We start from the raw sequence: 144,179 nt of genomic DNA on the forward strand, positions 1-144,179 counted from the left end.
GAAGATAGAGCTAGAAGAAGCGCAGAACTTTGTGTTGATCACCATTTCTTTATTTATTGATTTCCCTACACAAGGTTTAGCTTTAGTTGTGAGGGAAAGCAAAGGTTTGGGACAGAGACAGACTTTTAAGTTGAACTCTGCGTCCGGCTTTCCTTAGTTGTGTTCAGGTATGGACATCCCATCTTAGCTTAGGGCAAGTTAGGCCTTTAACCATCCTGACATTTAAGTTAATAAATATATTTTGTTTGAACTTTAAGTCTGTTGTCTGTGTCATGCTTCATGATGCCGTCCCAAGTCATTGAAAATTAATACAGTTTTCTATAAAACGCAAGTGTATCCGGCTTGGGACCCTGTTGTATGATGGTAATGAAATCCCGGACTTCATTTGTGTTATGTTCTCAGTTCAATGTTGTGCAACCTGCTGAGTTCTTTTGGTGGCAAACACTCCAATGGTCGATGTGACTCCTTCTGCTCTCAGCTTTGAAAAATTAGCAAGTTCCCCAGTCCATTCTTGCCACCTAAATTGTCTGTGCTCTACTCTTCTCCTTTTGATGACTGTCTGCTTCACCAAAGATCAGTGGCACTCTCCCCAACACCCTTACACCCCCCCTTCTCATTTCCTCCAATCTCTTCTTTCCCTCACTACGTTAGCAGGAACAGCACTCATCCTTTGGTCTGCTGACACTTCCCGTGCTTCCTTCTAGCCATTTTCACCCAAGATGTGTTCAACCTCTTCCGGTTCACTACAATCTTCCTAACCTACAATAGGTTGCCCACTGTTCTACTCAGTCACTACTTCTGATGGAGTGGGGGGGGTAAACATAACAGCTGATGCCATCAACGCTGCTTAACACATCATGTCTCACTTCTCAACTATTTCAGATTTCATGAGCACATGGTGCCCAGCAGCATCGTCATGAATCAGGATGCATGGACTCAGCAGCACCCAAACACATGAACAGAGGCCCAAATCCCATTTGAATTCCACAGTGAAACAGCGCTCGCCAATGCTTCAAACCTCCTCACCATTCCCACACTTCTCTTGGTTTTCTGATGCCTTCTGCACTGTTGCCAACTTCTTCTTCTATTTGGACTGTAGCTCATCGGCTTGCAGGGTAGTGCCCAATCCTGTATTGCTACCTACTTACTGAAATGCTTGTTTTTCTCTTCCTTGCATTCCACAGCATCCTCTTGATCCCCGCTATCAGAGGAGTTGTGCAAGTGTCTGTTCTTTGACCTTTACAAGTTACTCTTTACTTCCAGCTCCTAAGCAAGCACTTCTCCTGCTGTGGGTTCCCGTACCAGCTCTTATCCAAATACTTTTCTCTTTCCCTCCTTTAACCAGAGCGTTCTTCCCACAGCACTGATTACATGTCTAAAACTCCCCAGTGTGCAACAATTTACCACCCGATACTCAATTTCTCCAACACTCATGTCATCGCCACCAGCGCCTTTCCTCAAATTCTCATCTCTTTCCCTCCACCATGACTGGTTCACATTGCCCATGACTCGGAACCCAGAGTGACTTTTCTGACTCCAATAGGAGAAAACAGGTGGATTCTAGCTGGGCGCAATGTTTTTATGCCCTGAATGAGGCAGGAGAATAAAACATTTTTTGGTATGGGTTCTGTCGGTTGGTGGAGCACCTTCACGAGAAAGCACTGGGATAAGGAACTGCCATATGCAGGTAATGCAGACTCCCATGCAAAAACACCAGAGGAATCACTATCACATGCAACACAAAAACACCAGAAGAATTACAATCCTGTGCAAAAAACACCAGAGGAATCACAATCCTGAGCAAAAAACACCAGAGGAATCACTATCACATGCAACAAAAAAATACCAGAAAAATTACAATCCTGTGCAAAAAACACCAGAGGAATCACAATCCTGAGCAAAAAACACCAGAGGAATCACAATCCTGCACAAAAAACACCAGATGAATCACTATCACATGCAACGAAAAAACACCAGAAGAATTACAATCCCGTGCAAAAAACACCAGAGGAATCACAATCCTGAGCAAAAAACAACACCAGAGGAATCACAATCCTGCGCAAAAAACAACAGAGGAATCACTATCACATGCAACAAAAAAATACCAGAAAAATTACAATCCTGTGCAAAAAGCACCAGAGGAATCACAATCCTGTGCAAAAAACACCAGAGGAATCACAATCCTGAGCAAAAAACACCAGAGGAATCACAATCCTGCACAAAAAAACACCAGAGGAATCACTATCACATGCAACAAAAAAACACCAGAAGAATTACAATCCTGTGCAAAAAACACCAGAGGAATCACAATCCTGAGCAAAAAACACCAGAGGACTCACCATCCCACGCACAACAAACACCAGAAGAATCACAATTCCATGCAAACAAAAAACACCAGAGGAATCACAATCCTGCGTAAAAAAATACCAGAGGAATCACAATCCCGCAGAAAAGTTCATCCATCACTTTTGCTCAAAGTGTAAGAAAAGAAGCCAGTCATGCTATCAGATGTTTATATGAAAGACAGGAAATATAGAATGTGGGTTTCAGTCACTGGATTGATTACTCAGGTTGTATCAATTCTTTGATTTGTGAGCACTTATATTCATTTCCTCCATATAAATTATTTTTTCTTTAATGCCATATCTTTGTTAGCTGAGGGTTAAGGAATGGAAGGGGGGCACACCCTGCAGATGTGAACACCAGCGCTTCCTTCTCTTTACCCCCACCCCCTGCTCTGTCACTACCAGCTCCCTCCAGGTTCACCTCTGTCCCACTTCTCCACTGAACCTATTAACACCTCCTTCTCTTTACCCCACCTCCTCTGTCACTACCAGCTCCCGCCAGGTTCACCTCTGTCCCGCTTCTCCACTGAACCTATTAACACCTCTTTCTCTTTACCGTACCTCCTCTGTCACTACCAGCTCCCTCCAGGTTCACCTCTGTCCCGCTTCTCCACTGAACCTATTAACATTGCCTTCTCTTTACCCCACCTCCTCTGTCACCACCAGCTCCCTCCAGGTTCACTTCTGTCTCACTTCTCCACTGAAACTATTAACACATCCTTCTCTTTACCCCATATCCTCTGTCACTACCAGCTCCCTCCAGGCTCACCTCTGACCCACTTCTCCACTGAACCTATTAAAACCTCCTTCTCTTTACTCCACCTCCTCTGTCACTACCAGCTGCCTCCATGCTCAGCTCTTTCCCAGCCCTCCACTGAACCTATCAACACCTCCTTCTCTTTACCCCACCTCCTCTGTCATTACCAGTTCCCTCCAGGTTCACCTCTGTCCCACTTCTCCACAGAACCTATTAACACCTCCTTCTCTTTACCCCACCTCCTCTGTCACTACCAGCTCCCGCCAGGCTCACCTCTGTCCCACTTCTCCACTGAACCTATTAACACCACCTTCTCTTTACCCCTACTCCTCTGTCACTACCAGCTCCCTCCAGGTTCACCTCTGTCCCACTTCTCCACAGAACCTATTAACACCTCCTTCTCTTTACCCCACCTCCTCTGTCACTACCAGCTCCCTTCAGGTTCGCCTCTGTCCCACTTCTCCGCTGAACCTATTAACACCTCCTTCTCTTCACCCCACCTCCTCTGTCACTACCAGCTCCCTCCAGGTTCACCTCTGTCCCACTTCTCCACTGAACCTATTAACACCTCCTTCTCTTTACCCCTCCTCCTCTGTCACTACCATCTCACTCCAGGTTCACCTCTGTCCCACTTCTCCACTGAACCTATTACCACCTCCTTCTCTTTACCCCACCACCTCTGTCACTACCAGCTCCCCTAAGGTTCACCTCTGTCCCACTTCTCCACTGAACCTATTAACACCACCTTCTCTTTACCCCTCCTCCTCTGTCACTACCAGCTCCCTCCAGGTTCACCTCTGTCCCACTTCTCCACTTAACCTATTAACACCTCCTTCTCTTTACCCCACCTCCTCTGTCACTACCAGCTCCCTTCAGGTTCATCTCTGTCCCACTTCTACACTGAACCTATTAACACCTCCAACTCTTCACCCCACCTCCTCTGTCACTACCAGCTCCCTCCAGGTTCACTTCTGTCCCACTTCTCCACTGAACCCATTACCACCTCCTTCTCTTTACCCCACCTCCCCTTTCACTACCAGCACCCTCAAGGTTCACCTCTGTCCCACTTCTCCACAGAACCTATTAACACCTCCTTCTCTTTACCCCACCCGCTCTGTCACTACCAGCTCCCTCCAGGTTCACCTCTGTCCCATTTCTCCACTGAACCTAACACCTCCTTCTCTTTACCCCACCTCCTCTGTCACTACCAGCCCCCTCCAGGTTCACCTCTGTCCCACTTCTCCACTGAACCTAACACCTCCTTCTCTTTACTCCACCTCCTCTGTCACTTACTGCTCCCTCCAGGTTCACCTCTGTCCCACTTCTCCACTGAACCTATTAAGACCTCCTTCTCATAAACCCACCTCCCCTGTCACTACCAGCTCCCTCCAGGTTCAGCCCTTCCGCACCCATCCACTGATTGGTTTTTGCTGCACAAGTGGTTGGGCTCCAAGGTTTGATTGATTCAGTTGACGGCATGAAAGTTGTATTTTGCTATTATTAGGATTAGGTGTGCCGCATCCAGCAAGATAGGATTAAGAGGAGGAAATTACCCACTACCACTGTGGCTTGAGCACTTGCTAGATTTAGGTAAGCTGGGCTTTGAGATCACTTACACTTTTGTTGATGGCTGTAGATTAGTATTATCCAGTGCGTTACAGTATTATTGCTTAATTTCACATGTTTTCTTTAGTGACTGGAAGTGGGCTTTACTCAGGAGAAATATTTGGCTGCAGTTACTACTGTACGGATTTGGGCTTTAACCCATACACCGCTGACCACTGACTTGATACTACACATTAAGGGTAAAGATTTGGGCTTTAACCCATACACCGCTGACCACTCACTTGATACTACACATTAGGAGAAAGCCTGAATTGCCCCTTCAAGCGCCTAGCGAATGAGTTGAGCATGATAATTAAGAGACAAAACAGTTATTCATAATATTGCTTCTGCCCTCTCCTCATGTGTCTCTTTCTGCAGAATTTCTATACTCCCCAACCTCGGTGAGTATTACCTATCTGAGATAGACTAACACTTTTGCATGTCACCCACACAGGGTTTAACTAGGGGTTTCACTAATAAAATCACGTCAAGCCAGTGATCATGTGCTATCACACTTCCGACAGGACAGCTTTAGGGAGACCACAACAGGGTCAGGATTTCATACATTAGATGGAACTGGCATCACATGCGTGGTAGACCACGCATCAATCTTTATGATGCAAGGAATGATGTATGGTCACTGTATTATCTGATAGGGGAATCCCTCTGTGGTTATTTATTTATTTGCATAGTATAGCACACTTGCAGCCCGGAGGCATCAGGCAATGCTACTGCATGAAGTCCAACATGTCAATGTACAACTGTAATTGAGAAGGGACTCATGTATGGGGTTGAAATTCAAGACTCCTTGTATGTAATATTCAATTTTGTGTATATATGTTTTTCTCCCTATACCTTCACATCTCTCCTGACCTTGACCAACCTACCGTATATAATAACCAATGTGGTATTCATATGCATATTATTTTTGTTCTTGTTATGTTATTCAATGATGATTTGTATGTGGAATATTTGACACAAACTGAATTGTGATATTAACAACAGCCTTGAGGACGACCAACTGGTCAAAACATGTGTCGGCTGTGGATTTATTGGGGATTACCAATAAACCCAACTTTGGATAATACAAGACTTGGAATTTAGCTTCATCAATATATGGTCCTTGCGCAGACTAACAACTTATTACTCTGTAGTTTCTAATTCCTGACTCTGGGTGACTCCTGCTGTGTGGACCAAGCCCAGAGAAGTCCTCGCCAAAATCTTGAATTCCAAGCACTTCTCGCACATGGGCAGGAAAGCACAAGCTCAATGTTTTGCGGGTGGGGGGGGTATATCTAGCTGTCATCTCGCTCAAATGTTTCTCCACGAGGCCTAGCACAAATTTGCCTTTGCTTTGGTATGCATTACAGTTGTTTTCGTTGTCTTCTGCGCACAGAAAATACTACCAATCACCTGCAGACGTCCCATATAAATGAAGCAATGAGCACTGCTTCTGTCTTCATCTGTTAAAGAGCCACTGGAACCTATGCCACATGTGACAAGCTCTTACTCCTTTTCCCTGGGGGTCTGTGGGGGTGAAAATACTTCCCACACAACCAACAAGCCCTGCCTCATGGAGCGGGTGGTGGCACATGACCACACCATGGTCATCCCTTATACACCCCAATGGTCAAGCAGGAGGCATCGGGGGTCATTACGACCTTGGAGGTAACCATGCTGCAATTTGCAACATGGTTACCCCCTTACCGGGTACCGGGTCCGGGTTCCTTGAATGAGGAATTACTGGGCCATTCCAACCTTGGAGGACCCGGTACTTCCTCATTCAAAGAACCAGACCCGGTACATCCCCATTCCCATTCGAGCCCCCAGATTTTAAAGAGTTCGGCCAAGTTGTTAGAAGCCGCAGACACGAAGACTTGGATGTGGGCTCTCTTCTTGGTGCGGACAGAGAGCCGGTATTGCCTTTGGAGAAGGCAGCAGGCCAGTTTGTCAGAGGATGAACCGGAAGCACACCATTTCTTTTCAGCCACCCTGCACGTGCATTTAAGGGTGGTGAGGTCTGATTCGTACCAGGAATTGCACTTGGCTTTGAACTTCAAGTGGATCCTCATGACAGGGGCAAGAACATCGAGAGTATCAGATATAGCAGAGTGGAGTATGGAGAGGGCTGTGCAGGGCGTGAGAAAGCTAAATTGGGAGTGCGGAGAAAGTGGCAACAAAAGCCTCAACTGACACACGCTTCATGGGTCGGATAACCGAGATGTAGGTGGCAGTGCTGGAGTTGGCTTGCCCTGAGGGGTGGAGAGAGTGAGCTGAGAGGAAGGGAGAAAGTGATCACTCGAGGAGAGAGGAGTGGTGAGAGGGATAGAGAGCGGAAGGTTTGTAGAGATAAGAACATCAAGAGTGGGCCCAGCAGAGTGACCAGAGGGGAGGATAGAGAGTGAGAGTTGCAGAGGTTGCAAAAGAGTCCAGAGGAAGGACAGGAAGCTTCCAGGTGGATGTTAAAGTCTCCAAGAAGAAGAATTTGAGTGGTCGATACCAGGAGTGAAGAGGAGAGGTCTGCCCACTCAGAGAGGAAGGAGGAGATCTGACCAGGAGGCCTATAGATGGTAGCCACAGTAAGGGAATGGCTATGAGAGAGAGCCTGCATTCGAAAGCGGAGTAGGCCTCGGTAGGAATGACAGAGCTAGGAATCTACTTGGGGAAGATCAAGGCTACACCCACTCTGGAACGGTTGGACTTGGGCACGGAGAGGATCTTGTAGCCGTCAGGGAGGAGATCGTCAAAGCTTGTGACAGAGCTGGCCGTGAACCATGTCTCGGTGACACCGAGGACATCAAGATCAAATTCTATCAGGAGGCAGCAGATGTCAGAGGAGTGTTTGACAGCTGAACGAGAGTTAAGAGTGGCAATACGGAGAAGATTGCCATCCTTGAAAGACTTCCGGGGAGGGGTACAAATCAGAGGTAGGCCCTGCGGAGGTGTAGAAGAAGCCTGAAGGGGAGGGGCATAAGAGGAAGGAGGAGAGGGCAAGGTAGCCAAGGAGGGGACAGCAGGGGAAGCCAAGGAAGCTGTGTAGGGAAGAGAGGGGACAGCAGGAGAAGGGAGGAAATTGATGAGGCGTGGGAAGCATCTATCAAAGAGGAGATTGGCGTGAGGGCATGGACCACGAGGGCCTCCCACCTGGTGCCACCATTATTGGGAGAAGAAGAGAGAGGAGAAAGCACAGAGACGATATGAAGAGTCCATAGGTCTGGCGAGGGAACAACAAAGATGATGTCGGTGAGGGTTTGCCTATAGGAGGCACTGGTATAGGTGTCAGTGATAGGGAGGCCTGGGTTGAAGACCAGGATGTCCTTTTTAAACTTCTTCCTACCAGATTTAGTGAGAAGAGCAGTATAGCCGATAGAGAAGCAGTTAGAAAAGATAGGAGAGACAGAGAGCACTATAGAGTAGGTGGTGAGAAGAGAGAAGAGGAAGGGGGGAAAGGAGGAGGGGCAGGGGCGGGGAGAACACTAGAGAAGGACACAGGGAGGGGCACAAGCAGACGAGACAGAGAAAGATGAGACAATAGTAGGCAATTGGACAAGACCACAGGCACTCAGACTATGGAAGAAAGTTTACTAGGAGAATGCTTTGCTAAGAAGTGAAAACAACAGAATGGCACAACTTTCACAATGGCGTTTAGATACTGGAGAAAAAACACACCTAAGTCTGAGAATCCTGTGTAAGGGGGAAAAAAGGCCTAGGTTTCACAATGCATTTTTAAATACCGGAGAAAACACACCTAAGTCTGAGAGTCCTGTATAAGTCCTGTATAAGGGGAAAAAGGGCACAGGTTTCACAATGCAATTGTCAGTGTAGAGTTCAGGCCTATTGCAAACCCGAGCCACTCCTACCTTGCTTAGTCGCTGCTGGTTGATGGCAGGCCACTGGATTCCCCTGCTGACATCTGCAGATACTATCAGGAGCCGCCTCAGTGGGGGCCGCCCTTTGCCTTGGGGCTATTAGCCGCAGGGGCTGCACGGGCAGATGGCTGCTCTGGGGGAGGGTCAGTGATGACCAACAGCCACCCAATCAGGGGATGTGGGCAGGCTGGGAGGAGGGAGGGAAACAGGGACCAGTAAATGGATGCCGGGGAGGGAGGGGGAACAACAGCACTGAGAGCGCTGCGAGCAGCAGATGGGAAATACAAAAAAAAAGCCCAGGAGGGTCTCTTGGCTCACCTGAAGATCACCACAAAGTCAAGAGACTCGGTTGACCAAGAGTGAGCAATGATAACATTTGGTGAATTAGCCATTCCCTGAAGCTCATGATACATTGAAATACATGTTGGTGTAAATGAGGTCTGCTACTGTGTGTGTTTATACATTTTAAACCTTAATGATTAGATTCAAAGATATTCAGGAATAAGGCACTGTTTTACTATTAAGTTCACGTCTGCTATGTACAGCCTTAAAATGTGATATGATTTGTACTTTTTTCTACCTGCCTTGCAGCTTTTGTTTGGTCACTCTTTCCAGCAGTGCTAATGAGTTGGGTGGTTAAGTTTAGTTTGATGTTTACATCAGCAGCTTTCTACATCCCGTCTGCCAATCAGATTGCAGAGAACAATGGGTAAATCTGCCAGAGGTAGCTGATGGACCCTGCTCTGGTATGTTCCAGCATGTGCTGATGTCTCTCACCAGTCACTTCCACCTCATCTATTACCCTTTCTGTCATTCCATGATGGAGCAGTGTGATTTTACAGGTGGGCAGAGGGTGCACCGACACCTGGGAGTTCTTACAGCGTCATCTTCTTCTGTATTTTCAAAGCACCCACTGTTCATACGTGCCTGATCATCACAAGTCATACTCTAACCGTGTTACAGCCCGGTTTCTTTTCTGAGATTGATATGGGCTGATATGTTGCATGAAACATAAGTCGACTGAATTCAATAAAATAGGAGTCTATGCATATCATATAGCATTACTCGTGCTGTGGTCAGAATTGTGTATCCTCAAGGAAAATACACAGAAATACAGACATGTTGACAAGAAAGTTTAAAAGTGGACAATAACATTAATTCCAGCATAAAACTGGAATAGAGGTGGTCACCCCACTAATTAAAACAAATGAATCACCTCTGTTCCAGGAAGCAGTTTATACAAAAATGAATCCAGAAAAACAGATTTAACACAAGACTGGAGTTTTACTAACAATTTATTTTTAATGTGAACACAGTGACATATTGGCTGAAGCTCAATATTCATTTCATCAGCATTTCATTCAGTGTATGAATCCCGGTGGGAGACTTTTACATTAGACATATCAATTTATCCAAGATCAGCATTATTTTATGAACATTTATGTCCACTGTTGCTTCTTGGAATCAGCTGTGATATCATTAAACCCAAAACTCTTTCATTTAAAAAAGAAAGGCACCATTTCATTTCCAAAGGCCCATGAGTTTTATTGTCTCACAACACAGTGAATATTTCTAGTCAATTTGCCCTTTCGACTCTATTCACAAAAAGTCACTTTTCTAAAATACATGTCCACGTAATTTATTGGAATACTTGATATCTTCTCCGGGCCCTTCAACACCAAAACAATTTCTTATAAGATAGTGCTTTAATAGTGGGCATGCACCCTCTCTTGTGCAATTGCACCTCCACATCCTGATCCCAAGCTGGGGAACCATCTACTTATCCAAAATGCTCCAATAGAGATCAGCAATAGTGTAGTAGAGTACAGGGGATCCTGAGGAAAAAAGGAAACTGTAGTGCTGTAGAACATGCTGCAAAAAGAGGAAATGCTGCAGCATTCAGCGAGGATGGCCCTCCTGGTGAGGCATTTCTGGGAAACTGACTTCTGAAGTAATATTTGTTATTCCAGTTTTATGGATTCCATTCTCCAGGTCTTTGCACATGTTTTGTGCAAAGCTTAGTCTAATTAGCCATGTGGGAATACAGCTTTCTCCAATTTTATTGTTAAGGAGGGCTCCAGATAATAAAAATGTGTGGTATTTTAATCCCTATGTGTTGATGTTGAAAGTAAAATTACTTTATGGGGTGTAATAATGTAATTCCCAGTAGAGGCATTTCTAAAGGATTCCTTCCTGCCACGTATGCCTCATCTATGATACCCATATCCCAACGCAGCTGTTCTCCAGAAACATTTCCGCCGCCAGGTGGCGCCGGACAGCTGTGTCAGGTCCGTCCAAGCATCTATGGGCCCTCCACTGGAAATGACATCGAGGCCAGTATAAGTAGCAGGGCCGCACCCCATGACCTCAGTTCCTTTTTTCTGCGCACTGTGCTCGCTTATCGGGAACGTGCTCGTCGAGCTTTTCTAAAAGTGATTCGCCATGCAGACTCCATCAAAGGCCTCCGATTTTAAGCCATGTGCAGACTGCAATAGGCAGATGTCTGCCCTCAATCTGTACCGCGATTCCTTGTACTTTCTGGGCGAAGACCACGGGACCCATGATTGTGGGTCATGTCAGATTTCCATCTCTCTCATATCCATTTTCCTGTGTTCTTCCCTCCATCTCAGCCTTCTAAGGCAGAGGAAGGATTTCATCGATTGGACCCAGTACGGGTCTTAAAGTTCTACGTCTCTCATACTCTCTGCATAACATAATGCTATGATCTGGGTGTGAAGGATGTGCATGAGGGTCTCAGGGCTCACTCTACCAGAGGAGGGGCTGTCACTTCTGCCTGGCAATGGGGGTTCCTTGTCCTGGCCATTTTCCTAGCAGCAATGTGAGCGTCTCTGCACACGTTCGCTATGCATTACTGCTTGGATTCCCTTGTGCCCAGGATGCCCATTATTGATAGGGCAGTCCTTCTGAGTTTTCTGGTTTAGGTGGTGTCCTTGCTTTCCTCCCTCCTCCAGATTTCATACTGCTTAGGGAGTCCATCACAGATGTTGAATCCGTGGCAGGACGGTATCCATTAGTAGAACAAATTACTTACCTCTCTGTAATGTTGCTTCTGATGGATATTCCTGCCATGGATTCCTCATCGCACTCCCTACCTGCCCCAGAATTTTAGGGAAAGAGGGTGGAACTGAGATCATGGGGCATGGCACCACTACTTATACTGGCCAGACAACATTTTGGCATGGACTCGTAGAGGCGTAGGACAGATGCAGAGCGGTGCAGCACTCCCTAGCGGTGGAAATCTTTCAAAGGGAACAGCTGCGCTTGGGTATGGATATCATAGATGAGGAATCTGTGGCAGGAACATCCATCAGAAAAAAACATTACTGAGAAGCAAGTAATTTTTTCTCATAACTTAAGTAGAAAAAATGTGAACTCTTTGAAATGCACACTTCTTTACAACTAGCAATTCATGTACAATAAAATATAAATTGTTTACTTTATAGTTTCCCTACATATCAGGGAGAAATGCCTGTAGACCAGCATCCACTGGTACTGCCTGGCTGGCATCACTGGGCTGAATATATTCATGAACCTGAATGGGAGAAAGCAGGAAGGCTGGCACCTACTTGTCCATTGCTTCTAGAGTTTTGCTACTTTTCTTCAAGGGAGTACATTCTTGGGGAGTAAATGGTTGATACACCGCTTATTTGTAGAGATGTTATTAAGAGCTGACTTTTTTAAATAAAAAAAAAATCATTCTCTATGGCACTTATTCACCCAAAGGTTTATGGGTTCTAACAGCAGGTGGACATTAAAACATAGGAGAATCCAGCAAAATGACGGAAAGACAAACCAGAACAGATGGGTCTTCAGCAAACATCTGAAGGTCATATGGCCAGAGATGGCATGCAATCTTAGACAGAGGGTATTCCAGATATAGGGAGCAAAAACACCCCCAAAAAAGAAGAGTTACATCACCTCCTCACCCAGAGTAGTAGAGGCACAGGGAGGACAAGGGAGGACAAGGGTGGAAGGATCCATTGCAGAATGGGGGATGGGGGGGTATTTGCCATAAAAGGTGCAATGAGCTAGACAAAGCACCTTAAACCCAATGTGAGTGGTCACAGGAAGCTCGTGTGGATCGTAATGAAAGAGGGATATGGCCACATTTCTCAATACCTGAAAGAAGCAGGTTGGCACTTTCTGTGCCACCTGAAGTTAGTCACATATGCCAAGGAGCACAGAATACATGTCATTGCCATAGTCATATCTGGAAATAATTAGCTTTATAGCACCTGACATCAGAGTATAAAGGTTGAGAAGCATCTATACAGGGTCGGGCTGGCTGACTTGCTGAGGCGATGCCATGCTGAGATCCTGTCAGAGGGAGCAGGGGGGCGTATGCCTTAAGCTGTCCCTTTGAGTCATGATTGGGATAGTATTGCAATGGGGTTTGCTTGACTGAATAATGTGCTCCAATTGTGGTCCTTTTTGGATGATGCAGTGGTATTTTGCTATGCATTTGAACACTATGATATACATTGAAATGTACTGCTTGATATATTGTGATTTGCCATGGGGTGGGTTTGATGAGCCTATACAAGTTATTACTTTAGAGGTTAAACCATTGTGATTTGCCTTTAGAAATGCAATGCCGTTTTATACATATTGATTCAGTGATAGAGCAGGTGTATTTGGATTTTGATTTTCCTGAAGCAGAAGGGATAAGGCGGGACAGGACTTTTGGGTCTTTGTCAATGGAAAGCCGATTTAAACCCCAGGTGGAGTTGGACAGGGTTTTATATGCGCAACATGTATTTGAATATCCAGGACTAAAGAAGTGATGTAGATTGATTTGATTTTAGAAGACGAGACTTGATGCTTACCAGACAAACACATGTGTTTAAATTCTATGTGAACTTCGAGAGTTGGAATATTGTGTTATTCTAGAGAGAATGTATGAGGGATTTTTATGTGTGTAAATAAATACATGTTTTTTTTAAATGTTAGTAATTCTTGCTCTAAGACGCAGGTACAGTGAAATGCTAATTGATAACACAGTTATGTAATGCATATTATGTATCTCTCCCTGAAGCCTTTCTGTTTTGTGAAAAGCTTCTCTATCCCTATATATGTGCATGAGATGCAACAGGAACTTCCGTGGATGTGTTGCAGATCCTGGTAGTGTAGTACATTGTAAGGGTTGTACGTTGCTAGAGATGTGCAATGGAGTGGGGAGAGTCCCTCTGAATCCTTTTTTAGAATCTATGTAGCTAGAGCATAATATCGGTACTGGTAAAGGTGAAAGGAGACGCCCTTTCGGTTCCATTTCAGTAGCTGGTAGCGTCCCTGTAAAAAGGAAGGGGGGGGAACACCCCATATATCCAATGAGGGTCGATAGTTATTGGGTCTTTTTCCAAAATGATGGTGCCCATTAATTTGCATGAAGTCATTATGCAAAGTGTTCCATGGGATGGTTACCATAACAAAGAAGGTACAGTCTCCCTTCTGAACATTCCAGAAGGGATGCATTTCAAACAGCAGTGATTCAACAATCATAATCAACCATCATTTGTGTACCAAAGGAAACCGAGAACCGCTGTGGAGGCAGGCTCTTCACAGTATTAGTCAGCCATGCCAAACTCGGTAGCATTGTAGAAGCACCTCCTTCTATCAGAAGCACGTGCAATTGCAGAAGAGATTTCATCACCTCCATGTCCTCTCTCATGGCAGATAAGAACATCCTGTTCACTGAAGTATTTCCCACATTCACTACACTGAAACAGACCCTGGCTGCATGTTTTGTCTGGTGCCTAATAAGGGAACTGTTTTGACTGAAACATTTCCCACATTCAGTGCATCTATGAGGGTTTCCACCTGTATGTGTTCTCTGGTGGCGAATAAGCTATTGCTTCCAAGCAAACCCTTTCCCACATTCACTGCACTCATGAGGTTTCTCACCTGTATGTGTTCTCTGGTGGATAGTAAGGTTTCTCATGGTAACAAACCCTTTCCCACATTCAGTGCACTCATAAGGTTTCTCACCTGTTTGCGCTCTCTGGTGGATAATAAGGCATTGCTTCAGAGCAAAACCTTTCCCACATTCACTGCACTCATACGGTTTTTTCACCTGTATGTGTTCTCTGGTGGCAAATAAGATGTCTCTTCTGAGTAAACCCTTTCCCACATTCAGTGCACTCATAAGGTTTCACACCTGTATGTGTTTTCTGGTGGTTAATAAGCCATTGCTTCCAAGCAAACCCTTTCCCACATTCACTGCACTCATGAGGTTTCTTACCTGTATGTGTTCTCTGGTGGATAGTAAGGTTTCTCATTGTAGCAAACCCTTTCCCACATTCAGTGCACTCATAAGGTTTCTCACCTGTGTGTGTTCTCTGGTGGATAGTAAGTTTTATCATTGTAACAAACCCTTTTCCACATTCAGTGCACTCATAAGGTTTCTCACCTGTATGTGTTCTCTGGTGGATAGTAAGTTTTATCATAGTAACAAACCCTTTCCCACATTCAGTGCACTCATAAGGTTTCACACCTGTATGTGTTCTCTGGTGGATAGTAAGTTTTATCATTGTAACAAACCCTTTCCCACATTCAGTGCACTTATAAGGTTTCTCACCTGTATGTGTTCTCTGGTGGATAATAAGGCGTTGCTTAAGAGCAAAACCTTTCCCACATTCACTGCACTCATAAGGTTTTTCACCTGTATGTGTTCTCTGGTGGATAATAAGGTTTTGCTTCAGAGCAAAACCTTTCCCACATTCACTGCACTCATAAGGTTTAACACCTGTATGTGTTCTCTGGTGGATAGTAAGCTGTCCCTTTGTAACAAACCCTTTCCCACATTCAATGCACTCATGGGGTTTCTCACCTGTATGTGTTCTCTGGTGGATAGTAAGCTCTCTCTTTGTAGCAAACCGCTTCCCACATTCAGTGCACTCATAAGGCTTCTCACCTGTATGTGTTCTCTGGTGGATAATAAGGCGTTGCTTCATTGAAAAACCTTTCCCACATTCACTGCACTCATAAGGTTTCACACCTGTATGTGTTCTCTGGTGGAGAGTAAGGTGTCTCTTTGTAACAAACCCTTTCCCACATTCAGTGCACTCATAAGGGTTCTCACCTGTATGTATTCTGTGGTGGTAAATAAGGTGGCCCTTATCAGCAAACCCTTTCCCACATTCAATGCACCCATAAGGTTTCACACCTGTATGTGTTCTCTGGTGGAGAGTAAGGTGTCTCTTTGTAACAAACCCTTTCCCACATTCAGTGCACCCATACGGTTTCTCACCTGTATGTGTTCTCTTGTGACAAATAAGATGTCGCTTCTGAGCAAACCCTTTCCCACATTCAATGCACTCATAAGGTTTCTCACCTGTATGCTGGTGGCACATAAGTGTATCATGCAAATGGACGCTATTCTCATAGTCAGTGCACTGATAAGGTTTTTCACGCATGTCCTCATGTGGGCAAGAAGTATGTTCGTCAGATGGCAATTGTTCCCACATTTTTGTACCAGTATAGTTTCTGGACAGTTTATTTTGTCAGGTGCCTTGACTTAAGGATAGTTTTCACTGAACCTTTTTCCAAATTCAGAGCACAAATGAGAAATGCTTTCCTTACTGCACATAAAACATTGTAATTTTCGTGCTAGATATCCCTCTCCCCCAGGATTTACAGAATGAACGCGCTTCGTTACTGGATGTTACCACGAAAGGGGGGAGGGGTCATATTGACGGAAGCTGTCATGTATCCAAGAGGCTTCTCAATCTCAGTTCCTGAATACTCTGAAAAGACAACTGGACCCCAAACGTGCACACTTCTAAGATGCTTGGAAATGGCATATTCTAACAATGAAGCTTTTCGCTGTGTTAGTCCAGAGAATTGAACTATCACTGTTGCATTTCTGGGGCATCAGTCACCTATTAAGATAAAAGGAGACAAACATTATTAGTTTCAACACGTTCACAATCACAGGCAGCACATGTAGTAAGACTCTACTCAGTAGCAGTGATGTGAACTCACAGAGTAACTTATACGACTTTGAAATGCCATCTATTGGGGAAAGACACCCTAATAGGTGTCAGAGTAGTGGTGCTCTAATGAGAGCATTTAATGGGACTGAGGTAACATGCAGCAGAAATAGTGTGATTAATTTTTATTTAGAACATTTTAGTATCCAAAACATTAGGAAAGAAAATACAGCTCGATGAATAAACCTTTTAAATGGATAGTTTAATCATCAGGAACATTTATATACGTTCTATCATTTTATTTGTTTAGAAATTAATACATGGAATCTCCCAATTTCCATATACAAATGATAAATGCAGACATTTGACACTAAGTCAGCAGCAGCTTGTCACCAATCGGCAATATGTCCGACCAGTCTATTATGTAATTACTGATGACTCCATTATATTTGGGCAAATGTGTATTGGCCCAAACATGAATAATATAACCAACAGCACCATTGAGGAAATAAGGACTGCATTGTGAATTAAAGGAAAAGCGCCAATCTCTTCCCACAGTGAGAATGGCACAGGCCACGCTGGCACTACATTCAAACATGGACTTTAAACCTAGATAAACTCCAAACTCATCCCTCTCCCCCAGGAGTGACAGAACGAACACGATTGTGTCAGAGACCAATAGAATGACATTTCTGGTAATGAGGTAAAGTGTATGAAAGACTCCCCAAACTCCCCAAAACACCCCATTTGCCTTCCTAATTATTTATACAAATGCCCCATTGCTAGGTACAGAATTTAATCTGCCAGATGGGTCCCTCTTCTGCTTCCCTGTTCAAAATACCACTGTGTAGTTTTCAGGAGGGGGTACATACACTGTTTTATTGTTAAGGAGTGGGTGTAAATGGGTTGGTTACTTATCAGACTCCCATAACCCGAGCTAGATCCTTTTTGTGGATTCTGGTAATTGCACCCTAGTTTGAATGCCCCTGTACCCTCTGTGCTGTGACCAAGAACTGCTTTCATCACATCCCTAGTAACCAATGGTGATGTTGCCCCATCACTGCCAATATCCAAGAATTGATTGCCACCATTTAGTGATTGCACACATTATTCCCGTTGATCTACTGTGGAGATTCTACTCACCCTACTCCAGGGGAATCTGTGCAACATAATCCAACAGATTCATGATCTGTAAGGGCGAGAATCTCATTGCCATCATTTGTTGTAACCCATATGGCATCAGCCCTGGAATAAGATGTATGTATGTGTGAATAGTATGCATAATTAGTCTCCCCAGGATGCGTTAGACACCAACCGTCCACCTGTCTGTCAGTCCTACCTTACTACATTTATTGTGTGTCTAGTGTAGGTAGCGTTGGCTGAACATTCTCACACAAGTTGGCAATGTAATTCTAGCAGGAGTAAAGGATGTGGATGGCCTAGGCCTTTTGCCTCCCTGCATCATTAATATCCCATCAAACTGTCCTGATACTGTGGATGACTTTGCGTGCCTGTGCTTGGTCTATCAAACCAACCCTTCCTGCTGCCTTCAGCCAGGCCCATCTCTCTATACTCTAGTGCCTGGCTATCATCGTCAATGCTTCCCTTTCCCAGGAGGGCTGCCCAACGGACCAACCTACCATGGCAGGCCTAAACCTTTCAGGAAGCCTGAGCAACTGGTTGGTGGGAGGACTCTGGGAAGTCTAGATATGGATTGTTCCTTAGTTCTCGCCTCAGCCTCGCAGATGTTGTATTGTGCAGTTGCCTTCCACACGCCCTCCTCCTCTGCATGGGGTATGCATGAGGAACGAGGCATACTCCTCTCCAGTCCAGATGAACCATGTACACTTGCCTTTCTGACATTCATCTCCTGGGTAGTGTTGGAAGATGTGGGAGTCTGTGCAGGCTCACGCGAGGTGCCATTTTGGCATATAGTCTAAGACGGCGCGGACAAGTCGGGGCCAGTCTGCTCCAGTCCGCTACAGGGATGCCTCCAGAACGCCGACTTGTTTGCTGGCAGAACATGGGTGTAGAGGAGGCTCTGAGAGCAATCATGGCTGAAAAAACAAAATACCTGGAGCGATCCAGGATTATGCTCCTAGAGAAGAAGGCAGGTTTTACTCAAAAGCCTAGTATCGATCCTACTTTGCCGCTGTCTGAACCACAGATTTCAGTAGCAGGTGATCTGTTTCCTTCCAATAACAATAATTACATATTGGGGGGACATAGGACACAGGAGAATGGGGTGAACATGGGAGGATTGTAAACCTTAACGCACAGCTTGGCTGTATCTAATATCAGGGACAGCAGCATAATACCCCTCAGAGCTAATATCACCAAGTCCCCACAGCCTAATTCCAATAAGGGAGTTGGTCTGCCAACAAATGGGGATATCGGGAAAGAGATTGTTTCACCCCCTCATCATATAGCTTCGCCTATATTGGAATTACGCTGTCTGCTCCTCAACACTAGATCTCTAGTAAAACACTCAGTCGCTACTTTGAGGTTGCAAATTACATAGAATCTAACAACTTAGATGTCTGCGCACTAACTGAGACCTGGGGCCATGGTGCAGCTGGTCCAGCTCTTAATTTAGCCATACCAGATGGCTATGTTGTGTTTAGAAGGGACGGAGAGGAAGGTCGAGGGGGTGGAGTAGCGATAATTGTTAAGGACTCATTTTCAGTCTGGGAATCATCAGGTTTTTTCCTAGAGGGCACTGAAGCACTACATCTTAAGACAGGCCTAAACACTGAGTCTACATTAAACTTTCTACTTGTATATCGCACACCTTCGTGCACTTATTATTTTGCGTTGGGCTAACAACTTTCTAGTAGGCCACAAATTGAATCTCGGGCAAAGAAAATAATTTCTATGCTCTATCGATGGTGCTTATAGCTCTGGGCTACTGAGTTTTTTTATTGCAATCAGTTCCACATCAAAATCACAGTACTTGTTACATTTTTCCCTGGTGTTGATCGAGTCTCTGAAAAATAGTTTTGTTTTGACCCACGCTGGATTCTGTAGATTCTGTAAATTCCAGAAAAAATATTTTTTCCTGTTTTTGTTAGCTGGATTGCAAAGCATAATCTTAGTCTTTTCCAAGTTTATTGTCAAGAGATTGTGTTCTGTATATAGTGCTTCTGTCTCTAAGGTTCTCTGGAGACCTTTTAGAGTCTTCAATATTATGACTAGGTCATCTGCATACATCAGAAAAGGCACTGGTTTATTTACCAGTTTAGGGGGATCTGTGAGAATGTTCGCAAAAGCTTGACCCACATCTGAGATAAAAAAATTAAAGAGGGCGGAAGCCAGGGTGCACCCTTACTTCAGCCCTGTAGGATCAGGGAAGGACATCCCTTTGCAACCATTTTCTGAAGTCATAATTCCCTAGAGACCGAGTCAAAAGCAGCTCGCAGATCGATGAAGGTCATATATAACGGTTGCTTTATTAGGTGATAATGTTCGGATATAAATCCTGTTTGGAGAAGATTTCTCCGACAGGAATCTAGGGTCCACTTATTAAAGTCTCTCAAGATGAACTTGGAAAATAGCTTGCAAGGCGCGTCGAGAAGTGTGATCGGTCTGTAGTTTCCTGGAACAGAGCGATCGCCCTTCTTGAATATTGGAACAATCGCCGACGATCGCCATGATGATGGTATGGTGTGAGTTATGATGATTTGTTGAAAGATTTTGTACATCATTTTGGACCAATGAGTAGGGTTCTGCTTAAACATAAAATTGCTCAAGCCATTGGGGCCAGGTGCCCGAGAGTTGTTGAGTTTATTTATGTAAAAAAGAACACTTCTTCCAAAATTAACAATCCCTCATAGTTGTGAGGCTCCGGACTGATGTACCCATTATAACACATTGGTCATATGTACATAGAAGTAAAGTGTGACACCCAATCATATTCGTTCACACCATTCAACTGAACCGGCTTTTGAGCACTGTTGTTTGCAATGTTGATTAAAGACCAAATTTGGGCTGTATTTTTCGGAAGGATGTTGCTTAGCATGGACTCTCCCGCTGTGTCAATTGGATACGATATGAACGAAGCCAGTTTCTGTATTGGCAGTTGAGTGATTTTATTATTCTGTATTTGTCATAGCAGTTTGAAGCGAGAACAAGCTTCTTGTCTTTATGCAACAGAGACTTTTTCTTCTGAACCAGATAATCAAATTCATGTCTAGGTTTGTAATGCATGGAAGTTTCAGTTTGTAATTGGGTCTGATAAATATGCAAAAATGATGTGTAGTCGCTTCGCACCTCTGTCCCATCTTGATAACTGCTCTCTACATTATTATGAAATGAAGTTAAAGAGTGATAGTTCCACATGAGCCTTGTTCGAGCATTGTTAACTATCACGGGGTGATGGAAATTTCTAAGAGTAAATCGAAAGGCTCCAAATAAGGTTTACCATTTCATGGTCACTATATACTTGGGACAGGTCTTGGAAGCTTGTTGCCACCTCGAACATGCAGGAATCAACAAAAGTATAGTCAATTATGGAAGTGCTGAGCCCTCTTCGCCAAGTAACTTCCGCCGTGGTCTGACCTGGTAGGGACTCATTGCACATTAAAAAGCCTCTTTCCCTCATCAACAAACTCCACCTCAGACAAGACAAAGTATATTTGGGATTATAAAGAGGAAAAAGTTGTAAATTTAGATCACCAATCAGAATAGTATTGGTTATGTCTGGTCTCTACAATGGTGTTCATGAGAATGTCCAGATCAAGAAACGAATCATCATCCGATATCCCCTTCGGGTTGCAGTACATATTTACTATTGCAATGACGCCACCAGCATGAGTTATCTTGCCCATGAGTAAGTACAGGTTAGGCGCTGCCCAGCATGTAAGGTGCCAATTCTTATGATTCTTTATGGCAACTACCATACCAGAGGAGGGTCGGCCACGGGCAGAAGACGTGGCCGCATGTAAAATTATGGTATGTTCTTACCATATTGGAGCTTGAACTAGCCACATCTCTTGTAAAACTATTATGTCATGAACAGCTAAAAAATCAGCACTAGCCCCTAATAAGGGGGAAAACCCACAAGTGTTCCTAACTAATCAGGGATATGTCCCCCTCCCCAGTTATAACTGTTGGCTATAAATTGGGATCTTGGTTTCTACCATACCTGAGTGTGGGTTTCCATACCCGAGTGTGTGTTTTCTGTGGCTATTGCTAATATAACCGCCTGGATTGACAGCATTTTTTTCCTGTTCAAATGAAAAAAAAAGGTCTTCTTATTTTCTAAGATTTGTTTGCCTTCAGAATTGATGATGATAGGATCTCGTGCTAAAACAAACCCAAGGGCAAACATGTCCATTCGGGCTTGCCAGAGAGCATTTCTGACTAACCATAGTCTCGCAATTGAAGAGTCATTCTCATTAACAAATTCCATGTGTTCGATGTCGACAGTTGTAATGTCTTGTAGACTGCTCACCTCCTCACATATAGCCAATATGCTTGACCTATTCATTACATAGGTTGTGAAGGGAGCCGGAAGGCATTTTATAATAAGCCGATGGCATTTATCCCATTTGTTTTTTTACTTTGTTAGATTCAGTAGAGCGCACTGTCCGCCTAGTAGTATTTACAGGACCACCATTGTTTGCGTCACTCACTTTGTTGTTAAGTGAGTCTACTGGTAGATATGGCAAGTTCTGATCATGATTACATGGATGAGAATGAGTAGCATTCATCAGGAATTGTTTGATTGCAACATTACAGTTTAGATAATTCTCCAACGCTTTGGCAATTTGGTCATCTATGGAGTTGTCCACAGGTTGTTGTATTACCTTGCTTGTAGAGTGTGTAATCACTTGATCTAATTTAGAACCATTTCTCCGCTCTTCTGTCGTACTACACTGAGAAGTTTTAGGGGTATCTATGATGTCATTAGATTGGCTACCTCGTATCATCAAGGAATCTTTAGAAGTTTGGCCCAAGTGCCCCATGGCATGCCCTGGCATCATACTACCTGTTTCAGTGATGTTAGCGACTTCTAAATTATGTGACATTAATTGAGAGGTTATTTTGTCATGTCCATCTACTTCTTGGCAGCCCACCTGACTCGGATGAGACTCTCGTATATGGTGAGAGGGAGGGTTTGAAATGCTCTCTGAAATCACTTCCGGAATTTGTTGTATCAACACTGTGGGATGAGCACTTGTGTGTTGTAGAAGGGCATATTGCTGGATTGATCTGTTAATTTGCGCTTGAATGTCCACTAGTACAGAGAATTCACTTTGTTTTTGTGGAATGAGAACAGAACTTGCTTGCTCAAATGGAACAGTAGACAAGCAAGTTTCGAGTGATCTTGTAGATGAAGTAGTTCTAGTTTCCCTAGTCTCTTTTAGCAAGGGAATGGCGGCTATCATGTCGTTTAACGGTGGATAATCTACGACCGTTGAGGGCTGAGAGATTCCTTCATTATTAGATTTTTCTGTGGATTTTTGAGTTTTGGCTTTTGCAACTCGCGTTTTGGGAGCAGATCTAATTTGAGGGGCCAGACGTTTAATCAACTGTTTGATGTTAGCTCTGGCTTGCAGCGGCAATGCTTTTTGATTTTTTGATTTCTTTTCTGGGCCAGAGAGCACGAAACCTTGTTGTTTCGGTACTTTATGGGAGTTACAAGTTGTATGAGGTCTTCTGACCCATGTTAAGTGCAGTTGGAATGAAAATGTGATTTATTTTGGAGACGTTAGACACATCATCTCCTATGTTCAAAGATGTGAGCCTACCTGGGAGGATACAGCTGTATGTTGCCTGGAACCCAGATGTACTTGACCTTATAAACTTATCATCACAATGTACTGTAGCTTAATTAAAGAAGTTACTGGAACTTGACCCGAGGTCAGAGTCATCTGTGGGGAACACAGAGCTTTACTGTCGAGACTTGCCGCGTAGTGAAGTGTATTGAGCCTCTGTCCACAAATCACCCACAGGGAGAGAGAGATAAACACTCCCTGTGCGAGCTTTGAGGCCACAGGTGGTTTGTTGGTTGTAGAATCAGGTGGCGCCGAGGACTCCAGAGGCTGTTGGAAGGAAGTCGGGGTTAATACAGGCAAAAACAGTGCTTTAGTAAAGAGGAAAGAAAGGATACTTTCTTACCTATGTTCAATGGAAGGGAGCCTGAGGAATTGGTGCAAGGGAGCGCCGATGATTCAATCCGGCAAGTACCTGGAGGTGGGTACGAGCTGACCACCAGTAATCCGTAATGGTTTCCAAGACTGCACAGAAGGAAGGTCTTGAACCTTCAAAGGGTCGAAATCCAGGTTGTAGCAAGTGAACAGACAGGGAAAATCCAAAGCAGTCCGTTAAGCGTAAAAGGGTCCAAAGTACCAGTATCCGTGCAGAGTATCGGCAACCGTATCCAAGGAGCAAGAGATAATCAAATCCGTGAGAGTAAGCCTGAGGTCGAAATCCGATGAGGTCAAAAAACGAGAGTCAAGAACGCCGAACAGTGTTGGAGAACAGCTGTGAAGCGGCGAGTGTTTCAAAGCTCCCGGCTTTTATGCGAGCCGCCTCCCGATCACGTGAGCGGAGCTCCGTGCACGTGATCGGGAAGCTGATGTGCAACCAGGAAGCGATCGCGAACGGCTGTTCCAGCCCGATCGCAATCTCCATGGCAGTTGCCATTGGAGACGAGGAAACAGACCACACCGTCTTCTTCGTGTGATCCGCAACCATCGGTGATGGCGACTCCCCTGCACCCTAGGTGATGGGACATGAGGAGGGTTGGGCGGTGAACCGGGGAGCCTGACAGTATTTTGTATCAGAGTGTCATGCAGGGTGTTGTGTGGGTGTGTGACTGACCTATCGTGCATAACAGAGCCCCCCCTCAATGGCCCACGACCGCGTGGGCAGGTGGGATGGTCCAAATGAAAACGGGAGACAAGCCTCGGAGCATGGACGTCATTCGCGGGGACCCAACACCGCTCCTCCGGACCATAACCCGCCCAGTCCACCAGATACTGGAGACAACCACGAACCATACGAGAACCCAGTATACCCGACACCTCATATTCCACAGAGTCACCCACAGACACAGGGCCGGGTGTAGACCTAAGGCGAGTAGGAGCAGGACAAGGCTTTAGCAGAGATGTGTGGAATACAGGGTGAAGGCGCCAGGAGGCGGGAACTGAAAGGCGATAAGCCACCGGGTTGATCACAGCAGATATCCTGTACGGACCCACAAAACGGGGTAGCAATTTGCGACAACCGGGCAGCCGGAGGTGACGAGAGGAAAGCCACACCCTGTCCCCCACAACATAGGAAGGTGCAACGGCCCTCCGCCGATCAGCCGCAGATTTAGCAGAGGCTTGGGACTCACGAAGGTGAGCGAGAGTCCGGGCATGAACGGCCGATAGGTCACGTGCACAGGAAACAGCAGCAGGGTTAATGGAATGTGTAAGGTCTGGAACAGGTAAGGTGCGGGGGTGTTGGCCATATAAGACAAAAAAGGGAGAAAAGCCAGTAGAAGAATGCAGAGCATTATTATACGAGAATTCAGCGAGATGAAGTACACTCAGCCAGGACTGTTGGTGCTGTAGAATGAGGCAACGTAAATATTGCTCCATGGCCTGGTTCACCCTCTCCGTCTGGCCGTCTGTCTCTGGGTGATATGCGGAGGAAAAACGGGAATCAATGCCCAAGAGGCCTGTGAGCGCCCGCCAGAACCGAGAAGTGAACTGGGGTCCCCTGTCCGAGATTATGATAGTGGGTAACCCGAAAAGACAGAAGATTGATCTAAAGAAAAGGTCGGCCAGAGCCGGTGCTGATGGGATGCCAGAACAGGGAACAAAACGGGCCATTTTAGAGAAAGAATCGACCACTACCCAAATGGTGTCGAAGCCCTTGGTTCGAGGTAGGTCTGTCACAAAATCCATCGACACTGTGTGCCAGGGCCTAGGAGGTATAGGCAAGGGAAGTAAGAGCCCCACCGGACGTCCCCGGCGATGTTTACATTGGGCACACACGGCGCACGTTTTGACATACCCTTCAACATCGCGCTTCATGGAGGGCCACCAACACCATCGCCTGAGGAGGTCCAGCGTGCGCTTCTGTCCAGGATGACCATTAATGGCACTGTCGTGGGACCATTCTAGTGCAAGATTACGAGTGTCGGATGTCGGTAACCATAATTTGTTTTGTATGAACGGTAGCCCATCATGTAACACCGGATCCCACTCAGAGGTCTGTTCGGGATGTAACGAAACCCATGCGCGAATGGACTCTAGAAGCGGTAAAGGAGGAGTACAGAGGCAAATGACATGCTGATCTAATAGTTTTTCAGGAAAAACAGGCAAGGATACCCCACCAGGAGAACGTGATAGAGCGTCCGCCTTCCCGTGGGACAGACCCGACCGGTGTTTAATCTGGAAGTCAAAGGCTGCAAAGAATAAATGCCACCGCACCTGCCGACTATTGACACACTTGAGTGAGGCTAAATCTTGAAGGTTACGATGGTCCGTGTATACCGTGACCGCATGTCTTGCTCCCAACAGGTGATGCCGCCAGACCTGAAAGGCATCCTTGATGGCCAACAATTCCTTCTCCGTGACCGTATAGTGCGTTTCTGTAGGGGTAAACTTTCGAGAGTGAAACGCCACCGGGTGTAGCCGACCGGAACAAGGACAATGTTGGGATAATACCGCTCCAAGAGCAAAGGAGGATGCATCCGCCTCTACAATGAAGGGGAGTTCCGGGTCGGGATGCTTCAGTACAGGAGCGGTAGTAAATGCAGCTTTTAGCGCATCAAAAGCCTTTTGGTGTTGTTCCAACCAGATAAAAGGCAACTTGGGGCTGGTCAAGGCAGTAAGAGGCGATACAAGAGACGAGAAATCCTGGATAAAGCGCCTGTAAAAATTCGAAAACCCAAGGAATGATTGTAATGCCTTAACGTTACAGGGTTTTGGCCAGTCCAAAACTGCACGAACCTTGGATTGATTCATTGCTAAACCCCCAGGGGTAATGTGGAATCCCAAGAACTCCACACTTCCAGTATGGAACTGACATTTTTCTGGTTTTGCATAGAGTGAAAAACGGCGAAGCCGAGATAATACCTCGCGGACATGTAGTACATGTTCTTTCAGGTCCTGTGAAAATATTAGGATGTCGTCGAGATATACCGCTACACAGATGTCCAACAAATCATGAAAAATCTCATTCATGAAACGCTGAAACGTGGCAGGGGCGTTACAAAGCCCGAAGGGCATGACTACGTACTCAAACAGTCCGTAACGAGTGCAGAAAGCCGTTTTCCACTCGTCTCCGGGGCGAATTCTGATTAAATTATAGGCTCCGCGGAGATCGAGTTTCGTGAAGATGTTGGCGTGACTCAATCTGTCCAACAATGGTGTAATCAGGGGAATAGGATACCGGTTCTTTATGGTGATAGCATTCAAGCGTCGGTAGTCCACACAAGGACGTAAGTCGCCCTCCTTTTTGGGGACAAAAAAAATAGGGCTAGCTGCCGGAGAGGTGGAAGGACGTATATGGCCAACCTTTAGAGCCACTTGAATGTATTCTTTCAATGCCTGTTCCTCTGAGGGGGACAGGGAGTAAATACGTCCTGAGGGAATGCTGGAATCAGGGATGAAATCAATAGGGCAATCGTAAGAACGGTGTGGTGGTAGTACCTCCGAAGAACCCTTGTCAAAGACCTCATGAAAGTCCTTATATTCCATAGGGATATTTGTCGCCACCACCCCCACTACGTGAGACTCCAAGGACGTGGACACTTCCTCGTGTAGGGTAAGTTGTGCGACGGCCCCCAAGGCACGAGAAGGAGATTCGGTGTCGTCAGGTGCGGTGAGGCAAAAATTCTGGCAGATTTCCGATTCAAAGTGAACCTGCCCAGACTTCCAGTCGATTAAAGGGTTGTGTTGATGTAACCATGGGAGCCCTAGTATAATCCCGAATTGGGGCATCGTAATCAAATCAAAGGATATGACTTCCTGATGTGTTTTCTGTATAGTCAGGGAGATCGGGGCAGTTTGTTGTCGAATTGGGCCAGAAATCAGTGCTGTACCATCCACCGCCTGTACTGGTTCCGGACGTTGTTTGGTAATCAGGGGCAGATTCAATGATCCGGCCAGGTTTATATCGACATAATTGCCAGTGGCACCAGAATCGATATAGATCGAAACAACATGAACGATGTCGGGTGTGGGTTTTAACGTAGCCTTTACCATCACCGGCCTGATCCTGCCAAATGTGGGGAACCTGTCCGAGGGAGTTGAAGGATTGCTCGATCCGGCCCCCGGATCTAGGGTCGAGCATTCCGAAAAACCGGATTTTTTAACTTGGGTCGTCTGGGACAGGACTTTATGAAATGCCCACTCAGGCCACAATAGAAGCAGGCATGGTCGGTTCTTCTGCGGTCCCTTTCTAGTTGTGTGATCGGGCTACGAATACCGCCTATTTGCATAGGTTCACCACCGGTATCTGAGGAGGGGGAGGATAAACTAGGAGTAGGGAACCCTGTTTCGAACCTGCGTTCGGAACGCCTTGCATCGATCTGTAGGGCGAGATCCACTAAGTCAGTATGAGATGTGGGCAAAGAAGGAACAACGGACATAGCATCCTTCATGGTACTATTAAGCCCCCGGTAAAACACAACCGCCCTTTTGGGTTCAGGCCAAGATGTTTCAGCAGCCAATTGGTTAAATCGGGCAATGTACTCTATGAGTGACCCCTTTCCTTGAGTTAGATCCAACAATTCAAGATCCCGGGATTGGGCTTTGTGACGGGTGTCGAATACATGAGACATTTCTGTGACCAATAACTCGAAATCATATAGGACAGGGCTGTTGTTTTCCAGTAGGGGATTGGCCCATGCTGCCGCAGTGCCGGCCAGATGGGACAAGGTGAAGGCTGCCTTTGTGGTGGAGTTGGGAAAGGCCTGAGGTCTACAAAGAAAATGTAGCTTGCATTGATTCACAAAAGTGCGGAACTTTCTGGGGTCTCCGTGGAATCTTTCTGGAGCTGCCAAGGGAAAAGGCGTAGGCATGAGTACAGGAATTTGTGGCGCTACAGGGGGAGTAACAGGTTGGACAACCGGGGGTTGGGCAGCGGCTTCCCCAAACTCTACATCAGCGGGTAATGGGTGTTGTACACTTTGGAGTGAATCTAACCTCTGATGTATAGCCGCGTTGGCGGCTGTCATGTCTGCCCTCAAAACTGTGAGTGCCTGTATCAATGCAGCCACGGGGTCCTCGGCTACAGGCTCCATACTCAACACAACGCGTGGCTTCACAGTCTGTCGAGACTTGCCGCGTAGTGAAGTGTATTGAGCCTCTGTCCACAAATCACCCACAGGGAGAGAGAGATAAACACTCCCTGTGCGAGCTTTGAGGCCACAGGTGGTTTGTTGGTTGTAGAATCAGGTGGCGCCGAGGACTCCAGAGGCTGTTGGAAGGAAGTCGGGGTTAATACAGGCAAAAACAGTGCTTTAGTAAAGAGGAAAGAAAGGATACTTTCTTACCTATGTTCAATGGAAGGGAGCCTGAGGAATTGGTGCAAGGGAGCGCCGATGATTCAATCCGGCAAAGTACCTGGAGGTGGGTACGAGCTGACCACCAGTAATCCGTAATGGTTTCCAAGACTGCACAGAAGGAAGGTCTTGAACCTTCAAAGGGTCGAAATCCAGGTTGTAGCAAGTGAACAGACAGGGAAAATCCAAAGCAGTCCGTTAAGCGTAAAAGGGTCCAAAGTACCAGTATCCGTGCAGAGTATCGGCAACCGTATCCAAGGAGCAAGAGATAATCAAATCCGTGAGAGTAAGCCTGAGGTCGAAATCCGATGAGGTCAAAAAACGAGAGTCAAGAACGCCGAACAGTGTTGGAGAACAGCTGTGAAGCGGCGAGTGTTTCAAAGCTCCCGGCTTTTATGCGAGCCGCCTCCCGATCACGTGAGCGGAGCTCCGTGCACGTGATCGGGAAGCTGATGTGCAACCAGGAAGCGATCGCGAACGGCTGTTCCAGCCCGATCGCAATCTCCATGGCAGTTGCCATTGGAGACGAGGAAACAGACCACACCGTCTTCTTCGTGTGATCCGCAACCATCGGTGATGGCGACTCCCCTGCACCCTAGGTGATGGGACATGAGGAGGGTTGGGCGGTGAACCGGGGAGCCTGACAGTATTTTGTATCAGAGTGTCATGCAGGGTGTTGTGTGGGTGTGTGACTGACCTATCGTGCATAACATTTACAGTATGGTTTCTATAAACACACCGTAATAATAATAGAACTATTTACAGATGGTTTGCAAAAGTCACGGATGTCACTCGTACATGACTTCTTTTTGTGATTAGCAAGAGGACAATTCAGCATTTTACCTTTCAAGATATTAGCCGAAATTGGGCGAGCAGGAGTTGACCTCAAGACTAAGGCAGTACTTGAGGTTTTTAAAGTATTTGGCATGTTTGTTTTAAGAGAATACCCAGAGGAGGGCATGAAAACAAAACACTTAGGAAAAACTATTTGTTGAAAGAGTGTTGCTAGCACGCTGTTATCTAATGAAATCACGTTAGGTCACTTGGCATTCACTGTCAGAAGTAATCAATGACACTGTTAAATGATAACCTTCTATCATAACAATGCTGTGTATGTTGGATTTACGTGAATTGTGTCTAATCAATAGCTTTGTCCTCAGTTGGTAAAGTGAAGCTCTACTCACTATTACATACATACCAGCTATAAACTCCCAATTATAAAGCAATGAGGTGAAGGAAGACTGCTCAAAGGGCCAAGCCCCGCAGTTAAACTCCCTCAACACTTTGAATTAACACACCAAAGCCAATCACATGGACATCCGCTGTATACTCCTAATTGTGGAACGAAAAGGTAGAAGAAGACTGCTCAAAGGGCCTAGCCTCGCAGTTACAGTCTCCCTCAACAATATAAATTGAAAATCAAAAACAAGTGTTTCATAGGTGGCTAGTGCAACAGGTCTAAGCCAACAATTGACGTCTATCACTAGAGGAGCTTAACTCTTGAGTTCAACACGCCACAGTGATTAGCATGCGAATGCTCAAAGAGCCGAGCCCCGCAGTTGCAGTCGTTCAGCGTATTATGACTATTCCTGAGAGGGTGAGATCACACAATGTGGAAGCCAACTGTTCAAAGGGTCAAGCACTACAGTCACGTTGCTCCACGTGAGTCCTCCGGTGATTTTATAGATCCATTAAGCAGACCTCATCCGTTGTTCGCACGCAGTACAATAAGACTGTCAAGGAGTAATTGCGCACGTTGTGACCGCGACATATGGGGTCATAAAATGTTTTACTTTACAACGTGCAAACAAACCAAGACGTTCTGTGTCAATGATTGATAGTGAGATGCAGTGCCCTGTTCAAGGAAGGGTCTATTAGCCGTCTCAAGTTAAGTTAATGGCTCGGAGCTTAGCACAATGATGAGGACTGGCCCACTTCCCTCTCGCTGTTCACCATACACACTGCGAGCACACCACACAGCGCTCCGCGCATGCCTAGTGTTTATGAAGGGAAAGTTGACTTTAGTAGTGGTATAGAAAGAGGACTGATGTAGGCTGATGACAGCTCCAATGGCTGTAATAGAAATCCAATTCTCCAACGAGGTAAAGCAGGCAGCACCTTATCCCAACACTAACAACAGACACATTGCGAGTACACCACACAGCGCTCCGGGAGAACCAAGGTTGATGGGCCCACATTGGGGCCACCAGAATCATCCTGACTGGTTCCTGGTGCATCCTGTGCACTATCCTGTTGAGTAGGGGAGTTGGGGGGAAAAGCATATTCAAATTTCCCTGACCATGTTATCCAGAGACCGTCCCCCTTGAAGCGGTTCTGCGGGTACCTGGAGGCGTAATCTGGGCGTTTTGCGTTCTCCAGAGTTGCAAACAAGTCGATCTCTGGGAAGTCCGGGACCATGTCTTCGTGCAATCGCCACTCGTACTCTACGGATAGTGGGAAGCTGAGAACATCCGCCAGAAGATTGAGTTCCCCTGGAACGTGTTGTGACTTGAGGGAACATTTTGTGTTAAGAGCCATTTCCATATGTTCTGTGACAGTTTGGATAGCCCTCGAGAGTGAGTGCCCCCTTGTTTGTTTAAGTAATACGTGGCCGTAATACGGTCCGTGAGGACTAGGACGGTCTTCCCCTGGAGGTCTGTCTGGAATGCCTTCAGGGCCTTGAACACTGCTAGCAGTTCCAATAGGTTTATGTGGTTTGTTGCTACCTCTGGGGACCACACGCTGTACGCAGAAGGAGGTGCCCCCCCACCCCGGCAAAGATGCGTCTGTGGTAAGTGGCTTCTACTGTCTGGGTGGTAAAGGTTTTCCCCTGCAGAAGGTTTCCTCTTGACCACCACTGCAGAGACTGAACGAGGGCTGCCTAGACAACCACTAGATAGCCCTATTGTCGGCTGGCCTGACACCATTGGCTTGACAGCCACTTTTGCATGGGGTGCATGCGCAGGCGTGAGATAAATACAGGAGGCCATCATCCCTACCAGTCGAATGGCTTTGCGTACGATCACCTCAAAACTGGCTACATAGTGAGCGAACTGGAACAGCATGTTTTGAACCCTCTCGTAGGAGGGAAAGACTAGGCCGTCTTTGGTCTGAATTAGAGCCCCCAGAAACTGTTTGACTTGGCTGGGGTCTACGCTGGACTTTTTCTCGTTGATCAAAAACCCTAGACTGAGGAGGAGATCTATCGTCTTCAGGGTATTTGTTAGCCATGTTCCATACGAATCCCCTATTAGCCAGTTGTTGAGGTAAGGGTAGACTGGGGAGGACTGCCTGCACAGGTGAACAGCTACTACCGCCAGTACCTTTCTGAAAACCCAGGGTGGTGAGGCAATGCCGAAGGGAAGAACCTTGAACTGATAGTGCGCATCCTCTGTCATGTACCGCAGGTACTTTCTGTGCGCTGGCAACATTGTTTGTTTGTTTGTTTTATTACTTGTATTGCGCGCCAGACACAAGGGTATTAGGGCGCATTGCATAGGATTACTCACAGCTTAGTTGTACAAAAAAATGTGTTTACAGTTACAGTATAGTTATACATAGTGAATAAACATATGTACAGTGGAATTTTTACAGTATAGTTACACGTGGGGTCAATACTATAGATTGAGAGCAAGCAAGTGAAATCTAGCGCGGAACTGGTGGATTGTATGCAGGGCAAGGGATCAGTTCAAAAATATCAGGGGTCCGCTTAGCAGTCAGCATCTTTGAACCACTTTATTAAGTTGTGACGAAATTTTTGGTATGAGAGCTCTACTCTGAGGGGGGATGGAAGTGAGTTCCAAAGCTGGGTTGCGTTAACTTGAAAACTGCTTCCTCCGACTCTAGCCAATTTGAATCTGGGGGTCAAAAGACAATTCGTATTGGAGAGTCTAGTTGTTCTTGTCCCGGGTTTAGTGACAATTCTATTCACTAGATAAGGTGGAGCTACTTTGTTTATACATTTGTGAGTGAGAGAGGCAACTTTTAATTTGATTTTGTCAAGTGTGGACAGCCAGTTGTTCGCTCTTCTAGTGTCGGAGATATGTTCTGTTCTTGCAAGTCCAAGTGCAGCTCTAAGAGCGTTGTTTTGCAGGAATTGGATTTTCTTGATAATTTGTTTGTTCTCCCCAATGTACATAGCGTTGCAATAGTCGAGCGTTGATAGTATAAGTGCTCTGGCAAGGGTGATGCAACTGTCATTGGAGAGAAAAGCTTTACCCGCTCTGATCAGTTTACAAGTGTAAGCTGTGGCCGAGGCCAGCGTGTTTACCTGTTTGTTTGTTGAAAGAGAGAGTGGAGTCCAGGTAGAACCCCAAAGTTTTTACTTCCTTGGCGACTGAGATGATGTTATGGTCAATATTAAAGGCTGAGTATTTGGGACTCAATTTTTTGAGGGACGATGTAGTGCCCAGGATAATGATCTCTGTCTTGTCATCATTCAGGCATAGTCCATGGGTGGCCATCCATGTCTGGATGATGAGATAAACCTTATTCACCAAGGCCAAATCCTTGTCGTAATCACCAGTAATAGGTAAGAGGATCTGTGTATCATCTGCATAATTTGTGTAGGTGAAATATGAAAGTATGCATCTTTCATATCCAACGTTGCCGTGTAATCCCCCTGCACCAGCAGTGGGATTACTTCCTGCAATGTCATCCTGACCTTTTGCGGTTTGACTAGCACAGGGCGCATGGTGAGATTCTTTTTGGGTACAAGGAAGTACACTGAATGGATGCCCTTGTTTATCTGATGAATGGTGACAACTTCTATGGTGCCCTTTTCCTGAAGGATCTCCACTTCTTCCAGCAGGATTTGCCGGTGTGCTGGTGATAGGCGTCTGCTCTTTGGTGGATGGTATCGAGGTGGCGGGTGGAACTCGATAAAATAACAGTGGGTGATGGTCTTGAGCACCCACTGGTCTGATGTGATCCCCTCCCATGCGTGAATGAATGATGAAAGCCGTCCGCCGACCGGGGAAGCCTGGGGGGGGACCCGGACTGGCGAGTCATTTTGATGCGGAGGCCGGGGAGCCTCTTGGGGTGGAGTTTCTGCCTCTACCCCTGACTCTGTGCCGTACCCTTTGTTGATATTGGCTGTTGCCAGCTGAACTTTGTCCGGAGGCCCATGGGGTACCTCCTGCGCCATATTGCCTGTGTGGTGATCAGGAGACAGATTGACCACGAAAGGAACGGCAAGAGTTTGCCCCTACCCGCTGTTGAAAAGGCTTGTCTGTGATCTGATTGAGGGATTTTAGCGTCTCATGCTCTTTTTTAGCCTTTTCCAAGGCGTCATCCACAGCCTTAACAAATATGTTAGACTCCTCTATGGGCTTATTTATCAAAGAGGCCTGAATCTCTGGTTTGAAACCTGAATTTCAAGGCCAGGCGTGTTTCTTGAGGAGCATTCCCTGTGCCAGAGTGCATCCTGCCGTTTCAACAGCATCTAGTGTGTTTGAGAATGTTGTGTCTCACCTGTCTACCCTCAGAGACGACCATCAGCAGGCGTGATCGTGTGGATTCAGAGAGCTCTTGGAGGCCTTCTTGGAGCAGGCCCCATTGCATTTTGCTGTAACTAGCGAGAAGGGTGGTATTGTTTGCAATTCTGATAGAATAGGCTGCGGACATGGTAATGCGCTTGCCAAGGGTATAATGTTTCTTGCAGTCTTTATCGGGGGAGCCTCTGCCGAAGACAGTGGCACCCCAGCCCTCTTTCTGGTGGTTGTAACAATTGTAACAACCAGATGTCTGATGTGGCACGACCCCAAATGTACATAGGGTCAGATGGAGAGGGGGGAAACAGTTTCTCAACCCGCGGGTTGACAGCCCTTGTAAGGGAAGGAGACAGTAAGGAAGGAGCAAGGTGCTTCTTTATGGAGTTTAGCAGAGGAATAGCATGACTTCTGGGAGGTATTTCTTTAAGAATGTCCTCAACAAAATCAGAGTCCTGAACAGCCTCCTGTGTGGTGATCTGAAAGTTTTCTGCTGCCCTCTTCAGGATGGCATTAAATACCATCTGGTCATCTATTGGCGATGGCTGCCTCTGTTGAGGTGAGGAAGGCTGGTCCAGACAAATAATGTCTGGGTCTGGGGTAGGAGTGGGTGAGAGCCAAGGGCTTTCATCTGCTGGTTGATCTTGTCCCCAGTCAGGGCCCTGGTCAGTTGTGTCCTGACCAAAAGGATTGTCCTCCTGAAGAAAAGGATCCTCATATGTTTCTTCTGGCTCAGAATACTCAAATACCTCCTCCTGATGAGTCTGTCTGAATAGGAAGCTTCTGCAGCTTTGGGTCTCTTGGGAGAAATGTATCTTTCAGAAAAGTATATGAACTGGGACTGTTATCCATATAATTTTCAAACCTCTGCCTAGTCCACAGGGATGAAGCAGAGGGGTCGGGTGGAGGTAAGGGCTCTTCATGTGGGTCAAGGGGGGACTTACCAGCTAAAGCCCTAGAGGTGCTGGGATTCTTCAGAGTACTCCTCTTGACGAGATGGTGTGCTTCAGGGCCGTTCCGCTGCCGAAACAATAGCCGCAAGACTCTCACATAATTTCGGCAGCTGTATGATGGATTTTGACGTGCCTGTAGGCATCGCTGCGGTTGTCGACTGGAGCCTTAGTAGCTGAAGTGCTCTTGGACGGCGTGCCAGCACTCATGTGCTTTTTAGTGGGAACGCCCTTATGAGTAGAATGCCCAGTCGCATGCCGAGAAGCCAGTTGAGGGGAGGGCCCCAGACCGCGAGGTTTGGCAGGCACTATCAAAGTTTTTCGGGCCGGTTGGCAGTGGTGCTTCTTCGTCGTATCAGTTGAGGAGGCCCTGCGGGTTGTGACAACTCCCCATAACAGTACCGGTGGTCTGTCTGTCGTAGACAGGGATTGGCATCTGGGAACCGGAGGGTTCCGCCGAAAAGTCTATGACCTCCAGGACGGAGCCATGGCTGCTGCTAGAGTCATTGTCACTGGAAGGGACAGCGCCAACGGGGGAATGACTTTCGGCCTGCATTGCGTAGACCACCAACTGCTTTGTTCACCTATCTTTTAATGTCGTAGTGCGAAAGAGTTTACAGGATTTACAGGATCGCTGGTCGTGGTCACGAGGTAAGAATCTATTGCATTTGGGATGGGTGTCCTTCTAAGGGTATTTTCTGTTGCAAGACGGACAACAATTAAATGGAGTCCTTTGCATAGCAGAGGTGAAAGGCAGTCAGACCAGAAAAGGAAATAGAGGGGAAAGGAAATGCATTCTCAGAAAGATTCAACCCATGGTCCCACTCTCCCTACTGTAGGTGCCAGCCGGTGGCAGAGGCCACGCTGTCGACAGACGTCGATCGATGCACCAGACGCCGAACAGCAGTGGATGTCTTCGGCGTAGGGGTCCACAAAGCAGTTGAAGAGAAAAGTCGAAGACTAGACGACCATCAGTCGTGGGACAACGAAGAAACTCTTGAGCAATAAAAACACTTGCGAGCTTCGCATAAGGCGACCAACTAGTTGAGCGGAAATAAACAATCTGAGGGACCTCGACGCGTTTGGGTGCATTACACGTCACGATAGGGATAGTGTTACAGTCACGCACATGTCAACGTCCCCTTTCAATCCTCGAAAGAAAGATGCAATACAACTACATGTTGAAGTATATGAACAGCATGCGATTCTAAGCACATTAACAAGCATCAGAAAAAAATGATCTAATTGAGAGCGAACCATACCAAATATTGCCATATAAGATAATGGGCCCCATTATGACATTGGCAGTAATACATTACCTTAAGAGCAGTGGTGTTGGACGGAATCACCACTGCATTACAACTTGGCGGGAGCGCAAACTCACCAGTGGCGGTAAGGAAAAGGTTACTTACCTGTAACTGTTGTTCTCCAGCATGGGTCTGGCATGGATTCACATGCTCATGAATATTCCCTGTCGTCAGGCTGGGAATTCTCAGTAAAAGAAAAAATCAGTTTCAGTTTCATTTCTGAACTGTCTTTCTCATAACAACCAATCACTGAGCTCTGGGTCATACTGCCCCCAGCCAATGACTGGTCTCTACCTAAGCCCCTCTTCTGGCAGCCATCTTCAGATTTGGTAGCAAGTAAAGTGGTAGTAGGACCAAGAGAAGAGCTGCAGAGGGGCAGGAGGGAGGGTTTGCATGTGAATCGATTCCAGACCCATGCTGGAGAACAACAGTTACAGGCAAGTAACTTGTTCCTTCTCTAGCATGGGGTCTGGCATGGATTCACATGCTCATGAATATAGAATACATAGCAGTACATACATGCACAACCACCAGAGGTGGCAAGGCTCAACATAATCATCTCTTACCTCCTCACCAGGCTCACCTTCAAGCAGCAAACAAGTTGCGCAGCACTATTTGGCCGACTCTGTACTCCCTGTCGACGCAGTAGAACTTCGTGAAGGTATGCATCGACATCCATGTAGCAGCCCTGCAGATGTCCAGCAGGGGCACACCAGACAGGAACGCCGTGAAGCAGCTGTCGCCCTGGTGAAATGGGCTCTCGGACGGCCAGGCAGTGGTTGGTTTGCCAACCGGTGACAGAGGGTGATACAGCCGGAGAGACACCTGGAAATGGAAGCCTTGGACAGGGCCTTCCCATGGATAACACGACCAATAAAAACTCCAGCGCTCTCGCCACATCCAGCGAGTGCAAAGTCATTTCAGCCGGCGTCGCAAAAAACACAGGCACCACCAATGGCTCGTTTAGATGAAAGTCAGACGGCACCTTGGGCATGAAGGAGGGGCGCGTCCACAGCACCATCCTCGTCTCATGGAAAGTCAAGTAAGGTGGTTTACAGGAGAGGGCCTGGACCCCTCCCCCCCACTCGTCGTGCAGAGCTGATGGCCACAAGAAAAGCTGTTTTCCACAACAAAAACCTGAGTGGTGCAGAATGCAGGGGCTCGAACGGAGGTCCCATGAACCTAGTAAGCACCACATTGAGCTCCCACGTCGGGGCCGGAGCCTTCACCGACGGGCATGAGCAGAATAGTCCCTTGACGAATTCCTTGACCAATCAGTGCAACCACAAGGATGTCATCCTGGGGATCTGGTGTAGCGGGAGATAGCCACCAGATGAACCTTGATGGAGGCGTGGGCCAGCCCCAATTTGGCCAATGACGGCAAATATGGAAGCACCTGAGGGGCTGTGACCCTCAGTGGGTTGATCTTCACAGCACGGCACCAAATAGCAAATCTCTTCCACTTGAGCCCGTAGCATTTCGAAGTAGACAATGCTCTAGCCTTGGCGAGAACTTCCTTGCAATCTGCCGGGAGATCATAGCCACCGAATTCTAGCGCTGCAGGAGCCAGGCCTTCAGGTTCAGAAACCCTGGATCGTGGTGAAGAATGGCACCTCCTTCCCGAGCGAGAAGATCTTCAACCACTGGCAGCTTGACTGGCGGTGCCCTGACATGCCGAGAAGGTCCGGGTACCATATCTGCCTCAGCCACGCCGATGGACAAGGGTCACCCAGCACTGACACTGTTTGAGTAGATTGATGACTCAAAGTAACAGCAACTGAGAGAACGCATACAGAAAGAGGCCTTCCCAAGGGAATGAGAATACGTCCCCCATGGTCCCCTGCTAGGGAGAAACCTGCTGACAAACTTCCGGCACTTGGTGTTTGTCGCCGTTGCAAACAAGTCCATGTGGGGACTGCCCCATTTGAGGAACAGATTCTCCACTAGGTCTTACCGAAGTACCCACTCATGGCAAGAGCAAAGCTCACTGTTCAGAGAGTCGGCAACAGTGTTCTTTACGCCTGCCAGATTAAACGGGATGAGGAACATCTCCTGGGTGACGGCCCAATGCCATAAGTCCTGCGCCTCTCTGGAGAGCGCCGGGGACCTGGTGCCCCCCTTGTTTCCAGATGTAAATCATTGTGGTGGTATTGTCTGTGAAGACCCACACCAGCTTGCCCTTGAGGGACGGCAGGAACGATTTGAGGACCCAAAACACTGCCCCTAGCTCCAGAACGTTGATGTGCAACATCTTCTCCTCTGGCAGCCACAGGCCTCTGGCGTAAAGACTTCCGGTGTGGGCTCCCCATCCCTCCAAGGAAGCCTCCATCATTACCGTCTCCTGGTGTGGTGGAGCCTGGAATTCCACACCTCTGGTTAGATGAGAGCACACGCGCCACCACCATATCGCCAAACGGAACCCCTTGTCAAGCAAGATTTTGTCCTGGAACCTTCTGGACACTTGAATCTTCCAACAGGGGTGAAGGTACTCCTGCAGCGGTCACATCCGTAGCCTGCACAGTCGGATGAGGTAAATGCATGATGACATCATGCCGAGCAGATACTTGATGGCCCTCACCGTGGCGATCTTCAGAGTGAGCAGCTGTTGTACTTTGCCCTGGATGACCGCTACTCTCTCCTCCGATGATGATGCTAGGCAAGACACTGTGTTGAGCCGGGATCCCAGGAATATCGTGTCCTGCGATGGAGTCAAGCAGGACTTCGTAAAGTTCACTGAGAACCCCAGAACCGTCAGTAGGTGGACGGTCTTCGCCTTGTGGTCAACAGCGATCCTCCGCAAGCTGGCCCTGATGAGCCAGTCATCCAAGTAAGGGTAGACGTGGATCCCTTGCATCCACAGATGAGCTGCCACCGGCGCCAGGCACTTGGTGAAGACCCTTGGTGCCGACTTCAGTCCGAAGGGAAGGGCCTTGAATTGATAGTGCTTTCCCTGGACGACGAAGCGCAGAAACTTGCGGTGTTGCTTCTGAATGGGGATGTGGCACTACGCATCCTCCAGGTCCAACGACGACAGAAAGTCTCCTTCTTCCAGCTGTCCCAACACGTGTTGAAGTATGACCATGCAGAACATTTGAGACTTGATGTATTTGTTTAGTCGTCGTAGGTCGACAATGGGCCTCCAGCCCCCGGTCTTCTTTCGCACTAGGAAGTAACGAGAATAAACTCTGGATCCCTAGAGTCACTTTGGAACAAGCTCTATTGCTCCTTTCTTTAGCATGGTCCGAACCTCCAACAGCAGTTCATGGACGTGGTTTTCCTGCTGGGATACCGGTGGTATATGAGGACACTTCCGTTGAAACTATACAGTGTGTCCGAGGGCGAGAGCTTCCAGCACCCAACGATCGGTGGAGATGGTCTTCCACACGCCGACAAAGTACTCCCACCGGGGTGCACGGGTGGGGGCCCGACATAACAGCTGATTCATTCTTGCTTGGAGGTCGACATACCACCTGGGGGGACCTTGGTGACAACGGTGTCCTCCTCCGAGGTCTTGGAGCATCCATGTTGGTCTCTTGGGCTGAGGATCGGGAGGGTTGACGATACGAAGAACCCTTTGAAGAACAGGGCGACTTGCCTCCTAAGGACCGAAAGGACAGCCGCCACTGTTGTAGCATGCCCAAGGCATGTGCCATCTCTGTGTCCGCCTTGAAGGCTTGTAGAGACTCATCTACAGCCTTCCCGAACAGATTGTCTCTGTCAAATGGCATGTCCAAAACCCTTGTCTGGACCTCCTGTTGAAAGTTGGTGGCCTTGAGCCAGCCACGGCGACGAAGGCAAACGCTGTTGCCCATCTGGCAGAAACCTGCGTCAGCGATGTCCGTGGCCACCGTGATGGCATGGTCCGATTCCACCTTGCCCTCTTGCAGAATCACCAATGCTTCTGACCTCTTGTCATCGGGGAGGAAGTCTACCAGAGGTGGGAGCTTGAACCACAGCTCCCAGTCATAGCACGCTACCATAGTGAGGGCATTGGCCGCTTTGCTGCAGAGTAGATAACTCGTTGTCCCATTGCATCCAACTTGTACCCCTAGTTGTCCGGGGGCGGGGGGTGGAAGCTGCCGAAGATGAAGAACCTGATGACTTCTTCTTGGCTGCTGCAGATACCACCAAATCAGGTGACGGTTGGGCTCGCAAGCACTTGGGTGCAGAGTCTGGGACACTATATTTCTTCTTGAAGTGGTTCCACTTTGCTGGTGCCATGGAAGGGTTCTTCATGAGCTCCAGTCCTTCATCACAAATATCATCAAAAAGTGGGACCGACAGGATGGTCTTTCTCTTTGCCTCACGGAGGTGGTATAGGAAATCCTCCTTCTCCCCGGGAGCGAACTGGAAGAGCTCCAAAGCTCTGGAAATCATCGCATGGAACGAGCCGATCTCGTCCGGCGGAGAGGATCTGGGAGGAGGCGACGCCAAGTCCCCCCATTGCTGCCGTCATTGTCCGTCGCCTTCGCTGTGTCCGACCCCGTCTCACCAGCAGGGGGTGCAGGAGAAGGAGGCGACGTGTGGCAAGGAGGCATCGGGTACCTCTTCCTCTCCTTGGACGGTGGTTCTCCCATCAGCAGGGTGGAAGGTACCGAAGCCGCTGGCGGAATGGGAAGCGCAGTCGCTGGCATCCTCATATGTTTCTCCGATACAAGGGTATGGAGGGTTTGCAGAATGTCCACCAACAGATCTCTGGAGGGCAGCTGCGGTGTGTTAGGGAGAATTCTCTGTTTAGGCTGAATTTCCTAACCTAGTAAGTCCCCCAGCAGCTTTGCTGGATTTCTGGTCTGGAGTTTGTTTTTTCTCCTGCCAAGAGTGAGACTCTTTTCTGCCCACTCTTGGACATGATTTGTGGTGTTCTTTGAATGTTATGTGTTTTATGGGCTATGGGGTCTTTTACTCCATAGGGTTTCATGTGTTTTGCTATGTGTATTACACAGCACCCTCCGTGCCGTAACACAGGGGTGTCATAGTGACCCCCGAACATAGACTCCATACCACGGGACTGACTACTGTCTCCCAGGGCATGTTAAGTCACCATTGGCTTTACTAGTCCCAAATTGTGAACAGAACCAGTACAAACCATCATATTGTGGACGTACTGGTGTGGGCCATTCGATTGCCCCTGTATCTGTTGTTCGAGGAGGTACTGTCCCGTCCCCCTGAGCGAGTTTTGGCTGGTGGCAGTGGATACTACTTTTTATATTCGACCGCAAATATTTTCCTATGGGATTTTCCCATTGGTCGAGGCTACCACTTTTAATATATAATTAAATAGCCTTGAACATACCGCTGGTTTATTTAATTAATATTAATTCACCGGTTGGTATTTTTTGCCAGAACTCGATTCTAAAATGGTGATAGTGTTCGCCTCTGTAATCTTGAAACCAAGGTTGAGCTCTTTGTTCCACTTTTGGCGGGCTTCTCCACAGAAGCCCTCCAAAGTGGTGCCACTCTGTCTGGGTACCACAGGGGGTGCGGGAGGGGGTTTAGGCACCCTGGACTGAGTTGCCTCAGCAACGCAAGTCGCACTCTGGTGTGATTGGCCCAAGTGGTGAGCCGCCCGGCTCACCACTTAGCATGTTTGATTGACAGCTAGGCTGTGTGAATGGGGGTATGCTGCATAAAAGCAGGGCTTTGGGGACTGGAACTTCAGAAGTCGCCACTGGACCCGAGAATCCGACGAGCGAGAAGCTGAGCCGACCTGCAACAATGACACCACCGGTGGAGCCCTGTTGAACTGACTCACCACTTCCCAACGACAGATGAGATCTCCCTGCTGGAGAGTCTTCTTCCTTCGACTGGTGGGCACAACCAGTTTCCTTTTCCGCATCCCTGCACGACGAGTGGTCGAATTGCCCGTGCCCAGCACCCCGGCAACCGGATAGCCACTTACCTCGGACCCGCGAATTTAAGGACTGGACCTTTTGCTTGGGAACTCCGTGGCTGGATTCTTCACTGGTAGTGCAACGGACTCCTGTTTCCCTCCACGTCGAGATCCTCTCTTCCTCCGGACGAAGCACCAACTTGCACCCACTACCAGGAACAACTACCACCGCTGGAGCGTTCTCACCATTTCAAGGTACCGTGTCCGCCAGGCCTCCCTTTCTATAGATTGCTCTGGGGTGACAGTAAATCCTCAACCTTCTGGACTGGGCTGGCCGCCGACCTCCTAACTGGTCTCTTTCTTTGTTGATCCAACTACTTTCTGAACTTTACTTGAGACTTTTGTGCACTTTTCTACCGTGTGACTTTGGACACATTTCGCACTGACCCTCTTAAAGTGGGTCCGGCTTCTAAACTTTAACGTCACGGTGTTATCCTGCCTTCTTCTCTTACTGTGTTCTTCCGAAAGTGTTGGGATCTGTTTCATTCTATGCTTTGCCTTTCTCTCCCTTTTGAATCCAAATTATTAGAGTGCATCTACGTTAAGCGCTCACTGCTGTCTGAAAATAAGTGGTGCTTTACTTAAGACTTGTCTAGTATTCGTTTAAGGGAGTGTATATTCTTTAATGACTGTGTTTTTGAACTGCTTGATATTAGTGCCAGTGTGTTTTCTTAGATGTGAATAAAATAAATAATTATATCTCTTTAACACCAAGATCTGGTCAGTGTTTGCTTGTACTATTGTATTTGTTTGCCCTATCGTCTGTGCCCTGTATACTGCCCAACTCATCTTGAGAGAAGTCTGGCTGCTCAGCCACAGCTACCAGGTAAATCTGGGTGGTACAGACTGCTACCAATTTGCTGCCAACCACCTGTGGACTTAAGCCTTTTGCAGTGGTCCCCAAGGGAACTGCACAGGTTTCTGCCTAACATGGTGTAGGAGGCAGCTGGGTTGTAGGAGGTGGCCGTGGTGCAGGAGGCCTCTGGGGCAAGGTCACAGGATCCGGTGTCTCATTCAGCGGAACCAAGTCTTCCTTGACAGTATCTTCGTCATCGTCTGCTTCGTCGGCACCCTCGTCGTAGGACCTGAGCCTGACATTTTCCTCATCGTCTCAAACCTCCTGGATGGTCTGGAGAGAGGAAAATTCCTCATCCTCTGCAGAGGAGATATCCGTGCCCAGAAGGACTTCGTGGCCTCCCCCCCTTTGTTCGCGTCCAGCGGGGGCAGTGTCGGGGAGATGACCGGCATCTTCTTCTCTGGGGTCTTCTCGATGAGCTGGAATGCTTTTGTAGGTGCACCCTGCGGGTCCGCCCCTGCGGCCTTCAAGAGTGATACTACCACCACCTCAATGGAGGGAGCCGTCTTCTGGTGTATCTGGGCCTTCACGGTCAGGCCAAGACCTTTGTCCTGCTTGGCCTTCGTGGTCGCTCAGACACGTTTTCCTGCTTGGCCTTTTCCGTCGGGGCCTTCTCTGTCGGGGGTAGGCCAGACGCCGTACCCTGCTTGGACTTCTCCTTGGATTTCTCTTTCTCCAGAGCAACCTTCAGCTTGCCCGGTTGATCCAACTTCCTCTTGGATGACGACCCAGAGCGTTGGCTGGAGATCGATGCAGCAGGAGATGCTGAACACGCTCTGTCCGCTGAGGAGCCCGCCACAATGGCGCTCCCGGCGGAAGCCGACTCATGGTGCTTAGCCTTTTGTTGGAGCACCCTCATTGGGTTGTGTGCAGGGGAGATCTGGTGTGCATGTTGGGGAGAGGGGTGGTGGGAAGGACAAGTTACTTACCAACTGGTAACATTCTTTCGACTGGATGTTCCTCCAACGTATTCCTCATCTTTGAAATTCTTATCGCGCCAGCTTTGCTGCTTGGGAAAAAGAATTTGTGGCAGAGGGCGCTGTGCACGATGTTGTGGCGTCGATGTCCCTCAAGGGTCGCCATAGCGTGTCGACCTCATCAGTAGTATAAATAGCGTGTGCCGCGCCCGTTGGCTTTAGTTCTGTTTTTTCATTGTATAACTCGAGGAGCCATCCAGACGTGCCCCAGACTGTAAGCTCTTTGGAAACACAAAGTGTAAATCACGTAAATTGTACAGCGGGCCAGGCTGGAAGGGGCGATGAGGAATAGGTGGGAGGAACATCCAGTCGAAAGAATGTTACCAGTTGGGAAGTAACTTGTTCTTTGAATGTATAGTATCCTCCACATATTCCTCATCTTTGATAGACTCCCAAAGCAGTGATAATTTTGGAGGTGAGAGTACTATTAAATCTTATCATGAATGGAATGAAGTACTGCCTTCGCAAAAAGGCCTTCTTGGAAAGAAGAAGAGTCTAAGCAGTAATGCTTAACGAACGTATGAATTGACACCCAAGTTGCAGCTGAGCAGATGTCAATTACGGGGACTCCCCTCTGAAGAGCCGCGGAAGTTGCCATGCCCCTCGTGGAATGAGCCCGAAGCCCTTCCAGCAGTTCCTTTTCAGCTAGTCTGTAACACCCCCCAATAGCTAGAGTAATCCAGCGGTATATAGTAGTTTTGTTACCGCTAATCCCAATTTAGGACCTGTATAACCCACAAAGAGTTGGTCATCCTGGCGTGATTTTGCCATTCTCGCTATATAAAGACTCAGAGCCCTTTTTGGGTCTAGTCTATAGAATCTCTCCTCCTCTTTGCCCAAATGAGGAGGAGGGTAGAAAGTTGGGGGTGTTATTATTTTGCGACAAGTGAAAGTTAGAAACTACTTTTGTCAAGAATCTTTATGAAAGATAGTATACAGAGGTTTGCATGAAAGAGCATGCAACTCACTAACCCTGCAGGCTGATGTTAGTGCCACAAGAAGGGCAGTTTTCAGTGTTAAAAGCCTTAATGGGCAGGAATGTAAAGGCTCAAATGGTATACATGTAAGGAATTTTAACACAAGATTTAAATCCAAAGCAGGGACATGGAAAGGGACTGGAGGGTACACGTTAGTAAGTACCTTCAGAAATTGGACAATTAATGGAATCTTGAAATAGGAAACCTCTTCAGAGGAGCGCTTACAGATGGAAAGCGCTGCCAGGCATCCTTTTATTGCTCCAATCTGGAGCCCCAGATTGGCCAGATGCAACAGAAAAGCTAGCACCATAGGAGTGCCACATTGAAAAGGGTCCACATTCTTGTCCTTGCACCGCTTAATTAATTTATTCCAACAACACTGGTACAAGGATTTGGTTGCTGGCCTTCTGACCGAAAGCAAAATCTCCATTACGTCATCCAGGAGGTCCCAATCCTTACATCTCAGCCTCTCAGAAACCATACGTGAAGGCTGAGTGTCTTGACCTCTGGATGGAGAACCGGACCTTCCTCTTGCAAGAGAAGATCCTCTCTTTGTGGAAGACGTATTGGAGAGCAGATGGGCATGTCCAGAAGGTCCGGGCACCACGTCCTCCTGGCCCAATCTCTAGCAATTAGGATCATGGTTTTCCTGAACTTTCTCAACCTCCTGATCACGTGAAGAATTACGGAGACTGGAGGAAACGGGTACAGGAGTGGAAATTCCCAGTCCACTATGAACACGTCCCCTAGAGCTCCTATTGGAGGGAATTCCCTTGAGCAGTACTGATCGCACTTCCGGTTGACACGGGTCACGAATAGATCCACTTGAAGGGTTCCCCAAAGGTTGAAGATCTCTTGAAGGACTTCCTGGGCTGCTTCCCACTCGTGGGAGACTGTGCTCTGCCTGCTCAGAGCGTCCGCTGCTGTGTTTTGCTCTCCGGCTAGGTAAACTGCTGACAGAGAGATTCCTTCTTGGATTGCCCAGAACCAGAGCTGCATTGCCTCTCTGCACATGGTAGTAACCCTACGCTGCCTCTCTTGTTGAGGTAGTACATGGCCACTGTGTTGTCCGTCATTATCAGGACTTGCTTTCCCCGTATAGAGGGCAGAAAGGCTTTCAGCCCTAGTCTGAGTGCCCCCAGCACTAAAAGGTTGATGTGTAGTTTGGACTTTGATGGAGACCAACGACTGCTGATTGTCAGTTTGTTGGTGTGGGCACCCCACCCTGTGAGTGAAGTGTCCGTCACTATAGTTATCTCCGACTATGGTTGCCAAAAAGATTGTCCCTTGAGAATGTTGTCCTCGCAAGCCCACCAAATTAGGTCTTGAGGAACTCTGCTCGGAACTTGCAGAAGATCTGTCATGCTCCCTGAAAATTGGGACCACTGAGTTCTGCTGAGAGCCCATTGAAGGCATCTCATTCTCAATCGGGCCGCTGGCACCAGGAAAATGCAGGATGCCATGAGACCTGTTAGGCAGAATCACATGCAGTACCCTTTGGGAACTCCACAAGCAATTAAGACTGCAAGTGTCAGTACAATTTACCCTTTGGTACAAACCTGTACTACACAGTTATGTGGTAGCAGTGGCTGAGCAGCCAGACTTATCTCAAGAGTTGAGTGAGCAGTAGAACAAGTTACACATAGGACCAACAAATACAGTGATTCAAATATACACTTACTCAATGTTTCTTGGTAACAGAATATACATTTATTTACACAGTCAGTTTGTAAATATTGCACTAGCAAGAGCAGATCAAGATCAGACACTAATATACTACAAACACACAACCAATAAGTTACTGAACAAGTTTAGCTCCCCTGAGGTGGGAGCAAAATGGCACTTCAGATACTTTAAAAAGGAGTAAAAAGACAATGTTATAAGAATAGACAGCCCAAATACTTTCATAGGAAGGACAAAGGGTTTCAGTAAACTATAAACAGCAATTCAGTTCATAGGCCAGGTCTAAAGTCAGTGGTTCAGAGTCTTTGTATAGGATAGCACAGTTCTGGTAGTAAACGGTTAAGTCTTGTCCACAGAGTTTAGAAGAATTTGGCTAGGCGAAAAATTTGACAAATGTTTAGGGAAGGACAATCCTTCGAAGTTGGGAAAGTTCTACGAACTTTCGTGATGGCTGAAAAGATTTCAGAACCGCGTTTGCACAGTACCTTTGTATTGAAGAAGAGCTGTAGCTGAGGCAGTTGTTCCTGGCCGTTCAAGCAGATTTCGCTGTTCCACAGCTTCAGTCGTGGGGACAAGAAGGAGGATGTCGGGAGGTTCCTGTACTGCCCAGGGATGAGGCCACAAGCTTAGCAAAACGTCGGTTTAAGGTGTGAGTGCCTTAAAGTCCACAAACTGGTATCCTTCCCACTGGCTATCCGGTTTTCCACAACACTCTGCAGAAAATTAGATCAGGAGGAGACGGTGTACAGGCGGCTTACGAGTTGGTTGCTTCCACCAAACTCAAGGGAAGAAGTTAACCTTGAAGGGCTTCTCTGTCGATGGAGTTTCAGGCAATTCGGATCTGCAGCATGGCTTCACCGGTCGTCCAGGAGTTGCAGCAGTCTTCTTCCTTCAGCTTGTCTTCGGTTCTTTCGTTCCAGTGGTCGACTCTGCTTTCCAAGTCCCAGAGACCTGCTTTTAAACTGTTTTCCCCCATTCATTCCAGCCTCGCTGTCACTCACACAGCAGGGTGGCTGTCCTTGCCCGAATGCCAGCCGGCCAATTACTCCACAGTGTATTCAGGTCTCCTAGGAGACTAAGCACAGGGAGTTTCAGGCACCTCCCTCACATCCTGTCCACCCCAGCGCCAGAGGAGGGCTTCAGCACTGAAGCCCGCCAAAGGCCAATGAACAAAGGGACCAAACCTGGTTTGGCGCGCTGAGACAAACACAAGAATGACCTTTCCTAAAAGAAATGGTGAAAAAAGTAAACCGTAGTCTGTTTTTACAGATAGGTCTTGGGCCCCATATTGAAAAAAATGGCTGCCCCGATTTTTAGCTACAATTGTTCGCGGTCCGGAAAAATCATAGTAGTTTGATCTAAACCACGGCCACCATCCATTTAAAGTAGGAAAGGGTAACATTTGACTGTTACATGAGTGTTTTGACTCAGGGGATGCTAGGCAACATCACCAGCACTCTATAGGAAGATAGTGTGTGCTGGGTCTGTAAATGTAAAGAGACTAGTAAAGCCAATTTAACTTTACAGGCTCTTGGAGACAGTAGTCAGTCCCAGAGAAGGTATTTAAACATTGGGAAGTCTGAAAGACATCCTTGTGCAACTGCAGTGAAGGTGCTGTGTGATACACAGAAAAAGATGATGCCTATGGAGTCGTCTTAAAACTCCATAACCAAAGAACACAAAAGTAAAACACCTTGAAAATGAAAAGTTCAAAGCCCCAAAATATAGCAAAAGAGCTGGAGGGCTCTAAGGTAGAGGGAATTAAGCACTTATGTGAGAAATCTCCCTAGCAACCTCAAAAAAAAAATCGAAGTCCAGAAGATGTTGGACATTCTGGAATTTAACAACCATCTGCTGAATGTGTTGAGCTCTCACTTCGAGAGGCAAGGCTTTCCCCGAGGAAGTATCCAAGACCGCTCCGATGAACTGGAGTTTTTGGAATGGTAACATATGGGACTTCTTGTAATTAAGGTAGAAGCCCAGTCTGTGTAGGGAGTGGCAGGTGACACTGAGATGGTCCTGGGCTTGCTCGGGTGAACAAGCCCATATCAACCAGTCGTCTAGGTAGGGGTAGACGTGAATCCCCCCCTCTCCTGAGACTTGCTGCCACTACCGCCATCAGTTTGGTGAAAACCCTTGGGTGGAGGTCAGCCCGAATGGCAGAACTCGAAACTGAAAGTGAGAACCGCCAACCGCAAACCTCAGGTTCTTTCTGTGCTTTAGATGAATTGGCACATGAAAGTAAGCATCCTGAAGGTCCAATGATACCAACCAGTCTTGGAGTTGGTGAGCCTGAAGGATCTGAGAAAGGGATACCACCTTGAACTTGTCCTTCCTGAGGAACTTGTTCAAGTTTCTTAAGTCCAAGATGGGTCTCAATCTTCCGTCCTTCTTGGGAATCAGAAAATAAGGGGAGTACCAACCCTTGTTCCTCTCCGCTATAGGTCCATGTTCTATTTCACCTTTCTCTAGCAGGGTTAACATTTCCTGCACAAGGAGCGGATCTGGAATTTTGGCAGAGTTGGTGCCCGGTGGATGATCCTGAGGCCTTTTTAGGAAGGGAAGGCAGTAACCTTGAGCTACTGTTTACAGTGCCAAAGCATCTGAAGTAATGCCCCGCCACTCGTTCAGATGCTGAGAGATTCTGCCTCCCACCAGGGTTTTGTGCGTCAAGGCCTCAGAGTGGCTTAGAGGCGGCTGCAGCAGCAGCTGAGGGTAAAGGTGCTGCTGCTGGGGCAGATTTATCACCCCCCCCCGCGCGAGGGAATTTTCTTTGTCCTTTCTGTAAGGCCTGTGCTCTTCCTCTACCAAATGAGGACTAGTAACAAAAAGGTTGCTGAGGTTGCCGAATGGAGGTCCACCTTGGAGGTCTGAAGCTTCTCCAAGCTTTCATCCACCTTGCTGCCGAAAAACCTTGAGCCGTCAAAAGGCATGTTGAGTAGTCTGGCCTGCACAACCGGTGCAAACCCCGACTTTCTCAACCACGCAAATCTGCACAGTACTGTGCTTGCAGCCATGGATCTGCTAATGCTTTCAGCAGTATCCAGTCCTGATTGGAGACACTCTCCCATCGCCTCCTTGCCATGGTACTTTGTGCAAAATCGCCCAGATGGAATTGAAGACCGTGAAGATGCATTGCAATTGCTCGCAGACCCTTTGACACAATCTACACACTCTAAAAATGTTCCACCCACCAAATATTCAATGTTACATGTTTATCCAATTCATGCGGAAATATCACAGCCTGAACTAACAGAGGCTGAAGCTTCAATGCAATTGACTGAGGAATTTGCTCAAGATCTCGACTTCAGTTTGCCTAGTTTGGGGGAATTGTCCACCACCGTCGAGTCAAAAAACACAATACTGCAGGATGATTGCCTATTAAAAGGAGCAAAAATACATTGTATTCAACAACTGTCAGCTAGAGATTGTACAAATGATGAAAGGTGATCATAATTTAAGAGGGAACATATGTAGGGAGCCATTGGTGAATGTGTTTCGTGTATTACAAGGCACCAACCTGAAAATCCAGGATAGCTGTGTCCAGTTCCATAATACATTTTCATGGTCTGCTCAGCCAATGCTCGGCAAAGAGCCTCCTATAAATTTACTTTGTTCAGCAACTTTACTGATCAGCGGATCAATTTTCATTAAGATTTCCCGTTTCTGTATATTTATGGGACTTGTGTTCCTTGCTAAAGCCCTGTACTACAAATATCAGAGGGAATTCTTATTCCCCGCTATTAGTCATGCCTGTAAACTCGAACAGATGTCAATGGACAGTACATTCTTTGGCAAACGTGTCAGACTAGCTGGCATCAGACGGTGTGACAGTCCAGGATTTTCCGCTAAATACTGCACTTAGCACTTTCAAGACATGGAAAGTAAAAACATTGAGTTCAGTCATCGTCTGTGGCCATGGAGAAACATGGTTTCATTAAATCGATTGAACATCTGGAATCCAAGGGAATGCAAATAGACCTGATAGCCACTGACAGCCAGGCCATGCAAGAGCGGTTTCCGCACATTTGGCATCAATCTGATGTACGGCACGCTGCCAAATCATTAAAGAAAATTACAGCTGCTGTTAAAAAAAAGGCAATAATAAAAAAAAAACAAGGGTTCGGAAAACCTTCTAAAGTGGTTTTAGTCTATCAAGAACCATCTTTAGTGGAGCTCCAAAACTTGTGATGGATCTTTAGAAATTCTACTTGGAAAAATGGCATTAATTGGTGCACCATTCTTCCAACGTACACTCATGGGCAGAAAACCAAGATTTCCACAAATGTGCACATGGACCTTTATCGAAGGAGCAGGAATGCAAGAAGAAGTGGTTGGTGCCATGTTCCCCTGCACACAAAGCACTTAAGAAGATCATGTACGATAAAACACTTTCAAGAGACCTGAAGGGGCTCACAGAATTCTGTAATACTGGATATTTGGAGGTATTCCATAATATGTGCCTAAAGTACAGGCCCAAAAGGTTGCTTTTGGGCACAGACGGTATGGAAGCCAGAACAAGATTAGCTGTACTTGTGAACGAGAATGTTGGGAGGGAACAAGCAAAACCTACAAGAACTTTGTGGGTGCTTTGTTGCCTCATGGCCTTTACAAAACTAAGCAAACAATGGGTGGCCAAGCCAATATAGCAGGAAATGGATTTTGAATTTGTGAAAGATCTGACAGTGACTGTATTAGCCATGCAAAACTCATGCAATGGATCCTGATTTTGTTCCCAGGACACATTCAATGCCACAAAACAACAAAACATTGCAAAAGAGCCTTGTCCTCTAAAATTGGAACTTGTTGAAAGGTTGACTTCCAGATTTTAATGATTTATAGCGGTCTTCAAAATCTGTTCAATAAAAGTTTAGATATTGTTCCCAATGTTTGGACATTGTACAGATACAATCTAATGGTATTACACTTGCAATTTCAATGCTAGATAATGTTTTACAAAGTATGTATTTAAGCCAATATAATTGGGTTTATGATACATTAATGTATATCTTTTACCTTTCCTTAATTTATATTGCTTATCCTCTGTCTAGAAGACACGTGTCTGGGGTTGCTATTGGTACTATTGTTCATAACAGAATTGCCCTAGCAATTCGCTGCTGGATTGCCCATTCGGGTGGGAGAAAGACTGATATGCAAATGCATATTTCCTATCTGTGAAAGGTACACCGAGGCTTGGTGTCTGTCAAACCCTCTACTAGACCCAAACCCCACGCACACATGCAATCCATGGCACTTAAGGTGATGGCCTCTGTTAGGTAAGATTTTCATACTAATGATAAATCTTCCTGACCTGTGTCAACTTTTTAGATTTACTGGTGGATTATTTTTTCTTATACCTCTGCGAGTGGGAACCTTTTTCCATACTCGCAGAATATTTGACTCTTTTTTTATGGGTGTGATTTTCTGGGCTCTCCATATTGTCTTTTAAAATGTATCCTCTTTGACAAATTTTTGACAATAAGTGCCTGTTGTTGCTGGGTTTCTCGGCTAACCTTCTGAGAACTACTTCCCAAGGGTAGAAAGGATCTTTGGATCCCTTTTACAGTTTTACTGAATTAAAAACAACGCCCTCCAGAAAGGAAGGAGTCGGTACCTACCCCTCTCTCAACCCATACGACGGAGTGAAACCCTGTTAGATTAAGATGACAGGGCAGTGGATATAGCAAAGAAAACTGCAAGTTAAAATGATACATTAGAGTAGGGATTTGTTCTGTTTATTCAACTCTCCCAAGTGTGTGTAACTAAATTTCAAACAAAGCGAAGCACTAAATGCTCTATTCCCGCATATATGCTTATTCTACTAGGTGTCTCAAAATGTAAAGAATATCCTTAGGATCTGTGGTCGACCGGTTTCAGCGAGTATTCCTTATTCAGGTCACCTTCGTCAGGACCGTATAATTACTGTCTTCATTCTTGGGTCTTATGAGCAAAAAGCTCTCAAGGTATAGGAATTGACAATTTCTTCAGACCTGTAGAGGGGACATAAATAGAAAACCACACCATTTCTTACATGCCTGATTGTCACCAGTGCTTTCTGGGCCTTCTCTTGAATCTACCTTTGTCTCCTCCAGCTAATCCAGAATAGGGTAGCAAGACTTATCCTTGGCCTTAAGCCCATGGATCGCATCTCTCCTGCCCTAAAAACTTTTCACTGACTACCGGTTGTTGCACAGATTAAATTGAAATCCCTCTGCATCATCTACAAGGCTGTCTGGGGTCGGGTAACATGCCATCTGCAACTTTCTCTTACTAAATACTCTCCCTCTAGACCTCTACGTTCCTCTGGCACCAACTCTCTGTGTGTAAAACATTTCACTAAACAGAGGGCCAGAGGCCAATCTCTTTCTTCAGCTGGCTCGCTCTTAAGGAACAGCCTCCCCCATCCTCTTCGTCTTGAACAGCACTTCCTCAAATTCCAGAAAATCCTCAAGACATTCCTCTTCACTTCCTCCTTCCCTTTTCTGCTAATCTTACAGTCGCTGTGATTGGTGACCAGGGCCCTTATGTGTCCTTCGGGGTCCTGGCCTTCCACACCCAATTGCCCCAGTCTCTGTCTACCTCGCAGCATTTGCCTCTGAACCCACCGCCCTTCATCCTGTAGGCTTGCACTCATCTACCAAATGCGGCTCCAGGCCGAATAGCACTTTCCTCACCATGCACTTCAACTGCTGCTCACCAACAAGCACGGACATTCCAGCAGCTACCCCCACTCCCATTTCCCTGCTTCTCGCTGCACGTGCACGTTCTGAAAACTCACAGGGCATTGTAGGTTTGTCTTTATCCTCCACTGTACTTATTGTTTTCAATCCCATGTTTCCTCCCTGTTGCTCTGTGGGTGCTTTGAAACAGAATTGACTTGCTGTATAAGCGCTTAATAAATGCACAATAAATACAATTCAGGAAAAACATGCATACTTGCATCACCACGGGAATATGTCACAGGTATGTTGTGGACATCTTGTGTATCCAAGACTATCAATTACAGGGGGTGGGGGGATTACCTGCAACATCCCAAACCCATTTCTGTATTTTAAAAAAAGGAAAGAACCACAACAAGTATGTTTATTGCTGTGGTTATCTCAGGTGTAGAGCAGATAGTTAAAGGCTTTGCTATATCTCTTTGCTCATCAGTACATCATTGCGTTCTTCCTACTGTGTGCATCTCCTTGCATGTCCGGAGTTAGGAAGATGCTCTCTCCTGTGTTTTTTATAGTCTGTTGTTCTCTGATTGATGTACGGATCACGTGGCGGATGTCACACGGCCATATTGCGTAACACTTACGTGTCTCTCAAAGGTGCTGGAAAAGCTTCCACAAAGGTTATTTGTTTGAACTTATCAAATTCATGATAGATTATACGGGGCTATGTCGTAAACACCTGGTTCCTGAATAGAAATCAGGAGAGCATAGGGTAAAGTCCAGATGTAAGGCCTTAGTCTCAGATAGGTATCATACAGACAGAACAAAATCCCAGCTGGCTACCCTTGAATGTTGCAATAATTGGGGACAACCGTCTTTCTAAACCTATATCGAGAGATGGCACAAGGAACCAGAAATATAGAAAAATACAATTTATTAAGAAACAATATACAAAAGGCCACACATAGTGGTCTTGCAAGGATCAGAGAAAATCAAACAAATATTTTATGAGCAATTACATATACAAGAGACACATTCCATTATTTTCATTGTGTACAGTCAATAGTACCATACAGTGATGTTAGTAGTTAGTGGGTGACCAAACCCAATTTTTGTCAAATCCCACATCTACAGAAGTGTCAGATAGGTATCATCCTAAATGGGTAGGATCGCCAAGTCGTGCCACTGAATTGCTTCATTTAGACCCTGCGTGTCAGTATACAGTCTAAAAATCCACTTCTGCTCCTTCTTAAGAAGAAGGGCTCCAAAGTTACTGCCCCTCTTTGGTATCTGGATCTTTTCCAGATAAGTCCATGTTAACAGGTCTTTTTGTCCTTTTTTTCTACATAATGTTCTACCAGTGGTGCTGAGAGTTTCTTTGTTCTGATACGAGTTTTGGCATAGACGATTCTTTTCTTAACTGATAAAACAGCGAACAATGTAAAGAATGCAAAGATTCTGTTTTTTATTTCCGAGCCCAAAACCCTAGTAATGTGCATTTGGAGAGCATCAACACAAGTACATCTGTGCTGACAGTGCATGCAAGTAATCAACTGCAGATAACGAGTTCTGACTTCTCATCTCAAAGAACAAATAACGTTCAAACAGAGAACTTTGGACACGAGCTGACAGAAGACGCACAGGCGATCGATCCTCCTGAAAGGCCTCAAGTGGGAGGAGCTAACATCCAGTCAAGGCAACATTCGCTTGCAGTGGCTGATAAATTGTTACTTGACCACACTAGAATAACTAATGAAGTGTTTACCAACAGTTCTACCAGAACAGATGTCCCATCAAAACTGCTCACGGCTTCACAAAATGAAACATATAAAAGGGATAATGACTCAGTTAGTGGAAACAGGAAACCAAATAAATGTAGAAGAGTTGACACTAGTAGTTCTCCAACCATTGTCTGCTCACAACGCTGAACTGCTGGCTATCACTATACAAGGGCCAACAAAACGAGAGAAATAAACTCAGAGAAGCCATCTGCACAGCGAAGTCAACATCAAAGACAGCAAAGTCGACAACCAGTTTCTGAAGATTCATCGTCTGACTCCTCATTCATACAACACAAATTCCCAAAGGTTAGAAGGCAAATGCCCAATTGTAACTTTGGTAGCATGTTTTAGAGATTAAGGCCCAAATAAATCATTGGACAAGTTGTCCAGGAAATAAATCTCAACATTATGTCAGCAATGACGATCGCCTTAGCTCCGGTTTTAAAAAAATGTATGAGCTAATAAATGAAAATCACACAGATCAAAGCAAGCTAACAGCCTTTATTGATTTCGCAACTCTTTAACATGGCGTCTGCAATGAGAACACTTGAAATAAAGGTGAATGAGGAAAAGGAGAGCTTCGAGCAAATTCATAACTCGATACAAGCTCATTTAAAGAAAAATGGTGAAGATAAAAGGCCGTTGGCAGAAGTAGAGTGTGAAGCAGTAGCGCTACTAAAAATAAGCAAAATGACACACAATGTCAAGGCAATGAGAGGAAACAGCAATCCCAGGAACCAGCGGGATTCTAATGACACAGCTCCGCAAACACATCAATTGGACAGACAAAAGGAAGTGTCTCAAGTAAGATACGAGGCTCTGAGGAGTCCAAGCAATCTAAGAGCTATGAAAAAATTCAGAGGGTGTGAAATCACAAACTCCATAGATGCACAACAAAAACACTCTGAAGCCAGCATTGTGGTCGCAAAGCAAAAAAGTGACCACATAAATTAACTTGATGGACCATCCATTGGGCCCTCTACTTCAGCGAATGCTGAGGGTATTGTAGGTAATCCAAGTACCCCTGAGACAAGCCCTGAGCTGACATCTGCACAGGGGAAAAGCAACTACTCACTATTTCAGCCTGGCAAAGCAAGAAATCAGTGTGATAGAGAGGTTAAAACTGTTGAGGTCAAGAAATCTAAAAGCCAACCAAAAGGGAAAAGGCAGAAATCCAACAATTCCCGAAATGTCTTTCGTAACATCAAATCTTTCTGTGAAGAAAGAGAAGCTAGTAAAGGGCCCTAGAAGCACACAATTATAAGGAATTTACACAAAAACCTTCAAGAACAAATTAACCAAAAAAAAAGCTGAGTCGATGCATTGCCCGCTAAACTCAACATTGGACAACAGCTCCGAGCTGATAAATCCAACAACTCATGATACGTAATGCGAAGAGACAAACCTTGAAACCCAAACTGACTCCTTAAAAATTGCACATGATGTCGACTTAGATATATCAATCGTGACAGAAGTGGAATGCTCTAAAATCACATTGGTTTGAAAACAACATGTTGAAAGAAAGCATCACGTGAAGTTCAAAAACCATGTTAAAGAACAAAAACAAAGATCCCCAACTTCTATACATTAGAAGAAAAGAGGGTGAAAATAGCAGCTCAGAATTCTGAAAAAACCTCACTGATGCCAAATGGACCATATGAGCCGAAAACGAATGATAAGGTGCCTAGAGCCAGACGATCATGTGACACAAGCCCCTTGAATCAAGGTCAAGATCCATCTCAGAAACCTCATCTGTCAACCAACAACAGTGCTTACGGTGATGCGACTTGGGAGGATAACATAAGGCACAAGAACTTAACCACCAAAAAGTTGGCAAGAGAAACACATCTCTCGTGCGCGGTTCGTTACGCGAACAGAGACGAACGCTCCAAGGTTCCGGGCCGTCTCACCCACCGTGCTAAATTACCAAACCACACGGAGCGGGGAGTGTTTTTGAAGAGATACAGATGTGATCCCAAGCAGGCACATACCCAGATGCCCTGCGAAGCCCTGATGAATGTGGCTCACTAATTTGTTCCACAGAAACCGGTCGGCTAGAGAACGATCATACCTAGTGCACAACATGAACTACACAGGCTATGCTCGTTCGGATTAAGGACCCCCTGCCTAAGTATTCAGGGGTCTTTCCTGTAACTACCGTAAGAGAGAACATCGTTGAAGAAAAATTGTTCATTGTTTTTATAATTTCAACCTGCACTTGTTCATCCAGAGAAATCCTATTAAAATGAATGTTTATTTTTCATTTGGATGACAGCTAACACATGCAACAACCAATGTGGTAGAGCATGTGTTTTTAGCACAACACGTGTGCATAAGAGACTATTTGGAAAGCGCAATTAGCGAATTAGGCTTTTTGGCAAACTCCTCCTCACTCGTTATAATCTGGCACAGGGCCATCATAGAACAACGGGATACAGAAGATATAGAGAGTGTTGAGTAATACAATCTCAAGAGATTTCTGGAAATTGATAAATGACACAAGCGCCTACAACAAGCCACTTTGAGCAACATGGTGTGTGAGAAGCAGTGGGTGAGCCATTACAGCGAACTATTCGAAAGCCCCCACCCTGATGGCATCACCAATCAAATGCTGAAGGGCAACCCTGATGTGTGGGCTGAGTTCTGCATGTCACTCTTTACTCGAATAACAGCAGAGAAAGAAATTCCGATATCGTGGAGAACTGCTATTGTAGTTCTGATATTTAAAAAAGGCATAAGATCTGACCCCAAGAACTATCACCCAATTGCACTTCTTGATGCCGTGGGCAAACATTTTGCATTACAGATTCAGTCAAAAAGGACAACCTGGATCAAGTCCACACAAACGTATGACCCACGACAAACAGAATTCGTAAAAGGAGTGGGATGTGGACTAAACTTGCTCTTAATCAACCTGTTAAAGATGAAAGCAATCTGTCAAGGAACACACACATATCTAGCATTTATAGATCTAGCACATTCTTTCAACAGTGTTGATAGGGAACTTCTATAGTTAAAGTAATCAAATGGAAGTGCCCAATAGGTCTTACCATGGCAATTAAAGAACTCCACTCCAACACTGAAATCAAAATACGGCTTGATCAAGCTGGCACACCATCAGCACTGATGAAAACATACAGAGGGGTTAAACAAGGATGTCCACTATCATCCTTGTTATTTAACGTCTTTATAGCCAACATAGGTGAAACCCTAGAAAGCACAAATGCATTCCCACCAAAAATCAACGGTGAACATCTGGGATGGATAATGTACGCGGATGATCTTGTGCCGATAGACGTGACACTGACCAGCTTACAACACAAATTACATCTGCTTGAAAAATACGTGGATACCAATGGCCTGAACATCAACGCTGCAAAATTAGACATCCTAATATTACAAAACCTAAAGGGAAAGACCAGAAACTGCAAGAACAAGTTTCAATGGTGTTTGGGAAAAGAAATACTGAGGAGTATTCAATCAACGAGATACTTAGGAATGAAAATAAACTCCAGTATCAATGATGCACCCTGGGTCGAAAGCATTGAAGCAAAAAATAAACAATTAACAGCTCAAGGACAGATAATTTACTAAACATATTGTAAATGTTCACTGAGAGCTCTCACAAGCTTTTACAAACAAAAGGTGGTGATTGCTCCAATTCATGGAGCAGACTGTGCCCTGGGATGCGATTGGACAGTATGGGACTCTCAGGAGTAAAACTTTTGTAGAGCAATCCTGCGCCTACCAAGAGGCGTTCTGAAAATCAGCATAAAATACGAACTGGGGCTGATTTCAATCAACGCCAGAGTGACCTGGATCATGCTCTCTTTATATAGAAAAATAGTGGTAAATGACATAATCCCGACATTCACCATCCTTTCACAACACAATAGTAAAGAAGAAACGATGGCTCAAAGATTGGGCAGCCACTTCAGATCAAAGATCCAAACACAAACTGGAACAACACATATGCAATGAAGAAAAAGCAATGAATACATTACCGAAATATTTGGAGAAGTAGCCAAATAAACATCATCGAATGTTATACATAAAATTTCACATTGATCTACTACCAACAAATGAGATCCTGGAAATATGAAAATGCAATCCCTTCAAGGACAGTGAATGCAGATTCTGCAACGAGGTAGAGGAAACACCAAAACACATAACATTGCTCTGCACCGCCCTAGGATCACTGAGAACGAGACACCCGGGTCCCATCATAAAAAAAGACTGTCACTAAATGGAGCAGAATGGTGGGAACTATGTTGCAATGGATCAGACGCCAAGAATTGCACTAACCTTGTACCAAGCGCCTAGTGAGCACCATGATCAATTAGTAAAAGAAATGAAGCGGTCAGTACAAAGGCGGGAATGCAATAAGGAAATATGTCTGAGTTAAATGAGATTCAGGAAATGTCATGCAGAATGGTAAATCTAATGTTAAAAGTGTGTAACCAACTAATAACATGTAATTAAAAACAAAAACAATACATTAATAGGGACAGCTAAGGTCAGGCAATTGAAACTGAGCAGGCACACCTACAGTCCATTAAAGCCCCGAGTATAAAACTCCCAAAGGCAGAAGAGAAGTTGAGCGATCTGCATGGTGTATTGGAAGTGCAGCTGAGCCAGGGATGCCTAGAACCAGGCCAAGGAGAACAGGATGCTGAGACCCTACATGGCTGCAAGTTGAGGCAGAGGAAAGTGTGGCGAGGGAGCCGTGTCTCCAGGGAGCCGGAGGAGTCTACAGAAGGGAGCCGAGGGGCGTGCTGATCCCTTAGCTTGTGTGGCCAGAAAGATGCTTGGTCCCCTGGGTAGAGAATGAAGTTGAGGTGGGTCTGAGGGGCATATTGTGAGACTCTGACCTCAGACGCGAGAACCGTTAACAAGGAAAGCTGAATCCATGACCAGCGAGTTTCTGAATGCGAGAAACCCAGTAGCAAGAGAGAAAGACTGCATACATTGTATCGGAGTGGTCGCGAGCGAAAGAACCCTCGTTGTCGAAACGATCCGGTATCGGTTTAACGAGGGAGCAATGCTAAAGGAATACCATTAACAAGAAAACAATGCTAAAGAGATTATTGAAGGATACAATGTCAGAGTGGTCCCGTATAAAGTTATACGCATTCGAAAGTTTGAAGTGAAAGAAGCACTTCAAGGGCAGGGGATCTGTGCGCAACTGAAGTGCGAGCGAAATAGAGATCATTGAAGGGGTCCATGATGGCAGGAGAGCTGTGTGAAAACAAAGTGGGTGCAAAACAGACACTAGCAAAGGGAGGGCACGAAAGAAAGGTGGAACGTGAGTAAGAGCCTCAAGAAAGTGTGTTGAAGTGATTATTGAACTAAACACAGGATGCTGAACTTGGCAAAGGAAAACAGAGCAACCCTGAGAGAAGCCTGCTGTGTCTGCTGTGGCCAGAGACACTTCGAGAATACAGTATTTCTTATACAGAATTTCTTATACAGCTGGTCTTTCTTCGCCGGGGCTGAGGAGGGGTTCTTCAGCAGCGCCAGACCCTCATCCCAGACTTTATCCAGGAGGGGCACCGCTAGAATGGTCTTCCTTTTTGCTTCCCGGCATTGATAAAGGAAACCCTCCTTCTTCGTCTCATCTGGCGTGAGCTGGAAGAATTCCAATGCGCGGGTGACCATGGAGTGGAAAGAGCCCACTTTGTCCGGGGGTGAAGCCCTTGGAGGCGGAGAGATGCCGGTGTTGTCGTCGGTTAAATTAACGCAATATGATTTGGTGTTTGATGGCTATTCATATGAGGCTGAGGAAATCAGTAGATTCAGACTCTAGTTAAGCAGGTATGCATATTGTTAATGAATGGTTGAAATACGGAATTGTTGGATTTTTGTTTTTGGGTGTACATTAGGAGTCACAATAACATTATGTCTGTTGATATGTTTTAGAGCATGCCCTGGTAAAACCAGGCGTTAAGGAAGGGACCCGCTAAGGGACCTCGGAATAGAGTGGTAAGGGATTACATTCATGAGCATGTGAATCCATGCCAGACCCCATGCTGGAAAATATAAGGATGAACAACAAATAAAAACATGGCAATGCAGGTCTAACTGAAGATGGGGGACAGAGGACAGCTTTCTGCTGGTAAGAAGTAGCCATGTGTCCTTTTGGTGGGCAGAGGCTTGGAAGCCTGTGTTTGTTGCGTGCTTAGGGAGAGCAGTGGCACTGGGCCTCATTCCGAGTACGGCGCTAACCAATGGCGCTATTAACGCCTTGGTTGACGCCGTACCCGGACCGGCAGCGCCTTGGTGGATGGCGGAATTACCGCCCCATTCCAAGGTTGGCGGGGCGGTAATTCCCCATTCACCAAGGCTCTTCCCCATTCCCAAATGAGCCCCCATAGGGCTCAATGGGAATGGGGAAGATGCAAATTACGGTCACCGTTATTGGCTTGGAGGCCCCTTTGCGCCCTCGACTTTAACACCTGCTCAAAGCAGGTCATACTCGGAATGAGGCCCACTGTCTTGCTCTGCATTTCCCTTGCATACTTTCCTGAAACCAAGACGGAGAGTAGGTCCTTCAGATGAGTAAATGCATGCTACTTTGGCATTGAAGTTCTTCCCCTCCAGACACAAGAATGCACTTTAGGTTCAGCTTTTCTGCATGGGAAGTACCTCCTCAAGTCATGCTATGGTGCTGGACATGGAAGGCATCATGGGAGTTAGAGATGCATAGGCGGGTGCCAGCAGCCAGGAGGCGTGAGGTGAGTCAACCGCCCCTCCCCCCCGGCACATGTGCATGCATCAATGACAGCCTAGCAGAAGATGCCCCAGTCGACAGAATCAGGAGCCAAGAATGGCGACAGGGTGCAGTGAGTTGGTACCACATCCACCAACTATCACAACAGCCATGAAAGTCTCAGAAGTGGGGAGGGGAGCGAAGGGACCCATCAAAGTGCCATGCAGTACTTACCCCCTGAGTATGCCAACCCCCTGCCCCCCAATTTGAGTGGCACCTGTGGAGGGGACTTGCGAGAATGTGCACCAGAAGCATGCATGCCAGACAACAGCTGCCCAGCACAGACCCCCTTGCCATTCCCACACAAAGGCCAACAGCCAACTGCCCATGTGACAAACACCCATATCCGCATCCGTCCCCATCATTGTGAACACCCCTGAACAACCATGCCCATCAGCCCAATTGTCTGGGGTACTACTCAGCACCATGTAATAAATGTCCCAGAGAAATCGGGGATGCGGTCGTGTTGGACATCTACCTGACCCACCCTAAGATCAGATCACTTTTTCAATTACAGTGGTCATCTACATTAATTGCACTTTAAAAATTCAAACACAAAAAACTGCTAGCCATGCCTTTTTTACAGGTTTTATCACATATATATATTCTTGTTTGGTATTTGTCTATGGATGTATGACGGTTGTGTGTGGACGAATGAGTATATGATTGATTGCCATTTGGATGAATTGTATTGAAGGGCATATTCTTAATTTTCCTGCTATGTAAACAATGTCTGTAGTGCGGATTAAATCATGATTAATTCATATTTTGAAATAATCTATCAGGCATATTAAACTCCTTTTGATATCTTGTTTAAAAAATGGTATCCTCTGGACTTTTCTGAGCTAATTAGTAATACTAATACCCTAGCCCAGAGTGGAGGGTCCCCTGTGTCTTTCAGAGATATATAAATGTCTTGCATGCCAAAACACGTGGGGAATGAAACCTGACGACATCTCCTATGTTCCCGACAGGCACTCAAGCAATGCCAGAGGCATTTTAGGATGATGAGTTGGCAGGCCCATCTGGGAGTGGGACATCTCGGCACTCAGGAACCGCCAATACTATGACCACCACCACCAACACCACCCCACAAAGAGGCAGGCAGGCAGGCCACGCAAAGGCGCATGTCCCGCCATGACACAATGAATCACAGCAGCACCCGGCCCACCTCCCACCCACAGTCCACCAGGAGCACAGTAAACCCAGCTGCACCCACTCCTGCAGCTATGGGCTCCGCCACAGAGGCCACGTGACCGTGGAAACACAGGGAGACAGCATCCTGGTCACAACACATGCAAAGTGCCAGCAAACGCTGGCTGCAGTCTCTGGCGGCCACGTCTTACTACACCCGAGAGCCAACCCCGCCGGCAACAGCGTGGACAGACCCCATAAGAGCCCACCATGCAGGCAACAGTGTGGACAGACTCCTGAGAGCCCACCACACCATCGGTGCATGCATACACCCAAGCCAGACACTGACACACCATCATATGGCTCCCCTGGCAACTGGCCACGCCCTTAGCGCGCCCCCTCCCCAGGGCAGCCTTCACCTACACTCAGCATGTTGCTGCAGAGGTTGGGGGACATGAAGCAGAGACAGAGGGAGATGGAGGTCATTGAGTCCCCTAGTGTTGTCTTGGGGCAACAGTGAGTCGTGACAGAGAGGCCACGGGCATAGTCAATGACATGACACCAATTGCCCCGAGTGGCCATGCCGTTGAGTTGGTGGTGGAAGGGGGGGAAAGAGTGATTGAGTGCTGGGGAGTTGGTGATGGGAGTTGGGATAGTTGGTGCACAATAATTCATTAAAACTGTTCAACTTCATAAATGCGAGAACATTCCTGATTGTGTTCATGTGCAATGTATTCACAGTGTTGGAAGTGGCTTGAGACAGGGTAGTGCTCTAGAAGAAATTGTCTATTAGTGCCTGCGTGCAAGTCTGCCATCCCTCTCGTCATCCCTTTGAGTGGCTGGTCTGGCTCCTGCCTCCTGCCTCATGCAGTTCATCTGAATCTTCCTCTGGGTGTGGCATGTCCGCGTCTGGGGTAGTGGCACATTCCTCCTCAGGCAAATGTTATGCAGCATTGCGCACACTAGCACAGTTTTTCCAACTTTGTCCGGGGCGTACATTAGGGCTCCGCCGTGCCTTGAGGAGTCTGAAGATGCGCTCAATGCACACACGGTCCGACTGTGGGCATGGTTGTAGGTGGTCTCGTATGGTGTGCATGGGTCATACACAGGGGGCATCAGTCACACCAGCTGGGGACATCTGCAGTCACCTGAATGAGGTGATGCACAGACAATAGTCACAATGTCATACTTGGGGGAAGCCTCATGCAGTATTGGGGCAATGGTCATCGTGCACATGCATGTGTTCATGCCACCCATGCCATGTGTATGTGTGATGTCTGTGCCACCTTTGTCAATTCCTTTGCCTGCACATGCACCCTGTGTCGTTGTGGAGGTTGTTCAGTGGTGTGTCCCTGGTGGCTGTGTGCTGCTCTCATGCATGGGACATGCTGGGTTGGTTTGTGTCCTTCCCTACTAGTCTAGGGGCAGTGTGTCAACATACCCAGGTGGATGCACATGGGCACATGGCTGTGGCACTGGCTAGCCTGCTATTGGGTGCCGTAGTGTGGTTGTGGTACATGAGGTCATGTGTGTTGTTTTAATTGCTGCAGTATGTTTACGTCAGCGTGTGTGTCCAGGTATGTCCAACGTGTGAATGCGCCCTTTGCTATCCCCTGTTGTTGGTTTGGGTGCTGCTACTGCATTCACTTGCCATGCCATGCCATGCTTTGCGTCAGTGTTAACCCCTCCCCCCCCCCAATTTTTCGTCCGGTGCTTCACTGTGCATATGTGGAGCCGATTTTACTCACCCAATATCCATGTCCGTTGTCCTCTGTGCCTCTCCATGTGTCCCGGCAGTGTGCTGTAGTGTAGGACCATGGAACCAGCTTGACCAGTGGGGGCGCAGCTGTGCGGATGTTGATACTGCTCCCAATGTCCTCCTGGATTGTGGCTAGCAGTTTGGTGATGGTCTCCCTGTTTAGGCGGTACAGGGTGACCAACTGGGTGTCAGGGAGGTCCCAGAGTAATGACTTAACCCTGGGGATGGGTGCTCGCCTAGCTTGGAAAGTTCTCCTCCTATCCCCCCCTGTGCTCACTGTGCCCTGGCCTGGTTGTCTAGCATCTCAAGATTCAGACGCAGCACGAAGCAGCTGGCTGTTCCAGATTGTATTTGTATTTGTATTTATTAGTTTATATATCGCTTTACGCCAAAGTGCTGCACAATTGAACAACTTGATACAAAAACATAAACAATATAACAGTAGAAGCAAATTACAGTATGAATCAATCAATCAATAAACCAGTAAGAAGGGCAATTAAACTGGAGGGAATAGGGAGAGAAAAGCAGTGGGAATGTGAGGGAGAGGAGGGGAGGGGAGGAGAAGGAGGAGAGAGGGGAAAGGGTGAGAGTGGGGTAGTAGGGAGTGGGGGAGGGAATCAAGGGAAGGAGAAAGAAAGGAGGGGTAGCAAGAAGGGGAGGGAGTTTCAAGGCGGGGGTGGAGGAGTAGAGATTTACGGGAGGTGCGAAATGAGGAGAAAGAAGGAATAGAACGAATTGAGAGAGGTAGGGAGTTCCAGTGCAGGGGAGCTAGGAGCTGGAAGGAGCGGAAACGAGAGGGGGCACAAGGGGACTGAGGCACAGTCATAAGGAAGTGATCGGCTGAACGAAGGGAGCGGAAGGGAGTGTAGAAAGAGAGGAGCTTGCAGCAAATAATAGCAGCATGGTGTTGGAAACAGTGTTTGGGGTAGGGGTGTGCCTTATGTAGCCCTCTGGAGTGCATTGGATGCACCTGTGGCTTCATTTCTGGCACCTGTGTTCTTTTACCTCCAGCTGGAGGCTGGAGATAAATCTCAGCTGTATTAGCACTGGTTTTCGGCGCCAATACCACCGTACATGGACTTGATATGGCTGTAATTGCACTTTGTGTTGTCAGGGCTATTAGCGCTGGCTGTAATAGCACCAGTTTGTTTTGTGGCTGGAGGAACTAGCTCTGACTTGTGATCCGGCAGAGCGGTATTGCCGGTGCAAATTCCCTTACCACTGAATTTAAAGGCTACTGCCCAAATCGTGATGAGGCCCGTTATTATTTACTGTGGAAGTCTGGGTTGTGTGCCAGGCTAATCAGTAGTTTTGGAACAACCAGGTACACAATGGCTAGTGTAGCTTCTGGGCAGCAACGCAATGGTCTGGGATGTGTTCCAATAGTTCAATAGTTATTTTTGTTTTTGTTAATAGTATCCAATGTTTGTGATAACAATAAGTAAGTCCTGAAAGACTACAATGGACTACCAGGCTTCTGGACTAGGCCGGATATGAGGTGAGATTGTTGACTGATGTCAGGATTGAGCAGCAAAAGAGGAACAGGTTCTCCGTAACACTGACCCCCAGCCGACATAAAACTCCAGGAAGGGCAGGCACAGTACACTCCTAACTCACAAAGGAAGCCCTATTGTGTATGTATTAAGCCATACCACTCCTGGAGGCAAAGAGGCTCTGTGTGCGTGGTTTGTCTTGGAATGCTGCTGTCTGAGCACAGAGATCAAACTACCTTTTTTTCAGAATGCGGAGCCGCCCATCATCTTGGGAAACAAAGTCTATAAAGGCCATGCCACTCTGCAATCCGTTGTTAGGCAGAATCATGCGCAGTACTCTTTGGGAACACTACACACAATTAAGACTACAAGTGTAAGCACAATGTCACCTTTGGTACAAGTCTGTACTAAACAGTAATGTGGTAGCGATGGCTGAGCAGCCAGATTATCTCAAGAGTTTAAGTGAGCAGTAGAACAAGTTACACAAAGGACCAACTAATACAGTGATTCAAACAAACCCTTACTCAAGATTTCTTGGTAAAAGAATATACATGTATTTACTCAGGTTGAAAACATTACACTAGCAAGAGCAGCTCAATATCACACACTAATAAACCACAAATATACAACCGGTAAGTGAATGAACAAGTTTAGCTCCCCTGAAGTGGGAGCAAAATGGCACTTCAGATACTTTAAAAAGGGGTAAACAGACAAGGTTATAAGAATAGACAGACCAAATACATTCATAGGCAGGGCAAAGAGTTTCAGTTAACTACAACCAGCAATTAATCTCATAGGCCTGGGCCAAAGTCAATGGTTCAGAGTCTTTGTATTGGAAAGCACAGTTCTGGTAGTAAACGGTCAAGTCTTTTCCACAGAGTTTAGAAGAATTTGGCGAGGCGAAGAATTTGACGAATGTTTAGGGAATGACAAGCCTTCGAACTTGAGAAAGTTTCAAAGAACTTTCGCAATGGGCGAAAAGATTTCCGGACCGCGTTTGCACAGTACCTTGTTACTGAAGCAAAGCTGTATCTTTCCAAGTCCCAGAGACCTGCTTTTAAACTCTCTTCTTGCTTACTTATATTTACATTTGATCATATAATTATGCTTTATGTTGACATATTGAAATCCATGACTTTTATGTGACCAAATGGTCAATTTGTATGATTATTGTTTGCTCCTAATGTATGATGTAATACATGTTCTCACATATATTTTTCAATTCCGAACAGTCTGTTAATATCAGCCCAGATTTGAGAAAGGCCAAAGTGGCCGAAACACGTGTTATCTACAAGGGCTCATTTATGATTGAATTAAATATACACTTCACAAACCTTATCTACAAGGGCTCATTTATGATTGAATTAAATATACACTTCACAAACCTTATAAGGCGCACTGTCCTGGATTTTTTTGGGTGTTTGTGCATCCTTTTTGTATTTTCCTGCTTTTAAACAGTTTTCCACCATTCTTTCATGCCTGGCTGTCACTCACACAGCAGGGTGGCTGTCCTAGACGGACAGTCAGCCGGCCAATCATGCCAGAGTGCATTCAGGTCTCCTAGGAGACTAAGCACAGGGAGTTTCGGGCACCTCCCTCACATTCTGTCCACCCCAGACACTCAGGCGCCAGAGGAGGGCTTCAGCACTGAAGCCTGCCAAAGGCCAACGAACAAAGGGACCAAACCTGGTGTGGCGCGCAGAGAAAAACAGAAGAAGGACTTTTCTTAAAAGAAATGGCGAAAACAGATGACCAGAGTCTGTTTTTACAGACAGGTCTGGGGCGCCATATTGAAAAACATGGCTGACCCGATTTTTAGCTACCGTTGTTAGCGGTCGGGAAAAATCACGGTAGTTGATCTAAACCACTGCCACCAGCCATTTAAAGTAGGAAATGGTAACATTTGACTGTTACATGAATGTTTTGACTCAGGGGAAGCTAGGCAACCCCTCCAGCACTCTATTGGTAGATAGTGTGTGCTTGGTCTGTAAATTTAAAGAGACTAGTTAAGACAATTTAACTTTACATGCTCTGCGAGACAGTAGTCAGTCCCAGAGAAGGTATTTAAACCTTAGGAAGTCTGAAAGACATTCCTGTGTCACTGCACTGAAGGTGCTGTGTGACACACAGAAAAAGATGATGCCTATGGAGTTGTTTTAAAACTCCATAACCAAAGAACACAAAGGTAAACCACACACAAAATACATGGAAGAGTGGGAAAAAAGGGTCACACTCTTCCCAGGTAAAAAAAATCAAATCCTAGAAATCCACCAAAGTTGCTGGGAGTCTCACAAGGTAAGGGAAATTAGCACATTTTGAGACTCCTCCCTAACATCCGTGCTCGATGTTCGCAGTTCAAGTGAGTAATGCTTACCTGTTAGCAACCCGGTCTAGGTGGCGTGCTTTCTTCCTACGTCGTTGCCTACTTGTTTCTTCCTGGACATTTTTCATTCATTGGACTACCGTCTGGCTTCAGGATGAACCCCTGCCCTCTGCACAGTTTCCGGACCTGAAAGAAGGAAAGAAGCAGATAAGTGCTACGGAGCCGCAAGTGCATGCAAGTTGAATCCATTGTAATATCTGAAAGACCTGTTGTGTGCTGGAGTGCTTTGGACACTTGTGCACTACCTTCTTATCTGTAAAACTACGCTGGAGACCTGTTCACTGCCAGAAGTGCATTCGACATTTACGCTAATACTTTGTCTGTTAAAAAATGCTTGGTGTGAAGAAACAGTGAGCTTATGCAAGGGTGTCGATATAGCAAAACTAATGAAGAGTGGCACTAACATCGCGGCAGGCCCGCTTGTATGCAATCAGAGAACGTTTCCTCAATAACCTATCAAACCACGCTGTAAGCCTCTTGCAAAACCACCAGGTAAAGATCAGTGATGGGAGGGAAAAGAAACCAGGGAAAGGAGGGGAAGACAAGGGTTGGAGCCTAGGTTACACACTCATTGCTTTTACCTCTCTCTCTCCTCCATGCAGGCAGTGCAATTCGCAACCAGGGATTACAGACTACATGACGGGTTGATTCTGCCACAAGAAGGTTCAGCACATAGAAACCCATTTCTTTTGGGGGACCTGGGTGGAGGGGCTGTTTCATTCCAGTGCTGCTATCCAGTCCCGCTTTGGCGTCTGTGTGCTATCATCACTTGTGTCTCTGCTTTCCCTGGGAAACCTGTGCCAACCCTGCAGGACCTCAGGTAAGGTGTTACAACTGATGGGCATGGAGAAAAAAAAGAGCATCAGGCTTTTAGACACATAAAACCTTTCGGCTTTTATTGACAAAAAAGCTTCAGGCTTTTGGTAAACAAGTGTGCTAAAGCTATAAAAAGCCAGTTTCTAGGAGGAGGCAGGCAGTGCTGTTTGTGAATCCTGAAGAAATGCCATCTGGCTGGAGAGCAGATCTGGAGGACGAGCATCGAGCTGGAACAACTTCCTCCATTATGGCCAGAGGGGAGGGGTTAATATTCACACCTTTATTCTGCTTGGATTTTGAAGCTTTTGGAATTGAATGTTTGGGCTCTAGAGACTCAAAGCTTTTCTTTTTGCAAGAACTACTATATTTGTCTGAGCTGCACAGGGAAGTAATCCTACCTATGGTAATCCGCTCACTAATTATGGAACAATTGTATTCAGATTTGGCTTATGTTTGCATCATGGTCAATTCCAATTGACACTATATTTTTTTAAGGCTCAGTTACTTTTTTGATGCTTTTTGGTAAGTGACCATGATGTTTGGATAGGCGGTTTATCCATCTGAATATGATATTTTGGAATGTTTGGATCGTACAAACCCCACGCCTTTGAAAGGATGGCAGACAGAAAACAGAATAAAACCAATCCAGATGACCAATATAATCACTGCACCTCTTTGCATGGAAAAACAAGGTTTATTATATGCAAAAATTGTCTCAGACAGTTCCATAGAACGAACCTGACACAGAGCGTGTCTTATCTCAAACCCTTACACCTTATATAGCAGAAAAAACCCAAATTAACAATACTATAATTAATAATGAGTACAACATAATCCCACCACACTCAGTGGCTACCACCATTCTCGAGTCTGAATTTCAAGGGTTTGTTTGCTTAAGTTGTGTGTCTAGGTGTAATTCATATAGGGTCTCCGTCCCAGGGTGAGGGCAGTAGTGTTCTAAACCATCGGCTGGCTTGTTGGCATTACACAGCCATGTGCACTATTCTCATGAATTTGTCCTTACTGCTCTTTTACCAACAAACATTCCGTTCCCATCACATCCAGGCCCTGCAGCTGGATACAATTAGTGCTTATCTGCGTACAATGAATGCCTCTGACCTGGGGGAATGGAAAAAGGGCTTTGTTTTTGGAGCTGGACTTACCGAGCAGCAGATCCACACTAAGTCCTGCATTCTCATCTGTTCATCATGTGCTAGGCCTTAACATCCAAAATGGCGTTACTCCTGTCACTTTTACCACACTGACCTCGTTTCTACCATACTACCCTACTGACTCCATCTTCCACCTACGTCTGCTTCTTCCCCCATATCGCACATCACTACTTACTAATAATACAACAACTAAACACCCGCCTATAAAGGTGCCCTATCTATAACCTCTGCAACTGGAACATTAACACACGTGTTGCTCTTTCTGTGTTGCTATATGTGGGCATCTAAATGTATCAGACCTAACTAAGACAATGGGCCTCATTACGACCCTGGCGGCCGCGGTATGAATGGTGTCAGTAAGGTACCGGCACCATTCATACCGGGCCGCCACATTACGAGTTTGCTCGGGGGTGGCGGTATGTACGTCTGGTCTGGCCACACGTGCATACCGGCACCGGTGAGCAGACCAGGATGCTAACAACGGACTGTTAATCAGTCCTAGGAACCCCCACTTAGCCGGGCCCAATCCAGAGACTGAGAGTGACAACTGCATCCACGACACCTGGACCCTCTGCAACCTAATTAAGCAATCGCAGTGAATTTATTAACCCTAGTGGTGGTTCTTAGCTTAATTGGAATAAGAGGGACAAGCTTGCATAGGAATTATACTGCGCACACACCCATAACAGGGATTAAGGGATGGAAGGTAATCACCCTACCTCTTCCTTGCCCGATATGATTGGTGTAGTTCTGGCAAAGGCTACTCCACTGGCCTTCAGAGCAGCGGTCTTCAAACTGGGGGCTGGCCCCTGGGGGGGGGTGCGAAGGATGTCCAAGGGGTGCCCCAGCATCTTTAAAAAAGGATTAAAATGACTAGTTTAATAGAAAATAGGATAAGGGGACTGCTTTTAATGGAAACTATAAGCAGTAAAAAAAATCTTCTTATAGGGGCCAGAAACAATAGTTTTACTCAAGGAGTGTGGGAAGGGGCTCAGTATGAAAAGGTTTGAAGACCACTGTACTAGAGTGATGGGATTGGGAAAGGACGCCTAATCTTTCACACTTAACTTGTTCTTTCATCACTGGAACTGTTTACTCATATGTGGGCCTTGCAAGTACTTGTTTCTTCACTTTAAAGACTTGTGACTCACTACAAAACATATATTCTTGGAACCGACGGGCACTGGGTCATCTTACCTTAACATGGAAAGACTAAGCACTATTGGTCTTATTCCATAAGAAGGGTACGGTGTGTTGCTTTTTTAAGGCAATTTTTGTATTTTGTATTTAATTCATTGAGCACTTTCGCCAAAGCACTTTATAAAAATTCAAAATACAATGGTCCAATAAAAATGAAGCACGATAACCCAATTAATGATCAAAGCTAATTAGAGGAAAGCGAAAGAAGAGGAGTTTTTAATTGGGAATTTAAAAAAGTCTGATAGGTAGAGGATGCACCGACAGAATGAGGTAGAGGATGCACCGACAGAATGAGGTAGAGGATGCACAGACATAATGAGGTAGCGGATGAACAGACAGAATGAGGTAGAGGATGCACAGACACAATGAGGTAGAGGATGCACAAATATACAGGGTAATTCATAGAATTTCGCACAAAAGTGGCGCACGCGGCTGGCGCACAGTGTGCGCGTGCGAATGTCTGCGCCAGCCGCGTGCGCTAATATCGATTTCCGCGCACAGCGCATTCATGGATTTTAGTCTCCAAAACCAGCCGTGGTGCAGAGTGGCGCAGCGACCCTGCAGCACCGCCAGTTACGCCCCCAAGAACGCCCTCGCGCAAGGAAAAGCCATCAAAATTCCTAATTCAGCGCAAAGGGCTGCGCTAACCCTGGACTAGTTTACAGGGCTGCCAAATAGCAAACGCCAAGCGGGGAACGTGTATTACTGGGGTGCGCGTGAAGTTTGACACGCGAAAGGGCCTGTGCGAGTGGGGTATGTGTATTACTGGGGTTCGCGGGAAGTTCCACATGCGATTTCAGCAGGGTACGTGTATTACGGGGTTCACGGGAAGTTTCACACGCGAAAGGGCCTGTGCGAGTGGGGTACGTGTATTACGGGGGTGCGCGGGAAGTTTCACACGCGATTGGGCAGGGTACGTGTATTTCAGGGGTGCGCGGGAAGTTTCACAAACGAATGCCCTGGGTACGTGTATTTCAGGGGTGCGCAGGAAGTTTCACACGCGATTGGCCTGTGTACGTGTATTTCCGGGGTGCGTGGGAAGTTTCACACACGAGTGGCCTGGGTACGTGTATTTCAGGGGTGCGTGGGAAGTTTCACACGCGATTGGGCCTGGGTACATGTATTTCAGGGGTGCGCGGGAAGTTTCACACGCAATTGGGCTTGGTATGTGTATTTCAGGGGTGCGCGGGAAGTTTCACACGCTATTGGTCTGGGTACGTGTATTTCCGGGGTGCGCGGGAAGTTTCACACGCGATTGGGCTTGGTACGTGTAGTTCAGGGGTGCGCGGGAAGTTTCACACGTGATTGGGCTGGGTACGTGTATTTCAGGGGTGCGCGGGAAGTTTCACACACAATTGGCCTGGGTACGTGTATTTCAGGGGTGCGCGGGAAGTTTCACACACGATTAGCCTGGGTAAGTGTATTTCAGGGGTGCGCGGGAAGTTTCACACGCCCAGCAGTGCAGGGCACCTGCCAGCAGGCCCCCACACATGTCCCTCAGCACCCCCACCCCCCAGCATTCAGGGGCACCTGCCAGCAGGCCCCCACACATGTACCCCAGCACCCCCACCCCCAGCAGTCAGGGGCACCTGCTAGCAGGGCCCCACACATGTCCCCTAACACACCCGCCCCCCAGCAGTCAGGGGCACCTGCCAGCAGGCCCCCACGCATGTCCCACACATGTCCCCCTGCACCCCCACCCCATAGCAGTCAGGGGCACCTGCCAGCAGGCCCCCACACATGTCCCCCTGCACACCCACCCCCCAGCAGTCAGGGGCACCTGCCAGCAGGCCCCCACGCATGTCCCACACATGTCCCCCTACACCCCCACCCCCCAGCAGTCAGGGGCACCTGCCAGCAGGCCCCCGCACATGTCCCCCTGCACCCCCACCCCCCAGCAGTCAGGGGCACCTGCCAGCAGGCCCCCACACATGTCCCCCAGCACCCCACCCCCCAGCAGTCAGGGGCACCTGCCAGCAGGCCCCCACACATGTCCCACACATGTCCCCCTGCACCCCCACCCCCCAGCAGTCAGGGGCACCTGCCAGCAGGCCCCCGCACATGCCCCCCTGCACCCCCATCCCCCAGCAGTCAGGGGCACCTGCCGGCAGGCCCCCACTCATGTCCCACACATGTCCCCCTGCACCCCCACCCCCCAGCAGTCAGGGGCACCTGCCAGCAGGTCCCCACACATGTCCCCCAGCACTCCCACCCCCCAGCAGTCAGGGGCGCCTACCAGCAGTCCCCCACACATGTCCCCCTGCACCTCTACCCCCCAGCAGTCAGGGGCACCTGCCAGCAGGCCCCCACACATGTCCCCCAGCACCCCCAGCAGTGCAGGAGCACCTGCCAGCAGGCCCCAACACATGTCCCCATGCGCCCCCACCCCCCAGCAGTCAGGGGCACCTGCCAGCAGGCCCCCACACATGTCCCCCTGCACCACCACCCCCCAGCAGTGCAGGGCACCTGCCAGCAAGCCCCCACTCATGTCCCACTCATGTCCCCCAGCACCACCACCCCCCAGCAGTCAGGGGCACCTGCCAGCAGGCCCCCACACATGTCCCCCAGCACCCCCACCCCCCAGCAGTCAGGGGCACCTGCCAGCAGGCCCCCACACATGTCCCACTCATGCACCCTTGCACCCCCACCCCCCAGCAGTGCAGGGCACCTGCCAGCAGGCCCCCACTCATGTCCCACTCATGTCCCCTTGCACCCCCACCCCCCAGCAGTGCAGGGCACCTGCCAGCAGGCCCCCACACATGTCACCCAGCACCCCCACCCCCCAGCAGTCAGGGGCACCTGCCAGCAGGGCCCCACACATGTCCCACACATGTCCCCCTGCACCCCCACGCCCCCATCATTGACAGGCACCTGCCAGCAAGCCTTGACACATGTCCCCCAGCCAACATGTCATCACAATCCAGATCCCTGGCTCCTATGGCCACACAAATCCCACCCCACAGCAACAAAGTCCAAACACCCAACCAAGCTTTACATCACTCCAAATTGAAATCCCATTACATGATAGATCACAAATAAGCAGTATGCGCATGAGTACAAGTCTGTCCGAACCACACAATGGCAACACATGACTGAGAAAACCCACATTGTGACATGCATGAAACCAATGAGAGAAGACCACACATTGAAGTAAGAAACAAAAATCTAATCAAGTCAAAATGAAGGGAATGCAATAAAAACACACAATAATGAAAAAGCAGCATGTCCCAAAAAATGATAAATAAAAAAAAAATGAGAATCCAAATGAAAATGTGTCTAAAGTCACCGTCCAACAAAGCAAATCCAAAGGGAAAGAAAAGTGTAATATCCATTGCTCCATGGTGAAGAAAAATAAAGATGAAGGAGAAAAATCCACTGTAAAACTATGTACAAATAGCAAATCCAGGGTCCATGAGCCCAACGACATAAATGAAACCTACAATGAAATCTACCTAATTACTAACTATATACAAAAATGTGGGGCATAGTCCATGCGCCCCAAATGAAAGAAAAAAGAAATGAAACTTAACACTAATGAACTATATACAATTGCGGCGGGCAAGTCCAACGGCTCACTTGTTGATGTCATGGGCCGGGGCATCATCGAACTCCTGTTCAATGTCTTGGAGGCGGGCCTGTTCTCTGGCCCCGAGGTCTCACAGGGATAACGCCATGTCCACCTGCAAATCCCTGCGAATTCCCTCGATGCACTCAGCCCGCCTCAGTGCCCTGCGCATGGAGTTCTCCGCCCTGACCATCGTGAGCGTGCCTCCTCCGCCCACCGCCGCTCCGCACCTATCTGCTGGCCCAACCGCTGCCACACGGAAGACACTCCCATTCCAGGGTCCTCCTACCCTCCGGCCAATGCCTGCCCCTCTGATGTAGATTGCCCCGAGCCATGATGCCTCCCACATTGAGCCTGCCGCTCGACGCAACTGCCTCTCCCAGCACGACGGCATCCAGGCTGATGGAATCCACTGATGCCGTTGTGCACGTGCCCTGCTCGATGATGCCGGCACTCCTCCATCTGCTGGGGTCCAGTTGCTGTGTTGTCCACCCCTGCTGGACCTCCGACTCCCGACTGTGGCAGGGATGGGATCCCCACCAAGCTGGCTGCGTTGGTCAGGGCAGGTCCACAGGGGGCCCTGGTGGCATCTGGGCAGGAAGACGGCATGGAGAACGACTGGCGCATAGTCTCCACAGAGGAGGAGAGGGCCGCCAGAGTGGCCGACACATGTACAAAACCCCGACCATGGACACTCCCAACTGGGCCACCGTTGGCACGCTGCTCTTCGTGATGACGTGCGTGCTCCCCCCAGGAACCACGCACGTCATCACGAATGTCACGCATGCGCAACGCAACACCAATCAGGACCTTCTCCATACGGTCAGGGGTCCCCTCGTCCGCAGGTAGAGGAGTGTCAGATGACATGGACATCCCCCCTACCTGCAGATGGGCCTGGGATGGGGCATCCCTGCTGGTGCATGGTGGTGCAGTCACAGAGTCAGGGACAGCGACATGCACAGGCCCCTCCGCGGTGACCTGTGCTGCCTCCTGCCCCTGGCCCTGGACTGCACCACGTGCACCAGTGGTACCACCCCCACCAGGCCCCATGTGCGGCTCAGTAGCGGCCTCCTCCTCCTCTGTGGAAACCACCAACCTGGATGGCTCCACACCGTCTTCCGCTGTTGTAAGCCCCTGTGGGGGCTCACCCACCCCTTCCGCTGCAGCCACAGTGGCAGACGCAGCACTAGTCCCCTCATTCCCAGACGATGGTAAATTCTGAGAGGGTGACTGGGCCTTGCGTCGCCGGCCGGTGGGGGCTTCCCCACCGCTTTGCTCCACAGCGCCATCTCTGCCCTCTTCATCACTTGCCACTGTGTAGAGGGAGACATAGAACACAAGCATCAGGGTACTGTACAATGGTCCCCTAGACAGGAAGCAATAGCAGATGAGTGGCACTGTCAAACATCACTTCCATCATGTCCCTCCACAACACATGGGTCAGTGCAGGCAAAACACATGCAGTAACAGGCATGGCGCATGCTATGAACATTAGCATACATGTCCAAGGGACTCTTCAAACATACAATGTTGGTTTGAAACTCACATGCATCATGGGTCATGCCCATCACATGCACACACTTCACCCTAGTTTCATCCATCTGGCCTCATACACCCCAGACACAGTGGATACAAGGATGAGTAGGCTGAATCAGTGAATCTGAACATTGTCACAGACACGCAAGTCAGACACACAGACATGGACACCATACATGTTCATGACAGCAGCACCCATCTCTCACACCCCATCCATGTCCAATAACAGAGACAGGCATGCATTAATGTGTGCATTCCCCATGCTGCTCCACATGTTGCATTGTAACACATGCATCAACCATGTGGTTCACACATTACTGGTCTCACATGCATGACCATGATGTCCCTGCACATACACATGCGTACATGGCCTATGTCACACATACAGGCAAGTATCAGACAACCAGCACCCTGCAACATGCCCTGTCTCACACAGCAATGCTTGGTCACTTACCGCTCAACCCCGGACGGGTCTGCCTCCGAAGGATCTGGGCGTGGAGCGCTGGGCCTACGCGTTCCAGGACCCTCATCTGGATGGTACTCATGCTGCCCCGGCCCCCCTCCACGAGGCGCCGGGCCTTTACGAGGGTCCTGGACCTCAAGTCCTCCCAGTGCTTCTTGACATGTTGGTAGTTGCGGATTGCCACCCCCTCCGCATTGATGGCAACCACTGCGTCATCCCAGATCCTCTCCCGTCCTTCCTTGTTGGCGTATCTTGTTCCGAAGAGGGCATCATAATGCCCCAGGACATGCTCCACCAGGACACCAACTTCGGTGGCAGTGAAGCTGGTGGCCCTCTGCCTCTCTGGTTGGGGGTTGCCAGTGGTGCCAGATGGAGATGTGCCCGACATGGCAACCCCAGAGGCAGGAGTGGGTGGGCAACTGGGTCCTGGGGCTGGCAGTCCGCGAATTCCATCATGTCAAGAAGCGCTGGGAGGACTTCAGGTCCAGCACCCTCAACAAGGCCTGGCGCCTCTTGATGGCAGCGGATGCTAAGGGGCGCCGGGGCCACCTGTCAGAAGACCAAATGAGGGTCCTGGAATGCGTATGCCCAGCGCTCCACGTCCAGGTCCTTGAGATGCACACCCGTCTGGAGTCGAGCGGTAAGTGTACATGCATACTGATTGGAAGCTGTGCGTGTGGTGGTGTGCCAGTAGTGTGCAGGTTGCACATGTGGTTTTGTAGGGCCATGTATGGAAGTGTATGTACAGGGCCGTGAGGCTGACACATGCGAGTCCTTTCATGTGTGAGACACATGGATGATGTATTGGTGGGTAAGCATGCAGGCCAAATGTAGATGTGTGAGCACACATGTTTGAATGACTGTGTATGGTGGCCCTCTGCCTCCCTGGCTGGGGGTTGCCAGTGCCGCCAGATGGTGTAGTGCTGGACATGGCAACCCCAGAGGCAGTAGTGGGTGGGCAACTGGGTCCTGGGGCTGGGCTGTGGAAGGATGGAATCCCAGTCGGGAGTCTTCGGTTCCAGCAGGGGTGGTAACAGCAACAGCACTCCTGGCTGACATGCAGGCTGCAAATGGCAGGGCACATGGGCAGCAGGCAATCAGGCAGCAGCAGATGGCAGGTGGGAGCGTGCTCAGGGTTCTGGGGGGCAGTAATCGGCCTTCTGGGCAGGAGCGTGGTCTTCCGTGTGTGAACGCGTGGCCAGCTTGATACGGAGTGATTTGGCACGTGAAAATCTTGCACGTCAGTATGTAATTTGAGGAAAGGCCCTTAGCGCGTAAGCACGTCAGCGCACGTACGCGATTTCATTGGACCAAAGGCCTTTAGTGCGTAAGCACGTCTGTGAAGTAACGCGCGCGGGTGATTCCCTCATAGCACGTGATGACAGAGCACACATGGAAAAGCTGCACGTCCGAGTGGCAGCGCGTGTAATTGGAGGAAAGGACGCGTACATGGGTAAGTGACGTGTACGTGTGGGCCGGTTTAAAAGGTACGTGTAGGACGCCATTTCCTTGTACGTGCTTTTTGTGGAGAGCGAGTGGGTGGATTCTGTACTTCTTGTCGGTTCACATGCAATTACTTCGCAGCGTTTCAAGTTCGTACTCCCTGTTACCTCTGACAGCTTTCATTTTTCTACTTTTTTTGGGCCTGTTTCCTCAAACAGTGTTCACTTCTCCTTTTGTCCTGTCTCCTCATACAGCGTACAATTCTTCTTTTGGCGGGGGTGTTGCCAACGCGCACATGCGTGTATTTTTCACATTCTTTTTCCAGGCAGACGGTGAGTTCCGCACATACTTAGCAACTGTGCTTGCCCCGTGTGTCGCGTACCTCTTCAGAGGTCATTGTAGGCTGCGTGTATCACGCGTACGCTTATTTTTGTGTTTCTGGGTGCCACAGCGTAGTGTGGGTTCATTTTTCCATGCATGTGGTCTACGAGGGGTTGCGCGCAGGTTTATTTTGGTTTTTGGGCTGCCTGTGCGTTGCGTGACCCGTCATCTTCCCCCAGGGGTCACAGACAGCCTTGTTAGAGCACTAGGGTACGAATTCCATCTAAATCCCTACCCCTTTGACCCCCAATTGCCCAGGACAATAGTTTACTGCTCCTCCCATACACACAACAACATCAGTGCCATGGTTGGGGGGCGACCAAGCGGTAAGGGAGGCAAAGGTGGCCGACCTTCAAAAGGTGGATGTGGTGGGCGCGGTAGGGGACATGGCCGGGATTTGCAAGGTGCCCCAATACCCCCATGTGTGGAGGACCAATCAGGGACACCCATGACCCCCCCCATGGTTGAGGGAAACGTGGCTGAGACCATCCCAGCTCAGCCCTTGTTGGACCAGCCCATTGTGGCACCTGACCTGGCACAGGATGACTCCCTGGCTGACTTCCAGGTCAGCAAGTCTAAGCCACGTGTGGCGGTGCAAGTTGTCACCTAGCCACGTGGATCTGGGGCAGCTATATCATCTGCTGCCCCAAGTATGCAGGGTGGTGAGGCTGCAGGGGCAGCTGCAGCTCCATCCGCCCCAGCTCTGACTCTCCCAGCCAGAACAGTGTCGGTCCTGGTCCATCATACTGATGTTCCCCCTGCCAACATCACACTTCAGACAATGCCTGCACCAAGTCATATGGTCAATGTGCATTCGCACACTCCAACAACCCAGTCCACCGGTGATTCTGCCCCTACTGACCAGAGCGGCGTTAGCCACTCTGGATCCGCTCCACCTTCTAAAAAGAGGAAGAAGGGTGCTCTGGCATGACAGGCTGAGACCCCAGGCACGGCTACACACTCCGGTACCTCAAGGAAGCCTTGCTTCAATGATTCGGAACTTGATGCACTTGTGAGCTATGTGTTGCAACATAGCCACAACATGGTGGTGACTGCAGGGTCCAAGACCACACCTGGTCAACGTAAGGCACACTGGCAGACCATCGCCAACCACATAAGTGCCCTTGGATTTGTGAGGCGCTCAGCTGATGATTGCGACAAGCGGTGGAATGACCTGAAATGCAGAGCAAATAACAAGCTGGCCTCAAGTCATGCCGCTACTCTGGTGACTGGCGGTGGGTCTCCACAAGAGGACAACAAACTCACTGAACATGAGTCTGTTGCTGGGACCTTCGTCACAGAGGAACAGATCCGAGGTGTGGGAGAACTACCCGATTATGACACATTGTCCGGTGAGTGCCCATGCGTGTGTGTGTAATGCATGTGTATGTTGTTTGGGTGACGGGTTCTGATTGAGTGGCAGGTGAGGGTGTGTGTTACTGAGTAGTATGGGTCACCCATGTGCTCCATCCAAAACATTCTGCGGCCTTGAATTTGGGTGACACTATCCCTTCTGCCCACAGTAGTAATTTAGCGCAACATTACGGCAGTTGCCCTTGAGGTGGCATCATGCAACAACATTGTTTGTATTTTTCAGTGTTCTTTCAGGCTGGTTGTTTCAATTCTCCCACTTTTGCAACACATTCCTTAGCCCTATTGTGACATATGTGACATGCTTCTGTCATTGAAGAACCCCACATTGGCCCACATGTGTCACCTTGGTAGTTGAATGATTTGACCATTCAGGCTGAATGAGTATTGTCCTGATCACATGATGTTTTTAGGCCTGTTTGAATGTGGAACATACTAGTTGTTTCCTGTCATGTTGAAGTGCACAACCATTGATGTGTACATGGCCCTACAATCACTGTATTTTTGTACACTGGATGTGTTGCAGTGTGTGGCACATGGCGTATCTTTTCACACTATGTGGCATTTTTCATCTCTTCATGTCCATCTCTCATGGATGGGTGACAGGGTGGTCAGTCAAAATGTCGAAAAAAAAAATGTCGAATGACAGAAATGTCGAAAAAAAAAGTCAAAAAAAAAAGTCAAATCTATTATTTTTTTATTTATATGTATTTTTTGGGTTTGGTAAGTATAAAAAATGGGTAAAATAAAAAAAATAATAAAAAAAGGGGGGTTGGGGGAGGAACCCCCCATTTCGAAAAAAAACGTATTGAAAAAGAAATTCCACTTTTTTTCGACATTTTTTTTTTCTACATTATGAATTTCGACATTTTTGTTTGACATTATGACTATAAACCAGGTGACAGTACTCATTCACTGACATATGGATGTACTTATGGAATGTACCATGGCTTTGGTACATGCCATCTGTGTGATGGCATGTCTCATTTATGTGTATAGGACATGCCACTCACAGGCGAATGTGTGGTGGCAGTGCTACCCAGCATGCAGCAAATGTGTTGCTCTTCCAGCTTGGTGTCATCAGTGTCAGACTTTTGCCTCCCCTTCCAACTCTGTGACAGTGCATGCATTGGAGGGTTATAGTCATGTGGGACATGCGCAAATCATGTACTGGTTCTGTAGCTTGTCAGGCCTGTTTGTGTGCTATGGTGCTAATGCCCGTTTCCATTTTTTGTCTTTAATGTTTTTGCAGGGGATGACGCACTTGATGCTGTTGAGGTTGAGGAGATGATGCAGAACCAGGAGGAACCTGAGGCACAACCGGCCACGAGTGGGGGACGTGGTGTGGTGGTGGGTGAGAACCCACTCTTGCTGCAGACGATTCTATCCAGGGGTGTCTCTGGTTGCACCTCCCCAGACCTCTATTCAGGTGTTGATTCGGATGATGAGACCTATGTGGCGTCGCAGGTAAGTGTTTCTGGAAGGAGTTCTGTTCTGTCCAACCCACCTGCACCAGGGGTAGAACCCGCTATGGGGATGTCAGTGTTGGTTAGTCAGCCTTAGGTGGTTACGGGTGCAGGGTCACACTCCACAACATCTGATCCTATTCCTGGGCCAGCAGATCAGAGGGGGCATGCAGTCCTGCAGCCTCAGGCAGTGCCGGCACAGCAAGGCAAAGATCGCCTTGCCCCAAACAGGTATGGTGCCCGCCGACGTGGTGGCCGTTCTTCAGGATAACGCAAATAAAGGAGCATATCATCCGCATATAATGATATCAGATGCTCTCCACTGACAGTACTTATGCCCACCTCCCCATATTGTTGTCGCAGGCATATTGCCAGCGGCTCTAATGCCAGTATATATAGCATAGGTAGGTGACCAGGGGCATCCCTGTCTGGTCCCCCTGCAAAGCTGCCAAGAATCTGAGACTGTGGACCCTGTTTTGTCTCTCGCCATCGGGGTGCTATAAAACAACTGGACCCATCTGAGGTATCCAGGTCCCATTCCGTACCCCTTCAGGACCGCTTTCAGCCAGGGCCATCGTACCGAGTCGAAGGCCTTGACCGCATCTAACGACACTCTAGCCAACTCGCCCGTGTCCTCCTCAGTTTGGTCTATGACATGGTGTAGCCTCCTGTGATTATCGGTGATGTTCCTGCCTGGAACATATCCCATCTTATCTGGGTGTATCAGTTTCTTAATCACCTTCTTCAGTCTATTAGCCAGCACAGCCGTGAGTATTTTGCTGTCCTGGTTAAGCATGGACAACGGTCTGTAAGACCCGCACTCCACAGCCGGCTTGCCTGGTTTCAAGAGTGAGATGATTACAGCCTCGCAGAGGGACAATGGGAGTTCCCCCTGCTCACAGGCCTCGTTGAAAGTGGCAAGCAGTGGCTGAAGCAACTCTTGCTTGTATGTTTTGTAGAACTCGCTGGGCAGCCCATCCGAACCAGGCGCCTTGCAAGTGGGCAAGTTCCGAATCACTACCTCCAGCACATCCGAGGTGACGGGTGCGTCTAACTTGGTGCGTTCTAGATCATCCAAGGTAGGCAGCTCTATGTCCTCCAATGTGTCCACTATGTCTTGTTACATATCCTCCCCCGTGTCCTCATACAAGTGTCTGTAAAACTTAAGGAATTCCTCATTTACCTCTTTCTGGGTGTTGCATATGCAACCTCTCTCATCCTTAATCTCACTGATCACCGAGCGGGGGGTCTCACTCTTATACAACCAGGCCAGCAGTCTGCCCGGCTTGTCGCCCCCTGCGTGTACCCTCTCCGTATATTTCCTGTAATTGAGTCTGCATAGTCTATCCCAGAGTGCGCTACAGGACAACTGTAGCTCCTTTACTTTGGTTCTGTTATCATGAGCGGTGCTCTCGCAACGCGTGAGATCCTCTAGCTCCCATTCCACCTCCTGGAGTTCCCTTTCGACGCCCCCCTGTAGCCCCTTAGCTTGGGAAATGGCTACCCCGCGCACCACCACCTTAAATGCTTCGCACAGTGTGCCCACAGAGCTTACGCTTCGCGTATTTATATCAAAGTATTCTTCGATGGCATCCCTCAGGCCCTCCCGAAACCCCTCGTCCTGCAGAGCCTCGGTCCTGAGTCTCCATGTAGGGATCCGCGGTCTTGGGGCTGGTGTCTCCAGTCTACCACCAAGGGCGAGTGATCAGATAGTACTCGGGCCTTGTATTCCGCTCCTTCTATGTCTCTCACTATCTCGGCTGTTCCAAACATGTAATCTAACCTTGTGTGCAAATCATGTGGCGCTGCGTAGTGTGAATACTGCCTATCAGTGGGATGCAACCTTCTCCACGCCTCCTCTAGGCCTAGGTCTTTCAGTAAGGTACCCAGCGCTTTAGCCGCCAGTGCCATTTTCCCTGCCCTGTCCTTGGACCTGTCCATTCTGGGATCCACGGTACAGTTAAAGTCCCCCCCACACTACCGTACCCCCTGCCAGGGGGCCGATTTTACCGTAGAGGGTCCTAAAGTAAGCCACTGTGTCGTTATTGGGGGCGTACAAATTTATGATGTGCACTTCTCTGTTTTCCAGGAGACCCGTTACCATCACCATTCTATCCTCCGGGTCCACCGTAGAATCAAGCATCCGAAACGGCACATGAGGCACCACCCAAGTAATGACCCCTCTAGCATACGCCGAGTACGCCGCCCCCACAACATTGCCCTTCCATTTCCTCCTGACCACCTCCAGCCTTTCCCTAGTGAGGTGGGTCTCTTGCAGCAGGGCTATGTCTATGCGCATCCTCTTTAAGTACAACATCACTTTATTACGTTTCAGGTAGCTGTTTAGGCCCCGTACATTCCAGGTCACACGTCTGAGATTATCCGATGCCATCCGGTCAGACTATCTCCATCCCATCCCTTCCCATAATGCTCCCCATGTTAGTTTGTTCCCTGGCTCTCTCCCTTCTATTCACAAACAATACCCCCCTCCCCCCTTCCCCCACTTCACACCACTGCACACAACTCCCCCCTCCCCCCTTGCCAACCCCCAACAATAGCCCAGCTCCATCCCTGGATCTCAGGCCTACCCACGTCTGGACCCGTTTCGTGTCCGAGGACGAGGACCCTGCGAGGTGTCACCAATCTAACAGTGACCTAACTAAGTGTACTACTATTGGGTGCAGAGGGTGCTCCCCAGGAGCTCCCAGTCGTCTATTTAGGAGAAGTGCATTCAACGGGACCCGCCGGCAGATACCATGACTTCCTCCCCACAAGCACAATATCGTACTATATTCCAGTCCCAATGTCGTAACTATGGCCTCACGGGTGCCTCTGCAACGTGCTACTTATCTCCAGCCGCTTCTGTCAGGGCATCCGATTCCTGAGGTCGACCTTGCATATCCAACCACTCCATCGCTTCGGTCGGCGTCTCAAAGAAGAGGGATCTGTTCTTATAAAACAACTTTGACCTGGCGGGGTAGAGCAACATGTAGCGGTGGCCTGCTTCTCTAAGCCTCCTTTTCACCGTTCCAAAGTTCATTCTGCTCCGCTGTACGAGCAGCGTATAATCCGCCGTTATTTTCGCTGACCACCTTTCTATCGTACCTCCTTTCCATAAAAATTTGAGAATCTTTTCGCGGTCACGATAGTTCAAGATATTCGCGATCAACGGCCGCGGGGGGCTCCTGGGGCCGGTCTCCTGGTCAGGGCCCTATGTGCCCTTTCGACCGCGAACCCCTGGATCAGCTCCCCGCCTGTGATCTCCTGCATGAGCATGGTTTCAACGTAATCCGTGGGGTTCGATCCTTCCATTCCCTCCGGGACACCCACTATGCGAATGTTGTTGCGCCTGGCGCGCCCCTCTGCCTGCTCTGCTCTGTCCTCCAAATTGCCCACTCGTTGCACGAGGGCATGAAGCTCCTTAGCGTGTGCATTGCACGCCTCCGTGGTCGGGGCCAACTCCTTCTCCAGTTCCCCTGTGTGCTCCGCGATCGTTCGCACGTCCTGGTGCAACAGGTTCGGCTCTTCTCGGACCGCTCTGATCTTAAGGTCTAGGCCCTCCTGCAGCTCTTTCATGGCCAGGCCCAACTTCGTCTCCCAAGCCACCTTCAAGTCGGCAATTGCTGCCAGCACCTCCTGAATAGTACCCGGTGGGTCCGTCGCCGCCGCGGGGGCTTCTTTGCTCTTGCCCCCTTCCGCGCCCAAGGGCGACCTAGCGTAGGCCTCCATCATGGGCTGTTTGATCCGGAGTCGCACCACCTTGGAGGACATGCTGCTGCGTCGGTTGGGCCCACGCGCCCAGCTGTGTCTTCGGCGCTGCAGAGCGCCTTGCGGGGTTCGCTCGCCGGCCCCTTCACAGCAAGGTTCCGCTGAACTCGGGTTCACTCTGCTGGCCCGCCACGATCCAGGGCCTCCTTAGTCGGGGCTCGCACTTATGTTCTTGCCACCAGCCAGAGGTGCATGCGACGCGTCTATCTGGTTGGGCTCGCCCCTGCTCCGGCCAGTTTTGTCTTCCTCAGCTCCATGGACCATGTATGGCCCTTTGTCCACGGGCGGCCATCTTGGGTCCTGCCTTCCACTGCGCGACCGCCACCTTCTTCGAAGTCTAGTTCTGTGGATATGCAGTCTCGCTGGTGGGGAGGGCACTCACCATGTGCCCCCCACTTTCATGCACCCTTGGATGCATCGTGGGCTCAAAAGTCCGCCGAAAACCATCACTTCTTCCCAGGATCAAGATCGGATCATCGGGAGCTCCTCCAAGGAAAGTCCTCTCACGTAGCCATCAAGCCACGCCCCCAGTCATTTGTGTTGTTAGTTCAACATTACTGGGAGCATATTGTGTGTGGCCAGTTTCCATTAGGAACACTGTACTTTGTGCCATGGTGTGTTGGGTGGTGGTGCTGGGGAGGGGTTGGGTGACATGGCACTGTTCTCATGTTGTATTTTGCAAGGGGGTAATGCATTTAGCAGCATATGTATCTTTTGATGACACAGCATTGGTGGTGTTTCTGTAGGTAGGGATACACACATTGTGACACTTCCAGTTGACCAATCTCAGGCTGGTATGGTTGTGACAGTTGACTATCCCTTGTATCATCATCGATTGTCAGCTGGTATGTGGCAGGGCTGTGTGCACTCCACAGGGGTGTGATTCTAAGTGAAGTAATTAGCCACCAGCTGTGTTCGGGCTGCCTCACCCCGTGCCCTTTCCCCTCCCATGCGCAGCGGGCGTGCATGTGGTTGGGGATGTGGGGGCACCACCATGTCCACCGGCAGGCCCCGGCGTGTTGCAACGTTGTGCAGGACACATGCTGCCACTATGATCCTGCACACTACTGGGGGAGCGTATAACAGCTTCCCGCCAGAACGGTCAAGGGAGCGAAAGCGTGACTTGAGCACTCCGAATGTGCACTCCACTATGCCCCGGGTTGCAATATGGGCTGTGTTGTATCTTACCTCGGGTGGCGTGGTGGGGTTCCGAATTGGTGTCATCATGTGGGTGCTCAGAGGGTAGGCACTGTCCCCTGGGGAGGTGGTGATGGGTATCATTAGTAGGGTTGTGACATTACTCAGTATCTGCCATGCATGCATGTGCTGTGGCATTTATACTCACCAAGCAGCCATGTATCGCCATGCCACCCAGCTTCTAGGTCCCGGTTTAGGGTTGAAATTCTGAAAATGAAACTGTCATGGGTGGACCCTGGATAGTTGGCATATACTGAGGTGATGATTCCCTTGGCATCACATACTACTTGGACGTTGAAGGAATGCCAGTGCTTACGGTTTCTATAGATGTGCTCTGATGCCCTGGGGGGACGCAGAGCCACATGGGTGCAATCAATGCTGGGAGATGGGGGTGCAAGGGGACATGAGTGGGGGCCTGCTGGCAGGTGCCCCTCAGTGCTGGGGGGTGGGTGTGCAAGGGGACATGAGTGGGGCCTGCTGGCAGGTGCCCTACACTGCTGGGGGGTGGGGGTGCAAGGGGACATGAGTGGGACATGAGTGGGGGCCTGCTGGCAGGTGCCCCTCAGTGCTGGGGGGTGAGGGTGCTGGGGGACATGAGTGGGGGCCTGCTGGCAGGTGCCCTGCACTGCTGGGGGGTGGGGGTGCAAGGGGTCATGAGTGGGGGCCTACTGGCAGGTGCCCTGCACTGCTGGGGGTTGGGGGTGCAAGGGGACATGAGTGGGACATGAGTGGGGGCCTGCTGGCAGGTGCCCCTCAGTGCTGGGGGGTAGGGGTGCTGGGGGACATGAGTGGGGGCCTGCTGGCAGGTGCCCTGCACTGCTGGGGGTGGAGGTGCAAGGGGACATGAGTGGGGGCCTGCTGGCAGGTGCACTGCACTGCTGGTGGGTGGGGGTGCAAGGGGACATGAGTGGGACATGAGTGGGGGCCTGCTGGCAGGTTCCCCTCAGTGCTGGGGCGGTAGGGGTGCAAGGGGACATGAGTGGGGGCCTGCTGGCAGGTGCCCTGCACTGCTGGGGGGTGGTGGTGGAAGGGGACATGAGTGGGACATGAGTGGGGGCCTGCTGGCAGGTGCCCCTCAGTGCTGGGGGGTGGGTGTGCAAGGGGACATGAGTGGGGGCCTGCTGGCAGGTGCCCCCCAGTGCTGGGGTGGAGGTGCAAGGGGACATGAGTGGGGGCCTGCTGGCAGGTGCCCTGCACTGCTGGGGGGTGCAAGGGACATGAGTGGGACATGAGTGGGGGCCTGCTGGCAGGTTCCCCTCAGTGCTGGGGGGTGGGTGTGCAAGGGGACATGAGTGGGGGCCTGCTGGCAGGTGCCCCTCAGTGCTGGGGGTGGGTGTGCAAGGGGACATGAGTGGGGGCCTGCTGGCAGGTGCCCTGCACTGCTGGGGGGTGGGGGTGCAAGGGGACATGAGTGGGGGCCTGCTGGCAGGTGCCCCTCATTGCTGGGGGGTGGGTGTGCAAGGGGACATGAGTGGGGGCCTGTTGGCAGGTGCCCTGAACTGCTGGGGGGTGGGGGTGCAAGGGGACATGAGTGGGGGCCTGCTGGCAGGTGCCCTGCACTGATGGGGGGGTGGGGGTGCAAGGGGACATGAGTGGGGGCCTGCTGGCAGTTGCCCCTCAGTGCTGGGGGGTGGGGGAGCAAGGGGACATGAGTGGGGGCCTGCTGGCAGGTGCCCTGCACTGCTGGGGTGTGGTGGTGCAAGGGGACATGAGTGGGGGCCTGCTGGCAGGTGCCCCTCAGTGCTGGGGGGTGGGTGTGCAAGGGGACATGAATGGGGCTTGCTGGCAGGTGCCCTGCACTGCTGGGTGGTGGGGGTGCAAGGGGACATGAGTGGGGGCCTGCTGGCAGGTGCCCTGCACTGCTGGGGGGTGGGGGTGCAAGGCGACATGATTGGGACATGAGTGGGGGCCTGCTGGCAGGTGCCCTGTACTGCTGGCGGGTGGGGGTGGAGAGGGTCATGCGTTGGTGATCAGTAGTGCAAGCTGACATGTGGCTTGCCTGGGGGGCATGCCCATGGTGGATGAGCTGCCTGCGGGACATGACCAGGGGTGCAGGATAGTCCCCTGTGGTGTGGGCTGCCTGCAGGGGCCGTGGAGGGTGTAGAGGGAACACCTGGGAGGATCCACACTGCCAATTCACGTGCAGGACTCCCCTGCACCCCAGATATACACATACCCCACGCGCACAGGGCCTGTCGCGTGTGAAACTTCCCGCGCACCCCAGATTTACACATACTCATGCCAATCGCGTGTAAAACTTCACGCAAACCCCAGGAATACACGCACCCCACTCGCACAGGGCCTATCGTGTGTGAAACTTCCTGCGAACCCCAGATTTACACGCTCCCCGCTCGCCCAAGGCCAATCGCGTGTGAAACTTCCTGCGCACCCCCGAAGTACACGCACACGCTATTTTTGACACAGCGGGTGTTCGTGTTTGTCGCGTACCCCTTTGCACGTCATTTGTCCTAGAGGGCCACAGTATGCGACAATCATCAGAGCTGTATATACGTGCTTTTTGTTAGCGCAAATTTTGGCGCACATTTTTTTCATGCGCAGGGACGCTACCGCCTGCCTTTGTGTGGCGGATGTGTTTAGGCCTGTGCGCGTCTTCGCCCGTGCGCTGGTTTGCCCTATTCGATTCCATGAATACGTGTTGTAGGAGAGCGTGTGGGCGTTCCGCGCACTTGCCTCCTGTACTTCCCCCGTGCCGCCCACATTTTCACACGTTGTTCCCCATTCCACGTGTCACGCCCCGTGTTACGCCTACTTTTGTTTATTTATTTTACATTTATAAAGCACTCACATAGCCCGCAGGCATCGAGGCGCTGTTACAGGAATTGTTTGTTTTTCTTAGTTGCGTAATTGTGGGGTTTTTTTTTGTCTTAGTTACGTATTTATAACGCGCTTAAACACCCAGAGGTTTCTAAGCGCGGACCCGGGGATCGAACCTGCTGTTGCTTCATGTCGTCTTGCTTCCAAGACGCGCACGCTGCCGCTGAGCTATCCTTGATATGTGCGCCGCGCTATTTGCGCTTTTGCTGGGCCCTAGCGCACGCCGTTAGACGACCTGTGCGCCGGTGTGCGCCACGCAGATTTTCAGCGCACATCCCAGATTTTACTCGCGCATGGACTTCCATGAATCGATAAAATAATAAACAATAAAAATGTGGATTTCCCCTCTTTCGAACGAGTAGGTTTATCCATCTTTGCTCCGCACTTTCAGATGTAATTGACGGCATCATGATTCACAGTGATGCGAGTCAGGGTCCGGCAAAGTCGGAATACCCTGGTAATTCCTCATTGGCGGGTGCCGGAATATTTCGTAAGTTTGGCGGTAGCCTGCCGGTTTTACCGGCAAGGCTACCACCAAACTTATAATGAGGCCCCTAGGCCCAGTTGAGGGAGCCACACCTTGGAGCTTCCCACCCAGGGCAATGTGTGGGTGAGTGCTTCAAAGTGGGTCTTCGTCAGAAATGCACACGGTATGCTAGCCAATAGGGGGTCCTAACACCGAACATTGGCATTTGGTCATTATTTCCAATAACTGGAGACAAGAAGGGATACGGTTGATTTCAGGAGCCTGTAATACTCCGATCACCTGAATGTCGAACTGTTCACGAACGTGTGTAAACGGGCATGTAACTGTCCTTGACTCACCTCCCTTCACAAGCATGAAAAAGGGGCTTCCTTTTCAGTCACCTCTTGCCGAATGCTCCCTCATTCATACTTAGACAGGAAACAACACCCAGATAGATGACCAAGTGCAGATCTGGCTCCGTTGCTCCCCAAGTGATCTGGATGGAGAACAGCCAACACTACTTGTAGCTACCAAAGTGCCTATTTAATTCACTTGTAGACCTCCACTCCTCCACCCCTATAGCAAAGTGCTGTGATCCACCATACAGGTTCAATAGCGAATTACTAATTAATAGGACGGCAGAGGAATGCATTAACATAAAATAATAGGTGTATTTGTAGAGTGCTAACCCCCCCCCCCCACACTGGTACTTTTTGGTGTTATAGACAGATAGACATAAGCTAACAGATGTTCATTGTTACACAACTCAGTGGTACTCATTCTGTTAATCTTGGACGGATGAAGGGATGGGTGGCCCAGTGACTATGAGGACACACACATGGATCCTTCTAGAGAATGCATTAGTCCACTGAGCCACATAAATGGACCATAAACCTGGGATGGACACCACTTCCAGGATGAGGCAGGAGGGAGGAATGGAGACAAGACAGGAGAGAATGGAACATGAAGGGTCCAGGAACGCAGGGTGGGTGACAGGTTATCTCAGAAGCATCGAGCAACCTGTGCAGAGAAACAAACTATAACAGTTATTTACCTTTTGGTGCCTGTGCTTCTTACATTGTGCAGAGCAGGATGACACAATAGTGTGTTTAGATCTAGAAATAGAAGAAATTCAATTATTAATTAAATACTACAAACACAAGACATATCCACTCCCCACCAGTAATGCATCCTCCATCACAAACACAGAAGACAGGATTAACTGGAGGTTTATGAAGAACAAGCAGAGACAATTTAGCATGTGGCCATAAAAGAGGATCGCTTTCTCACCAAGAGGAGGGAATAGTCGCAGGTCACTCACCTACAGCAAATTATTCCCCAGTTATTCCTTAAAGGATTGTGATGTATTCAGTGTCAAAATGTTTTTGAAAAGTGTGTGGAACTATGTTCCCTCACACTGCCCCCATTTCTGCCCACTCCCCCATACTCATGGTTCCTTCCTGTCCTCCGCTGCGCCCTGCAACATTGTGTTTCACAACAGTTCTAGTAAAAGTGAATAAAACATAATGAAAGAAAATGAATTTAAAATGACCACCGTTAGTTTGTCATTGTCCCATTCAGCCTGCACCTTCATGCAGCCTCCCCTTCACAGTTCACACCTCTTAAAGAACATGCCTAGCCACATGCCCTCCCTCCTTGCCCCCCCTCCCATTACATGCAAACAAGATCTTACAAGCACTCATAGGCAGAACCAGATATCTGTCAAACTGGGCTTCTTGGCTGTTTGGGAATAGGTTTTACATCGCAGTCTATTGGAATAAATTATCCTTTTCAAACACCTGAGAGATAGAGCAGTGCAAAGCTACACTGGCTTGATCTCGGGAAGGCTCAGGTTCGAGTCCCCAGTGGGGATGAATTTGAAAACAAGGAGATCTCGACGAGTGACTGCTGCTGATTGGCCGAGATAAAGATCTGCATCGGCAAAGCCAGGCCGCAAACCTGAAGAACAGACATGCGCTTTGCTGAGATACTGATCCTCAGAGCACGCGCACTGCTAAGATGGGATCCTCCGAGCATGCGTAACGCTAAGAGATTAATCATCAGAGCATGCGCAGTAAAAGAAAAGCATGGTGAGTCGATGCTTACCCTGTTCAACAAACTGCGCATGCTCAAGGATCCTAACAGACGCGTGAACATGCTGAGAGCGCAGGAAAAGGACCGTGAGACGAGCTTGGCTGGTTCCCATCAGAGAAAATGACTATAGCAAAGGCCCGCCCACTTATTCGAGTGACTTCTGATGTCATCAATGTGCTTTTCCGGAGTAATGAAGCGGTTCCGGGTTAATTTCAGGGGAAATGAGAACTGAGGAGACACGATGGAGGAGGCGGACTCAGGCAGGGTGGAGCGGTGTCTATGTGGAGGGTGTTGGGCTCGAGGAGGCGGAGCGGACTCTCTAGACGGGTGCAGGGGGTGAGTGTGCTTGGGGAAGTGGTAAGGATGGGTAAGGAGAATGCAAAGGCTGAGGGAGAGAACGCTGACTGTGAAATCTACATCTGTGGAGGGGGGAAGGAGGGAAGTGAGGGGCGGCATCACAGCAGGTCTCTACAGAGGAATGACTCTGGGTCGGAGACCCAGGAAAAGTGCGTTTGGGAAGGGCTAGGGGCCTCAGGGAGTGGTGTGAATGGGGTGGAGCAGATGCAGTGTGACAGTGTGTGGAAGGTGGTGTTGAAGCCTGATAGTCGTGTGAAGACGTTTCAGGGGGAGAATCCGATGGTGATTGCTGGATGGGAGAAGGCAGCTGTGGGGGATGTCAATCCGATGGTGATTGCTGGATGGGTGAAGGCAGCTGTGGGGGATGTCACTCGGGTGCTAGTGGTGGCTGGGGGTCGGTTGTTGGTAGAGGGGACGGATGCTGGTAGTAAGGCTAAGATTCTGGAGGTGCGTTGTCTGGGTAGGCATGCGGTGCGAGTGTTTGATCAAAGTGCTGTGTCGTTTAAGGGGGTGCTGTATGGGTGCTGTATGGAGTGCCGGTGTCTGTGAATATGTCTGAAATGGAGGAGCAGCTGGCAGATGTGGGGGTGGTGGAGGCATGGAGGTTGGGGAGGAGAGATGCACAAGGGGATGTGGTGTCTACGACTGGCTGTGAGGTTTGCGAGGGCGGAGTGCCCGGAGGTGGTGGAGTTGGGTTATCAGAGGTTCCGTGTGAAAGTGCCTTTGAGGTGTTATAAGTGTCAGCAGTTTGGACATGTGGCGAGAGTATGCAGAAATGAGAGGCATTGTGGGAGGTGTGGTGGAGATCACAATATTAAGGAATGCATGGTGGAGACCCGGAAAAGTGTGTGAATTATGGGCGGGGGGGCACTCTACTGCGTTTAGGGGGTGTGAGAGCCACAGGGTGGCGAGAGAGGTGGTGCAAGTGAGAGCGGCGGAAGGTTTATCTTATGAGGAGGCAGTGGCAAAGGTGAAACCGGTACGGGTAGTGAGTGACGTGTGTGGGAGAGAGCCGGTGGTGGATGAGGTTGTGGGAAGGAAGAGTTTGGTGGGTGAGGTGAAAGGAGTAGAAATGGTGGTTGTCCCGAAAACTGAGTTTATGTACTTTATGGTGAGTGTGTTGGAGCTGGTTCAGGGGAATTTGTCTGTCTGTGTCAGATCTTACGAAAGGAGTGGTGGAAGCCGTGAGGAGGTTTTTGAGTGTTGTGGATGTGTTGGAACAGGATGTGTTCAGAATAGTTGCTAAAGTACGGCAGCATAGTGGGGTGTCGGCCTGAGGATTTTGCAGTGGAATGCGAGGAGTTTGTTGAGGAATGGGCAGGAGTTGAAAGCGGTGTTGTATGGGGAATTGAATGTTGAAGTGGTTTGTGTCCAGGAAACGTGGTTAAGGGGTGATCTGAGGTTTGTGATTCCGGGTTTTGAGTTGTTTCTTAAGGATAGGCTGGGGGGTCAGGGAGGGGTGTGGCTCTGGCAGTGCGGAAGGGGCTGGTTGCAAGGGAGATTGTAGTGGATGGAGCAGTGGAGGCAATCGGGGCGGGGATTAGGGTAGGGGGATCAGAAGTATTTGTGTTGAATTATTATAATCCGTGTGGGTTGGTGGAGGTGGGTGTATTGTCTTGAGTGATAAGGGGACATGTGGGACCTTGCGTTTTGTGTGGTGATTTCGACAGTGCCCATACGTTGTGGGGTAATGACCTGACGGATGCGAATGGGGAACTGTTGGAGGACATGGCGGTTGAATTGTGTCTGTTTTTGCTGAATGATGGTTCGGGCACAAGGTTGGATGTGAGGACTGGGAAGTTGTCGTGTTGGGTCTGACCTGGGTGTCTGCTGCAATTGCGGGTGAATGTGATTGGGAGGTGCGTGAGGATGGGGATATGGGGAGTAATCATTCTGGCATTGTGGTGACTGAGGGGTGAGGTAGGGGTCAGGTCCCGGATGCTTGGGAGTCGGTTGAATTTTAGGAAGGCTGATTGGGAGTTGTATAAGGGATTGTGTCGGGAATTGATTGTTCCTCGGAGTAGGGATGGGGGGGTGGATGAATGGAATGAGCATCTGGAGCAGGGAATGAGAGCGGCGTCAGTGGCGGCAGTTCCGGAGATTGTGAAGGGGAAGGGTGGGAAGGTCGAGGTACCTTGGTGGTCGGTGGAATGCTCACGGGCTGTGGCAGCGCATAAGAAGGCTAGGGCCACGGCGATGACATCGGGAATGTTGGAGGATTTTTTGGCATATAAGAAGGTTAAGGAGGCGGTGCAGAGGGTGATTAGGGAAAGGAAGCGTGGATACTGAAGGGACTATTGTGGTTCCCTAGGGAGTAATTCCGGTGTGGGTGACATTTGGAAGAAATTTAAGCGGATGTCTGGGTTGATGAGTCTGCAGGTTTTTGAAAGGGGTGGAGGTGGTCAGTGAGGATGAGAAGGCAAATTTGTTGGTTGAGTATTTTGCGGGGGTACACAGTTTAGGGAACTTCCCGGAGGCGGTGAGGCTAGGTATGGGTGTGGTTGAGGAGGAGATGCGGGAGTTGTTGGCGGATGTTGGGCCTTGGGAAGAGCAGTATGAGGTTCCGTTTTCTATGGTGGAGTTGGATGGGACGATTCGGAAGGGGAAGTGGTCTAGTCCAGGGGTGGATGGGGTCATGTATGTATTTTTGGAGAAGTTTCCAGTGGAATGTAAGTTGGAGGTGTTGGCACTGTTCAATGAGATCTGGAAGAGTGGAGTTTTGCCGAGGTTGTGGAAGAGAGCGATTGTGGTGGCGATTTTGAAGGGTGGCAAGGTTCCTACAGAGTGTAAATTGTATAGGCCAATTGCACTGACTGTTGTGCTGTGTAGGGTTATGGAATGGATGGTGGTTGAGCGATTGGGGTTTTATCTGGAGTCGAATGGGTGTTTGAGTGATTTTCAGAGTGGGTTCAGGAGGAATCGGTCGGTGGCAGATCCGTTAGTGAGGTCAGTGACTGGTGTGGAGGAGGCATTGTGTGATGGGAGCTGGTGGGTGTGTTCTTTTTGGATTTGGAGAAGGCGTATGATATGGTGTGGAGGAGTGGTTTGTTGGTGAGACTGTTGGAGATGGGTGTGAATGGGAGGATGTTTCGGTGGATTAGGGCGTTTTTGGCTGATAGGGCATTTCAGCTGATAGTGAGGGGGTGATGTCTGAGGTTTGGGAGATGGAGAATGAGACACTGCATGGGGAGTGTGATTAGTGCGATGCTGTTTAATGTGATGGTGGATGGGTTGATTCAGGCTTTGGCGGGTATCGGGTGTCAAGTGGATTTCTTTGCAGATGATGCTGTGGTATAGGTAAGAGGACGGAGTTTGTTGTTGGCGCAGAGTCGACTGCAAGCTGCGATAGCACGTATGGAGGAGTGGTGTGGGAAATGGGGCTTTTCGGTGTCTGTGGATAAAAGTGTGAGTATGGTTTTCTCGAGGAGAAGAGTGCAGCGGGAGTTGGACTTGGTTTTAAAAGGTGTGAGGGTGAAGAATGTGGAAGAGTTTCGGTACTTGGGGGTGATTTTGGATAGGAAGTTGGACTCGAATTTGCAGGTAGATGGTGTGGTGGATAAGTGTAAACGTAGGTTGAATTTGTTGCGGGCGGTGTCTGGGAAAGAGTGGGGTGTGCAGCAGAAGTGTTTACGAATGTTGTATATGGGGCTGAATTTGAGTGTGATGGATTTTGGATGTCAGGTGGCAGTGGGTTTCACGGCAAGTCAGAAGCTGCGGTTGGATAGGGTGCAGGCGAGGGCATTGAGGGTGTGTTCGGGTGTGATGAGGTTCTCTCCAGTGAATGCGGTTCAGGTGCTTGTGGGGGAGATGCCGTTGGGGTTGAGGAGGGATTTGTTGAATATGAGGTGGTGGGTGAAGTGCAGTGCGAAGATTGTGGCTCATCCGGTGCGTGAATGTTTGCTGTATAATTGGAGGTTTGACTATTATAGGGACCGGTGGAGGAGGAAAGGGGGCAATTTGGGGTTTCACATGTGGGAGAAGGGTGTGCAGTGGGGTGTGGGCGAGTTGTTGACTGTGACGGGTACGGATTTGGTGAGATGGCCGATGTGGATGATGGGGTCTCCAAAGGTGTGTTTGGAGTTGGCGAGTGTAGTGTCAAAGAAGCGGGGTTTGTGGGGTGAGGGGGTCAGGCGTATGTGGCAGGGAAGGAAGGGTGTAGGGCGTTCACGGATGGTTCGAAGGATCCTGTGTCTGGGAGAGTGGGTATGGCGTATTATTTGGAAAGTACTGGGGAGTATAAAGTGGGGCGACTGACGAATGACGTGTCGATTTGTACGGCTGATTTGGTGGCGATTGCATTGGCGATTGATAGGGTGTGCGAGTTGGGGTTTGAGAAGGTGGTGGTGTTTTCGGATTCATTGAGTGGGTTGCAGGCGATTTTGGCAGGGGATGGTGATAGGAAGGATGTAATTTTGGACATCAGGAGGAAGATTGACCAGTGTGTGCGTGGGGGGATGGATCTGGAGTTGGCGTGGGTCCCCAGTCACAGTGGCATTTTGGGTAATGAGGTGGTGGATTTGGCAGCGGGTGCGGGTATGAGGAGAGGAGCGGTTGATGTGAGGATACCTTTGAGTGTGGATGAGGTGAAGGCTGTGGTGGTGAAGCGGGTTCTGGATGAGTGGCAGGAGAGGTGGGAGAGTGGGGTGAAGGGCAGGTGGATGTTTGGTGTTCGTGAGAAAGTGTCTGTGAAGGTGGATGCAGGGAAACTGGAATGGAGGAGGACGGAGGAGGTGATGCTGAACCTGTTGAGGATAGGGCATGTGGGGCTGAATGACAGTCTGTTTCGAGTGGGGAAGCGTGAGTCTAGGGATTGTGCGGTGTGTGTAGTGCCTGAGACTGTGGGACATTTTCTGCTTGCGTGTGAGAGGCATGTTGAGAGAGAGTTGATGAGGGTTCGGTTGTCTGCGCTGGGAGTGGCTGAACTGAGTGGGAAGGCTTTGCTGGGAGGAGTCGGGGTGAGAGGCAGGGAGAGGAGCAGTGTGCTGCTGGATTTTGTGGGGCAGACGGGGCGGTGGGAGGAGTTATGAGATTGTGAGGGCTGTGTGTAAGATTGGTGGGGTAGGTGCACATCATCCTTTTGGATGGGGAAGCGCCTGCGTGGGCCCGCCCACGCATTCGATAATTTGAAGAAGAAGAATGGTTAATTTCAGGGAGCGCTGAGCGGTTTTCGGAAGCGGGTCTGGGACTCTGCGTCCCTCTGGCTGCAGCTGGAACTCGGGGAGGCTCTGGCTGCCGGTGCAAGTGACCCAGACTCTGCGTGCCTTTGGCTCCAGCTGGAACTCTGGGGAAGGAAGGGTCTGGGCGCGGCCAAAAACAAGTGAGAAGCCACGTCTCCTTGCGTAGAACCAACATCCGACGCATTGTCCTTTCATGGGGATCTACAGCTCTAGATGGGACTGTGCTGTGGCCGTCTGTACACACCCACCTATGAGGTCCCCGGAAGGCCTGCATGGTGCCAGGGCCCGGGCAGGCTACTGCCACAGCCTCTCCTGATCCTTTTTCTATGGTTACTTTTTTGCACCTGGTGCTCCCCATCACCCTCACCTGCCCTGGGAATACAACCTCAGTGGCTCACTTTTGAAAGCCACCAGGGTCGGACTGTTGCATAAAATTGGCGCAGACACCAATGAAAAAGTGGCCCATAGTTGAAAATGGCAGTTCATTCTTTTTGTGACAGGCTGTTTGAATAGTACCCAATCGGTTGGGGTTGGGGGAGGTGTTCAAATGTAATGCAAATTGTATGATTTAAAGGATATTCAGCAACACTGGTCAAAACTTGTAGTTGCATAAAAAAGTAACTCATCAAAGGTGCACACTTTGACCAAAAAAACGGTCCCACACTAGCATTTAGCTTTTTTTGGAAATTCTTGAGTCACAATGTAATAAAACCTGTTTGATTTAAATAGCAGTGATTTATTGGCATTGGGGTGGAATTACTAACTGTGAGGTGTAGTGTGGGAGTGGCGTGCATGTTGAGCAGGGTGGGCACATTGTATTGTTTCGCCCTGGCTACCAAATGGACTAGTAACTGCTCTGGGAGGAATGGCTCATTTTTGCCTGCCTGGGACCTTGCATGCTACGTTTTAAAATGTGAAATATGTCTTATAAGGAATAATTGGGGAGTGGAATCTTTTTTGGCTCAGTGTTGAGTTGTATCTGCTTGTTCTTCATAAACCTGCTCCCCCCCTCTCCTTGAGCGCTTTGAAACACTTGTCTTGTGTATAGGCACTATATAAATACAAATTACCATACCATTGTCATTCTTGACGTTCCTCAGCCGCCCTGTGCTTCTACGTTCTGTTCTTTTCCTCTTCTTTCACCTAAGCATTGGAACGCTCTTCCACATTCTATACCCGGGAGGATAGCTCAGCGGCAACATGCTCTCCTTGGAAGCAAGATGACACAAAGCAACACAGTTCTTTTTGTTACCCATTAAAAACTCCTTTATTTCCTCTATCTGCTTTGATGATTGATTTGGTTATCGTGCTTTTTTTTTATTGTACCATTGTATTTCGAATTTTTGTAAAGCGCTTTGGCGAAAACGCTCAATAAAATAAATACAAAAAGTGCCTTTAAAAAAAGCAACAAACAATTGTACCCTTCTTGGGAAGCAATTATTAATGTGATCAGTTCATATTAAACTTTACACACATTATAGTGTATTACAAAACATATATACAATTTATCATAAAACTAAATCACAAATTTATACTTTAATTTCCGTTGAATCTAAATAGCAATTAATTACTAAAAATGTTGCATAACTTTCTGCAATAGTCACAATGAGACTCATTGCGACCCTTGCGGTAGCCGTGCCGGTAAATGCTGGCACGGCTGCCACTGGAGTCATGAATTTACCAGTGCCCAGTAATGGGCATTACAGCCCCGGCAGAGCCAGTAATTGCCCATTCCCGGGTGACAGTAAATGTTAGTCCTTCTTCCCATTTGGCTCCCTTTTCCCCATTCCCATTTGAGACCCATTGGACTCAATGGATATTGGGAGGCCGGATGCACCAGCACCATTCTTGAACAGTGCTGGTGCATCCGACATGGTCTGCGAGCGGGTGCTGTTCCGCCCGGCAGGTCAGACCTGGCTGGCTGAAAGGCACTGGCTGACAGACCTTGTAGTTTGCAGGTCCGATAACAACGGTGCCGGTAGCTTGCCAGCACCATTGTTACCGGACCAGCAAACTTGTAATGAGGCCCAAGGTCTCCCACTTGAGCACCTAAAATAACATTTTGACTGTAACATTCAACAAGTAAGAACACAGTGCAGCCAAAATCACTTGTTGAAAAGTTGCATTTTCCTCTTTTTGCAGTTTTAAATGTCAAAACTTTAAAAAAAAAACCAGGTGAAATGGACCGAATGGGAATGTGGTTTGTAGGCTGGGTGATAGATGCACATCACAGGGACAATAGGAACGTGAGAGTGACTATAGCTGGAGAACTGGAGGAGATTCTCAAGGTGAAAGAAATTCGGATTTGGTAAAATAAAGCAGTTAAAAAGAAAATTGGTTGGGAAAGGACACGTTTCACTTAAACTATGGGATGGGGAAATACTCACAATCCGCACTTGAGTTTGGGTTTTCGGACAGCCAACCGGGTTCTGGACTCAAAAGCTCTGGTCACAGCACAGCGGCGGACTCTCCTAGCAGAACAACAGCTGGGCCTGTCTGGTCACTGCATAGCAAGGGCATGCAGATGATGGGCAAAAAGCTGATCTGGTCACAGGATACTCCCAAAAGGGTACCACAGCTTTCCCTCTTGGCTATTGGGAATTTTAGTGGGGTTTCTGGATCAATGGTCCTGCCTGGATAGGGTCAGCTATACTCTGGCCTGGCAGTAGAATCTGCAATCTGGCAAGATGAATGTAGAATATCAGGATATGCAGGAGCTGGCAAATTCAGAAGAGTGTCCTCTCTGTGAGCTTCCCCCCCTTATTTATAAGGCGGTGACATTGCAGGATTTATTGTTGGGCAGAACTAAGCTAGACCTACCCCTAAGAACCAAATAGGTCAGCCTATGTTGGCCGCTTCCTCAAGGAGGGGACTCATTTGGGGGTTGTGTTTTATGAGGTGCAAAGCCATCCCACAGTCCTGTTTGCCAAAAATCAATCTTACATAATAAATAAATCGCACATTTATTCAGTTGTGGCACTTTTGCAAATTACATAGTCACATTGCATATTTCATACATAGCATGATGTTCCCACTCCCAGGTCTGTATGATGTTATTTTGCCCTTCTAATAATTATTTGCGATTTGTAGTGGGAACTGCTTCACCCAAAATTCCACAATTTTAGGTATGTGTACATATTATCATAAAGCATGTTTCCATTCATTTTTAACGTTACACCATATGTACTTTTCCCATGATTCACATTTTCATGGTGTTTGCATCGTATACATGCTATGGACAGCCACGATTACTTGTTTTAAAGCCACAATAATTACATTTTAACTGTAAGACTTTTACATTACTGCGTTGTCCGGTTATAGAAATAAGTCTTTAAAGTTTATTCATTAAAATAGTCTTTTAAGCCAGATGGGCTGGCCTTTGTTCTCCAACTGGGGCCATTTCTTCCCCGGCTACCACCAAATATCAGTTTAGCCCAGGGTTGCCATGGAGTTTCCCAGTTTGAGTGAATGGTAGGTGTCACTTCCAAAAGTATAGGTGTCCAGGAACTCATTGTGTCACGCTGGAGCCCAGCCACAAAGTCTGATGGGCGTGTTATATTAGTCCTCCTGGCCATTCAAAGTTTCCAAGGGCAAAAAGTAACATGTAGGTGTCCCAGAAATCCATTGTGGCTCCTATTGGGGGCAGGCCACTTCTGTTGCCAACACACACATGTCCTTGGAACCAAGAAGGAAACCTGTTTGGCTGATTCCCCAGTACAGCCAATGCATGTATTTATTTATTTTATTTTGTTCTAAATCAGAAGCAAAACTGTTGAAATAAAACATTATCTAGATTTTAGCCAAACCCCCCTTACATTTGTTGGCAAGGACAGGGCTTTATTCAACATTACACAAAACAGGCATTTTTCTTGTTTGCAAAAGCACATTTTGACACGTGGTGAATTCGGCTGGGATGTCCCTTTCAAATTCGTTTTTCTCTCCCAGCTGGATTCCAAACATTGTTTGTAGCCCTTTTTAGTTTCTCTCACATAGTAATCTGTTCAAGGCAAAGGTCCACTGAAATTGACATATGCACATAGAGCTAGGGTTTCTTTTGAAGGGTTTCTTGTTGCTCCTCTATTCCTGTCAACCCTAACCCCTCTCTCTACCCCATCATCCTTCCTCTCAAAATGTTGTTTGTTACTTAATCTCTGCCTCAATTCCCTTTTGCTCATCATTGATGGCACCTTCCATCAATGGTTTTCGCCCTTGCTGTATTCCCCATCTCATTCTCTTGTACACCTGCATTCCGTATTGCATCCTCCTTTGAAACTGAGCACTCTCTGCCTTGCACCCTATGGACTGTAAATGCTTCCCCTTTCAGTTCCTGCACCCCGTCAAACAGTTGTGGCCTGCTCACCCTTCCAATGAAGGCCCAGGGGGTTTGGGGAGGAGGCTGCCTTCTCATTTGTTGTGCTACTTACTACAAATATACTAATAAAGTCTTATTCCTGATATGGCCACACCAGTAAATGTTAAGTGATGAATCATATACTGGATGGCAGAGTGTATCTTGCATTACTAATGGCAATGCGTTTTTAAGTAACTGTCCATGACATTTTTTATATTAAAGACACAGGGCCTCATTACACAGAAGGCGGAGGACCTCCATGCCGGTAAAATACCGGCACCACCTTGGTGGAAAGGGGAATTACCACCCCATTCCAAGGTTGGCGGGGCGGTAATTCCCCCTTCCACCACTGCCCTTCCCCATTCCCATTTTTGCCCCATAGGGCATAATGGGAATGGGGAAGGTGCTAATTAGCACCAAGGTCCCTTAGCGGGTTGGTTTTTAACGCCTGCAAAAAGCAGGCATTAAAGCACCAACCCGCTAAGGGACCTCGTAGTAAGGCGGTAATGGTTAACGGTCACCGTTACCATTAACGGTGACCGTTAACCATTACCGCCTTCCGTGTAATGAGGCCCACAGTCTCAGAAATAAGTTTCTGTAATATCAGCAGTTACCATTTACGCCTTCCATGTTACATATAATCATCTGACAGGCTAACCTGCAACCTTTCTGAATCTCTGCCAGTCTGTGCTAGCCGTCTACCATTCTTTATGGCTGTTAACCCCTTGTCTGCCTAGCACAGTGCCAGGGTGACTCTGAACACCTGTGGGTTCTGTTAAATGTAACCCTCTGGTAAGCTCTCCTCATAGGTTTCTGACCCTTTGCCATTCTTTATCACTATGTCAACCCTCTGCCGGTCAAGTCCTCTGACATTTTTTTATTGCGATGCTACATCTGCCAGCCTAGCCCTATTACCATGTTAACCTTGTCTAGATATCTTCTGCAAGTCTATCTGCTAGTTGCTTGTCCCATCATCCGCATTATCCTGTCTAGATGAGCAAAGGGTAGGAGCACAGGAATCCATAGGGCAAATAACTTAAATAGGATGGCAAGAGGAAACAGTGAGTGATGAATAAACAGTGGCAGATAAACAAATGGAGGAAAATGGATGGAAAGCATTGATAAAGCACATATATTGCCATAATGAGGGATGACAGGCCTGCCCAGTGCCTACTCAGCTTTGAGTAGGGCTCGAGAGGATCTCCTCACAGCAAAGAAAGTGATTTCTGCGATCTGTTCAGATGGACAGATATTTTATTCTGTTGGCAGTCATTCAATTGCACTAAGAACACAGCCACTGTCGTTTACAATTTGCACTGTATCAGTATTTGAAATGCATTGTGAAACCTAAGCCTTTCTCCCCCTTTTTAGGATTCTCAAACTGTTGGTTTTTTGTGCTACTGTCCTTTACAATTTGCACTGTAATGCATTGTGAAACCTAGGCCTTTCTCCCCTTTTTATGATTCTGAAACTTAGGTGGTTTTTCTCCCACTATCGTTTACAATTTGCACTGTATCAGTATTTAAAATGCATTTTGAAGCCTAGGCCTTTCTCCCCCTTTTATGATTCTCAAACGTAGGTGGTTTTTCTCCCACTGTCGTTTACAATTTGCACTGTATCAGTATTTAAAATGCATTGTGAAACCTGGGCCTTTCTCCCCCTTTTTAGGATTCTCAAACTTAGGTGAGCCCTTCTACCTGTCTCAAACCAGCGCATTTTTTGAATAACCCCTTGAGTGTTGTTGTCTGTCCTATTGCACAACCTGCCTACCTCCCGCTGTTTGGTCTGCCTACTCCACTGACCTTCACTAGTTTCTTCCCTTCCACCCTCTCTCACTTACTCTATGGTGCTCTCTGTGTCTCTCCTATCTTTTCTTTTTTTTAACCAACTTTATTTTCTTCTCATGGATTCATACTTACAAACATTCAGGTAAGGAGCAGTATACTTAAGTCTTAATATTGTTCTTATCCCCCTTTTCCCCCAGTCCGGTTTCAAATCTGTAGTACGTCCATGAGTTTTAACAGTTATAACTCCCTCCCCCCCTCTTCTTTCAAACTTCAATGTGTTGCCCCTTTCAAACACCCCCCAAACAAACATAAAATCCAAAACTGGGCTGGTTCCGCTTCTATCCACCGTTAGGTTGTTCTGTTACCATTCGGGCCTTGTCTGCCCATGTTTAGCTGGAGGCATGGGTCCATTCGAGTTTCCTCCTTGTCAAGGGGCCTTAGTTAAAAAGCGATCTCAGCAGGTTAGGTCTATGGAAGTAAGCTTCCCTGTCCGTAACATAATCTATGAACGGGTCCCACAATGCCCTGAATTTCAGGTATTTGTTGTCCTTTAGGGCCCCTACTTTCTCCATTGCCAGGACGTGCCATATCTTGACCCACCAACACGCGACTACTGGGCCTTCGGGGTTTTTCCATCCTTGGGCCAAAGTTATTTTTGCCGCATTAAGTAGTTGAGTAATCAAGGTAGCGTTGTTGTCTGTCTGTGCGCAAACGCCTTCCACTGCGGTCCCCAAGAGTATTACCTTTTGGGCTGTGTGGGAGTTGTTTCCCCGTGATTTCCATTATGTGTCCCAGTATCTCCTTTCAATATATTTCAGCCTGGGGGCAGGTCCACCACATGTGGTATAGGTCCCCTCGGTTGCCGCAATGTCTCCAACAGCTAGGAGGGTAGGATGGATTCATTTTGTTTAATCTATGTGGGGTTAGGTACCATCTTGTGAATAGTTTATATGATGTCTCTTTGATCGTGGTGCATTTGGACGTTTTCTAGGCCCTTTTCCAAATCTGGCCCCATTCCTCCTCTGTAATAGGGGTCCCCAGGTCTCTCTCCCAGTTATCCCTGTAAGGGATTCTGTCCTCCATTCGGGCACTGTCTAAGAGCTTATATATTCTCGTTATTGCTTTATAGGTCTGGCCTTCCTGCAGGGTGAGTTCGAGGCCTATGGGAGTCCTAGTGGCCGCCTTTTTCCACCCTTCCTGGCAGATCCAGTGCCTGATTTGTATATACTTAAATCACTCCCTTTCCCCTATGCCGAATCTCCGTTTGCATTCCTCAAATTGTATTGGGGCCCCTTCGTGGTAGAGGTCTTTGAGGAAGATCGGGTGTGTCTGCCCCCAGTTTGCCCAGAAACTGGGCCTCATTACACGGAAGGCGGTAATGGTTAACGGCCACCGTTAATGGTAACGGTGACCGTTAACCATTACCGCCTTACTACGAGGTCCCTTAGCGGGTTGGTGCTTTAACGCCTGCTTTTTGCAGGCGTTAAAAACCAACCCGCTAAGGGACTCAGAGCTAATTACGGCACCGCAAAATTGCGGTGCCGTAATTAGCGCCTTCCCCATTCCCATAGAGCCCTATGGGGCAGAAATGGGAATGGGGAAGGGCAATGGCGGAAGGGGGATTTACCGCCCCACCAACCTTGGAATGGGGCGGTAAATCCCCTTTCCGCCAAAGGCGGTGCCGGTATTTTACCGGCATGAGCCATGGCGCTAATAGCACCATGGCTCACCGCCTTCCGTGTAATGAGGCCCACTGTCTCGTTACCAGGGGTGAAGTCTTGGTTGTGTGCCATCGGTGTGAAGGGCCCCAATCCAGGGGCTATGTGATGTTTTCTAAGTGCTGTTTAGTGAGGAGCAGGTAGATTCCAGTAGGTGGCCCTCTGCCCTTCTGGTCGTAGGGCGTGTAGGGTCCCAATCAGGATATTAGTTTCTCCCTGTTCTATTCCCACCCATCCCCTGTGAGGGTTGCCTGCCATCCATTTCAACATGGGGGCTATCCGGGATGCCAGTGCATATCTTTCGATATTGGGGAGTCCCAGCCCTCCCAGTATGGGTGGTCTGGTTAGGATTTTTTTCTGTATTCTTGGCTTCTTCCTGTTCCATACAAAGGTCACCATGTCCTTCTGTAAATTTCTACACATTTTGAGGGGGATCTCTATCGGGAGAGAGCTAATTACATACAGATGCGAGGCAGGAGTGTCATCTTGAGTGCGGTTATGCGAGCGAACCATGAGAGTTCTTGGGCGTCCCATTTCAAAACGTCCTCTTTTAGTTGCTTCCATGGGGGGACTATGTTCTCCCCGTATAAGTGTTTATATTCACGTGTTAGTTGGACTCCCAGGTAGTCTATTGCCTTGGGCTCCCAGGTCAGTGGGTGCTGGGTTGACATTCTTTGGGGTAACGTTTCTCCTTCGGTTATGTTAAGGGCTTTTGATTTTGTAAAGTTTATGGTGAACCCTGACGCTTTAGCAAATTCCTGGAGTCTTCCACGGGCCTTGGGTAGTGACTTGGCGGTGTCACCTAGAAGCAGTAGGATATCATCCGCGTATAGGGCTACTTTATGTTCTACCCCTCCTGCTAGTACCCCTCTTATATCTCGGTCCTGTCTTATGGTTTGTGCCACTGGCTCCATAGCCATTGCGAATATGAGGGGGGATAGTGGGCAACCTTGCCGTGTACCTCTACGGATTTGTATATTCGTGGTGGGTCTGCCATTGACTATAAATGTGGTTGAGGGGAGTTTATAATTTGCCAGGACCATCTTTGTAAAGGTGGGGTCGCAGCCGTATTTTCCCAGGGTTAGCTCCAAGTATGTCCAATCTAGGCTGTCGAATGCCCTGCGTGTGTCTAAGGCTGCTATAGAGAATTTCTGTTTTGTTTTGTTCCCTACCTCTATAATGTCCACCGCCCGTCTAATGTTGTCATGTGTATGTCTCCCTATGATAATTCCCGCTTGGTCTTCGTGGATTATTTGGGGTAGGACCTTCGCTAGCCTGTTTGCTAGGATCTTTGCGTATAGCTTGGCGTCGCTATTGAGTAATGATATTGGCCTCTAACTTGTGCAGTCTGTGGGGTCTTTCCCTGGCTTCAGGATGAGGACTGTGGTTGATTTGCCCATGTCTGGCGAGATTATCCCGGTTTCCCTAATGTAGTTAAAAAGGTTCATGAGTGGCCCCAGTAACTGGTTCCTGAAGGTTTTGTAATACCCATTCCCAAATCCGTCTGGCCCAGGTGTTTTATTGTGTGGGAGGTGTGTTATGGCGTCACTTATTTCTTCGGCTGTTATGGGGGCCTGGATGTTTAAGTTGTCCTCTTCCGTTATCTGGGGAGGGTTATTTTGGCCATGCCATGTAGTCCTGATGCAACTGCGGGGACAGGTCCTCTTTTCCGAGGAGTTCTCGGTGGAACTCTTCCATGATATTTTGTTTTGCCTCTTCCGATGTGCTTGGCCCCCCGTTAGGGTTCTTGAGGCTGACTATATAGTTTCCTGTTTTTTGTTTATTGAGTTTGGCTGCTAGGAATCTGTTGGCTTTGCCGCCGTGTGCGTAGTAGGATTGTTTAGTCCGTAGAATGATTGTGCAGTGTGATCTGCCATGCGAGTTTCTAGTTGGGCTCTCACTTTTCGGAGGTTCCTCACTGTTTTGAGTGTTTGTTTGGCCTTGTGTTGTGTTTCCGCCTCCTTCAGTTCTAGTTCCAGTTTCTGTTTGAGTAGCCTTCTTTCCCTTGTATATGCTGTGGTTTGTGATATGAATTCCACTCTCATGACTGATTTCCCTGCATCCCATATTACCCCCCAGTTTGTTTCCCCGTTAGCGTTGTAGTTATCCAACGCTGTTTCCATGTGGGCTCTAAGGGCTATGTCTCTGAGTATGATCTCGTTCAGTTTCCAGGTTCTATGGGGGCGGGGTGTCTCTTTTATTGGGGCCATTTTTAGGATAACTGGGGCATGGTCTGTGGGGTATTGTACTCCTATTTGCACAGCTTCAATTTGTGGAATGAGGGTGGGTGAGATCAGGATCATGTCTATCCTCAAATAGCCCCTGAGTACAGGTGAATAGTGGGTGTATTCCCTTTCTGTGCTATGGAAGAATCTCCACGTCTCTATTACGTCTAAGTCTCTAAACAGTTTACCTAGTGCTTGTCTGTTCCTGCCATCTGCCATTGTGGGGGGGAGGGTCTTGTCAAGAGTGGGGTCCATTATGCAATTAAAATCTCCCCCACAATGATTTGTCCCTCACATAGGCTACCCAGGGTTCGCAGGATTTCACCTAAGAAGATGTCTGGTCTGTCGTTTGGGCCATATAATGCTATCAGGGTATATGTCTGTTTGTACAGGGTCCCTTTGAGTAGAAGAAATATGCCCTCTGTATCCCTATATACAGACTTTTTCTTGAATGGTAAGTTGACGTTTAATAAGATTGCAACTCCTCTGGTTTTACTCCCCCCCCCCCCCCCCCTCCCTGTGGGCAAAATATTGTTCGGGAAAGGTTTTGTGGGCCATCCGCTTCTCGTCTAGGGCGAGCAGGTGTGTTTCTTGGAGGAAAACGATTGCGGCTTGAAGATCCGATAAGCGTGTTAGTATGCTTCGTCGTTTCACTGGCGAGTTTAGGCCCTGTACATTCAGGGATATGATCGTTAATTCAGACATGGGTCGTGTGTGGGGTCTATTTCACCATCTGTGTGCCCTCTTTTGGCGTTGAGGATTGTACGGTGTGTAGTCGCCGCCCAAACTTTAAGCCCATCCCAACCCAACATTTCCAAACAAAAAGAAAACGTGAACTCGTAAACTTGTAAACTTGTTTCGCCCTCGTGGTGGCAGGACCAAGGAGTCCTTGCGCCTTCTCCGGGTTTTCCCAGGAGCGTTGGGTCCCTTGATTCCCCCAGCGTCCCAATCGCCAGGGTGTTCCTGGGCTTGTTAAGAGTTCCAAGATTCCCCCTTCCCTCTCCATCCAGACATGTTCAGTCTTTTCACTTATTTTACCTTTCATTGTGTTCCTTTTGCTGTCATCAGCTTTTCTTTCATTGCGATCCCGGATTCTCTAGCATTTCATGTGCTTCATTCGTTAGTGAGCTGGACACGTTCCCTTGGGGTTTTCGGTAGTGTGGGGCCCTCCAGTGTAAATTCCCTTGCTTCACATCGCCTGGCGTTGGGGGACCATTCCCATCTTCTGGGTCCTCCCCCTTTCCTTGGGTGTCGTGTTTCCGTATTTCCCTGGGGTCCGTCTTCTTCTATTTGCAGCAGCGCCATCCCTTCTTCGCATGTGGAGATTCGCTGTGGTTTACCTTCCCATGTAAATTGTAGTCCGAAGCGGTATGCCCACCTGTATATGATGTTTTGAGCTTTCAGGGCTCTCGTGACTGGTTGCATCAGTCTCCTTTTGTGCAGGGTGGACAAAGCTAGATCCTGGAAGAGTTGGATCTGGCTACCATTGATCGTGATCGTCTGTTTCATTCCGGCTGCTCGTAGGATGTCCTCCGCAATTAAGTATGAAGTCATTGCCATGATCACGTCTCTTGGCCTGGCTCCCGGTTCGCTTCGTTTGGGTCCCACTCTGTGTATTCTGTTGATGGCTATGCTTTCTGGTGGAATATCGTGGAGTATACTGCTGAAGCATAGTTGGAAAGTGTCTTTGAGGTCCTTGTTTCCAATCTTTTTGGCCCAGCCTTTAACCCGTAAGTTGGACCTTCGCGAGCGATTCTCGAGGTCCTCCGCCTGCAGCTCTAGGTTATGTGTGGCCCTGGCGATCGGTTCTAGGAGGATGCTATTCTGTTTCACTTCTGTTGTGTCTGAGAGGCCTCTTTCCGCTGTGTCAACTCAATCTCTCAGTTCCACCATGTCCTTCCTTACCTCCTGGAGGGAGGATTTCAATTCGTCCCGGATCGTGCCCAGTTGGCTCTGGAGGGATACCATCATTCTGTTTTCCATGTTTCTCAGACAGTCTTGCAGGGCCTCCTTGCTTAGCGCCATCGTGCCGTTGGCTGCCGTGGCTGTTCCTAGTTCAGTACTTGAGTCCTCTATGTCCTCGTGTTAGTTTGCGTCCTGGAGTTGCCCCCAGTATTGTTCCAGCTGTCGACTTCGCGTTTTCGCCGTGGATCTGACTCCTGCTTGGGTATTCCTTTGTCTAGCACCTGGCATCTGTTTCTCTGGGAGGCGGGGCTGCCCCAACACTAGCCTGTATGTGATGAAGTGGGTTCTGGGGCCAGCTCCCGTTTTGCGATCAGCCCCTGCGAGGCTGGGCCTGTGTGGGTCCTCGGGTGTTTTCTTCCCCGCCTGCGGCAGGCTTCGCTATTAATAGTCGGCAGCGTATATTGCAGCCCGAATTTGGGGGGAAGGGAGGGTCCTGGCATAACCTGGGAGCTCCGTTGGCTGGTGTGGCACCTGTTTGCGGTGTCTTGTGGGGGCCCGGGTCTGCTATTGGGCCTCTCGTCACTCTGGGATGGCGTAGGTTCGTGGTGTATGCCCCACGCTGGTATCAGGCGTTCCACAGGGTTGGGGCCATTGAGTTATGGCTCTTAAGGGGGGGTCGCGGTATTTCAGGAGTCTGCCGAATTTCTTAATGTTGATTTTGTGGTGTGGCAGCTTTACATGACAGTTAGCTAAATTATGCCAACTGTTGGTTTATTGAATAGCTGATGGTTGGAAAAACATTAACACCCTGCATCCATTGTTTTAAGTCCCATGTTTTAAAATAAAACAGTCCAGATTACACTTGCAGTAAGCATAAATCACAAGTTTGTATTTCCATTCGTTTTCTTATAAAGTCTGAAAGTCATTTATATACCCCAAGCACCACTCGTGTTCATGTTGCAGTGCCCGTATGCCCGTGAGTGGGTGGAAGTGGGTTGGAGATATTAGGCGGCCCGGAGCACATCACCCAGCGGCTCCCCCAACACCGCACTGCTGTGTGGATGGGGAGGGGGCTTTCTCCCCCAGGCCGTGCAGCGCCCAGGAGAAGGTCGGAGCCAGGCGCGCCTTGCTGCTCTGCAGGATCCGGAGGGCAGACCGACGGGTCACGTTGTTTCGCCTGTGTTCCGGATCCCCCGGGAGGGTGTGGGGGGGCACCCGACTGTTCTAACCGTCCCGCGACGGTCTCCGAGAGCATCCGCTGGGCTGTTTTCAGTGTGGTGCTGGGACCCGGGATGGGGGCAGTATCCCTGGGTCTCTGGTGCTCCGCCGCTCACAGCTCCGGGTCGCAGAGATCGCTGGTCTACCACGCGGGGGGGGGAATGCTGCAGTTCCTGGAGCCTCCCCAGGGTGTCTCTGGTACGATTATGCTGCGTCTGTGCCGCAGGGTTCGCTGTTGTCGGCCCTCGGGTCGCTGCAAGAGTTTCGGGGTGGGCTGGTCCTGCGAGGGGGCCAGCACCTCTGCGGCAGACGGTTGAGGCCCATTTCTTCAGGAGTGTATTGCGTCCTGGTTCCGGTCCACTTCGCAGGAACTGCTGGATCCTTTGATGGGGTTTTAGACCGCTTTTGTCACCTTTGATGTGCCGCCCGGGCGGAGAGCGGGGATTGTGCGGCTTCAGGGGTTGGCGGCCATCTTGGAATCCTCTCCTATCTTTTCTAACTGCTTCTCTATTGACTATCCTGCTCTCCTCATTAAATCTGGTAGGAAAAAGTTAAAAAAGGACATCCTGGTCTCCAACCCAGGCCTCCCTATCGCTGACACCTATACCAGTGCCTCCTCCAGGGAAACTCTCACTCACACCATCTTTGTCGTGCCTTCCCCAGACCTATGGACCCTTCATATGATCTCTGTGCTCTCCCCCTTCTCCTCTTCTCCCATTAATGGTGGCACCCGCTGGGATGCCCTCCTGCCATCCTTCCTTTCCTCTAAAGTCATCATTAATGTCTGCAGACGAGGTTTCTAGACAAGTCCGATCTATGAAAGTCTTGTCGAAACAGGTTCACTCCTGTTCCTCTAAAACTATGAAGGACCACATTGACTCCCTGGCTCCAGCCCTGGCTGACTTCTGTAATCACTCCTTCGTCACTGGAGTCTTCCCATCCCCCCTGAAGCACTCCCTTGTGCACCTTCTTCTTTTTTTGTAAAACTCTTTTTTTATTAGTGGTCACAGAAAGATACACGGCACCATTGCACAGTTCATCTCACAGATACATACAACAGGAGTAAACTATTCAATGCATTTTTACAAAACGATATTATGGTGACAAGTCATCATCAGTAATCATGTTGCACAGGTAGACTCTAAACGGGCCCCGGATGTCATTGGGTCTGCATGTCGCAGGTTGTGTCAAAACAAATTGCTCCTCTGATTCATTGACGTGTGTCAATTCTTGTTGGAATTGGTTCATACTGGGTGGCTCATTGCTTTTCCATTTCTGTAGAATACATTTTTTTTGGCAACAGCGCAAGAAATGTTGAACAATCTTCTAATTTTTTCAGAACGTTTGCCTATATCGCCAAACAGGTATTTCTGGGGGGTCAATTCAGGGGTAACCTGAGTAATTTCTTCCAACAGTTTTGCCACAGCCCTCCAGAAACCCTCCACCACCGGGCACTCCCAATACATATGAAAAGAACCGGCCTGAGGAGCATTGCATTTCGGATAGGCATCAAGGTTGTAGATCTCGTGGGGATAAACCCGTTTTGATCAGGATGGACCAGGGTACGGTCTGCCGGCAAAAGCCGATTCGCCAGGACCTTTGCAAATATTTTGGCATCGGTATTTATAAGTGACAGAGTTGGGGGTAATATGTTACTCTTGAGGGCTTCCTCCCATACCTGCATCAATATTGGAACGAGTTTCTCGTGAAACTCTTTGTAAAATTCGGCCCCCAACCCGTTCGACCCTGGTGCCCTGCCTGTAGCCAATGCCTTGATTGCTTCTGTAATCTCCTCCGTGGTTACCGGTTGATCCATTGCTAGGCGTTCTTCGTCGGGGAGTTTAGGGAGGGAGAGAGCCTCAAGATATATCTTAATTTCTGCGAGTGTTTTCATGTCTTTATTCGAATATAATTCATTATAAATTTTAACAAATTCCCCATTGATGTCTTCATCCCTGAGCAGTAACTTTCCTTGTGCCGTGTGTATACTTGTGATCTGAGTAGGCTGTTTATCAAGCTTAAGTGAATTGGAAAGCGATCTACCAGCCTTGTTACCCTCCCCTTATCTGCGTGCTCGTATAGGGGCTGCCACGTATCGGACCTCCCTTTTGGCCAAATTCCTGAAGGTGTGTGTGCATGTCGGCTAGTAATTCCTTATCTTGCGGGCTTGTGTAAGTTTTCTCCAATGCATCTAGGACCCCACTTAGGCAGTATGTGAGCGTTACTCGTTCCCACTGTATGGGTTTCTTGCAGCATTAGGATTTGGGGATTATGCCTGGCAATATAAATGCCGGTTTTCTTAACTTTCATGTGATTGTTTAATCCCCGTACATTCCATGTCAACAGTTTGAATTTCAACCCATCACAGGGACTCTGAGATTGAACATTTGACATTGTCACGTTGCTTCTGCCTTTTCTCCTCCTCTCCCTTGCTGACTTCCTGGCTGACACTAACCTTCCACTGGTTGCCTGGCCGCCCTCTGATCTCGGGCCCAGCCCCCCCCAAACCCCCCTCGGCAGTCGCACTCCTGCACTGCCCTCCCGGCAACCCTGCACTTGGGTACTGTTTCTGTATCCCAACAGTCCCACTACCAGCACTTGACACCTGTTGTCTGCACTTACCCTTGCACTTGCCACCTGCTGGCCGTACATTACCTATTGTTATTATTTCTTATCCCATGTGCTGCACTGTCCTCTTCCCCCCTTCCCACCCTGCACTTCTCACCCCGCTCCTTCCCATGCACTTGCGCGATCTGAATGACACTTGGCCTAGGAGGATCGTTGTCTGTCTTCACTCTGTTCCCCTCCCTTGTCTCAACACTCCTTGAAACACCTGTGTTTAGGTGCATCATGAATGCCATATCATATATCATATCATGACCACATGCTCAGTTATGAGACTTGGGTATTTCCATGTTCAGGATGCTAAAAAAAAAAAGAACCAGAGACCACATAACGGGAGAGGACTTTTGACTGTGGGAATTTGTTTTGACTTACTCTGGTGTTGTACTGCTGTCTTTTGTACTTTGTGTTAATCGAATTATTTCCCCAGTTCAACAGAGAGTGCGAATGAAGAAATAGCAAGAAGTGAGATCGTTCCTGTATTTATCTTTTGCAAGGATGTCGTTTCAGCAGAGCCTAAAGCAGGGGACCTCGGATCCTAATGACACCGCCAGTAAGCTTTCCCACACTCTTAACAGGCTGCTAAATGCACTGATATTTAATGATGTTTTCATTTAGCTGAATGGGAGTGCTAATGATCAGTGACAGATGTCTGCACTGCTTTGTGCAGTGTTCATGATCTTTTATGTTTAAGAAATGCATACCTACCATGTAAGTGGGCGTGGTGAGTGTGGATGAATCCGAGTCATTACTATGAGGTGGAATGTTATGGATTTATTTTTGTGCGATACAGGGATCTGGCAGGCAGGTTAATCAAACCAGCTTGCCGTAGAGAGGGGATGAGGGATGAGGGGACATTATCAAGGCAAATGTTGCTATCCCTTGTATCATTGCTGCAGCGGTTCCCAAGCTCTCCAACCTGACACTGGCCTTGACACATATTCTGTTGTGTAATGTCTTTATTAATTGCTGCATTTATTTTGGTATTTCAAAAACTATACAAATGGTCTTGTTAGGAATGAAAGTGTTAATGTAACTCTTCATTCATTTATTCTTGCAGACCAGGGCAGTCTCCAAAATGTCTGTGCTAGTTCAGAGAATGATCTGCAGCCTCAGTTCTCTGTCCCGACCCTGGAAGAAACCCATCTAGCTTCCGGAGCAAGATGCCAGAACGTAGAGACCGTACACCAGAGGTATGCCTTGGCAGCACGTATGTAATACAGTAATGCAATAGGTAGTGTGCACAGGGAGTAAACTACTTATATACAGGGCAATGACAGATCAGGGAACATTTACTAATATTGAATTAGTTAATGAAACTTTGCAATACTTTCATGTTCAGAGGGGTTCAGAGGCTGCTAACACCCTGGTATATGACTTACATGCTTGAGTTAATCAAGGGCCTTAACGCTCTACCCCTGTGCCGTTGATGGGCTGGTGATGCTTGCAGAACTCATAATTATATGATTATTACAGCCGCACCTCCTCAGACGTACTCTTCCTTTCTTCTCCTTCCCCAGAAGCTCACTGTTCTGTAACAGCCTCTTTCTAAATGTGCCTGCTTCTACTCTCTGCCCTCTGCAACTCATCCAAAACAGGACTGCAAGACTTGTCCTTGGCCTCAAGCCCAGGGATCGTATCTCTCCAGGACAGAAATGTCTGCATGGGCTCCCAGTGGCGGCGAGGATAAAGTTTTAAAACCTCTGCATTGTTCACAAGGCCTTCTGGGGCCTGGGACCTCAATACCTTAAATTCTCTCTTCCTAAATATCTTCCTTCTCGAGCTCTTCGCTCATCCTCGTCCAACACCCTCAGGGTTATTCGCTTCTACAGGCAGTGAGTTGGTGGTAGATATTCTGGAATAGCCTATCTGAAACGTGAGAAGAACCATCTCCGGGTCCGGAAGCTCTTCAAGACCTTCCTCTTTGCTTCTGCTTTTTCGCCTCCTGTTCCTGCTGATGTGCTGGTTGAATCTGAAACTGCACTGGTTACCTGGCTACCTTATGATCCTGTGCCCATGTTCCCTCGCAACCAGTTGCATACCTGTACTGCCCCCTGGCAACCCTTGCATTCAGACTGTTTGTGTAGCCCTACTGCCACTTGACACCTGATGTCTGCACATACCTTTGCACTTGCTACTAGCTGGCGACACTTCCACTGATTTATTGTCCTTATTTATGGTCATATGTATCTTTTTTGTTATCCTGTGCTTTGCATTGCCCCCTCCCTCTTTCCTGTGCACTTCCTCCCCTTCCCTGCACTTGTGCGATCTCAATCTCACCTGGCCTACTAGGATCGTTGTCTCTGTCTTCTCTCCATTTCCCCTCCCTTGGCTTGTTGCGCATAATAAATGCCATATCAAATCATACTAACAGCAATTGAGAAATATATCCCGGCTTTGGATTGTTTTTCTGACCTATTTTAATTTCTGTGATGGCATTGTTTTAACTGCATGCAGACATTTTTTAAAGTGATGTGACACCCAGGCAATTGTTTTACAGCTTTGTAAACTTTGAAGCAAAAATTGGAGACGTTTTGAACTTCCTTAGTCGCAAAGTTTTTCCAGATGGGTTTACAGGCCCACAAAGGTTGAACCTGAAACGTTATGCATCCAATTTCTTTGTAAAAGGTGGGTATATTCAGGGTGAGTTCCAATTTTGCTTACGCTTATCGGCAAACTGCTAATGAGGCCCTATGTGTTTAAGTAAGTAATTGGAAAGGTTTGCCTTCATACTGTGCATGTGTGGCACTAATATGAGTACTGAAAGAGTGATCATGTGTTGCAAGTGTGATAAGCAAATAACATATGTAACATCCTTAGAGTAGCTAGTAAAATGTGTTTTTGCAAAGGCAAGTGAAATGTTGAAAAAAACACACCTGGCATCTGTTTAATAGTGTTATTAGGCTGGACAAATGCAGGTAATCCTAACTGTATCTTTTAAATGTTTTTATGTGTGTAAGTCTTTACATCTTCACAACACGTTACTGTTGTATTCAACATATTATAGCACATTTTGATTTCTCCCCTCCCCTCATCCCCAATGGGCAGGCCCGGTAAGTTTGTCCCACCTTTTGCCTTTTTAGACTGTATTCCATCCCCTTTCTATAGTGTGTTTCCTGAGGGGAATAGCACTGCCAGTTTGACTTTCAGCAGTATCTTCCCAGTGAGAGATCTTTTGTTTGTGGAGTTTAGCCCCTTCATGTTCAATGTCGCTACCTTCCAATTAACTATTGTCCCATCGTGGAAGCCCCCCTACTCCTGTGATCCAAAACAGTATTTTCCTCTGATCCATTTGTGATGATGTACTGCATGTAGCTCCACTCCTGCACCCTTCTTTCTGCTCCCCTTGTCCAACTCTTTCCCTTTTTGTCCCTTGTTCCCTTTTTTGTTCCTTCTTTCCCTCTTTTGTACCACCTTCCCTCCTCCACCCTTCTTGTTTCCCTCCCTCCCTTTTTCCTCTTGCGGCATTCGGCCACACATTTTGGAAGATTCGGGCCTAATGGCCAAACCACCAAGGTAGTGGCTCAACTACTCCCCTATTACTCCTCACTTATGCAGCACAGGGGCCGGAGAAATCAGGCAACCATCTTGTTTGCAGCCATTTTTTAGACTAGGACAACATCGAGTACATTTAAGTCTGCCTGAGAATGTCACTGGCAAAAAGATAGTGATGGTAGCACGTGAAATCGAGTAATTTTATGATGCACAATGTTTCAGTTGAAGTCACCATCAAAAAATGTATTTCTTGGCTACTCTTTCATCGCTTTAATACCTTTTACTCTGTACTTAGATGGGAGTCTGTATCGGTCATCGAAAGGCAGGATGCAGAAAGTTGTGACTAGCCTGGCAGAAGCAATGAAAGTATTTAGAGAAGTTCATGCTTTAGGATCTGGTGGCCACACAGGCATGGTGAAAACGAGAAATGCCTTGGCTTCTTGTTTTTATTGGCTAGGCATGACCAATCATATTGATGAATGGGTAAGTGTTTTGTTACTATTATCTTATGACATGTGCATATATACATAGACTTCACCTTGTAAGTCTGACACTTAATGAGTTAATCTTGTAGTGTTTTGGGGATAGTGAAGTAGCAGTGCATTGCGCATATGTTTAATACTGATTTGGCTAGTTTGTAGGGTGCATACATTACTTAATGTACTAGAATATATGGAAAAGGAAATATCAAGGTTTCAGTGAATGCATATTAGTACAAAATTAGAGAGTGGAAGTACACCAGCAACTTTTCGCCTACCTTTTCCATCTATAGCACGTTAGTGGAGAAGTAACTTTACCCTTACATCCAAGGTATCTACTTGTGAAGAATGCCAGAAAGGTAGTGACATCTTCAATATGGATCCTGTCCTACACAGCATAAAGGTAAATTCATGTAAAAAAATAAGATGGACTAACCTCCAAAGAATTACTTTTTAACAAAATGAATGGTAGCAGTATCTCCCTTTACTTTAGTCGTCATCCGTACCTGTGGTTCTGTATTTCTGTCTCTCCCACCTATTGTGGTTCTTCCCTGCTACTCTGTCCTATGTTGTATCTCCCTTCTAGTCTGCCTCTCCCTCCAAACCTCTCTTGGTCTTTATATCCCTCGTGTTTTGTGGCTCCCTCCTTTTTGGTACTAATATTTATCTCTCTTGCGCTATTCTCTTATTGTGTCTCCCCTTCCTGTTTGATGCCCCCCTCTTTTGCTACCCCAGTTAGTATCTTTCTACTTGTCTGTGTTCCTCCTATGGTGTTCCTCCATCTCCTTTACCAAGTGTAATAATGTGTTCTTCTGAACGATTTGGAGAGCTATCCATCTTTCAGTCGCATGTCTCTTGCAGTGTTTTTTAAAATCTTTAAATTTGCTTTCTACACCTAACTTGAGTCCATCTTGTTGTTATGCAGCTTTTTCTCCCTTCTGTTCTTCCTTTTTCCTCTTGCTCTTATTCCTATTCTCCCGGTCCTGTTGACTGGGCATCTTCTTTCGTCTTTTATCTACCTCCTCTAACCAGCTTCCCATTCTTTGCCTTTCTCCCTCTCTTCCAAGCTCATGTTGTTAAGCTCTGCCTGTAATTCCTCCTGTGCCCGCTTTTTCCTGTCCTCTTTGCCAGGAGTGGCAGACATCCATGGCATGGGTACACGGCTTAGGTGACATTGTCTTCGTTTCATCACCCATGGTGACTGAAAAATAAACACATAATGTAATATTTTTTGGAGGACCAGGTTTTGCCCAGGCACCCCTTTTGTTTACACCTCTAGACATGAGGCCACCGCCCCCCAGGGGGTCGTGACCACAGTTTCAATTCCGCTCTTTAACGGTTATTACCTTGGGGCCCGTATCATTGATGTGCTGCATTTTAATGAACAGAGTTTTTTAAATACAGATTAGCAAAGATATTCTCAAAAACATCTCAATGCAACGAAAGCATCCTACACTTTTTGTGTTATCTGCATCATGAAATCTGCTGATTGCATTTATGTTTTTCCCAAATGTAGGTTTCCAAACCTGGGAACTGGTTGGGATTGATCTGCTTGGTCCCCTCCCACGTACACCTGAAGGCTATCAGTACATCTTGACTGCTACTGATTATTATTCAAAATGGGAGTATGCGTATCCTTTGCAATCAAAGTCTGCGGTGGAGGTAGCGAAAAATCTTGTTACCACGATATATGAGCAAGGTTGCCCACAAAGGATTTTGTCGGATCAAGGGACAGAATTTGTAAATCGGGGAAGTAGTGTAAGAACCGGTTTGGTAGTACCAGATAGACATATGGGCCCTCATTATAACACCGGCGCTAAACCATGGCGCTATTAGCGCCATGGTTGGTGCCGGTGTTGTAACGGGTCTGCCATGGTTCAATGGGGAATTACCATCCCATTCCCGTTTCTGTATTATGAGTCCATCCAGTGGAATTCATTTTTCTTTGTATTTGTATAAAAGATTTTATATCACTAATGTACAGGAGTTTTTTTGTTTTTTTAACTCAATTGTGCAGTTGAACCAAACGTAGCACTTACCATTAATTATGCCATGGACTTCTGTTTCCATTGCAGTTAAATATGGATTTATGTAAAAGCTTATAAATAGAACGCAGCGTGGCAGCAGCCTATCACCCCCAGACCAATGGATTGGATGAGAAAACCAACCACAACATCAAAAGGTAATCGCTGGCTGTTTGGAATATCTAATATACGTTCCCCATTGTTTCGTCACCATTTCAACCTTAGGAAGGCAAAACAACATAGCAGCCAGTGGTGGTCATGGGGTGTGAGATGGTGGGGTTCCCCCTCCATAACCAGAGAGAAAAGCAGTAACGCAGGATAGCCAGAGCTCCATGGCTCCTGTGAGATGACTAGATGGTCAAACAGTATACATAGGTAAACCTTTCTTAGTTGTGGGTTTTGCAAGGGCAAGGTACATTGAGGAGTTTAGGTCAAGAATTGGTTTGGGTCAGATGGCAGTGTGGGGTGAGAATGATGTGGACCTCTCACTGCAGTGGTTGGCTAGTTATTGTGGCAGTATTTCATTAATTCTCTTCCAGTGATGGTCTGTGTAAGGAACATTTATTCTGTCTCACTGGGGATGCCATTGTCTTTCTTTAGTGCTCATCGAACATGGAAGGGAGTGAACATTTTTCAATGTTTTTACTGTAGTGAATACTGCATGTGTCGTACAACAAGAAAAAACAATGCAAATATTAAAACCATGTTGAAATGTTTTCTTTTCATTTCCACCGAAGGGCTCTCCTAAAGGTAGTGAATGAGAAGCAGAATAATTGGAACCAATTTCTGTTGCCCATCCTTTTCTCGGTGTGAAGCAAGAAGCACAGCTCCACCAATTTCACTCCTTTTCAACTAATGTATGGGCGCGAAGCAGTGTTTCCATGTGAATTGCCTGTCACTTACGCTGAAAGTAGAACCATGTTGTATTGAAACCTATTGTGCACAAACTTGTACCATGTCCTGTGATTAGTTCTATGTCACAGTACCGCATTTTAAATAGTGAACACAAAAAAACCTTTAAGTCCCGGCTTTATTTTATGGTGCCTTTTTAAAATATCATATTTTTACATATTCCCTACCCCACCATCCCTTGCAAGGCGATTCCCTTCCCCACCCTCAACCACTTTTGACCTAATACTTCTGTTATATTGGAGTAAGACTTCCAAATTGAACATTAACATTAAAATGACATGGGTGTTAATCGTAAACGAGAACAAAGTTCAAAAGTATGTTTGTGGGGCATCCAGGTTAAAGCATTGGTGTTGCATTAATTTACTGTCATCCTTCTCTTCTGGGGTGCTATGTATCACCTTTGTACTTTACACAGTGAGAAGTTCCTTATAAGTTTGGTAGGACAAGATCAGGCGTACAGCGGCAGTGCGTATGGCTGCACCACGAGCAAATATATCAGACTCATTGAAGTAATGCTGCAGTGAGTCAAGTGCAGCACATTTGCTTTGATTTGGCTTCAGCAAGACTGCTGACTTCACTGTACCCGTCCCGGGCAGTGAGCCTAATCTGGGCTGTTGCATTAAATAACCTTGCCATTTTGATTACCATTTGTAGCATGTCTTTATTATACATCATTAACTATTGACATAAAGTACTAAATAAGTTGTGTAACAATACTTTATTTTAAGCTGGATCAGATTTTAATGGCAGAAGAGAGTGATTACGTTAAAGGCAAAGAAGAGCAAGATGTAAAAAGAAAGGAAACTAGAGCAAGAGTAGCAGAGAATGTTGGTGTTGCCCAACGTATTCAACAGGACACTTATAAGAAAAGAGTTTTAAAGAGGAGCAGAAATATGCCTGTGAACGTTGGTGACAAGGTACTTTTATTGAACGCCAGGAATAAAAGTCGCAAAGGTGGTGTACTGGGAACTAAGTGCCTTGGACCTTACATAATTAGGTCTTTGGAGGGAAAGAAAGTGTACCTAACAACGATGGAAGGACAAGACTTGAGGAAAATGATTAATATTAATCATATAAAGCTCTTTAGAGACAAAGTGACTCAGCAGGATAGCACAGCTGCAGACCATCAGGATATGCAAGTTCCAGGTAATACAGAGGACAGCAACACAGCTGAGGAAATGCAGACAGGAGAGGATGAGATAGAATCATTGGAAACAGAGATTAGCACACGTGTAGAACATGAAGGGGGTGAGTTTAAATTTTCTAGCTAATTGGGGTTGTTAATGCCCCAACCTGCTGGTTCTGTTACTGTATGGCCAATCACATGCAAAGTGCTGATGTTTCTTTTGTTCCTTGGTAAGGTAATGCAAAACATGTACACCCAATAGATTTGTTTTCCGTTCTCAGTCAAGCCTTGTAGTGGTACATCTTTCCCACCTCGTCTGGAAGCAATGGTTGGGCCGCACAAGATCTACGATACATCACTACACATATTACAAAACAGAGGATGGATTTCAGATGAGGTAGGTTGTGTGTTTTTGCTTTTCTGTGTTATGATTTTGTTTTAGATTTAAAAATGTTTATTGAATTCTGAGGTCATTACTACTTTAAAAGAATTGCATAGCGAAAAGAATGAGGGTAAAAAACATCAAATCGATAGGTGCACACAAAAATTGAGATATCCATGATGTAAAATTATTATGAAAAAAGATGTCTAATTACAGTCAGGTTATAAAAATTATTCATCATATTTTTGTGTTATTTGCGCCATAAGAGAGAAGGTGAAAGTGAATTAAGCTTTCGGTGCACATCTGTATTTGTTTGTGTGAAATATTGTAAAAGTGATAGAAATAATATGACATTTTCTCTATCTTTGTATAGGTTATCGATGCCTATTTGCATGTTCTGATACTGAAAATGCATCCAGGGTGTGAATATGTATCACCCCATTGTCGAGGTTGCGTTCATGGCTGGTAACATGACTTCCTGTGCTCGAGGTAGTGCACTGCTACCAACCATTTACTCTCCCTCCCCTCATTAGGAGTGAGTGCTATATTCAAGGCAATATTAATATTATTGTGAAGCCAAACTTGAGATGCAAAAGGTTACTTTTTTGCAATCCTAAATCACCATCTTGACTTTATTATTTACATTTGTAGAGGGCACTGCAACCCAAAGGCATTGAGGCACTTGTTACAGCAAAATGTACGTAAGCAAGATTGAAAAACATGCAGTGGTTACTTAGTTACAGCATATGAGCAAGGTTACAGAGTACAGTTAGGGTGTAGAAGTTAGGTTACAGTACTGTACAAGGTAACAGCTTGCTTGGGAGTTGACGACAGCAGTTAGGCAAATAGCGTTGTTTTGATGGCTTTGCGGAACGCTGTGTGGGTGTCAATTCCCCTAATGTGCGAGGGTAGGGCATTCCAGTGGGCAGCAACGATGGCTGGGAAGCTGGAGCCGCCTGCACGTACTCTGCGTGTTATGGGTTTGGTGATCATGTTAGTATAGGCTAGTCTGGACAGCCTAACGGAAGTGGGTATGGCTACGCGTTGCGCCAGGTAGGGGGGTGCCAGATCATGTAGGCATTTGTGTGCGAGGGATAGGATTTTGAAGATGATTCTCTGTTTAACAGGGAACCAGTAGACTTGTCTCCTGAGGTCTGATATGTGGTCCTTTCTGTGGAATCCTGTAGTGGCCCTAAGGGCATTGTTCTGGACAATTTGGAGTGTGGTTGAAGTTCCTCCAAGCAGCGCATTGCAATAGTCCAGTCTCAAGCCGATAGTGGCCCTGGCAATGGTGAGGCAATTCTGAGTAGTTAGGTAAGGTCTTGCTGCCTTGAGCAGTTTAGCGTAGTAGGCGGATGAGGAGGCAATGGCGTTGACCTGCCTGTTCATGGTGAGATTGAAGTGTAAGTAGGCTTCCAGGGTTTTGACTGTATGGGACACAGCTATGGGTATATTGTCGATAGTGAAAGAGCAGTAGTTTTGTCAAGGTTAGCCAAGATGGTAGGTGAGCCGATCAGCAGGAGCTCAGTTTTGTCGCTGTTGAGGCACAGCCAGTTTTCTGCCATCCATGCTTGGATGGTGCTATAGATGGAGTTAAGGGTGGTCTTGTCTAGTTCGTAATCACCCATGAGGGGAATGAACACCTCGGTGTCATCAGCATAATTCGTGTATGAGATGCCCAAGGAGTGAAGCAGGTTGAAAAGGGGCCTCGTGAAGAGGTTGTTGAAGGTAGGCGCGATGCAGGATCCTTGCGGCACTCCACATGTGATGTGACTTGGTGAGGCACAGGCTGAGTCTGAGAGAACTTTCATAGCCCTTTCCTGTAGAAATGAGGTGATCCATTCACAGGCTTTGGGGGAGACGTTGGCTGCAATCGAGAGGTGATGGCAGAGGGTATTATGGTCCACAAGGTCAAAAGTGGCCGATAAATCGAGGAGCAGCAGGAGCCCCGGTTTTCCAGCATCTCTATTGATATTGTAGCCATTCCCTCATTGATATTTGAATACTATTGTTTTCAGTGATAAAAGAGGATCAACTTAATGAACTGGAGATTTAATGCATAACAGTGGAGTTTGAGGCTTTCTTTCACCTTCTCCACGTGCGCCAGGTCGGTATGCATGCAGTAGAGGCACAGGGTATGCTGCAAGCTTTGAAATCCATGGGGACCTCTGACATGGTTATTTGGTGATTTGGTGAAACCATTATTAAATGGTGTGAAATTACTTAGCATATGTGTTAAGATGTAGTGTTATCTTTACAGAAACTTTTTGAGGAGCCACTTCCCAGAGAATCTAACACCTTGTTCCTGGAAAGTAGAACACTGCGCACATGAAATGCAACAGGATGGTTTCAACTGTGGACCTTTAATCTCGAAAGTAAGAATGTGCTATACATTTCAACATTTGGCATTTATGTGCAATTGCCAACTCAGAAAACGTCCCTTCTTTTCTTCTCAGTTTGCCGAGACGTACCTTTGCGGTGGAGATCTAAAAGATGTGCCAACAAAAACTAGTGATTTGGATGACTTCAGAAACCACATTGCTATGGAGGTAATGCAGAATTCCAGTGAGAACACATAACAGATCTTTTAATGTGGTCTCCTGTAATGTAATTGTCATGTACTGACGACTTTATCTTCCCATGTCTGAATCCAAGTTTCCCCAATTTGTAACTGGAATTAATTGTTTTGTACCTTTCTTTACTGCTATATTTACTCTGACCGTACAAACCTGTATACAAAATGTAAAGATTCCCTCTAGTGTAAGGCATACCCTATGTAGCCAATGATAATGTGCTGCCACTAGGAAAGATGTGCATGTGTTTGTTTATACGAGTATATTTAAGAAATTATCAACACTCGAGTTATAGAATTAAGCAGTGATTTACCAAGTTACACTTTTCTCTCTTGCAGGCAACATTGACGACTACTGTATGGCTTGTAACCTCATTGACTCAAACTGCTTGGATGAAGCAATGGTCAGTTGAAATATTCTTCTTTAAAGTTACGTTAAAAAAAATTCCACTGTAACGTGTACACCCCACCCACTCCCGCCTTGACGGTAGTCTGTAGTGCGTAAGTGCCATCTCCATGCTTTGTTGTCCTTGGTGTCATGAGTCAGTTCTGCACCGCGTGCTTCTGTTTAGTCCTCGGGGCACCTCCCCTGTACTTTCTACATAGTAGGCTTTATGGTCTGGTTCCCCCAACCTGCCTATCATTTTCATCCTGAGCCTTTCTAGGAGGGGCAGATAATTTGCTTAATACTGTTGTTAGACCAATTTGCCCATTTTGCTGCCCAGAGTCGAAGCAGGTTGTCTGTTTCTTTTCAGGTTTAGGGTTATGGGTGTGTGATCTGAGTGTATGATAGTCTCGAGCGAGATCCCCATCATGTGGCCTAGCAGACTTCTGGAGAGCCACACGTAATCTATCCTGCAGTGCGTGTGCTGTGCATGTGAGTAGAAGGTGTACCCCTCCTTGACTTTCTTCAATCGCCCTCCATGCGACAACCAAGGTCAAGGTTTCCTTTGTGTCCCCTGTGCTATTTTGGTTTTGTCCTTAGAGGGGTGCCACGCTATGTCAAAATTTCCTGTTCGGATAATTGCCGTTTTTGCAAATCTTTTCTGTTTGGTCAGTGCCTTTGAACAAATTTGTAATGGCCTGAAATCATGGTATTTAACAGTGGTGAAGTATCACTTATGTAAGTACAGAAAGGCCAGATGCTAGGACATAATTATAACTTATTACACATCTATTGGTGATTATCGGTACAGTTGATGTCTGTAACTTGAATGCATGTTGTGCTCATTAATCTATCACTAAAGTAGTTGTCGGTGTACTGAAATGCAAAGAAACTTACCTTGGTGTTTTCCTAATTAGTAAGCGACTTTACTTTGTTAAAGAATGTTGTTTTAAATGATACTACGACTACTCTTGTTTTTCATGTTTGCTTTACCAGGTACAATGTGAACTATGTAAGAAATGGGCGCATTTCAGTTGTCTGCCAACAGCCATTAACACGCAAGACCTACAGTTGCAAGATTTCCACTTCCAGTGTTGGAAGTGTACAAAAGTGCATTAACATTGTAAGTGATATGCAATTAGTATGTCCACTGATTGAATGTCACTGTTCAGGCTGTTGCTTGGCTTATGTTTCTCCCGGCTGAGGTCTGGTACTCACCTACTGCCCCTCAGATACTCTTGGTTTCTTCTTTTGTGGCCAGACAAACGAGCAACCCATTCTGCTCACTAAAGTGATTGTGGCGTCTTTGGGCTAACTTGTCATTACTCTGTCTCCCTGGTGTGAAGACTAAACTGTGTTCTAGTGTTGCAACAGCCAGTAATGTACAGACTGTAAAGCAAAAGAAGAAATCTAACGTGTCTAATGTAAGACAAAAGCAGAAATCTGCTTATGCGTGTTAAGCGACAAATGTTTCCTAGGAGATGCTTACACATAGTGGAAGAATGCAGTACTAAATGAACAGAGCACTTAAACCCTGACATACTTATTTCCTTTGTTTCTTTAGGCGTGCCTTAACCATCTACTTCCCTCTTGATCTGTGTTAACTGCCGGTAGTTTCAAGAGTCTATCTTGTAAACGACTCTCTGTTAAGACAAGGCTAACTGTATCCAGATCATCTTTCGAAATTGTACTTTCATTTTCATATTTCGTTTTTATAAGGCATTTTTCCATTAGGTATTACCACGGATCCACTTGCATCTTCAGTAGATATCAGATTCTCATTCTTATTGGTTGTATTAAGTCTATTGGCATAATGCTTTATTTCTTTTGTATTTGTAGGAGAAGAAACAGCCGTGTACTTAACATTGTATTGAGTTCTGCGCTGGCTGAAATGTGGTGTCACTGGGCGACAATGGGTGTAAGTCATCTATCAACTGGCATTCTGAAGAGGCATCCACGGATCCACTCGCATCTTCAGTAGATATCAGATTCTCGTTCTTATTGGTTGCATTAAGTCTCTTGGCATAATGCTTTATTTCTTTTGTATTTGTAGGAGAAGAAACAGCCGTGTACTTAACATTGTATTGAGTTCTGCGCTGGCTGAAATGTGGTGTCCCTGGTCGACAATGGGTGTAAGTCATCTAACAACTGGCATTCTGAAGAGGCACCCACGGATCCCCTCGCATCTTCAGTAGATATCAGATTCTCGTTCTTATTGGTTGCATTAAGTCTCTTGGCATAATGCTTTATTTCTTTTGTATTTGTAGGAGCCCCTCACACACTCCTGTGCTCTTCCTCTATGTCCAGGGGAACTCATTAGACTCACTAAAGGTATTGCAGCTTCTTTGGGCTAGCTTGTCATTACTCTGTCTCTCTGGTGTAAAGTAAAGACTAAACTGTGTACTAGTGTTGCAGCAACCAGTAATGTAGAGACTATACAGCAAACAAGAAATGTGATGTGCTTAATGTAAAATAAAAGCATAAATCTGCTTGTGAGTTATGCAACAAATGTTTCCTAAGCGACGCTTGCACATATCAAAAGAATGCCATCTGAAATGAACAGAGCACTAACACTCTGCCATACTGATTTCAGCCTTTATTTCTTTAGTGCGTACCTTCACCATCTACTTAGATGGCACTTGGAACGTCATGCAAGCACAGAACTGACCATCCCAACTACATCTACCAGCCAGAGCTAAGTAGCCTTGTTTATTCTATTCCGGACTGTCCAACTTAGGTGGTTTTCCACCAGGTGTTTTTAATGATTTAATGTGACTGTTGAGTACCTAAAATTGCATTGTATAACCTAGGGCTTTCTCCCTCTATTCAGGACTCTCAAAGTTAGGTGGTTTCTTTTCCCTCCTCTTAACATATTCATTCTGTGTTCTCTTTAATCCTGATTGTCATTGTCTTGTCCCATTGCTTAACTTGCTTGCCTCACGCTGCCTTGTCTGCCTCCTCTATTGTCTCCCCCTCCCACCTCACCCACCTACTCTATGATGCTCTGTTTCTCCTATCTTTTCCAAGTGCTTCTCTATTGACTATCCTGCTCTCCTCACTAAATCTGGTAGGGAGAAGTTTACAAAGGACATCCTGGTCTCCAACCCAGGCCTCCCTATCTCTGACACCTACACCAGTGCCTCTTCTAAGGAAACTCTCACCGACATCCTCTTTGTCGTTCCTTCACCAGACCTATGGATCCTTGATATAGTCTCTGTGTTCTCTCCTTTCTTTTCCTCTCCCATTAATGGTGGCACCTGGTGGGACGCCCTCCTGGCCTCCTTACATTCCTCTAAGGTCATCATTAATGTTTACTCTAATGGGACTGTCTTGGTCCAAGGCCCTCAGGCCAACCTTCACCTCTTTGATAGACGCTTTCCGCGCCTCATCAACTTCCTTTGTTCTTCTGCTGTCCCCTCTCCGTGACTACCTCGCCTCCCCCTTCTTCCTCCCCCTCGGCTACCTTGCCTTCTCCTTCCCTCTCAGCCCCCTCTTGGCCTCCTTCTACACCTCCGAAGGGCGAACCTCTGATCTGTACGCCTCCCCGGAAGTCCTTCAAGGGTGGAAACCATCTCCATATTGCCACTCCTAACTCTTGCTCTGCTGTCAAACACTCCTCTGATTATCTGCCGCCTTCTTGAAGAACTTGAGACATGGTTCACGGCCAGCTCTATCACTAGCTTTGACACACTCCAACGTGACGGTTACAAGATCCTCTCCGCACCCACGTCCAACCGCTCTGGTGGTGGTGTAGCTCTGATCTTCCCAGAGTGGATTCCTGCCTCTGTCACTCCTCCGCAAGCCTATTCCTCTTTTGAATGCCTTGTCTGCTGGCTCTCTTTCTGCCCTAGCCATTCCCTCACTGTGGCTACTGTCCATCGGCCACCTGGTCAGATCCCCTCACTCCTCTCTGAGTGGGCGGACCTCTCCTCCTCACTCCTGGCCTCGACCACTCAACTCCCCCTTCTCAGAGACTTCAACATCCACCTGGATGCCGCCTGTCCTTCCTCTGTATTTTTTTGTGACCTCTGCGACTCTCTCCCTCACTATTCTCCCCTCTGGCCCGACTCACTCTGCAGGGCACACTCTGGATGTTCTGATCTCCTCAGACCTTCCCCTCTCTGTTCCTCTCTCCACTCCTCTCTCCTGGAGTGATCACTGTCTCCTCTCCTCCCACCTCACCCTCCCTAGCCCCCAGGCTAAGCCAAATGTGGCATCTAACAACTTGGCTGAACTCTTTAAAATCTGAAAGGAACTGGCCAATCCTGCCGCATTCTCTACCTTTCCGGTCCGTTGCCAGGCACTCTGCATGGCACTGGCCTCTCATTTCGTCTCTAAAACTCAGGACATCCTGTCCTCACTCTCCTCCTATCCACCCTCTCATCTCTGACTGTCTTTCTGTTATCCAGGAGTGTTGTGCCGCCAATGACCTCTGCTTTAATGCCAGTAAGACTGTGATTCTCCTCATCGGCACACCCGCTCACTCCTTTCCTGTTGCTCTCTGGCCGGCCTCTCTTGGTCCTCTTCCTGCTCCCACCTGCATGGCCAAAAACCTCAGGGTCATCTTCGATTCCACACTCTCCTTCTCTCCTCACCAATGACTTCTTATACCGAGGATTCCCAGCCCGACGACGGGGAATATTCATGAGCATGAGTACCAACTTCGGTTGGGTTGATAAATGTATGTAAATATGTTCTCTGTAAAGCCCTTTCTTTCCACACCCTCTACCTAACTCTCCTTCCGGTTAACCTGCCTCCCTGTACCTATCCAATCCAATGGACCCTAACCCTCTATCCCTGAGTGTTTACAGTAGCCTGTGTACTACTATAGTGCAGGTGCCATAACCCTACGGGGATGCATGAGTTTGTGCTGCTCATGCATTACAGACAAAAGGACCCGTGACACCTGGAGACACGGCTTCCTCGCTACACCCCCTTTCACTGCATCACTCTGCAGTTGGTAAACATCTCGGCATCCCATTCTCCACCCTCTGGGCAGCTGCGGTCCAACTGTTTCCAGTTTGGGGAGGTTCGTGGAAGTTTACTAAGTTAATGGGACGGTAATAAAAATATCCCATAAACCTAGAATTCACTCACACGACAGCGAACAAAGGAGAAAAGAACCTTAGAACTGTGGTAAAAAGGGTGCTGAAGCACCTCAGGCAAACAGGCCCCAAGAACTGTGAGATTAGGCTCACAATTCATTTTGTGATTTGCCGCGGGATACCTGGGCCTGCACTTGCAGACCATTGTGCTTACTGTGATGACATTTACATTGTAATTTTGAATTTCACATTAATATTATAAACATATGTGCCTTGGTACACCGTTTGGTTTATAGGCGCATTATAAATACCCAATGAACTATTGATAAATATGTTCATGGTGTCATACGTTACATTTTGGTGGCTATTGTATGCATCCCAATCTTTGAGCCTTACGTTTTTCATCTCTTTACACTTGCAGAGAAGTCATCCTCAATGGAACATTCAGCTTGGCTTGTGTGGGTGACCTGATACTCTTACGTCCCATCCCCTTTCCTCCATACTGCATGGGCGTCCCTCGCGAGTAGCTCCATGGCTTCCTCCAACCTCGTAACGAGGCCCTTTGTCTCTTATATGCTTGCAGCATGCATTGGCAAACTTGAAAGTCTCTCCTCTTAGAAAACTGCTCTTTCAGTCTTTCTCTGGGTTTAGAAACCGTTCCTTTTCTCTCTTTCTTGGTTTCGCTATCAGTAAAGTTTGGTGCGGCTGCCAATACACCCCATTTTTCTCTGTCCCTTTATGGACACACCGGTTCTTGATGGCATCTCGTTTCTTCTACGGTCCGCTGTTGATGGTCTCCTGCTGCTTTCTGCTTGTGACATGCTTCCTGATGCTTCTGCTGTGCTTGTCTGCTTAGCCTGGGATTCCAGTGAGCAATGCGCTGTGCTCCAACGCCAGCAGGTTCCCAGGACCCCTCCACTGGCTTTTGGCATTCTGGATGTGTCCTCTGCTTCCAGCAGCCTTCTCTCTTCAGTTTCCTGAGTCATGTTAGCTTCACCAACTTCCTTCCAGATCTCACTTAGCCCAGAGACGAGCAACTCCCTCCTGCCAGCAGCCTGCTTGTGTTTTTTGCTTCGGTGATTTGAATGTCCCAGACTGTGAGAAACCTGAAGGTTTCTCACCCGCTATTCCCCGAGTAGCTGTCTTCCAGGTGGCCAGGACACGGCCATCACTATTGTGTCCAGTTCCTGGGGGTGGACCAAAGCAGGAGAATCACCTGGATGGGGTTGGGGGGGTGGGAGTTTTGGGGAGTGGAAGTGGGACACTGAAGTATGAGATGGGGTATCCCCTTCCTTATGACACCTTTTCCCCATCCTATCCCTCAGAATACGTAGAAGCTCTACCCCCACCCCTTTTCCAACACAAACACTTTCTCACCATGTGAAATACAATGGACTAACACCAGAGCCGTTTACCTGACCTGTCCTAACACCGGTCAGGCAGAGTCAGGCAATTGCTGATCACTCCACACACGCCTGACTGACCTTTCCCTTCCCCACTGGGATAAATGGCAGAGCACAAAAGCACACTTGAGAAAGGCTGAACGCACGAGGAAGCAGCCATTCTGGGACGGTAGTTCAAACGGAGGAGAAAGGCATAGAGATCTGAAAGGACGACCAGGAGGGAATTACCCTTGCCTTTATCAACCCAGACCTGCAAAGCCTCAGTGAAAGGAAACATAAGACAGAGAATCACAGCTGGCGAGTGGTGTCAGATGTCAGCGGTACGTGGAACCCTCTCGCACTGATTGCCAGGGTGGGGAAATGTGGTTGCCATTGTGGTATCGTCCTTGACTTTAGCAGCGAAGGAAACGGGAACTAGTTCAGCACAGCCGGCGAGTCGGAAGAAGCTGATAGTAGACCAGACGGTGTTCGGCTGAAGGTTGCAGTGGCAACATTGTATGTGAAGATGATACAGAGGTCTTTTGTGAGTGAAATCAGTACCAGCAATAGAGTTGTCCGCTGCCACATGGGTGCTTGTTTGAAAGACTCAAGCTGGTACCCCTCTCCTGAAAGTAAGAGAAAGTATTGAACTAAGAACTTTTTGGTTAGTGAAACTACAGAGACCTACCGGAGGCCAGGGTGAAGTGTCAAAGTGGTCATAAAAGGGTCAAGCCAAATCCCTCATACTGTCGAAAATCTTTGGGCATCATTACGAGTTTTGAGACAGTCATGCCCTTAATAAGGCCAAGGCTGCCTCCAAACTCGTGTCTGGGTCCGTGGTCCCTGAGTGGGGAAATACTGGGCCATTCCGACTTTGGAGGGCCCAGTATTTCCCCATTCAGGGAACCCGGACCCGGACCATCTCCATTCCCATTTGAACCCCCATAGGGCTCAATGGGAAAGGGAGCATGCTAACAATGGGCCCATTAATGATGGGCACGCTGTTAGCATGCTGGTCCTCTCGTGGGACCCACAAAGGACGTCTGGTCAGATCTGACGTCCAGAGCGGGTCCCGCGAGGGAACCTCGTAATGAGGCTGTACAGGGTTAACGGCGGCGGCACCTTTACCGGTGCCATTAACCCCTTACCGCCTCACTTGTAATGAGGCCCTTTGACATGTTGTGAAAACGAAGTGAACTGTTATAATTGGCAAAGTGAACCTGACTGTGGGATGCCTGCGAATTGGGGTAAATTGTAAGATACCCGTGAACATTGTAATGACAAGCCTGAACCCACCTGAAGGATGTCCACAGTGAGTTGTTGGTTTGAGCCAGATCGAGGGAGGCTAACGTTGAGAAAAGGATCGGAGCCCGGTTGAGGGAGATCCAAGGGTGAAGAATAATCGTCCGACATGAAGATTAGCAGAAATAACTTTTGTTTTGTATCTATGACTATCAGGCCCTCTGAAGCCACAGAATTTGCCTGAGCAAGACTTGGATACAGAAGGACCTGATAATGTGGAATGGAATTGTAAGCTTGTGCTGGAGAAGCTTATGCTCAAGAGTGGGGAAGGAAGAACCCGGCCTTAGCATCCTGACTTATCAGTTTGTGAACACTTTCTTTTCTAGTGAACATTATCCCACACTATTTTGTAGCATAGAGGTAAGGATTGGCAATAGTTTTCTTTTTAGTATAGGCCCTTTTTATGTGACTAGGCTCCACTAGGGCTGTATTATTATTGTTTGATGGTTGTAGCTTGCTCCCATCTTAGATTTAGGTTTAGATTAGGCGTTTATCTCACCCATTTTTACAGTTTAATAAACACCCTTGAACTGTGATCACTTGTGTCTGACTTACTTTGATGCCATGCCTTCCTTACAGGACACAGGTGTGCACTTGCTGCCACTAGAGCACTGCCTTTGCTCGTGGATACCTGTGCTCTGCATTACTCCGCTCCTCTTCCTCATCCCAGTGTTGTGGGAATAGTGGTGCCTTCCTTACAGGAAACAGGTGTGCACTTGCGGCCACTACAGCACTGCCTTTGCTCGTGGATACCTGTGCTCTGCATTACTCTGCTCCTCTTCCTCATCCCAGTGTTTTGGGAATAGTGGTGCCTTCCTTACAGGACACAGGTGTGCACTTGCTGCCACTAGAGCTCCCTGTGCTCGTGGATACCTGTGCTCTGCATTACTCCGCTCCTCTTCCTCATCCCAGTGTTGTGGGAATAGTGGTGCCTTCCTTATAGGACACAGGTGTGCACTTGCTGCAACTAGAGTGCTGCCTGTGCTCGTGGATACCTGTGCTCTGCATTACTCCGCTCCTCTTCCTCATCCCAGTGTTGTGGGAATAGTGGTGCCTTCCTTACAGGACACAGGTTTGCACTTGCTGCCACTAGAGCGCAGCCTGTGCTCGTGGATACCTGTGCTCTGAATTACTCTGCTCCTCTTCCTCATCCCAGTGTAGAGCGCAGCATTTGCTCGTGGATACCTGTGCTCTGCATTACTCCGCTCCTCTTCCTCATCCCAGTGTTGTGGGAATAGTGGTGCCTTCCTTACAGGACACAGGTTTGCACTTGCTGCCACTAGAGCACAGCCTGTGCTCGTGGATACCTGTGCTCTGCATTACTCTGCTCCTCTTCCTCATCCCAGTGTTGTGGGAATAGTGGTGCCTTCCTTACAGGACACAGGTTTGCACTTGCTGCCACTAGAGCGCAGTCTGTGCTCGTGGATACCTGTGCTCTGCATTACTCCGCTCCTCTTCCTCATCCCAGTGTTGTGGGAATAGTGGTGCCTTCCTTACAGGACACAGGTTTGCACTTGCTGCCACTAGAGCGCAGCCTGTGCTCGTGGATACCTGTGCTCTGAATTACTCTGCTCCTCTTCCTCATCCCAGTGTTTTGGGAATAGTGGTGCCTTCCTTACAGGACACAGGTGTGCACTTGCTGCCACTAGAGCTCCCTGTGCTCGTGGATACCTGTGCTCTGCATTACTCCGCTCCTCTTCCTCATCCCAGTGTTGTGGGAATAGTGGTGCCTTCCTTACAGGACACAGGTTTGCACTTGCTGCCACTAGAGCGCAGCCTGTGCTCGTGGATACCTGTGCTCTGAATTACTCTGCTCCTCTTCCTCATCCCAGTGTAGAGCGCAGCATTTGGTCGTGGATACCTGTGCTCTGCATTACTCCGCTCCTCTTCCTCATCCCAGTGTTGTGGGAATAGTGGTGCCTTCCTTACAGGACACAGGTTTGCACTTGCTGCCACTAGAGCACAGCCTGTGCTCGTGGATACCTGTGCTCTGCATTACTCTGCTCCTCTTCCTCATCCCAGTGTTGTGGGAATAGTGGTGCCTTCCTTACAGGACACAGGTTTGCACTTGCTGCCACTAGAGCGCAGTCTGTGCTCGTGGATACCTGTGCTCTGCATTACTCCGCTCCTCTTCCTCATCCCAGTTTTGTGGGAATAGTGGTGCCTTCCTTACAGGACACAGGTTTGCACTTGCTGCCACTAGAGCGCAGCCTGTGCTCGTGGATACCTGTGCTCTGAATTACTCTGCTCCTCTTCCTCATCCCAGTGTTGTGGGAATAGTGGTGCCTTCCTTACAGGACACAGGCTTGCACTTGCTTCCACTAGAGTGCAGCATTTGCTTGTGGATACCTGTGCTCTGCATTACTCCGCTCCTCTTCCTCATCCCAGTGTTGTGGGAATAGTGGTGCCTTCCTTACAGGACACAGGTTTGCACTTGCTGCCACTAGAGCGCAGCCTGTGCTCGTGGATACCTGTGCTCTGCATTACTCCGCACCTCTTCCTCATCCCAGTGTTGTGGGAATAGTGGTGCCTTCCTGAATACACTGCAGGAATGTTTGCAAAGGGTTTTAAAGGCAAACTAGGTTTGGAAGAAGATTAGGTGGAGTTGGAAAAAGTGTTTTGTAATTTTACAAGGCCATTTACATTTAGAGAGTTGGTCTTTGCGGTGTAATAGGATTTGTACTACTCTCCATGGGGGAAAGAGGGGAGGTGTTACAGTAGGCTATGGGGAATTGGAGATGTATCTTCAGAAAGGAAAGGGGATACCATGTCTCACCCGATGATACCATAACCCTCTCCCAGAGGCTATCTCCCCCCATGTGATCCTTCCTCATATAACTGCCCCCAGGGTCAGGCTCAGGTAGCAACAGCCGTCACCTGGCCACATGGGATGAGGTCACCGCCGGTAAAGGAGTGATGATGCCATCAGAATAATCACATAACTCTGATTTTTCCATAGGATTGTGATTCCTCTTTTGTTTTTTGTACGGGATAGTGATTCCTCTGGTGTTTTGTGCACAGGGTTTTGATTCCTCTGCTGTTTTTTCTGCACTGGATAGTGATTCCTATGGTGTTATTTGTACGGGAGTCTGCATTACCTCCATATAGACACCCATGAGCACGGACACCCCAGCACCTACTACACTGCCCTCTTCCTTCCTGCACTTGCACAGTCTGAATATTCACAAGGCATCGTAGGTTCGACCGTTCCTACCCCCACTATATTTATATTTTAATGTACATCAGTCCCATGTACGCCCGCTGTTGCTCTGTGGGCTCTTATACGCCAATTAAATCTATTTAAAACCGCATAACAAACAAACAATAAATAAAATAGAAGTTCCTTGTCCCAGAACCTTCTCATGAAGGTGCTCCACCTGCTGACAGAACTTATACCTAAACATGTTTCAACCTCCTGCCTCATTCAGAGCATAAAAGCATTGCGCCCACCCAGAATCCACCTGTCTTCCTATTGGAGTCAGAAAGACCACTCTGGGTTCCCAGTCATGGGGAATGTGAACCTGTCATGGTGGAGGGAAAGAGGCGAGAATTAGAGGCAAGGCACTGGTGGTGATGACCCGAGTTTTGGAGAAATTAAATATCGGGTAGTAAATTGTCGCGCAGTGGTGAGTTTTAGACAGGTAATATGTGCCGTGGGAAAAACGCTCTTGTTAAAGGAGGGAAAGAGAGAAGTATTTAGATAAGAGCTGGTACGGGAACCCACAGCAGAAGATGTGCTTGCTTAGGAGCTGGATGTAAAGAGTAACATGTAGAGGTAAAAAAACAGGCACTTGAGGAACTCATCTGATAGAGGGGATCAAGAGGATGTTGTGGCATGCAAGGAGAAGAACTGGCATTTCAGTAAGTAGGTAGCAATACAGGCTTGGGCACTGCCCTGCAAGCCATGGTGCAACAGTAAAAAAGGAAGGAGTTGGCAACAGTGCAGAAGGCATCAGAAATCCGAGAGACTGGTGGGAGTGGTGAGGAGGTTTGAAGCATGGGCTAGTGCTGTTTTACTGTGGACTTCAAATGGGATGTGTGTGTTAATGTGTTAAGGTGCGAGAGCTGCTGAGTCCATGCATCCCAATTTATGACGATGCAGCTGAGCACCTTGTGCTCAGGGAATCTGAAATAGTTGAGAAGTGAGACATGACGCGTTAAGCAGAGTTTATGGCATCAGCTCTTCTGTATTTACTCTTATACCCTCCCCATCAGAAGTAGTGACAGAGTAGAACAGCAGGCAACCTATTGTAGGTTAGGAAGATTACAGTGAACCGGAAGATGTTGAACATGTGAGAGCAGTAGGTGCAAGGCAGGGGTGTCGGCTCCTCAACTGTTCCTGGGTAACAAAGACGAGTGCTGTTCCTGCTAAGGTAGTGGGGGTAAAAAATAGATTGGTGAAAATGAGAAGGGGGTGTGTAAGGGTGTTGGGGAGAGTGCCACTGATCTTTAGTTGAGCAGTAGTAGACTGTCATTTAGGGGAGGGGAGTAGAGCGCAGTGAATTTGGGTGGCAAGAATGGACTGGGGGGACCTTGATAACTTACAAGGCTGGGATCTGAGGGAGAAACATTTCATAATAGGGGTCAGTGCCAAACATACAGGCTGCATTTACCATATTGACTGTACCATGGCTCTTCACAGCTGTGAACAAATGACTCCTGTTCTGAATGAGTACAGGAATGAGTACCGGCTAAACTGTCTACTCAGCCCAAAATTGCTACTAAACCAGCAGTGATCCAAATCCTGATGGTGAAACGGGCACAGCCTTATAGGTATATCACCTTCACCTCTTTTGCTAACGTGGCCTATAGATGGGCTTTATCTACAGGAGTGGGGTGAGCTGATAAAGTTGCAACACAAACAATATTACGATGGTGTCAAAATAAAAGAATGTCAGTCAAGGGTCTGAAAATAGGAACTTTAGTAACAATGATCAATGGACACAACAAATTAAAACAGTTAGACAAGGCAGTGCTGCAAGTGTGTTTACTGGAGCTCTACACTGACGGTCCAAAACAGTCTTTCTACAGTCTCCATCTGTGTGAAAGTGGAGCAACCAGGCTAAAACCTGCAGCCACAGCAAAGCAGAGTTCTGCGAGTGTGCCTACTGTGTTTCCTTCCCAGCCCTGCAATGGACGGAAGACAGGGGAGAGAAGGGAGCGCTTGCTGGTGAGTAAAATGAGTCACACGGTTACGCTGTGCCTGCTAAACGGTTCTTGTACTCTTAGCGTAGCGAGCGCGCCTTGCATCGATATGAAAGTTGTAAACCAGAAGGGAGTGTTTATTTCTATTTTCTCCCTCCGTACTGACTTGCTCAATCCGCCAAGCCTGTCGCAAATGAGTATTTATTATTTAAGGAGTGCTGCAAAGATCTCCCACACCGAAAACCTGGCGGCACACGTTGCAATAACTGATCAGGAGGCAGACTGCTTTCCTACAACTATCTTGTATTATTACAAACAAAAATATGATAGAGACCCCCCCAAAGAGCCAGTGCAAGCAGTGATCATCTGGGAAAAAAATGCTTTGCCACAGCAAATTGAGACAATCTTGGAAACAGTGCGTTTCTTTTTCTCCAAGGCCTCAATTTGTGACAGATGAAAACTGGTCCGAATCCCCAACGTTGTTTACCTCAGAGTCCTTGGACCCTAAGCAAATGCCTTTACCTCTGGACCTTCCACTGCAGGATTCCTCTCAAAACGAAGAGGGATCCACCCACATGCATACTACCATACACAACGTACCCAACAAGTTGGGCTCTGCCCTTCGTGCTCTGATCTTTACCCTTTTCCTGATGGGGAATTCATACGACTCAATCTCAGAGGAATTTTACAACCATTGCGCACTCCTAACTAGAATGACCTCCAAATTGGCGTTTCTGGAGGGTTTAATCCATGGAAGGGTTCAATGCCAAGATGAATGTTCCGGCAAAGTAGGGGGCCACAGTAAGGAAGAGGGGAAGTAGTTCTGGCCTTAAGCCACTCTCTCCAAAAAAGAAAGAAACCGCAAGAAGTGAGCAGTGAACCAAGGAGAACAAGGCAGTAAACTCAGTTGGGATGGAAATGAAATGGGTCAGTTTAAAATCAAAGGATCACAAAAATCATACGATTCTCCCAAAACGAGGGTGAAGCGGCTCACAGAGTTTCACGAGGAACCTATGGTGTAGTCAGTCTCCCCCTACAATAGAGGATATTTGCAGACCAAACCAAAACCAGTTCCTTACAATCGAGGAAGTTGTAACTACCAACCCACCAAATCTAACCCCTGCTAAACACGCAAGCCAGCAAAGAAGGCGAACAAGAAGTCAAATAAGCAATAAAGGGCTCAGCGGAAGGGCTAAAGGGCCCGCCTACTTGACAGGTTTGTAAAACCCACTGCTAAATCAGTCAAAAGGTCGGATCAAAGCATCATGGAAGTGCATTTGGACATGGAGAGTGTGGGTGAACCAGCTAACCTAAGCTTGGCTTATATAGATGATTTTACGCCAACCTCTGCATTGGTAAGCACCTTGACCACGGCAGAGCAGCAGCCATTGGAATACCCAGTGTAAAGTCAGAACAGATTACAGAAGTTGGCTCAGCAACAAGTGCCAATTTTCCAAATACGGGGCATGGGGCTCAAATTGTCACTGGAATCAAGCCCTGCTAAGTTAAGATAGCCTACAAACGACTGTCAGTCTCCTAAACCCAAGTGCTCTGAGAGCGGAATCGCGATGCCCAGGAAATCAAATGAGCGCACTGGCCTACTTGGGGAAATGAGTGGGCTCTGAAAGAGATCAAAATCAGAGCCCCTTCTTGACATTAGAAGAGAGGGGCCTCAAATTCTGCCATAAAAACAAGGACACAATCTGTCCTATATCCTCGGATAGAGGGCAGATTATGCCAGGGTTCAGCCCCAAAAGGAAATTGGGCTTCAGTAGCTTCTCGGCATTGCCCCCTTGAGCACCTGAGCCGCTTGGGTTCTGTAAACCCCGAACAAAAAGGAGTGAAAGGGGAAGAGGAATACCAGCATATACGATCAGGGTTGGCACCTAAACTAAATCTCATTGAAAAAGGCAAACAACGAGACTGTGTGCATAGGGAAAATCTGCAGGAAGAGCACACATTAATCCTCTGAGGTGTTCCCAAATGGAGACTCACTGTGATTAATTTGACCTCAAATCCTGGCCTTGTTTCAGGAGATTCCTAGCCTGAGACTGATCGGCTCCTGCGCGTGTGCAATTTCCAGTAAGCGGTAGTTTAAATCTGGCTAAACTCCACTTTTCGTCATGAATGATCAGGGCACTGGTTTTGTCAGAAGTAGAATCGTTTTTATCCATGGGATATGATGTGGTGCAGTCATTGATGGAACCAAAACCAGCCCCCAATGAACTTGTGCTATCTCAACCCTCTGACCCTCAATGTTCATTCAAGAATTGACTGCCTTAAATCGACTCTCAGTAGTCATATAAACATGCAAACACATGAGAAGAGAAGAACCATTAAGGAACATCCAGGCAGACCATCGCCTGAGTAGGATTGTTCCACGGTCTTATCTGCGTTACATGGAGGGGAACATCCCCAGCCCTTCTGTAGATGATGGGTGATCCTCAGCTTAGACTTGTGGAACTTTAGAGGCCATACATTCTTGGAATCAGATTTTTCCTCATTGCCAGAATGTGCCTTGTTGTGTCTACAGGAGTCATGGTTGACAATATGCCCCATAATAGACGACTATGTTGTTTTAACAGTAGACGCTACTCGGGGATAATGGGCTCGCCCATCAGGGGGCCACTTGTGTGCTGGGGAAAATGGCATAGGTCTAAACATGGTTAATATAGAGACACATTGGAGGGACATGAAATCGTAAAAGTGGTAGGAGATTGTGGTTCTTTGTCAAACCGATGCTGCTATGTCTGTAACATATTTTTCAACCCAAGATCTGTAGCAACAGAATCATTTTTGGAAGCGCTTTCAGCCTTCGTTTCAAATGCCCTAGAAAAAGAGGACGCCAAAATAATTGTATTAGGCGACTTCAATAGTGAATGTCTGAAGCCCAACGTGTTATTATGATGTGTCCAGCCAGGGGGCTTCCCAAATGGCGAGGAGAAGAGGGAGGTTAATAAACTTATATCTTGGGACTTTACTATAGTTAATGGAATATTGCGGGGAAGATATTCCTCCAGAATTTACTTGGGAAAATGGCCCCATGAGTTCTACTTTGCACTATACATTTTTATCTGTGCAAGGGAAGGTCTGAGGGTACCAAGCTATTTCTGTCTTTCTCTGAAAAAAAGCTGGACATGACCACAGAGGAAGTCAATATCTGTGTCTTAAGCCTTCTATCGGGTCGTGCAATCCGATAGTTACACAGGCCACTTCTTTCTAATACCTCACAGGGGCCATGCCAGAGAGCCAACATTTTATGTTCCGAAGTGGAAAATAGTTGTGGAGGTGAAGACATATACATCATCAGGAGACTCCACCTGCTTACCTCCGATGTACTGGAGACAAGAGACTGTACTGTGCCTGACACCTGCTATAATGCCATTACTGCAGCAAGCTTTTGGGTGGCAATTCCCATTGAGACAACCATATTGAATGTATACCCGAGTTGATGAATGCCTCCAAGAACCAATGCCGGAAGGAATATAAGAAAGAGCCAAGCAAAAGGCCCAGTGACGTCATGAGAGGATGCGATGCAAGCAAGCACAGATGACTCTGATGGTGAAGCAAGATGATACACTGAAGACGATGTATAAATATTGACGAATTGACAATGAAACCAAGTAAATACAGATGTAAAGCGAAAGAAGTATATGCAAATAGAAGACAAACGACAAGAAGAAGAATTGAGGTACATATGCTGAAATGCAAGGTAGATAAAGTCATCTTAGAGGCTTGCTAAATTAGTAAATAGAACACAGGCGAAGCCACCATTATAAGGAAGATGGACGTCGGTATCGTGAAAATAGTAAGCAAGAAATCATGAAGAGAAAAGCTGTGGATGCAGCAGTGGAATAACAGATCCATGGAGAAGACCAGGGGAGGCGGTCTGGCTCAAAGACACGACAGGCGCACCAAGGCCCGCTACCTACGCATCAAAGAAGACATGTGCATAAGACAAATTCTCTTGAATTACGTGCAAGAAAGAACTGTTGGTGCCAGGTCCTGAACAATTAAAGACATGGAAAAGGCTTGAAAAATGGACAGAATCATGGTCTCTTACCATGCGACTAAAAGGCTGAAAATAGGATCTATTTCTAAACTCCAGAGAAGATAGTGAGTACCTTCACTCCCATTGACTTCTGAAGAAGGAAACATTCTGCAATGCCGAACTACAAAAAGAAACTCTTGGCCTAAGGCATGGGAAATGAGAGAGGTTGGGTTAATTGGGTGGCAAGATGTGTTCTGTTCACACCTGGTTCCTTAGCTTACGTGCTGCTGACAAATTGAATGTCCTAGATTGGATACACGCGTGCTAATCCAATTATAAGAGTCCATATAATGATGGACTATATAGTATTGAAGGGCCAATCAGCTACTGTATAACTGTTATTCCTTGTGCTTTGCGTGTTGAGAGGTAGTCTGAGGCTGCCCACATGATAGGAGGCAGCCACTTGCAGGACTAACACTTATATGATTGTATACCTTGATGTATCCCTTAACCAATCCAAACCCCTGATAGGTTTTGGTATTTGCAACCTAGGATGACTTCACAATGACGTACATCAAGAATATAAAGGATGTCTCGGAAATAAAGATCATTAAGAATGATGGAACGTCCATCAATGTCCGTTATATCTCCCTGTGTCAGATAATTGTTAATACAACAGTGTTTTGCCACCTTCTTGAGTCTGTCCGGTTATTTGGACTCAGTTATTCTATGGTAATCCCATACACCACATAAGTGTGCTTCTGATGGTTACTGCTCATGTGGTAGTGGTGGTGGGGGTGGTTTAAAGATCCAAACCAGTTTAGCTTTAGACTTTTGAACAATCGAGTATCCTTTACCATCTGCCAGAAGACCTCAGGGTTTCCTGTGAAGAGCAGCCGATGCAGCACGTGCAAGAATTGGAGATGCTGGGCAGGTCCCTCTTTGAAGAAATCCCTGCCGGTTTCCATGGGTGCTCTGCGGATGGAAGGTGAAGTGGTCGAGTGCGGGAGGAGTCAATGTCCTAAAGCTGATTAAATGGATGTAAGTAGATGGGTGGGATTGTTATATATGTGTAAGATACATGCGTAACAGGATTTTGTGAAGAAAAAGGACGCCTGGATAACCTATCCTCAAGGAGATAGAAGAAAGCGCAAATTCAATCAGAATAGTGAGATAAGAGTACACGTACGGTCAGGACCATAAAAGGTTGACTTTTAAACTTGAAGTTGAAGTAAAACATGTAGAGGCGAGATAAGGTTACCTCTTACAACTGGGTTAAAGCACGGAAAAGACGACTGTGAAGTATTTGTTGTGCACTGTTTTGGGGTTTTGTTTTTGTCGACATAGGTTTTAGTTGTGAATTAAGTTGTAGGTTGAAAAATATAGAATGATAGTAAAAGGTTGATTAGAACATTTCCTAAACGATTGGCGCCAGTCATAGAAACGGCGCCAATTGAAACGGAAAGTGTTAAGCAGCATGAGCGCCGATTGATGGTTCTTGCTCATATTTCGTTTTTTGTATCTCAAATGGTAAAGGTGGAAAAGAATAAAAACTTATATAATAGTGATCCATCTAAAGATAAGTGATAAAGCAAAAAATTGGTAAGTATTAAAAGTAAAAAACGACTTGTCATTATGGAGGTCACTCCTCTTATGTATCCGTGCA

General features: G+C 47.6%; 1 protein-coding gene and 1 long non-coding RNA gene across 6 annotated transcripts; one reads left to right on the forward strand and one right to left on the reverse strand.

Annotated features, from left to right (window-relative positions):
* Nucleotides 1–9,853: 9,853 nt before the first annotated feature.
* LOC138498076 (zinc finger protein 615-like) lies at nt 9,854–92,767 on the reverse strand. Of its 5 annotated transcripts, XM_069621926.1 has the most exons (6): nt 92,619–92,767; nt 91,874–91,934; nt 71,848–71,979; nt 69,722–69,974; nt 69,132–69,266; nt 9,854–16,474 (listed from the first exon to the last, which is right to left on the reverse strand). In XM_069621926.1, exon 6 carries the CDS (start codon nt 16,058–16,060, stop codon nt 14,651–14,653), a length of 1,410 nt encoding a protein of 469 aa, XP_069478027.1. In that variant the 5' UTR covers nt 16,061–16,474; nt 69,132–69,266; nt 69,722–69,974; nt 71,848–71,979; nt 91,874–91,934; nt 92,619–92,767; the 3' UTR covers nt 9,854–14,650. The 5 variants fall into 5 exon arrangements, with proteins under 5 accessions (XP_069478027.1, XP_069478026.1, XP_069478029.1 ...); XM_069621925.1 differs by lacking the exon at nt 69,722–69,974; XM_069621928.1 differs by lacking the exon at nt 69,722–69,974 and having other exon boundaries at nt 92,513–92,767.
* A 27,527-nt stretch (nt 92,768–120,294) lies between these two features.
* LOC138498077 (uncharacterized) lies at nt 120,295–126,629 on the forward strand. The gene is made up of 5 exons (XR_011278693.1): nt 120,295–122,706; nt 123,065–123,180; nt 124,952–125,066; nt 125,148–125,240; nt 125,603–126,629. It is a non-coding gene; the product is annotated as an uncharacterized lncRNA (long non-coding RNA).
* The last annotated feature ends 17,550 nt before the right edge of the window (nt 126,630–144,179 follow it).

Source organism: Ambystoma mexicanum, chromosome 5q, assembly GCF_040938575.1.
Source record: "Ambystoma mexicanum isolate Mex_15411 chromosome 5q, UKY_AmexF1_1, whole genome shotgun sequence".
Classification (NCBI taxonomy): Eukaryota; Metazoa; Chordata; class Amphibia; order Caudata; family Ambystomatidae; genus Ambystoma; species Ambystoma mexicanum.

Coding starts and splice junctions, on each gene's coding strand:
- LOC138498076 (XM_069621924.1), bottom strand. CDS start 16,060: ATGTGGGAACAATTGCCATCTGACGAACATACTTCTTGCCCACATGAG.